The sequence below is a fragment of the Xiphophorus maculatus genome, chromosome 1 (assembly GCF_002775205.1).
Source record: "Xiphophorus maculatus strain JP 163 A chromosome 1, X_maculatus-5.0-male, whole genome shotgun sequence".
NCBI classification, from domain to species: Eukaryota; Metazoa; Chordata; class Actinopteri; order Cyprinodontiformes; family Poeciliidae; genus Xiphophorus; species Xiphophorus maculatus.
This window is the reverse complement of record NC_036443.1, coordinates 29,719,702-29,857,490: the sequence shown is the minus strand read 5'-3', so window position 1 is coordinate 29,857,490 and position 137,789 is coordinate 29,719,702. Positions and strand designations below refer to the sequence as shown.

At 37.4% G+C, this 137,789-nt stretch overlaps 3 protein-coding genes and 1 long non-coding RNA gene across 6 annotated transcripts; 2 read left to right on the top strand and 2 right to left on the bottom strand.

The window, feature by feature from the left end:
• Positions 1-17,667: 17,667 nt before the first annotated feature.
• Positions 17,668-50,486, bottom strand: LOC102226488 (cryptochrome-1-like). 2 transcript variants are annotated; one of them, XM_023324777.1, is made up of 15 exons: positions 50,341-50,486; positions 47,192-47,355; positions 39,205-39,313; positions 38,560-38,702; positions 37,552-37,736; positions 35,989-36,077; positions 35,108-35,248; positions 33,796-34,107; positions 32,798-32,949; positions 28,512-28,714; positions 27,542-27,646; positions 27,296-27,454; positions 25,905-25,988; positions 25,427-25,554; positions 17,668-19,272 (listed from the first exon to the last, which is right to left on the bottom strand). In XM_023324777.1, exons 2-15 carry the CDS (start codon positions 47,347-47,349, stop codon positions 19,264-19,266), a joined length of 1,977 nt encoding a protein of 658 aa, XP_023180545.1. In that variant the 5' UTR covers positions 47,350-47,355; positions 50,341-50,486; the 3' UTR covers positions 17,668-19,263. The 2 variants fall into 2 exon arrangements, with proteins under 2 accessions (XP_023180545.1, XP_005801946.1); XM_005801889.3 differs by having other exon boundaries at positions 25,905-25,985.
• A 2,442-nt stretch (positions 50,487-52,928) lies between these two features.
• On the bottom strand, positions 52,929-60,798 carry rab29 (RAB29, member RAS oncogene family). The gene is made up of 6 exons (XM_014469813.2): positions 59,582-60,798; positions 58,503-58,574; positions 58,230-58,411; positions 56,589-56,710; positions 55,742-55,878; positions 52,929-54,921 (listed from the first exon to the last, which is right to left on the bottom strand). The coding sequence occupies exons 1-5, from the start codon at positions 59,697-59,699 to the stop codon at positions 55,752-55,754; spliced, it is 621 nt and encodes a 206-aa protein (XP_014325299.1). The 5' UTR covers positions 59,700-60,798; the 3' UTR covers positions 52,929-54,921; positions 55,742-55,751.
• Positions 57,296-58,303, top strand: LOC111609485. 2 transcript variants are annotated; one of them, XR_002753158.1, is made up of 4 exons: positions 57,296-57,389; positions 57,499-57,826; positions 57,915-57,975; positions 58,242-58,303. It is a non-coding gene; the product is annotated as an uncharacterized LOC111609485 (long non-coding RNA). The 2 variants fall into 2 exon arrangements; XR_002753151.1 differs by having other exon boundaries at positions 57,499-57,975.
• Positions 60,799-60,839: 41 nt separating the features above from the next.
• tmem81 (transmembrane protein 81) lies at positions 60,840-69,143 on the top strand. Its single transcript, XM_023338078.1, has 6 exons — positions 60,840-60,857; positions 63,358-63,577; positions 64,405-64,568; positions 64,767-64,882; positions 65,595-65,788; positions 68,999-69,143. The coding sequence occupies exons 2-6, from the start codon at positions 63,371-63,373 to the stop codon at positions 69,128-69,130; spliced, it is 813 nt and encodes a 270-aa protein (XP_023193846.1). The 5' UTR covers positions 60,840-60,857; positions 63,358-63,370; the 3' UTR covers positions 69,131-69,143.
• The last annotated feature ends 68,646 nt before the right edge of the window (positions 69,144-137,789 follow it).

The following is a 137,789-nucleotide window of genomic DNA, read 5'->3' as shown; positions in this document are numbered from 1 at the left end:
AACAGTTTTCTAAGAAGTGGTTTTTTACCTGTCTTGAAGAGCTGAAGCAGTGTGAGCCCACAGCACGGAGACAGAGCTGCACTTGGAGAGAAAAAGCTTCGGAGTTTAAAACAAACGTCATCAGAAAACAGTTGGAAGCGAAGCCACGCTTGATGACGTAGCTAGATAAACTGCATGTTAATGTTAGCTAGGATGTGAAAAAAACAAAAGTAGATTCTCTCTTTCTGCCTTAAAAATATGTTAACCACTAAAGGAGTAAAAATACAGAAACAGGGAACCACGATGAAGCAGCTATGATGACCGTTGGAAATCAAATATAATTCTTACTGTATATTATAAGTACAGTACCACTACTGTAATGTGTAAACAGTAAATTACTGCAACTTCAAAACATACAGTAAGTTACTGTAATACTATGTACTTTACCCATAATGCAATGCAAACTACAGTAACTACTTGTAAGGATGTCTTATGGTAGTTTTACTGGGCATTTTGTGGTATTTAACTGTAGAAAATACAGCAAAGGATAACAGTGTATTCTGAACTTCTTAAGACTTTTTTTTAAAAAGTTTTTTTTTTTTTTAGAAAGACTTAAGTCTTAAAAAGTCTTAAGTCTTTTCTGGCAGATCTACTTCATGCTGTCAGACATATTCTATCCAAGTGATTTTTTAATGCTGCAAGAATGAAATTAATGTCAGCTGTCCAAAAAAAAAAAAAAAAAAAAAAAAGGATAATAAAATTTAAATCATAATTTAACTTTTCCACACAGGGTCAGGTTGGTTTGGATTGATTTTTTTTTTCTGAATAAATGTATTTTCTTGGCTTGTTGTTGTCTAATAGTAAGGTTTGTTTAATTATCTGAAACATTTAAGTGTGTCAAACATAGAAAGCAGATGAAACTTCAGTGAGTTTGACATATGAAACCTTACAATTCAAATAGTTTCTGTAGAGGCTGCATGTAAAGCAGGCCTGGGTGTAAAACCTTCTAGTGATTCACAAATTCCTGGGAAAAATCTTTGTTAATTCATTAATACGACACAAAGCTGGACCTCAGAGAAAACAGGACTGCAAACAGCAACCGGAGGATTTCCCATGCTGCCGTGTTGCATCCTGATTTCTGCAGAAGCTGTGCAGCATGTAGGTTAGGTTTCCCTCCGCACTCAGCCGCGTAAACGGAAAGCAGACCACAGCGGCTTTGAATATCAAGTCCCACAGCGAGAGCAACACTCAGGATATTTACAGACTCCAAATTACACTGGAAAAATGAACTGGCAAAAAAGCATTTAAATAAAAGTCCAGAAACATTCCTGGAGCATGTTAGTCCCTTGGAATCCAAGATGATGCACATATGCTTTTATTTCAGGCTATAAACTCATGGATGCAGCCAAATTGACAAAAAATAATCTAATATAGGCTTTAATTTGAAACATCTTTGTATTTTCATGTTTTATATCAGCTGTTTTGATATATTATGTATTCAGTCACGTTTACTACAAATGATTTGTAATCAGATCATCCTGCAGTGATTGTTTGGAATCAGTTAAATCATCAGTTTCTGTGATGGAATCACAGAAACTGACTACTTCATTGTAAACTGTTCAAACTCTACTCTAATGTCATTCAGTTGCAGAATAACTGAAATGAGGCAACACTGATGGAAATACTCAACTCTGCTGGCTTGCTGCTTGTATACTGACATGTTGAATAATCAACCGTGTCAGTAAACCTCCTACTGAGATGAGACATCAAACACAAACCTGTCTTGACGCGTTGCGAGGAGGTGCTGGCATAATCAAGAGTTTCATGAGATTTGAGAGAATATGACGAACGTTTTGATTGTATATTTTTACACCTGCTGGCTTTTCTAGTGAACCCTTCATTATTGTGGTTCAGTTTGACGGCTTGAGAATTGATAAATTAAAAGACTTGAAATTGTTTAAAATTAATTGGCAAGTTGACTTTGCAAAAGTGTAAAAAAACCTTGTTTTTTGATAGTGTTAATTTATTTATAGCATTCACCAAAACTAGCCGTATTGCTTATGGCTATATTTTAATCCTATCAATATTTTGAATTTTGAATAATCTCAAAAATGATCAATCATTTTACTGGAGAGGCAGTAAGGTCACATTGTGTTAACATAAAAAACATAAATAACCCTCCTTCCTAACTCAGATTTCCGCTGAAATGCTGTATTGCCAGCAAAAATACATGTTGGTACTGAACTTTTCACCTTTTGTCTTTTTTCCAATCACCATCTTGAGGTGTGAGCACAAAGTAGAACAAACCTTTCTGTAGAAACGCCCTTAAAATGCCCAAGTTAAATTAGTGGGACCGTCCAGCAACATTTGTTACACTTCCAGCTGCTGTGGTTCACTTTCACATGGCACCAAATCAAACCAACCAAACATTTTAAAAACCTGTTCCACCCCTCTCCTGTGGGGGCGCTGCACCAAGAACAACTGAAGAAAACGACACAGAAATCTACGAATAAAACCTTCTTTACAAAAGGTAAACAAAAATGGAGTGACTGCGAGTCGTTTCTCATGCTAGCGCTAGATAGACTGTTTGTTTTGGTTGTGTATACCCAGAATGCCCTGCGGTGTAGTCCACTTCCTGCTTTTAGAGCAGCCTCCAGTTTGATTGGCATTCACATATGTTTGTAGGCGGACTAGAGTTCCTATTTTCAGTCCGGATCAGAGTTTGATTGCGCATTCAAACGTCCCCAAGCGAACCGGACAAACAGACAAGTGGATTAAATAAATAAATGAATAATAATTAAATAATTAAACAAGTGGAGTGAGTGCAGCCTTAGCTGTAGCTTTGGTGACTGTAGATAAATTAACATCTCTTCCATATCAGATTAGTGTCTATTTTACTGTGGATGACTAATCTACATGGTTGTATTTCCACAGTTCTTCATCCTCTACAACTGATTAATTCATCTCTCACTGTGTGTTTGTTTTTAACATCCATGAGTTACTTTCTGCTAAAACTCTTCATTTCTATAGCACATTTCATAAAGTTTGCTTGATTAATCTCACATAAAATTCCCTCCCCTCACAAAACAAGTCAGTTTAAAAGCCTAAACTTTTGATGTGAACTAGAACTCAAAGTCCATTTGGATGCTAAAGGTCAGTGATACTTCTAACCTGCATTTTGCTGTGATACAAAGCTAACCTTTCCACCTTTAATCTCTTTGTAGGCATCTGTCAAGCAGCGTGGACACATGTTAGATGTTGCTCAGTGACGGTTAACAATATCTGCTTGAGATTAAAGGCAAACACTGAGAAGTATTTGCCTCAACCGTTCAGGAGTGTCCTTTGTGGGAGAGTGAAACTCACGGTCTGAGCTTAGCTGTTATGCAAACAGATTACATCTACAATAAGTGAAATATTAAGTGAATCAAGGTAAATAAGAGGAAACAATGATTGGTATTCAAGTGCTGTACTTCCTTATTTTCTTACTAAGCCTCTTAGGCGAAAAGGCCAAACTTAGAAAATCAGTTTGACAGTTGAAACAATAATTTCACAACAAAGCTGCCGTGCTTTTTGGGTTTATTTTTGTTTTTTGTATCTCCCGTTCCTTCCCTTTATGTTTAGTTTCTCAGTTTGTGTTCATGTTTTGTTCCTTTTAGATTGCATTTATTTCCCAAAATTACTGAAAAAGCTGTGTTGCAGCTGTTAAGGGAGCCTGGTGTAAGCTGAGCTATTTTCATATTTAGGATCACTACAAAAATGTGACCTTAGTTTGGTCACCAACTTATATTTCTGCATAAATTTCCGGACAATAACAAGGAGTTTAGATGCAACTTTTTTGATATAGTTTCATTTGCATTCTTCTTATTTCATTTATCATATATATTTATTTTATATTTGGCCATATTTAAATCACTTACAATATCACACTTATGTGTATATACTGTATATATATATGTGTGTGTGTGTGTGTGTGGGCGTGTGTGTGTGTGGTCTGTGTGTGTATATATTTTGTTGCTTATGGACGTTGTTATATATTTTTTTATATTTAACACATTGGATGGAGCAGCAGTCAGTATATACGCGATTTCCTTTTAGGGATCAATAAATTATATTCTTTTCTAACTTCCAGATTACCTTTTTCTTTCCTAAATAAGTCACCCCCCCCACCCACCAAGTATAGTTTGCACAATTCAGCTGGTACAATAACTTCTTTTTATAATTGTTACAAATTACAGCTGAAATGCTGCTTACTAAGAAAAAAAAAACAAAAAACAAAGCAGATAATACTTTAAAATGTGTTTGGGAAGTGAACATTAACATTTGAACTTGTTTCAGAATCATAGTCAACTTAGCCCAATGCTAACATTTCAACTTTACTCATACCCACACCGAAGATGCTGCACTTTTATTTTTGGCTTATGACCTCATGTTGTTGCTCATGCATAAAACAAATTTAAAAATATCTAGTATTCGTATAAAAATTATGATTGACTAAATTCACTTCCAGTTTACCCATGAAGTTCTTACCTACACAAACAGCATTAATTGATGCTTCCTTTTTGTTTTTCACCATTTCCAAGAGACAACTTGCCATTTGGCTCAACGTACCTAAATGGTTTATCTGGTTAAAATGAAATTATTTCATTTAGCCTTTGTCAAATGTCAGAGGCATAACTAGTAAAACGAAAGCCCTTCAGGGCGAAACTTTGCCAACACACATCGAGTGGATCAACCAGAAGCAAAACCAAAACCTTAAAATTTGGATAACGGCAAGTTGACAGAACAAAGACATTTTTAAAAGGTCAGCTCTGCATCCAAGGTGTCATTATTTAGTAAATGACACCGAATGGAAACAGTCGTAAACATTTATGAAGACTCCTTCATGTTTATGTCAGTCTTACGCACACCTCTTCAAATAAAGTGTTGCGAATCCGTTTCTGTTGTCTGCAGAGAGGGAGAAGATTGGCACCACTCCAGATTACATCCAGAACCTGACGTCACAAAACCAGATCCTGGAAACTCTTCCCTCACAAAAACAAAATATTTGAAATAGTTTTGTCCTGTTTTATATGTTGGAATAAGGCAGAACTAACCCCAAGTAGCTTTTAAGCAATAGGAGCCTGTTTTAAGTAAATAATTCATTAGTACGGATAAAAAAGTAAGTATTTAACTTATAACAAAACATTTTTCCTTAGTTATATGTGAAATAATCTGCAAATGAAGGTAACAGTTATTAATTTAGTGATTAATTGAAGAACTGGACAAAAAATTTGGCAAATTCTGTAGATGTTTTATTTGACCACCAGGATCTATTATATACAAGAAATTCAAGTAAACAAATAATGTAATTTATTTTCCTAAAAAAGAAAATAAACACTTTATTACCTAAAATAATATAACATAGCAAAGGATGCATCTGTAGTGAAACACAAAACGGTACCTGTTGGGCTAATTTGTTGACGGTTTTCTTCAGTTAACCAATTAATAACTGGACAGAAAGGTGATTATGAGGAGAATTTTACAGAACCAGGCGAAGCTAAAACTGTGGCATTTGAGGAACTCTGGGTTGAACATATTTATAGATGAACGTTTTTCATCTTAAATGCAAAGCTTTAACATTTTCTGTACAGTTTTAGGTTAATTACAGCTCTGAGTTGTTTTTGTGCCAAAGTCATATTTTTGTGTTATTTTACTCCCTTTAACAACATGTCAGTTTTATGCACATCCCTTCAAATAAAGCTTTTTTAACGTTTGGGTTTGAAGTTGGACCCAAAAGCAGGTACAACCGAGCCGAGTGAAGTTCATTTGTTTAGCACATTTCAGCAACACAGCAGTTCAAAAACCAGAAACCGGTTATGAGATTCAAGCTTTCGGTTCATCCACTCGACACGCTTAGGCAAAGTTTTGCCCTGGAGAATCTTTCATTTTTTATAATTTTGCCTCTGGCTTTTTATAAATCACATAGCATTAAGGATTTCCAGTATGTGTTGGTGTAACTGGTATGTTTAACATGCAGGTAATTTATTCATTTTAGTTTGTTTTTCTTATCTTCTCACTGGAGTGTAATGTTTTTTGATTGTTTGAATTTCCATAGAAAACATCATTTCATACTATTGTCTAAATCACCTGACAATATGCCATAAATTTTACTACTTGCATATATCCTTCATCTTCCATGTAGCTGTGGAGAAATATTTTTGTACCATTTTTAATAAGTTAAAATGTATTTTAATATATTTATTTTCTCTCTGAAAACATGAGGAACATGTATTGTTATAAGTGAAATAATCTGCCAATTAAACTGGTCATTTTTAAGCCATGTTAATTAATCATCAACTGAAGACAATCTCCTATATCTGGCTGAAAAGTTACTTGTAAGTTAGTTTGTCTTATTTCAAGTGTTCTAAGATATTTGAACTAGAAATGAGAGAAAAATATTTGTTATGACTTGTGTTTTTGCAGTGAAAAGGCTTTTCAAAATTTGGATTCACAAGCAGCACTTGTTGGAAACCTGAGTGAAGTTGGTGTCAAACGTTTGTAAATGGTTTTGTTTGTGCTGCTGTAATTTTAAAGATATTAATAAACAAACATTTCCAGAGGTCAGCATCAATATCTTCAAAGCAAAAGCAAATGACACCGAATGTAATTTAGGTAAAGTGGGAATGTTTAAAACACAAGAATCCACTCTGTCAGTGTCTGCATGCCTCCAAACTTTCAAAATATCAAGGTGGTAATAAATGGACGGAGCGGCACCCTCTGGAAGATCCTGAGTCACAAACCCACAAAACGAACACGAAGGTGTGGAAACCCTGAGGGCTGGAAGTGATAGGAATCTATGAGGTTAAGGTAGCTAAGCCAGTGTTCATAAAGCTACTAGCCTGAGGATAACTGGGAGTTATCTGTTAATCACCATCACCCACATGTAATTCCAAAAATAATTCATCTCTCAAAACATTTATGGCATTAGCTTGACGTGTCTTTCATGCCAACATGTCAATATGAATCAGAATATTTCAACCTTTATGCCACAAACACTTAAGGCGGTTCTGAAGGAAAAGTGCAGGAGTCCTGTCAGGAAAAGTCCTGTCCTTTAGTTAGTTACTTAACTAAAGGAAATGGCTGGCGACTGCAAGTAACGGGATTTCAAACTAAACATTACGGATGCTGCAGGCGCCTCAGGACCTGAAAACGCTTCTACATACATAAGAGGAAGACTAATGTCCAAATTCTACAATGTGAAATAGAGATTTAGTTTTTTTTTATTAACTGATATCTTTTTAAACTTTTGTCAATGTGGTGAATTGGAATATGGGGTACCTCAAGGTGCAATCCTACAACCCCTCATATTTAAAATCTATATGATTCTGCTAGTTCAGGTTATATAACAACAAAATAAGATTTGTCATCAAAATTACACCAATGATACGAAGCTTTAAATTGTCACCAGCTGACTCTGAACCATCCAAAAGCTTCTCCAGCTGAACAGAAACAGAACCGGAGTTATTATCTTTGGACCAAAAGAGGAACCGTCCAGAGCTTCAGTTATTACAGCTGGATTCTAGAGATCAGGCTGAAATGTGGATACCAGATTTCAGAGACACATAAAGACAGTTACAAAGTCGGCCTTCTATCACCTGCAGAACATTTCCAAGACTAGAGGACTAGAGAAACTCATCCATTGATTACTGCAACAAGTCTTCCTGTATAGCATAGACTTTAAAATACTGTTAGGAAAAGCAGCTTTCAGCTTCTATGCACCACAAATCCGGAACAAACTTCCAGAAAACTGCAAAACAGCCGAAACAAGGCTAAATCTAGACTAAAACCCCACCTGTTTCAACCTGCCTCTACATAGTAATGAGTGGCATATTGACCAATATATTTGATGATAACTCTGATGATGGCATTGGACGAATTGTAATGTCTATAATAGGTTTCATAATAGTGACTGTAGGGGATTTCTTTAGAAGGTTTTAAAAGATGTAATCATGCAGTCATGGTGAGAAATCCAATTTAAGGTTCACAGAGAAAACACTTTCAACTTCATCTGATGCTGCCACTGGTTTCACTATGACGTTCAAAATAATTCCTTTATTTAAGGAATTTCACAGAAATTCAGAAACTGATATTAAATCCCCCTTTTGGATGATGTGTAAAAATCAAATGCGTAAACTTTAATAAATAGAATAAATAAATAAATAGGATAACAGGAAGAAACGCCACATTGTTGCCGCATCACCTTTTGTGTTACTTCTGACATTTCTGTTTAAATCGTTATGAGTTTTGTTTTCATATTTCTGTTTCATAGCAGGAACATTTGCTGTTTTCTCTGGTGCTTGTTTCCAGTCTTGCGTTGCTTTGACCCAGAGAAACCAGCTGCAGAGTCTGTCTCTATTTTTACTGCGTCTCTTAGTTCCATCTCCAGCTGCGTATGTTTCCATTTTCTGCAAGGATGTAACTGATTTCATCTTTCAGGTGTCAGCAGGAGCAGGAATAAATCTAAATTTGTTCTTTTATTCCAGCCGTCAGTTGGACTAATGGAATAATAATTTTTAAAAACAGCTCATCCTGCCTGGTCTGATCCTCCTGTGGGTCACAGCAGACTTTGCATCTCCTAACTCAAACAAAAATCTGCTGCGGTTGAGCAAACACTACAAACACTACAGTGTGTGTTTTCATGTGTGTGTTTGCATAGCATTATTTATAAATATGAAAATGCAGACAGACGTGTGTTCATTAGGAGAAAGTTTTCACTAATCCTGCTGCAGGTTAGATTTGAGTTAACATGATTTGAAGTTTGTATCAACTTACATTTATTTATGTTTTCCAAAGCACTCTGACCAGTTCATGAAGTCCCATGCGGTGATTTCTTTAATATAATCAGGCTAAAAAGGTTTGTTCTATACAAAATGCTTTTTTTTAGCATCCACGATTTTTGCATCATCCTTTGAACAAATCCAATATGTTGACTATTCTGTTTTTCCTTTCGTTTTGACACACCGCCCAAAGCATTTCACCCTCCAGCATCGCCTTTCTGCACACACAGTTCGATCACTAGCTGTGGTGGCAGCGCTGAGGCTGCAAATGTGGGCCACTGCTACAGCAGTTTGACAAATATTACGTCGATAATCCAATAATAATAATATGATTAAACCTCATGCAACGCTATGCAAACGTTCTGTTTGCACTCATGGCATCGGGTTTTAGTTCACAGAAAGATGTTAAACCATCAACATGAGGAAAAGAAATGCCAACGCTGCGTCAATGACGGCATCAGTCCAACAATCTGATGCACCAGAACTTTGTGAATCAACTCATAATCTAAAAAAGGACTTTATTTCCTACATCTATACCTGCACAATGTGACAGAAACTCAGTAACTAAACCCCAAATCAACTTTATTTTACAGATTAATTGACTAAATTTGGTTGTATCGTTATGTATTTGTTGAAATTTTTGTGTACAAATGGCATTTCTGCAATATTTTGTCTAAAGCCATCTCAGTGCTGCCCTTTCTGAGTCGAACGGTGGCTACTGCAGTTTAACGTTCCTATTGGTTACAACAGTACAGCTTTGTTGAAGTCTCTATATCAATGGGTCAAGCAGATATTCGCCCCCTGGTGGCGAGTCAGACCCAAGTCTCCAGTAATACAGAAAAATGTTTAAAAGGTCTATAAAGTGATCAAATATGGAGCACAGCTCTGCCCAGCCTCTGTTCATCCTCACATTCAGCCACGCCCCCGAGTTTCTTGGCCCCGCCCACTTTTGTGAAATTTTAAAAAATCTGAATGGGGCGGGGCTATGCTTTTACAGGGTGGTTAATTACAATTTAAGACATTTTATTTTCCTTTAATCAAAAGAATTCTGGAGAATTTTGTTATTTTTCCCAATTTCAAAAGTCCACGTACATTTGCCATCATTCAAATCATTCACATTTCAAACACACAGCTTTGAGATACGCCTCCAAAAATCAACACAATCGAGAAAATGAAAAACATTGGACTTACATGCCCCTCACAAAAATTTCCAGAGAATTTGAGGCCCCACAAAGAAGCATAATGTCAACCATCATGCAGTTATGGTTTCAACACCTTGGATAACATGTAGGCCTGTCACAATAAACAATAAATCAATTAATCGCATGATGAATTAAAATAAACTCAATTTTCATCTGCTTGATTTATTGTTTTTCTCTTTTCTCTCTCTTCTTACCAAAACCTGAATGATAAAAGTCGACAGTCTGGTGCTTTGGTCTCAACTATACCTTTTTTTGAATGATAATTTTGTTTACACAGACTTCATAATTCATTTTATTTGTTGTCTCTGTTGTTTTCTTTATTTATTTTGGATATTTCAAATGTCTTCCAGTTCAAGTGTTTAAATGCTCATTAGAATTTAAAGTTTATTGATCTTTAATGTTGTGTTCCTGCATTATTGTGCCATTATTGCTATCATATTACTTGAAAATGGTCTCAAAACAACAATATTATCGTTTACCACGATAAGTTCTGCGACAATTTATCTTCCAGCAAAATTTGTTATTGTGACAGGCCTAATAACATAAAATTCAAAGTCCTCTCAAGGACATTCCAGGACCAGTTTCCTCAAACTGAAGGACCAAGCACAGCGGCACCTACCCACTGTACCACCACTCAATCTAAAAATCAATTAACAAGTTTAGTACAATGATCATTCAATTAAAAACCGAATCTCTTAAGCTAGTTTGTGCCATGGTTGTCATAAATGTGACAAAATTCATAACAGGTTTGAACCTTTAGGGTCAAAGAAACATTTAAACGATTCACAGCTAATATTTGGAGGATTTGTTGCCATAACAAGTAAAAGTGAAACAGAACTGGAATAAAGTGATAGGGTTAATGTGTTAATGTTAACCCTAACGCTTGACTGAAAGTTTATGCATCGATTCACGTGCCATTACTCATGTTAACTATGACGACTTCTTACTGGAAAAACATTGACATGTTGACAGCGGATTGGCTCTATGTTGTTATAGTGTATTTTATTCTCCTGTAGCAAAATAAAATGTCAAACCTTTGGGTTATTTCAACAAAAACTAAGTAGAAAGCTTGATTCATTGATCTTCTGAAGCCCAATCAGCTGCATCTCAGACATACGTCACCAAGTTGTCAGATTCAGTCATTTAAATCATGCCGTCACTGGAAACGAAGATACTGGATAGTGTTGTCTGATGAGATGAGTCACTGGTTTCTTTGTAGCAATCCAGTTGAGTTGCCTGGGTTTGGCAGTTTCCATTCCAATGAAAACAACTGATGGGTGGCAGTAATGACATTTGTATAAAACTTGCAATAGGATCCAAATAAATCACATGCAAATTGAGCAAAATGTATTTGTTTGAATGTATTAAAACTAGTTTTGGTGCATGTTATTTGTACGTAATATTTAACTTTTTGATGTTGCTATCTTTCATTGGCAATGATAGGCAGCAGCTTAAGCTCAGTGACGACTACCTGATTAAGTCAAACTTAAATTACTGAAAAATATATATGTATATAGAAACACAATAACTTTAAAGTAATGGATGCCTTAAGGCAAGAAAAATCTTGCCTTTACTTCTCAATGTTGTGAACCTTTAGTCATCTGCATTGCTGGTATGCAAGCCAATGCTTCTTTTTAAGGCGGTAAAACAAATTGCTTGTATTTTCTATCTTCCACATACTTTGAAGATTACATTTTTATGTTTTAACTATTTGACCTGCTAGTGACCCCATCACCTCCGTTAGAAATGGTGTCATTTAGACCCCATGGTTTTTACTTTGTGCACGACGGTTCGGTGGGGTCCCACTGAGCCCATGTGAGTTTTTACGAGGTTTTCTTTTTGTGGTTTCAGAAAGACCGTCACATCGCGCCAGCCGTGACATCTGCTGTGTCCTACTGAGCATCATGCTAAGACCGCTGGAGGGTTAAGAAACGGGGTCCATTGGGCCCAGCCAGCTTTACAACGTGCGTGTGCTGGTGCATCGATCTCTCGTGCGCCTTTACACGACATTTCCCTGCTGTCTGACCGTGACATCTGCTGCACTCCTCCTGAGCGTCACGCTAAAACCGAAGGAGATAAACCCGAACTAGATCCAGATAATTTAGGTTTTGCACCCACCTGCCTTTTTAACGAAATCTTCCCTTTCCCAGCCAGTTTCCAAGGTCTCGTATGTCACATGGACACAAAAAGCAACAGACCGTGCAAAGTGAGTTCATATAGTAGTATTTAAAATTCTTAAACATTCAAGTATTTAAAGGACCTGTAGAGTCCAGGACAGATACTGATTTTCTTTTGCCCCTACCTCAGTATCAGGCTGAGGCTACCTGTCCCTTACTGTTCTGCCCCTCCCATACAATAACCTTAACCATTCCAGGTCACAAATAAGCATACACATGTACTGCCCACACACTTACCTTGCAAACAAACCACACCTCACACCCACAATAATAATCCAGAAGGCCGAAAGGTCATACCAGCACTGGCTCATGTATTATGCAATGCGACTCATTTTGGGCACAGCCTGGCCCTTCTTTGTTGCTGTCCTGGGGCCAAAGAAGGGCCGGGGTCTCTGAAGGCATCACAGGGGAGATCCTTGGTTTGGTGTTTGTCTTCAGCTTCCAGGAGCTCCAGGACCTTAATGTGCCTCCCTACCTTGGTTCTTTACAGCCCCGGTTGCTGCGGTGGGTTGGTTGTGGCTGGGTGTGTGTCCTGGTAGGTGCTAGGTGGTTCTGCTGGTTGGTTGCTTGGCCTGTACAGTGGGAGATAGTGCGACTGAGTTTGGTGTCCTTCGTTTCACCATGTACCTCTTTGGCTCCTGTTTCTGTGCTCAAACAACAACGTATCTCATTGCGAGGGGAGAAAAATGTCAGGCTGGGCTTCTGTGGCGCATTTAAAGGAACATTATAATGTAAAATCAACTTTTTGAACTTTCCATTATGCTCACGTTATTCCCTTCAAAAACGTACCTGGAGTATTGCCTTGAGAAATCTTTTAATCTCCATGGCAACCATTCAGCTCTACTTAATTTTTGGGTGGACCTAGCCCCGCCTTCGAGGATGCAGCTCCTCCTCACTGCTTCCACCTCACATAGCAGCCTTCCACAGCAACTCCCCCACTCAGCTCCTTCAGACTAGCCAGCAGCAAATAGCAAACACCTGGCGGAACTGCACACCTGGGCTCATTATTGGAGCTACGTCTCAGTGAAACGCCGGTACAAATTTTGTTAAAGTGTTAATAAATAGAGGAGCCATGTGATGACTTTCTGAAGGTGGAGTTTCTTAAAGAGACAGAGGCCCCATTTCAAAGCATTCAATTACAAAGTCAATTTTATTTTAAGTTGTATAACAGTTACTTGATTCTGTTATAAAATGGCACTATGTGGCTGGAAAACAGATAATACGAGAAGTTTAGTTAATTACTTATTTTTATGTAAATAGAGCCACAACAGTCTTGTTTTTAAGCAACTTGAGAAGAATAGAAAGGTACAAATTGAATCTTTTTGTCTTAAAAGATTCTTTTGTTTTTAGACAGTTATTCAAACATATGTGACGTTTCGATTTTGTACTTCTGTCTTCATCGGAAGTGTCACAGCTGTGGTATTTATTTTTTTTATTATTAAGATAGTATGAGAAATATCTTCCCTTTATTTTAATTTTCATTATTACTGCTGTTCAATCTAAACTGTAGAGAAAAGATTTAAGATTTCAGCTCATCAATGTTATGATTTAATTGTTTTGTTTCTGGGTTTGTAATGAAAAATCTTTTTAATAATGACATACATCTTTCCTGCTTGCTGCTACTTTTTAGATTTGTGCCTCATATTGAAAACACCAAAATAGTTAACTTTTATTTTTTGCAATATTAAATTTTTTAAGTTGTAATTGTATTAAAAAACGTAGCAGGTTCCACCGAAACCTGGAACTCAGTTTGAGGCACGTTCAAGTTAAGTTTGGTTTGTTTATCTATGATGAACTCTGTAGGAAAGTAACAAGGTTTCAGTTTCAGTAAAATCAGATGAGATTTCCTGCATCGATGCAAATAAAACACAAAACATGGAGGACAGAGTCAAGTTGTAGCAGTTTTAATTCCCCATTTGAACTCAATCAAGCACAAGAAAAGCCTTTCACTATACAAGGAGAAACAGAGAGAACATAGTACGTACAGAAATGACAGATGGTGTATTTTTCACCTTCCCGTCACAGAAGGGAACAAAAAGACAATAATAATAATAATAAGGGGAAATAAAATCAGGAATAAAAACTTGGTTCAACTTGCTTTCACTATTGTGATAAAAACTACAAAAACCTAATAATGTTTCAATCTTTTTGAGGACATACAGAATTCTAATACAGAAACTCTACATCTTAATATCACGCCCACCCACCCATCCACCCTCCCATCCATCCACCCTCCCATCCATCCACCCACCCATCCATCCACCCACCCACCCTCCCATCCATCCACCCACCCTCCCATCCACCCGCCCCCTCTACGTTACTCCTGAAGCCGTGGGCAGCCTGACCACAGATTAACAAATATCAAGAACTGTACATGAGTCACCAGAGCTTTCTTAGGAGAGCAGAAACGCTAAAGTCATCATGAAGACTGACTACAGTAAAACGCTTCACTTCACCCATCAATGAAGCGTTTAAGTTATTTTGCAGTGATCTGTTTTTTTTAGAATGCTTGGAATGCGCAAACGTTGGTTGTTGCTTTTGGTTCAGATTTGGTTCAGTTCAGAGCCAGGAGAGCACGGATTATTTGAATGGAGCCAATCCAAAGTAACTTGACTCTTGCTTTTATTCGTCCCACATTTTATGTAAAACAAAACCGGCACTGGTCTCAGGTTGGGACTTGATCTGTTTTCTCCTGCCTAAACATGACAAAAATTTAACTTTCTGTATTTATTTTTAGACTTTGGATTTGTGTGTGGGAAGCATCCTGTGGGGGATGTCATCGTCACTGTAATCTAAGATGCTCATGGAAATGTGTACGGGTTGAAAAATGTTGTAGGGAGCATTGCCTATTTATCAGAATAATGGGGGTTGATGCACTAGAGTTGTCATCAGAGTTAGTAACTTAATATGCATTTCGAATATTGCTGCACGCAAACCGAACACGTTCTCCAGACGCTTGTGTTCTCTACTCAGCTTCAACTTCCCACTGAGATTTAATTCTTAAATCCTTTGTGTTTTGTTTATAAATTACAGTGAATAGATATGGATTTCTATAATTCGGAGGTGTCTTTTACAGAGAGTGGGTTTGGTACATTTTCTGGCTTAACTGGTTCAACTCAACAGATGTAAATAAATGCAAAAGCTGGCGGACGAATACAGAACCTGAATAAGACCAGCTGCATCTTTCTAACGTTTAACAACAATTTTCTGCCTTTATCTACGTTTTAAATGAACAGTTTTGTACAATTCTTGGTTCCACAACGTGACAAGAAGCCATGTGTTCATATGTGGTTTAACTTCTTCTCTGGTGGTAGAAATCCTTCAGACAGGATTTGATTTATTCTAAGGAATGTCGGTTTCTGCTTTTCTGACAGAATTAAGCTCATTTAAACACAATCACTTATTTTATTTTAGCTCAACTTACTGCTTTAATCTTTTTGTTCATTGACTTTTTAGTTTTATATGAAATCTTTAAAAAAAAGTAGCAATTTTTGTAAAGAGACTGCTTGTCTTCTAAGCCCTCAGATTAACTGATTAATTTCAAAAGTCTAATCCTGAAGTTGTTATTTTTAAACAAACTGAGACTTTGGAGGGAGAAACAGAAAAGTGAAAATGCTACTGACTCAATGAAAATTATTATTATTTTTACATATTTGGTCGTGTAAGTTTAAATAAAAATCTTTGAAACACTAAATCACCGATACTGTAACAATATTACATTGAGGTGGAAAAACCACAGAGACGTTGGGTTTGTGAATAATAATTTAGGAACATTTAAGTTAAATATGTTAATGGTCAAACAGCACTCCCCCCGGCAGATTAACTGATTAACTGGGACAGCAAAGATTAAAGCTAATTAATATTTACAGCTGAGTCCGAACACTTTTCTTCAAAACAAACAAAAAATCAAAAGGGGGAGATGTTGTGAGTCGTTTTTATGCCATTAGTGGGCGTCCACACCACAAACAATAAGAATAAAAGAAAGAAAATCTGCAATGTGGTACAATCAAGGTACAGGGCGATAACATTCAAGTGGTTCCTACTGAACCACACGAACCAGAGAAAGGGCTTAATTTAAACAGCTATACTTTTATCTAAAGTACAATAAACTCTAATCTAACCCTACAATGGGCCTAAAATAGTTTCACATCAAGAAGAAAAGTGATGTAAATACAGAAAAGGTCTATTTTGATTGAAATTTGACTTTAATCTGCAATTTTAAGCATTTTTTTTGACTCATAGTTTTATGTCTGTTTCTCGACTTCAGATGATGCAAACATTTTCACTGTGTCACCGGTAAGATCCCATGAATCAGTGCAAGGAAACAGAGAATTCACAAGGTACCTCACTGCGACTTTATGTATTCCTAATATTATGATTATCACATTTGCAGATGATACTGTTATTTATTTTGCAAGAGTCCAGAAAGCAGGTGGAAAAATAATAAATCAGTGAATTCAAAACAGAATTAATGTGTTTGAATAGGAGGAGAGACAGAAAATGGAAGAGTTTAAGAATTTTGTTAAAGAATTTCAGACATGATGGATGGCAGAGATGATATCTGCATAAATAAGTTTGACAGCCATTATGTATTTTGCTCACTAGAGTGATTTCAGGTGATAAACGTGTTCTACTACGTTATTGGTAAGCTCATGTAATTCACTGTAAATATACAAAAAAATAGATGAGGCATCCAATTGCGTTTCTATATCTTTTTAAATAAGATGATTATGAAGTTTGCAGATGATATTGTAATTTTTATGGTGGAGTCCAGAAAAGGAATGAAAGTCTTTCATTGATGTGACTAAGCAGATGGGGTGAACCATTCAAGGTGAAGGGAAGAATGAGAGACGGGGCGGCCAGAGTTTCAGAAGTGATTCAGGACAAAGATATCTGCAGGAATGTAAAGTGAATGTTTGCAGAACGTTCTGATGTATTTTGTTGAGTGTTGGGTGAGATTTCAGATAAAATGAGAAGAACACCACTGGTAACCTCACGTAAACAAGTGTAAACAAACTAAAACAGACAAGGACTTGGATTTTTAGATATTCATAGTATGACAATTGTGACGTTTGCCGATGATATTGTGATTTTTTTGGGAGAGTTCAGAAAATAGGAGGAAGAAGAATGAAAGTCAGTGGCACCAGGACAAAATTCATGAGCTTGAATGGGAGGAAGGAGAGGGACAAAAAACGGATGAGTTTAAGGAGATTGGGTCAGGGAGAGTGGAGTGGATGGAGAAAAGTTTCAGAGGTGATCTAAGAGATATCTGCAGGAAAAAAGTAAAGTTTCCAGCTGCTATGATGTGTTTTATTCACTGTGACGTCACATGATAAAAATGATCTTTTCTATGTCACGGATAAGCTTACGTGAACCAGCGCAAGTAAACCAAAAATAGACAAGGTAAAGGGCTGGGAGATGTCTACTGCAAAATATGTTACATTTTTCAGATTTTTCTAATAACGATTATGACGTTAGCTGAAAATATTGTCATTTTTTTCTGGGAGAGTCCAGCAAGCAGGTGGAAGAAGACTGGAAGTCAGCAATAACAGGACAAATGTTGATGAGTTTAAACAGACTGCTGAGGCATTCAAAGCTGGTGAATGGTGAGTGTAGGTGGGAGAGGTGGAGGTAAAGAGTTTCAGAGGTGATGTAAGAGACAGCTGCAGGAGAAAAAGAAAAAGTTTACATCTGCCATGATGAGAGATTTGGAGAAAGTGGCAAAGGGAGACATGAAGACAGATGGTGTGAGGATAATAGTGGCATTGTGAAAGGAAAAGGAAAAGATTGATTACAGGTATAATTAAATTGGCTGCTAGGTATTTAATTTGAATAGCTTTTTAAACTGCTTTGAAATAATCCGTTATCACTGTTTTTCACTGAACTAAACCCATATTTACAAATCTTTTTATAGTTATTGTTTGTGATGTGGGTGACTCACAATGACATCTATGAGAATAAATAAAAAAACAAAAGTAAAGGAACCCTAAAAGATTTTTCATGGAAAATTTCACATCTTTAAAACATTTTTCTTTTCTTTTTTTTATTTTTTTTTTTACAGCATAAACAACCAAGTTAAAAGCAATCTTCGAAGTAATCTGTAGTAACACACTGTAAAAACAATCCAAGATGAAGAATGGAGCTGGTCTGAGGTGCTTCGTTACACATTGTGTAATTAGATTCCTGTGCTTTGTGCCTTAAAACCTCCAAACAAAAATAAACCTTCAGTCACCAGCTGCCAACAAATAATCTCTTACACCAAGCAGGCAGCGGCAGACTAAAGAAAAACCAAAACAAAACAAAAAAACGACCAGTTGGACCTCGAATGAATGCAAACTAACAACAGGTGAACTGAGAAAGTACTTGGATTATTTCTATAAAGTCCCTGAAAGTACCTGCCTGGTTGTCGCTGTCAAAACGTATACTTTTATTGATTTAAGAAAAAAACCCTCAGAGTTCTGTATATTTAAATGAAAACTGTCCTTCATTTTTAGATGTCCACATTTTTATTAAATAAAATAAAACAAATTTTGCTCCGGTGCATAAAACAAATATTAAAACTGCATTATTTTGCTGTGAAGATGTAAAACTGATGGGTGGGATTTAGTGTCTTAGGTAGTTTTACTGTAAAAGGGAGAAAAAATAAATCCATTATCACAATTATAGCTGCAATTCAGTACCTGTACAGTTTATATTGGCTGGTGGCAGCAGTTTTAAGACAAGTAAGTGCTTTTTTGTTATTTTTCTTGTTAATTAAACTTATTTTTTTGCAAACATTTTAACCAAGACGTAGGTTTGAGGCGTTTTGCACATTCTTCTCATGCTGTCCCACCTGAAAGAACCAATTTCTTAAAAAAAAAAAAAAGAAATTGTCATTGGATTTAAAAAATCATCCCATTTTCACCTTTGTGTTTATACCTCTGGGAGCTTTGAAAAAAAAAAAAAAGACACACAGTTGTGGTGCGTTGAGATCGACAGGCAGGTCGTCGTGTCTGGATGGAGCTCAGGAGGCGACGTTGGGCTTTTCCTCAAACATCCGACAGGATGGTGATGCTAACGTGTTTTCAAGTCGTCTCGTCTCCACCAGGCCTAAGATGTCTGCAGGAAAGACCAGAGACGACATCGAAATATTAAAATCTGCTTTAAAGACAGAAAAATAATGTAGTTCTTGGGTTATATTCAAGAAGGAAAACTATAAATAACGCTGTTTACTTAATAAATAAAAACTCACATGAAGAGGAGTTCCAGTTCAGCCTTTTAATAAAGCTTTGATTAACTGAAGTTTGCTGATGTTTACTTGTATGCAAACTCCTGACACAGCTTTTCAGAAATGATAATGTTTGGACTTTTGGTCCAGTTTTGCTTCAGATGTACCAAACTTTCAGAAAACAATCACTCAAATATTTTGTTACTGAGGCAACCATCTATCTCAATCAGAGAAAGACGCTGATTTATTACTTCCACACCAAATTAATAATCAGCTTGAAAGCCCATCAGTTTTTCAAAAATTAACTTGTAACCTGATCCAAATGTAGTATCCTGAAAAAATGGGGTGGTGCCCAGTGGACAAGCCAACACTGGTTACCATGGTGAGTGCTGAAAGGAGAACCCGGGACAAACTGGACTGCAGTAAAACAGATGACATCTGGTTTACGGAGAAAGTTGTGGAGGCGTTCCTGCAGATAATGCCACTGTAATCTAAGCTAGGAAGGTTGTGCTTTGAGTGAAAGGTGGTTTGTAATGATAGAGATGTGAGCGCCTTTGGTGTCATCAGCATATATATAGATAACAGAACTGCTAGCATAGCAATGGGATTGGATCTAATTAAGACCGGAAAAGATTGAACATGGCCAAAGACGAACGTTTTTTTAAAAGTCCTTCCACTGGCTCCCTGGAGCTCTGAGAGTAGACTTTAAAATACTTCTGTAAGTTTATAAATCACTGCTTAGCACCAAAACACATTAAAGATCTGTTGCATCAACCTTCCAGACCTCTCTGGTACTGGTTCTGGTTCAGAACCAGAACCAAACAAGGAGAAAAAGCACTCAGCTTTTATGCACCACAAATCTGGAACAAACTTCCAGAAAACTGCAAAACAGCTGGAACACTGAGTTCCTTTGGAACAGAAAGGTATAAATGTTCATGTATCCCCGTTAGTGTTGGTCTCAAAGCCTAAACAATCTGTGGTGGTAAATAACGGTTCTGTTTGCTATATGGATGCTGTGGTGTATTTTCATTATCGTCTTTTTCTTTATGTTATTCATTTATCTGCAAACTGTCCAGTTGTCTGGAAAGCAAATTGCCCCTCTGGGGGACAAAGTTATCAAGGCTAAAACTCTACCAGTTTAGAGTTGCTTTTGATTAATCATTACTGAAACATTAATCAATATATTTGGATATATTTTGCGTTTGACAAAATGTAATGTTTATTGCTTGCTTTATAATTGGTGACCGACTTGTTGCTGAAATGTTCTATACAAATAAACTTGATTTCACTTAAACCATGTGAGGCGTTTCTCCAAAAAGATCATTGGTAAGTCTACTGATTAGGATGCTAATCAATCACAAATCCACACTATTTCTCTTTGTTTCAGTGTTAAATATGATTCATTTAACACTGAAAATGCTGCTGCAATACAAGCAAGGCAGACTCTACAGTCAGACTGCAAAAGAGGAAGAGTGTTGTTGGTCTTTAGATAGCAGGTTAGCTGCTTATTAACCAGAGGCATGACAGGAGAAACTTAGCCTGGCATATCTCAGCTCTGAATCTGTATCTATAGTAAAATATTTACTATACTGTGGTAATTTACAGGTTTCTAGACTTAGATTAAACAGATATGGAATACATTTGGACCCAAATTATTCAGATTTACACTCCAAAAACACAAAACCTTACCAATTAATTTTGGTCTAGTTCAACATCTTAGTACACTTAGAAATAAGATAAAGCTAACTCAAAAGTAACTTTTTAACAAGAAATATTAACTTGTTTTAAGTCAATAATGTTTAAATATTGATGAAAAAGTATCAGTTCCAAAGGCACATTATTTCACTTACAACAAGAGATTTTTTCCCATATTATAGTAAAATAATCTGCCAATAGAACTAGAACTTTTTCATCAATATTAACGTAAAAGAAGCACCTATATTTTGCTGAAAAATAAATTTTAAGTTGGTTTTGTCTTATTTCAACTGTATTAAGATATTTGCACTAGAAACCAGAACAAAAATACTTGGTGATATTTTGTGCTTTTGCAGCTTGATTGAAAGTAATCCTTTAATTTAATGTTTCTGACTGGGCGTAATATCAATGCTTTAAATGCGGTTAAAACTGTCATTTAAATCTGATAGAGAATCTGTGGGTGCTTAAAGATTAGGGTGATGGCAAGGAGGCATTCCTTTTTCAAACGTTTGGTGTTCAACTCAAGAGATAAAAACATAAAAGAAACTTTTTATATCTACAATGCCAAAAAAAGCTTCTAGCACTGATTATAGAGAAGACTATAAGTATTTTTGGACATCCGTTTTAGCTCAAATGTAAATACAAACTGATACTTTTTCCAAACCAGACATTACGTAATCTTCATGGTTTTACCATCTTTCATTTCCAAAATGTCTGGTGACTTTTTTCCTGCACTCCCACTTCCACGGCTTTTGCCCATTATGCGAACCATTGTTTTCCATATTTAAGCTCCTGTATACAAACATCTGCTTTGTATTTTTTATTGTGAGCAGCTTCATGACAGGTCTGACATTTGCATAGATGACTACCCTGCACTGTCAACAGACTGCAAATAATGGAATATATTTGCTTTGAAGTGGGAGAGGAAAGTTCACATCATACAAACAGTCACTATTTATTGTGTCTTTGCCTCACTGATGGTTATCCAAGGGATAAAATAAACATTAATAGCCACAGGGCCTTTTCCAAAGGTTGTGTTTAACGCTGACATATAGAGCAAATTGATAACATTTATAATTTATTAAATATATTCAGATATTTAGTAAACAGATCTAAGGTGAAGAAGTGTCATCAATTTCTTATTTTTGTTGGAGAAAACTGTTCAGAAATGAGTAAAGGTGTTTAAAACTAAATTATAATTCAGACAAACAATATTAATGGAAAATTTACTGGAAATATTATTAAAAAAGGATGTAAATTATCATGTCAGTTTAAAAAAAAGAAAACATAACAGGTTTCTCTAAAATGTGCCCTAAAACATTTAGAAGTTTTGATTTTTTTTTTAGGTAAAATTGTGATTAAACTCTTTGCATTCAGTTTTACCATAGAAATAGTTAAAAGTCGGTCCATAGAAATTGCTATTTTCCTGCAAATAAAGCAAGGATTTCAAAACTTACCAGGAAGTTGTTCAAATTTTTAAATATTTTTCCAAATTTATTGTGTAAAAAAATCCAAAAGAAACATAAAAAATGACTTCAAACCATCAAATATATTTTACTGGTTGCATTGAAAGTTAAAAAAAGATTTAAAAAATTTATTGGAGAGCATTTCCAAACCCTTCAGTTAGCATTTAGATGTGCAGCTATTTTTCACTGTTATAATTATAATACAAAAGCAAACTAAAGTTGACAGTTTGTAACTGTTATAAACTGTTATAAACCAGATTTGTGTTTTTATAATATATATACACCCACAGGACAACTACAATGTATATTCTATGTAACCATAGAAGCTAAATGAAATCGCCACATGGGCTGCATGTGCCTTAGCAAATCAGCCATAAATGTACATAAAACTTGAAGAAAAGTAGTTTTGATTTTTATGAGTCAGGAAATGTCTTCAGGCAAAGAGTTTCCCTCTGAACCTGATCAAAAATGTACAGTCAGAGCAAGAACTAAAAACATTAAAATGATGCAAAAAAACAAGGCTGGGTCAGGACAAAAGTTCATCTTTCTGCTCCACACAGAAAGGCAGGATAAAATCTTTAACTGCAGCAAAGAGCGACATTTGGCATCATTGTATTCCCATAGGAACTTATTTTAAAGCTTTTGCACAATTACTCGGTTTCTGAACAACTTAAAAGTTGATCTCGTATTTCCTATTGGAATTCAGGCTCTCAACAAGGGCTGAAATGATTAATCAATTCATTTGGATTAATTGATTATTAAAAAATAATCATCAGCTAATTTAGTGATTGATAAATTGTTAACAGACTCAAAAATACCATTTGCTGAAAGAACAACACACTCAAAGCAGTAATTAATATATAAATACACACCGACGTTTTACCTTCACTTGGTTCAAATTCTGTAAAATAAGCTCCTATGATTCCAATTCAATCATTTATATAATGATTTATATAATTCTTATTATAATATTAGCTGTACACTATTTATGTTAAAGGCCTGAGCTTTTCAGATGTTGGTGTTATAATTATTTTTTAGCTGCAGATGCAGCTAAATTTGCTGATTACATTAACATACATAATTAGATTACATAATCTGATTACATTAAAAAGAAGACCTGAACCTAAAGCAGCTGATTTGCTGAGGCACATGCAGCCCATGTGGCGATTTCATTTAGCTACAAATGATTAATTGTTCACTAAATGCTGTTGTTGCATTCAAGGGATTAAAATGCTTATTTTCTTACTTAAACAAATTGAATTATTAGTGCGCTTGCATCTTTTAATGTATCACTAACATTGTATAAAAAGATGCAAGAGGTTAAATAAAAATCCTGGAGAAATTTTTAATGTGATTAATCGATAACTCATCAAAATGATCAATTACTAAAATAACTTAGTTGCAGCCGTACTCGCAACCTTTGAGAGGAAAATCTGATTACATTAAAAAGAAGACCTGAACCTAAAGCAGTTTAGCAATAAATTACAAAACCAACCACAAGCACATAAATTATAAACGACTGTCAAGTTAATTACATCCAGAAAACATTCATTCCGAGACGCACAGATCGGTTTTTCCCTGGTAGAAACTGGTTTCTGTTTACGTCACACCAGCCCATTTATTTTTAGTTTTCTCCTGATGTGCCTTGAAGTGACATTTATATGAATAAATTTAACTGAACTGAATTATTTTGTGTCAATAACACATAATGAGAAAAAATGAGCCGCAGGTTCCTTGATAAAAACGAAACACAAAGTCTGGCAGGAAACAATGAAATGAGAATTAATTACAGTTTGTTCTTTGCTAAAAGTGAGTCACACGCATTGAAGATGTTTGATGCAACGCAAACTTTACCCAACAGAAAAGTCCTGATAAAGAAAAATACATAAAATACACGATTAAATAGTCTAATCAATAATCACCTGTCATTGAAGTAAGAATCAGCTTAATTCAGGGGTGTACAAACTTTTTGTCATGTGGACCAAAATCTGAGTCAAAAGTAGCCAAAAAAAACACAAAAAAACCTAAAAGTAGCCAAATAAAGTAGCCTAATTTTTTTTTTCAAAATGGATTTTTATTGTAGTTCCAAAATTTGTGAGGGATTTTTATGATTGTGTGTTAAGCCCATTGGACATAAAAAAATAATAATAATAAAAAAAAACTCCACCAAAGAACAAATAAATAGATAAATAAATAAATTTAAAAATTCTCAGAAATGTTCTTGAAAAAATGTTTTAAATTTTTTATTTTTTGGAATTTTTCTGAGTTTCAAAAGTGAAATATTTTCAACATTTGAAACTCAAGAAATGCAAAACTTTTTGTAGAAAATTTCTGGGATTAATCTCAATTTCTTTGGTTTAAATTTGCTACTGTTTTTATTTTTATTTTTTATCTACAATGGCCCTAATACGCCGTCGTAGATTTTGCACGGTTGCTGTATTAAAAGAAAAGCATCTAGTTTTCAGTTTCTTCTGAGGTCAATTGAACACATTTATTTTCAGTGATAAAAACAGGATTTGGGTCACTTTCTTCCAAAACCCTTCCTACATTTAGCCAAGTTTAATAAATTAAATAAAAGCTGATTTGGGTGCAAAAGTCTCTGATTAAACATGATGATTTTACCTTTTGCTAAAGCTCAGTTATAAAAAGATAAACACTTTGTGCTGTACTTTACATTTTATTTTGTAAGAAAATTATAAATTAAAAGTCTCCAAATTTGGATCATTTTTTAATTGCACTTTGGATACCCCTGACTTACTTTTATGAAATGACTTTAAGACTTTCTAAGGCCTTAACTTTAGATACATTAATTTAAGCCTTCATATGTTTCTTGTGTTAGGAAGGAAAAAGAAGTGCCGAGTTCTTTAGCACTTTGAGGGCTGACCTCTGCACTCTGTCTCTGCATTTTGTTCACAGAGCAGGACGCCGGCTCCTCTTCCCCCGACGCTTCCCGTTCCGACTCGCGCTCTCGCTTTCCTGTGATGCCGCTGCCCCTGGTGTGCAGGAGGAGGCCTGAAAGTCGCCGAGGGCAAGCAGAAAAACGGACATGAGAGGAATGACCTGGAGTAAACTGAGACAGGAGTTTCAGGAGCTCCATCTTTTAAATAGTTTCATCAGTTGATCAGTGAGTCACTAGGTTCTACGGAGGACTTTTACTGACCCACTCATTCAAATTTGGCGTGTTGAAGCATGAACGCACAGAAAACACGCAGGAACAAGCCGCTACTGTAAATGTGTTGCCCCCTTGTGGCATAGATGAGTACTTGCATTAGAATAATAATGTGTTTTTCTAATTGATATATAATTATTACACGAATGCTTTATGAGTCTAAAAGAGAATCGTATCTGCTCACAGCTCTCACCTGGGTGTTGAGGCACAGCAAACTCATGAAAGAGTCGGCTGCTGGTGATGTTCTGGCTGGCGTCTGGCACTGAGTGGTATCCTGCTGGAGACACAACACAGTTTGTGCTTAATTATGACATTCACAGCATGAAGTTCATTCATTTTGATGTATAAATTCAGAAATAATCTAGATTAGGACATAAAAGTAACTTGAAAGTGAAAACAATCATCAAAATCCAGGTTTGTGTAATGAAAAGACATTTTTCCCCCATAAATGTGACGTCTGCACAAATTAACAGAAAAATCCAACAAATCTGTCAGGAGGCAAAATATCTGTTATTTCTCTGGATAAATAACAAATATTTTTGAAAAGGTTTGCACCTGAAACCTTTAGACACTTTATGATTCAATTTCAGAATACTTTTTTCCTGGATAGAAGTAGAGCTGCACCGATCCGATATTAATATCGGAATCGGTCCCAATTCTGGAATAAATTCTAGATTGGGTATCGCGATAATGTGGCCAATCCCTAAGGGCAGATCTATTCAGTCTAATTCTATGCTTTGTTATTTAACTTTCATTATATTTAGAATTCCTAATTTGCTTAATTTGGCCAAGTATTTCTTGAAAGAGAGTTTTAATCTCAGTGAGACACATCTGGTTAAATAAAGGCTAAATAAAAACAATTTCACTTTCTGAACCATTTTAAGGAAAGTTTGTTGCAGTTTGTACTTTACATGTTTGACCAAAGTATCCAGCCTTTTGTTTTTGTCAGTTTCAGCTTCTTTATAATTTATTTTACATGGGCTGTTATACTCCTAAATGAACTGACTGAACATATTAAAGTTGTTTTTACACGTTTCACCTTGTGAAGCTGTTGGTGTATTTAAATGTTCTGTACTGCTGTAGTTTTCAAATTTATAATTTAGTGTCTGTGTTTGAACAAGTATACTTCAGTTATTTAGATCCACCAGACTGTAAGTTTCTCTGATTTAGAAACTTTCTCTGGTTAAATCTCGTTTTCATGATTTGGACTCACATCAATGCTGACGAATATAATCTCCTTCTTATCTTTAAGGAGGTTTTGGATCAAAACTGAATAGTTTTTGGAACTGGTCATAATTTCCTTCACCTTGACTGAAATCTCAGTCTATCTGAAGAGCCATAGGGCATAATGCTGCCACCTCCATGCCTCACAGTGGGTATTGTGTAGCATTATTATTTTACCAGACAATCCTTCTGGAACTGTGGCCAAAATGTTGGCTTTTATCAGAATTTAACACATTTTTTTCTGTTGTGTTTTGGGAAATTTTCGGCAGGCCGTCGTGTTTTTGCCACCTTTCATTCAGACAAATAAAGGATAAAAATGTGATATTTAACAGGAAACATTCCTATCAGAAGTGTTCTTACCATGTTGCTGCTGATGTTGGTTCTGTGGCAGTGTGTGAAGTCGCTGCTGTTGCTGTTGTCCAACGTTGCTGGGTCTCGTCTGTTCTTCGTTGTCAAAGTTAAATAAAATGCTCCCGCTGCCGCTCCCTGTGGCCACCGAGCTTCCTGACACTCCAGGCACTGAAATAAGAGAAAAGTGTCTTCAAATGGATCCTGATCAATAATAAAAACTCTGCACAGGTTATGTTTTGTTCCTTGATTTCTTACAATGTGAATTGTTGTTGTTGGTCCCTGACTGCTGCTCTCCAGGAGAGTAGGCCATCATTCCTCCGTTTCCGTTCCCGTTTGTGGAGGGGACAGAAGCTAACAGACCTGGAAAACACAAACACACACACTCCTGATCATCTTGAATATTTAAGAAATATTTTAAAAAGTTTTGTTTTCTTTGGAGAATATCTGTGTGTGTTCAATTATTGGGCAACTATTAATGCATGAAAATTAGAACACAACTACATAAAAAACAAAAATATTGCCATGTTTGTCCTTTTTTATATTAAACTGAGACGAACTAACATCAAAATTTACTAGTAATATTCGATTTAACATTTTTCATCCTAAATGCCTTCACATTTCTCCATATAGCAGAACATCGTGGTATTTGTTGTGTGTGATACTTTTATACCATGGCTGTATATAATGTTAGCGTTAGCTTCCGCTAACTTTTTTAGCAGAGCTAAGAGTCTTGTTGCTTTTTGGCTAGCTGTGCCCATCACTGGCAACAGCTACTGCCAGCCAATTTTAGAGCAAACATATATTCTCCATTACAACCATGGTGGCCATTTTGAAAAAAAGTCTACCAGAAAAAGAAAACAAGATAAAAAAAAAATATGGGGTTCAAAATATGTAGGATTTGACACCAAACACATTCATATAAATGATGATTTTACTTCAGAAATGGATTTTACACGACAACCATGGTGGTGGTCTTTGAAAATGATCAGTAAATAGGTTGAATTAAATACAATATGTCACTAAAAGTGTAAATCTGCAATAAATGTGGCCGCCATCTTGAATTTTTTAGGGCTTCCCCCCCAATAATCTGTACAACTATAGGTTCTTGTAGCTGCATGTGAAAGATATTGTGCCATTTGTTGTGCGTGATACTTTTTGATTTATTTTTATACGATGACTGTACTTAAAATCCTTAAACAGCAACGATTTGACTTCATTTCCTCACCCAGGCCTCTGTATCGGCTCAGCTGCTGGTAGATCTGCTTCATCCTCTCGATGTTGAGCCGGCTGGCCTCCGCGTGGTGCACCATGGGTTTCGGGTAATGGACTCCGATGATACACTTGGCTGCCGCCTGAACGGACTCTGGGGCGTTCCAGGGGTCGTAGATGTACTTGGCGGGAAAACCTCGGAGAACAGGTAAGTATCGCCTGGAAGCACAAGACGACATTAGATGCTCTTGCTTTTGCCAAATGGGAAGTATCTTACTTATCTTACTTAATAGTTAACAAAAATGTGTTTTAATGCAAGTTTTATAGCTGTAATAATGTATGAACACAGTTTTCTATTCATCTGTTAAGAAAAATTTGTGTTTTATTTTGCCGCCCATCATTGTGTTCTAATTAATCGGAGCAGGCAGGCCATCATGCTTACAGGCTCTGTGGAAAATAGCTGCTACAAAATGAGAGGTACAACCACAACATGCTACGGTACAAGAGAGCTCAAGCAGAAAATCTTTTTTCTTCCATTCTGAAACTCATTTTTGAGCATTTCTGGCACTGCAGTGAGATACGATGACAGTGCAGAGTGAGAACTGAAGCTCCAAACCTGATGGAAAACGAGGGGCTGTGGTCCTGAACACATTTACTGCAAGTTACCGTGACAACAGCCACACCACTGACAATAGGAAAAGTTTAATCCTCCAAGAGATGAAACCAAAAAATTCAACTTCTCACAATAGCGTTGAGTCACTGAGCTGCCAGGAGTCGCTCAGTGTGACAAAGAGAGGCCACCTACCTACTGGACTCGGTCCAACCTTACCTATTCCCAGGAGGGGAGACTGACAGGACAGAAGGAGGGGGGGCGAGTGGAACTGTGCAGAGAGGGGTGGGGGCTGGTGTGGTCCGGCCCAGTGGGCCGACACGCACGCACGTGACGGACGACGCTCCGCTCGCTACGGAGATCGCACCATCACTCGAGAGAGAGAGAGAGAGACCACTGCCGATTGAGTAGAAGATGCTAGGAGACGTCTACTGTAACACGCGGTTAGAAAGCAGAGAGCATTGACCCCACCCACCCGCTGCCCTCCCCCCACCCCGACCAGAGCAGGTGTATGCTGGGAAAATTCTGCCATCAAAAAAAAAAAAAAAAAGATTAAAAAAAAAAGAAAACTGTTTTCTCGCTGAAAAAAAAGTTTGCTTGATTCCTTTGCCGTTTAAACTCAGCTCTATCCATCTGCCATGTTTAAATGTTTCTGATTAATGTTCTTTAGAGGTGCACTGATTGCAGTTTTCTGGCCGATCGCCGATTACCAATCTTTAAAAAGGCTCAGACCAGATTTATTTTGTCTGAAGTGGCGCTAAATGTAGCAAGAAAAATGGCTGAGTGGGTAACAGTGACTCTTGTTAACAGCAAACGTGCGGATGTCACCTGGTGGGCGGGGCTAACAGTCAAACCTCTCTAACAGGAGAGAAGAAGACAGCAGCTGATTTTCAGACCTTTGCTGAGATAAATAAGATCGGCTTCACGTCCAAGTAAGCATCGGCCCATCACCAAACTCCCCAAATTGAGGAAATCGGCTCCGATGAATCAGCCGGCTGATAAAAATCGGTGCATCCCTAATATTCTTTTTTTTAAAAACATCTAAAACTCTGCCAGTCGTTAAAGGAAATATGCTCCAAACTCGTCGATGACAGAAGTTTCCCATTATACCTCGCAGCTCCAGGCCCCCACCCTCCTTCCCTCCAACCTTCATCTCCCATGATCAGACAGTGGTGGACTGAGAAAAGAGCTCACACATGCTCCCCATCCCCCAGACTGTGGTGGTTAACTTTTAAGTGGTCAGCAGGCCCAGAGCCCCCCTGCTGACTGTCTCCTCCACAGCGCCACACTCTGGGCCGGCCCACTAGGGAGCCCCCTCATTTCACCAAAAAGGACCACAACCCTTTTGTCAGGAAGATCCGCGACCTGCTAGTAGCGAGCGGTCCTGGAAGGGACCAGCGGGTGGTGTTGGGGCGGAGCCTACACTTCCTACACACTTTGTTTTTTTAGGAAGGCAGCACACTGTGATACAAAGCTCTAAGAGATTTACTTCTGCTGTTTTAGCTGAAATACTTTAAAATCCAATAATTAGCTTAAGTTATTTTTATCAGACTGCAAAATATAATCAAAACGACAGGAAGAGAACAGAGAAACACAGAGGCTGTTGGGTAGAAACTATTTACATTTGCTTGAGTAACCTTTTTTTAAAATTACTTTTAGGAGTATTTTTATTATGCTGTACTTTTACTTGGGTGATTTCATTGTACTTCTGTTTTTTGTTTTTTTTTTACCACTGAACATATTTTAATCAAAAAAATCACCAATAACAGACACACACCTGCAGTATTTTTTTAAGTTTTTTTTATTAAAGAAACTGATTTGGAAACATTTTCTTTTGCCTGATTTTGTTATTTATGTGAATTACTGTCATTTCCATCATTACAATGCCAAAATGTCAACTTAACTTAATATGTTGGTCCACCTGATTATGTAATTTTCAAATATTAAATGATTGATCATTTGATCAAATACTTTTTTACTCTTGAGTAATTTCTTTGCTACTTTTTGCTTTTACTTTAGTAACAACATGTTGAAGTAGTTTTACTCTGCACAGCGGTGGGAATGCTTACGCTAATATGCTAATAGCAGAGCTAATTATTTGTTTAGCACTTTAGCATTTTTGCAAACTTTGAAAATGTTTGGCTCATCCAGCATCTCCTAATTTTCAGGCAGTTAATGTTTGTTTTCCTGGTGTTTTTAGGATATAAGTGAATAAGCCGTGAGACTAAAAAGAAAAATTCGTCTTATTATTACATATAAATGTAACGACTATCACAGGTTCAACCAATTTAAGTTACTATTTAAGGTGCTTAATGTTTGCTTTTCTTGTGGTTTTGGATATAAAAGAGGAATTTTTTGCATGTATTGCATTGAAAACAATTCTAGTACTTGAAATATTATTAATTTTTATTTCATTTTTGTGGTACCACAGTGTGAATTAGCTAGATGACCTAACCCATGTCTGTTTTCAGCACAAAGCCAGCCGCTGCTCCAGGCCCACCGGAACCAACAAGGCTGCATTCACCTAAGCAGAGCATCACTGAACATTTCACAAAGGGCTGGACGAGGGGCTTTGCCCAGCGCCTGGACAATGGACCGGCTCGCGTGGCACCGCGCAGGTAACGAGTACCAGCGCCACACTGCGCTGGCAGAGCTACAGCTGGTCCGACGCCTCTCCTCGCTACCCTCCGGGAAATGCTTCACAGAGCTCTACCTAACGAACGCAGGCAAGGCGATTGCATTTCCCTACCAAGCGGTCAGAGTCCCTTTTGACGAAATGAGACGCTACCGAGTCACAAACCTGCCCAGAGGGCGCCGCTGGGGCGTGAGCAAGTCCCGTCCCTCAGGGTTGCACAGGTAGAATCAGAACAAAACGGCCACCGATTTCTCAGCTGGATTTCCAACTTCTACCCCGGGCGGTCTGGAGCCGGGCGGCCCAGACTGCACCTGGGTGGAAGGAGGGGGCTGGAGAACGGCCAATCAACTTAAAAGCAATCAGCTACAATCTACACAGGGGAGAGGGACAGCTGAACTTTTCCTCCAATCCCCCCATAAAAAAACAGATGAGCCAAAAACACAAACACAAAGCTACATCCAGAAAAAAAGAGAGGAAATAATCTACGTCTCTGCAGCGAGTCATCTGCTAGCAACAGGTATAAACCTACTGATGTATGCGTGTTCACAATCACCAACACTCACAAACAATTAAAAATTACACTGAGAGAACTGAGGTTGTTAGAAAAGACATGCCTGACATCCCAAAGGCTACAGTACTGAAGTTGGAACAGATGGAAAGATGGAATGATGGCAAAACAAGAAAATAGCAAAAAGTTTAAGGAGTCTTATTCTACCTCATCACTTACCCAGAGATCTGGAGGCCCCGCATTTATCCCCCCCATCTCTCTCTCTTGTTATGTGCTTTAGTTTGGCCTGTGCAGCTGAATAGTTGCCTGATCTGAGCCTCATTTTATGAACTAAAGATAAAAAAGCAAGTCTAGAAAACTTTCCAAACATTTAGAGAAATAAATCTATTAATATGAGCTACTTCCTGGATCAAGTTTAAGGTCTTATTGCTTTCAGTAACCTAATAATATCTGGTTTATGGAGAGAGAGGGACGGAGGGAAGGAGGCAGCATCCAGGCGGCTGGAATCAGTTGTTGGCACCAATGGGCGATGACAGGAAAGGTACCCACCTGATGAAGTCCCCGTTGGGGTCGGTGCGCCGGCCGAAGCCCACGGGGCAGTAGCAGTGGAAAAACTGCTGAAAGAATGAACTGCAGGACAGCCACATCCAGCTGCCCGCATTCACACTCCAGTCTGCGTCCAGAAGCAGCTCCTCGAAAACCTGAAGCAGCAAAATGTTTTTTACTATCATTTCTGAGTTTATCTCAGGAACTACAAGGTTCATTTGAATGGTTCTGGTATCGAAACAAAGGAAGAACTCCAGAGAATACTCTAAAAATCTAAAAACTAATTTCACGCAAAAACAATGAAGCGTAGATGTTTTGATGAGGGAAATGAAAAGTAAACAGTAGCAAGGTCGACAGAAATGGATGTTTTAATATAGATCATTCTCACATCTTTGTACGGTTTCATTTTTTTGTGGAAAACATTATTAAAGATCTAAGTGATAAAAAACACTGTGAAGGCAGGAGTAAATTTATATTGGTTCAACGAGTTTTTCATGTCATTAGGTGATTATTATGTTTTAAGAATAGCAGAGTTTGGGTTTTAAGTATCTTATCTACCTCAGCAAACGTCTAAAAATCAGCTGCTAAACTTTTCTGCTTTGCCATTAGAGAGGTCTGACTGACCTGCAGACCCACCAGGTCGCGTCTGCAGGTAATAATTGCCCCACTGCTGCTAACTCAGCAATTTTCTTGCTATGTTTAGCAACATTTCAGACAAAAAAATTTGTCTCTTTTAAAATCGGAATCGGCACATCAGGCTTTTTAAAGATTGCAATCGGCGATCGGTCAGTAAACTGCAATCAGTGCACCTCTATCTGTTATGTTGGTATGCAAAATTCATATAGTATTTCATATGTTTGGATTGATTTTGTTCTCCTGGTACCTTGGGTTTCAGGAGTTAAGGTCACTGTTTGCTACATTTTTAATTTTAAGGGCTGAAGTTCTTCCTTCTTGATCCAAATAGTTCAGTGAAAATGGAGGGGGCATTTTGCATTCCTCACCTTCATCCCTTCCTCCCAGCTGATCCACAGGTCTCCTCTGGTGAGGAAGCAGGCCACGGCGTGCCGGGCCAGGTGATGGATCCAGCCCTCCTGCCTCAGCTGAGTCATGATGGCGTCTATCCAGGGGAAGCCGGTCTTGGCCTCGGCCCACTTGGCGAGCGCCTCGGGGTTCTTGTCCCACGGGATGCGGACGCAGATGGGGTTTCCCTCCATCTTGTCAAAGCGCGGGTTGTTGGTAGCCGCGGTGTAGAAGAACTCGCGCCACAGTAGCTGTCCGTACAGCGAGAGCGGAGGAGAGCTGTTCTTTTTTACCTGGAGCCGTTTAAACACAGAGATGGAAAAAACTGGTTATTAATGCTACTTTGTTTCCTGCAATTTTACCTTCATTTTGGGTCCATTTAAACCAGCTAAGAACAATTTCAGGTGGCCATTGATTACTGCCTAAAATTTGTTCCTTAGCTCAGGCTGTTGATGGCGATACACATTAAAAATAAGGATATTTTCCCTAATTTAATTTAATTTGATTTATTAGTAACATGGATGAAAAACATTCAGTGGCTCTAACTAAAATCCACACAAGGGCCGTTCAATAAACTTGGCAAAATAAAACAAGAGTGAAAAAATCCTGCTCTTGTTGCTAAAAAGACACCAAAAAACAAAATCTAGGAAGAAATTCACGCAAAATCAAGAGATTTCTTTTTGTTTTTAGCACTAGTGCATCATTGTGAGTGAGTTTACTGCAAAGTTTCTGCAAAATAGTCAAAGAAATTGGGCTTAAGTGATTCTAACTCCCACCTGTAGGTGGCAGTATTTCTTATTGCTGCCTTATCCTTAATTAAAATAAAGTTATAGTCCGTGATTCATCCAGCACACTAACAAAATGTCACATTTATTATAATCTTTCCTCTTTCTACACAATATTTTTTAATTTATTCTGTTTTTATAAATATGGTATGTTCAATTTTTGTCAGTATATTTGCTGTTATTGCCTGTCACTTTGCTGCTGTTGCAAAGAAATTTCCCCATTGTGGGACAATAAATGATAATTGTGTTCTATTCTATTCTGTTCTTAAGAACAAGTATTACAAAACTCAATGCAAATATAAAATTTATTATTCTGAATGCATAAGAATCACAAAAACAATTGTGAAACCCTGGAGGGACTGATCAATTTGACAAGATGTTCAATATTATTTAATTTTAAGTCGAATGTATCGACTGCTGACAGCTGCTTGTTAATATTTTAACGGTTTATCAACGTATTTAGGATAAATCGGTCGTTGTGGAGCGTGCTGTGAGTTTCGGGGCCAACCTTGCGGTAGAGGTCGGTGAGTTTGAAGTAGAAGAGGCGGCAGGAGAGGCAGCCGAAGCGCAGGTAGGGGCTGAGGCCGGTGGGGCTGGCCAGCAACGAGTTGGCGTTCATCCGGGGACGCTCGAAGTTAGCCACCCACGCCTGGGCAGAGAGACGAGACGAACAGAAATAAAGATGTGATCAGACAGGTTTGGTCAACTTCTGACAAAATCTCTTAAAAAATTGTTTCTAAAATTGAGAAATTTCTGTTTAGTGTTTGATTAAATCCGTGAAAACATCTAACTTCTTAGCAGATAAAGCAGAAGTTATGGTTATTCCTACAATAATGTATTAGGGCCATTGTAGACAGAAAAAAGGAGTACATTCTCAGTAATTTTGAGATTAATCTCAAAAACTTTCAAGATGAGTTCTGAGTTCGAAAAGTAGAAAAAAACCCAGAAATATTTTGATTAATATTTTAAAAAATTCTAGAAAATTTTTCACATTAATCTAAAAATGTCTTAGTTTTTTTTCTCTCACATTTTTGGGTGGAAATTTACACCATTGTATATGCCTGATAGATTATTGTTCTGTCTATGAAATAAAGAAAAAAGTTTAACCTTTTCATGAGTAAAAAACACCTGACAATGTTGAAAAAAAAAACCCAAAACAAAAATGCAACCCCCCCCCCAAAAAACAGGACAACACCAATACAGAAATAGATAAGTAGTAGAAATGATTGTTTGATGAAAAGTTTACTGTCAGAAACCAATTTATATATTTAAGTATTTTCATCAACTGGAGTGAGATGTCACGTTGTCTTGTTCAAATTTAAGCTAAATAAATAAAGGATAAGTAATCACAAAGGTTCTGTAATCCTAACATGAGGGTGTAATACTGACTTTTCTCTCCAGGTGGCGCTCTATCCTAGTCAGAGCTTCAGTCTCTCCTCCAGGCCACACAGCTGAAGGGAGGCCCTCGGTGTCGAAGCCTGAAAAATATTCATTTAAATCACCTTAATCAGGACATCCAGCATTCAAATATCATAAAAAATAATTTAGTTTTGTTAAATAAACAAAATTACATTAAATTAAACACAACTGATCATTTAAATGGCAGTTTGTGCTTTTTGAAGACTTTATTTTGTGAGTGGTTTGACATTTAAACTGGATCCATTATTAAATAAAACGAGTTTTACTCCCTGATCTCAGGATGTGTGGAGACCAAAACGTTAAACCAAAATGATTAAAGAGTTGGACAAAAACCTAAAACTGTACCTTATATTGAGGAAAAATCTGATTTTTAATAAAGTCCAGGTGAGAACCCAAACATTTTTCCATAATAAAATTCCAATTTTTTTAACTTTCATTGAAACTGATGGACAAATTCTGTACAAAACACTGAACTATGTCACAATGAATAAAAAACTGACATAAAGTGTCTTCTTTCTGTTAAAGCATCCGGGCGCAGCAAGGCTTGGTCATTTATTGCTGCAACATTACACTCCTAAATGCCGGTGAATCATCGACAGAACAAACTGAGAGAGTTTTGAGCTACATTCGGAGTTAGAAATAAAGCGCAAACGGTTCTGAGCAGCAGATGGCGCCGTTTCCCACGCAGTGCAGCTGCAGCCAGCAGATGGTGCCAGGATCTGGGATGGGACAGATCCTGGAACTCTGAACGGAAAACTTAACGTCTGGACGGAGTCGGGATAAGCAGGCTAAACGTGGCCTCTGGTTCATTTCAGGGATAAATCACAGCCTGTGAGGTTAAAACCTGCACAGAGACATCGTCCAGCTAAAGCTTAAGTGGCTGGTGGATCAGTGAAAGAGTCGGGTTGAGCAGGTGTAAACTGCAGATGGCTGCAGGTTGGCTAAATATATGAATGAACTGAAGGTCTGTGAATGGAAAGCAGGCATCTGGAAGGTTCCTCTAAGCAGCTGAACCTAAATAATCCAATAGGAAAAGACTTTAAATAGAGAAACAGGACTGAAGGCGCTTAATGCTTTTATTAAGGAGAGACGTTTTGTTGTTGTTGCATCCAATTTGTCCTTTTAAATGTTTACTAAATAAATATATACAACCAGCAGTGTTCAAACCTTTTGGCCAAAATCATCAAAATGTCTGAAACTACAACAAAATTACAGTTTTTACTGCTCAACAATAATTAATAATTCTAATTAAACAAGTAACAAAATAAAGCAAAATCAATGTAGATCCAGAGCTAAAATAGGTTTTTAAAATGTTATTAAAAGAAAGAAATTACTTTTACAAATTCTTTTGGGCTCAGATGAAAAAATAAAAACATTCTGTTGATTCTCAGCAGTGAGAACCAGATTTGGGTCACTCTCTCTTTAAAACTGCTTTCTGTTTCAAGCAAAACTTCATCAATAAAAGCAGATTTGGGTTTCCTGAAATATTTCTCTGTAGAAGTCAGTAAATAAATCGATCGTTTGTTTTCTCACCCAGCTCCTCCAGCGACGGGACGCCGTACTTTTCCCCGTGGTCCTCGGAGACGGGCGTGACGCAGCCGCCCATCAGCGCGTCCGACAGCGTCTCCACCGGCATCTCGGGCGGATCCAGCCGGCTGATCAGCGTCTGGAAACGCTTGTAGGTGAGAGGAGGCTGTCCGCCGTTCAGCTCGATGATCCTTCAGACGGAGAAATGAGAAAAAACACACTGATTTACCTGCTAGTTATGGCACAGAAGTTATAAAACCTGCTTTAAAAAGTTCTGTTCACATATTCAACTTTATTTATTCAAAAATGCCAGTGATTTTATTGCATTTAAAAAACAAAAATAAATTTTTTTTTAATCCATTAAGCAAAAGAAATCAACAGGATTGTCAGCTATTTGAGGATTTTCTTGCCCGTTCAGAATGTTTCAAGTTCTACCATTGAGATCAACATCTGGGATTTGACTAGGCCGATGATTTCCCGTTTTTATCTGGTTCTTCTTGGATTTTTTTCAGGATGATTTTGATTTTTTTCCGTGTTGCAAAGCAAAGATCTGGTTCAAACTAAGTTTATTTAAGAGATTATTTCACATTTTTCACACAAACTGATTCACGGGTACCAGTAGAACAGCTCATTTCAAAATCTAAAGAGATTTGGGCTTTTCTTAGAAATATTTTAATGATATTTGAGATCGCTCAAAATATTTTAATCCCATTTTAAATAGGATTAAAATACGTGCATTTATTCATATTTATGGAGAATTTCTGCACCACAATTTCAGTATTTTAATTTTGCTTGTTTATATTGTTTGACATTTTCCACTATTGTTAAACTCAATATTAAATCTGAATATGTAAAAAATAAAAATACAGGCCGTCATCAGATGTCCTATTTTGTTAATATGACTAAATTTGAACACTTGATATTAAGTCACTTCAGGATTTTAATGTTTTATTGCAGATAAATAAATAACCTGACAGGTTTGATTAGAAACTCATTTTCTCAGTGAGGTCTCACTTGTCCAGGTCGTAGAGTGTGTGTGATATCTTGACGATGACCTCCACCCCCGCCTCCATGGCCAGCTTCTTGATGGCAGCGTCCCGCTCCTTCCCGAACGGCTCTGAGTCGTACTCAAAGGTCAGCCGGGAAATCTTCCACTCCTGAGCCGCAGAGGTCACAAATTACAGAAAATCATGTCAATAAACTCTCTCTGTGTGTGTGTGTGTTTTTGTTAGTCGAATCAAAGCCAGAACACAGACTGTGGCTTTTACAAGCATGAATGCGTTAGAGCAGGGGTGTCCAAAGTGCGGCCCGAGGGCCATAAAAGGCCCTTGGACTGATCCAAATTTGGCCCGTTGATGCAAATGGAGTTTTAATTTCTAATTTTCTTACAGTATGAAATGTAATTAATGTTTGTCTTTTTATAACCGAGCTGAAATCAAGATAAAATCACGTTTATTCAGAGGCTTTTACTGAAAAGTCTGAAAATGATGAACCCAAATCAACTTTTTAAAGTTTATTTGGGTGCAAATAGTTTAAAGTCAAAGTTTTTATGTTTTTGACCTGCAACTAATTTTGACTCAACAATTTTGGCCCATGTGACAAAACGTTTGGACTCCCCTTGTGTTCGCGTTAGTGAAGCGTTTGCCTCTGTGTGCCGACCTTGAAGAGGCGCGGGAAAACGTTTGCTGGTTGGCCCCGGATGACAAAAAGGCGGGAGTTGAGTTTTCGGAGACTTGCGTCCAAATCTTCTAAACACTGGAGCAGAAACCTGGAGAGGAAAAACATTTCATTAACAACAGGAAGTACGATCTAGACCTGTGTGAAACATTTAAGTCCCAACTTCACAACTAACAATAAAATTAATAATAATAACTGTTTATGAGTTTTTTTAAGTAACTGCAATCAGAAACCTTAAAACCAACATTGCAAAAACACCAAATCTTACCAAGTAATTTTGTTAGTACACTTGAAATTAAAGTATTTCTGAATTTGAACTGATGTGTGATGTAAAAAAGTTTGCATTTTAAAAGTGAAGTATTTTAGCTGATTACCAACTCATTTCATTGTGTAAACGTTGCTGCTCAGAATAGAGGAGCGTCATATCAGTGAAAACGCGTCACTGCTGTTTCCATCCTGCAGCGCTGCACGGCGTCAGGGGTCATGGTCAGGGGTCGTGGTCAGTGGGACAGAGAATGAAGGTTTCCAGGAATCTGACTGGCCCTAACACATTTCTCTGTAGATCCACATCTGCTCTACTTTAAACTAAATTAAACACAAAACGCAGGTAGAGTCAAAAAGATCACGGAAAACTGAACCTTAAAAACTGCAAAAACACAAAATCTAACCAAGCATTCCTCATCTTCTTTCTATAATATGTTAGTACACTTGAAATAAAACAAAACTGACTTTTAAGAGCTTGTTTTAAGTTAACAGTTCCTTAACATTGATGAAATACTAGTTCCACTCTGTTTTCTAAAAAAAGTTGCTTTTTAGTTAGTTTTGTTTTATTAAGTGTACTAATATAGTTACACTAAAAACTAGACAAGAAATACTTGGTATGATTTTATTTTTACAGTGAGTCTAAGTGGTTGTCCATCTCTACAGCTATTGCACTTGAGTTAGTCTATATTTTATATACAGAGGTGGGTAGAGTATACGTTGTACTCACAAGAAGCACTACTTCAACATATCTTTGAAGTAGGAAAGTAGGAAAAGTAAAAAGTAGCCGCCCAAAAAATTACTCAAGTAAGAGTAAAAATGTATTTGGTAAAAAGTCTACTCAGGTACTGATAAGTGATCAAATGATTAATTATTGAATATATAAAGTTAATATAAGATTAAGTGGAAATTTTTGTATTTTAAAGGACGAAAATCACAATAATTTATAAAAGTAACAAAAAAATAGCACCAGCCGTTTGGACGGATCTGCGTTACAAACAGAGCCTGCAGCTGCATGGCGTCCAGCTAACTTCTGCTGCTTCCTGTCCAACTCCTGGCCTAATCACTGAACCTGAGCAGCTAAAGCTCCGTTTGTTCCCAATCCTCACGCAGACAGACAGAGCTGCGAGACAAAGTAGTGCACACAATAAGGCACGTGCCAGCCTGTTCATGAGCCGGACCAGGCTGTCGGCTCACCATTTAGGGCAGCAGACAAAGCTTTCAAAAATGGTCATTCAAGTCGAGAATCTACCCTAATAAAACTGATATGTATTCATGTACAAGCATTTTAGGTTTTGTAATTTAGACCCAACAGTGTTGTGAAAAAGTAAAACCTTGCTCTGACACTAACCTAGAAACCTTTGCTTTTTAGGGCAGGATACTTGCTGTCTGCATCAGTCGATTCAGAGCGATGACGCAAATGGTTTTATGGCTGCACCAAAGCAAACAAGCACGCAGAGAACTACAATACCGAACATGACAAGAGTTCATAAATCACTGCACTACTTTAAAGATCTGCTGTTGTTGCATCAACCTTCCAGACCTCTCAGGTCTTCCGGTTCTGGTCTGATCTGCATCCCCAGAACCAAACATGAGAAGCAGCATTCAGATTCTATGCACCACAAATCTGGAACAAACTTCCAGAAAACTGCAAAACAGCCGAAACACTGAGTTCCTTTAAATCAAGACTAAAAACCCAGCTGGTTAGAGTGGCTTTGGAAACATTATAAATGAAACACTGACCAACATATTTGATATGTATAATTTCAAAATATGTTTGTTCAATTATTGACTGTATGGTGTTTTCTTTTTAACTTTATAATTTTCTGTTTTTATTATGTAAAGCACCTTGAACCGCGCTATACAAATAAACTCGAGTTAAATCTTTCTGAAAGTGCCAGAAACAGATCAAGAAATTCTATAATTTTAAATGAAACATAACTCGGGTTTTACAAGTCTGAGTTTAAAAGCACGCAATCGAATTAAACGTCAAACACTAGAGGTTAAAACCGGAGCGTAATACTGTCTTTAGTCCAGGTTTAAAACCAGCAGATGAATGTGCCAAAAACAGGCAAACAACAAGAGGCTGAAGGAAGAAGCTAGCAATGTGCTTCAGAGGAAAAGACGCCAGTAAAACAATCATTTGCATGTTCAGTTTTTATGACAAACAACTCCAAGTTGCAGCATGTATGAGGAAAGAAAGAAAGAGTTCAACAACAGGAGAGCCTGGCAGTCAAAATAAATTCCCACTCCATTCTGGAGACTCACTCGACCCAACTGAGTTTCCCAAAGTACTACACTCCTGAAAAAAAATAAAATAAATACCTCTAGAAGACCAAACCCAATTGGTCAATCAAAAACAAAGACAGGAGAACAGGACAAAAACAGGAGAGCAGGGAAAGGATTAAAAACTGCATTTAAATTCAAAATGAGTGTTCAGCAGATCAAAAGTTTTTGATTTCATGTCATTTTCTGTCAAACATTAATTACCTTCATGACCCTCCTGATGAGACTAGCTAAGTCATTAGCATTTAAACATAACTGGCTTTACCTCTTCAGGACAGTAACTGGGTTTGGCTCTGAGGAAGCGTATCTAATGAAAGTTATTAACAATGTCTAATTTCCCTAAAATAGGAACCATTAAAGTGGATTTTGTTAGGAGTTTTGACCCAGACAGAAAAGAAGCGATTTTAAAATTTTGCTTAAAAATAAAACCTTTATTTTAATTTTTACTCTGCTTGAAACAAAGCAAATCAAATCAAATCGGTATAAAGAGCAGAACATTACAGATTCTCCTCTTTCTGATGCACTGAATGAACAGGAACAGCTTCAGACAAGTTTTCATCCACATAAACTCGCACAAATAAACAGTGTTGTAATCATGCCAAACCCATAGGGGGCGGTGTAGCGCACAGCTGAAACCTGTCAGCCAATCAGATTGCTTCAAAGCAACCATGGCTTCCTGTTAGAAGTTAAACACGGAGGCAGAAAGTTAAATTGAGGAGACAAATATATAAGTTCAACTACGGGTCTAAAAACCTGCCTTACTCAATGTTTATGAATCCCTTGTAATGAATGCGTCTTGTTTTCATTTTTTTATGTTTAAATCTGTATTTTATGGACATTTGTTGCTGTTTATACTAATTGTTTTGATTGTAGAACTTTGAGATTTTTGTAAACATCAAATTAAATTTATCATCATTAATAGCTACTTTTAAATAGCCGCAAATACAGTTAATAAAACAAAACTATGTCAAAGCAAGCATGTGGATATGTTGGTGCAGTATTTATTGCAGATTGTAATGCACAGGATGCTAAATCCCTATTCTATGTACAAGCAAACATAGTTTACTCAAATCTCCACTTTGGTCGAAGTTTAAATAAATAATTTTTAGTGATATTAAATTTTTGTGTTGATAAAAGGCCAAACACTTAAAATTTATCCGTTTTATTAGATATCCAACTATTTGTGGACTTGGCCTAACCTGCACTTTGAGTGAATTATGGATAAAAAATAACTAAACATGGTGGAATGTGTCATGTCTTCTTGGTCAGGTTGTGTTTACATCCTGGTGAAACCTTAGAAGAGTTTTTACTTTTCTTACTTTGCATCAGGACTATATATAATAACTAAGCCTGATCTCATTCTACAAAAAAAATATTCTAGGCATTTTTCCTTTTTAAAAATCAGTTCTTGTGAGCCGATATGTATTCATGAATTACAGGGTGCATCTGTGTCTACCTGGTTTCTAAGAGTATTTGCATGGCTGCATAAACATACGCAGTTAATGCTGACGCTCAGGAGTGTTTTAGCGAGCTTCCCAGTTTAACGGCCTTTCTGTGTTTTTAATGTGTGTGTGCAGTTTTGTTTCCACCTTATATAAACGATATGGCCTACATGTATTGCAGCGGACACACACACACACACACAGCTTCGGCTGCACCATAACACAATCCTTTAGCCTAGTAACCTCATTCACACACACACACACACACACACACACACACACACACACACACACACACACACACACACACACACACACACACACACACACACACACACACACACACACAAACCCCCCCACACACTGAGAAGGGTAAAGTCAGATTTTAATCGCTCTCTCACTGCTGGGTGTTTCAGAGCGAGCGACTGAACAGTGACGGAGCGGTAACTGGAAGGTTTTGGTTTCAGGTTTCCTGACAACATGTTCATGTGATTTCAACTATAATCACTTAAATCTTTTATTAAAAAAAACTAAAATAAAAAAAACAAAACATTTAAACTAACAGAAACTAAGAAAAGTTTAGCATAAAGCAACTTTGACTACAGAAAGTTGCAAACGACTAAAGCTGTTTTAAAATAGTTAACAATAAAATTAAGACGTGAAAAAAACATTTATTTAGCAAAAGTAAAAAGAAGTTCAGTGGTTGTGAAAGTAAGGGTCAAGGCCCTATAGTGGGTCGGGAAAAGCCCAGTTTTGGGTCATATTTCAAATACACAAGAAACAGTCTAAAATATATATATTTTTGCAATAATTGTAAAGAGATTTAAGCAAAGAAAACCTCATTATAAAAAAGAAAACCTTGTTTTTTTAGAGACCGTACAATATCAACTCCTGTGGAAATGATCCACCCAACAATACAATGCAATATTTATTGGTAGTTTCATAATTGGTGAGTTTATGACGTTTTTATGATCTACAGCACTTTGACCTGCTTTATTGCTGAAATGTGTTATACAAATAAACTTGACTAAACAAGTTTGGCACAACAGACCAAACTGGTTTGGTAGATTTTTCTTTTTAATAAGCAAAACAATTATCTGAAAAATTTAAATAACACAAAAAAGGGGATAAATTTGTAAAGGAAAGAAACATAAAGGTATTTTATCTAAACTTCTGATTCTGGCTCCCTGGATGAACTGAAACCTGAGTGATGAAGACGACCTGTTGCTCTTTAAACTGAGAGCGCAGCCCTGTATTCCTGCTGATGATGAATGGTGACATGTTTTTCTTTGTGTTAGCGTTAATTACAAGCAGCTCACCGAGACGTAGCTGCTTTTATCTGCGTCTCCACCTCAAGCAATACCGGTTGGGTAACGGGCCACACAGGAAGATCTCGCCACAAGTAGGTCATGATCACATAACCCTTCCTGCGCTGACACACTGGCCTAAATTACCTTCAACATTTCACCTACATTTCTCCTTTTATTGGGAAAAACTTCTGATTATTTACACTTCAGGTATACGTAGAACTAATAGTCCTTATGTTAGAATAATATATATCACAAGAGAGATAATACAGGGTAAAACCTCCATTTGTCTATTATGACCCTGCAGATCAGTTTCCTGTTATGTGGATGAGTTTTGTTTTTCAGAACAATGCAACATTTGAGAAGCTGCTGGATAAGCATGTGCAGGTATCAGTGGGGTTATCAGGAGAGGCTCCTCCTCCTGATTTCATACGGATGACATAAAATAAGACGTTTTCATTCAAAACAAAGTGACTAAATAAAACCTGGTCCCATCTTTAACCCTCAAGCTGGAGACAAAGTTAAAGAACATTGAAATAAAATCACCAGTGCTAATTGGATGACGGTTTGCCAGGTGTCAGGCACGTTTCAGAGGGTGTACTTACTTTTAAAGCTGCTCTGTGAGTCTAAAACACGTGTCAGGAAAGATCTGTTCTCTACTGCCTCCACTGGGACAAAATTAGGGATGCACTGATCCACTTTTTCCACTTCCGATACCAATATCTCAGGTTTAGAATCAGCCGATACCGATCTGATACAGAAAAACAGCTGACCTGGCTGTAAATGCTTATTTGTTTAAACAAATGTATTGAAATACTAGTGTATTTGACACCTCTGCACCAGTACAGCCCTCTTAAATACACAAAATCTCTTAAACATGGAAAAACAACCCAACTTTAATTTGCTCAGTGAGTGTAATCAAGGAGAATAACAAACTGGAAAAAACATGTCAAAATAAACTGCAACAAACCTTCTTTGAAATGGTTCAGAAAGTGCAAATAATTACTATAAATATAATGTAAAATAAACGATAAATAAATAATAAAAAGTATAGAATTAGACTGAATAGATCCGCCCTTATGGATTAGAAACACTGTCACTAATACCTGATCTAGAGTTTCTTTCAACATAGGGACTGATCCAGATAATAATATTGGATCATATGCCATCATAAGAGGATAAACATGCTATGCTGCTAATAATATAAAAATGTAAGGTCATATTTAACGTAACTGCTGATTTCTTTATAATTACTGGAGTTGAAACCTAAAATAAATGCATTTGAATCTGAAGTGGTATTGAAATCCGGCATTTCCTGCAGGAACTGCCGGCGGCACTTGAGCATTTTTAGACCCAGACGAGCGTCGAGTCCAAAGGTCTCTGCATTGATTGCTTCTGTAATGAGCTAAAAAGAGACATGAGGAGGGAAACAAACCAAAGCAGGCCAGTGACCACCGCCTCAGCACCAACACGCTTCCCCAAACTCAGCCCAAAGAGCCGCAGCTTTAAGTTTCAGACAACTGGACCCAGGTGGGTTCCCTTCGACCCTGAAAGGCAGAGGCGCTCTCCTCAGGCAGACACTGAGCCTCATGTCTGCTTGCAGACTGACCTGCACCAGGGGGATTATGGGAAAGCAGATTTAAACCAAAGGGCACCTTGTGGCTGTGGAACCACTGAGTGCTCTCCTCCAGCTCACAACTCTTAACTTTGATTATTATTTTGCATTTTTTGCAAATAAAAACTGAATGAAACTAGAAAAATCTGTGTTATGAAAACATGCTTACATATTCTTTAGCGCCTTAAAAAATCCACCATACCTAAAGCACTAAAAGCAAGTACAGATCTAAAATATTAATTTCAGTAATTTAGGCAAAAATTAAACTTTACAGATTTGTTTCAGATCTCTGGAAATAAGTGAAATGAAGCTTTAAAAGCAGAGAAATGCTGACATCATCCTGCAAGTTGCAGAACTGCAGCTGCCTGGAGGAAAGTCCTCCTGTTCATGATTCCCAGATTAAATGATCAGTTCTTGTTTTTACACCCAGTCAGAGCAAAAATCATCTCAAAGTTTAGCTCAGGTTCCAGCTAAAAGAAGCAATAACAACAATAATAATACATGAGACTGAGAGTGAAGCTACAATCTTTGTTTAATGAACCAAAACAATAAAACTTAGAAAGTGTTAATAATGCTGAAGAAATTATTAACACTTTTGAAGAAAAGTCTCACTGGTGAGATATTTCTGGACCAACCAGGTGATTCCAAAGAGTCAAGAGGGACGGTCGTTTCTCTTGACTGTACAAAACAAAACTGAAATTATTGATTCTAACTTTCCTAACTGCCTGAACTTTGATTTAACTAGACCGATTTTGTCATTTATACCAATCATGTTAGTAATGGAAGGAAAACTTGATCCGTTTTCCTTGGGAGCTAAATATGAAGAAATGATACTTCTGAGAATAATACATTTTAGACTACAATTTAGAAATTCACACATATTTTCCAACAGAACACATCCAGAGTTAATGGTGCTTCACTTCCGTTTCTTAACTTAACATTTAAAAGCACAAATAAAAATATTAGCAGTGAGTGAAACTTGTTAATTGTTCCTTGATTCCACAGTGAGGAGCTACGGAGTGAATAGTTCGGAGCCAAACTCAGACAAATCGTCTTACCTCCACCTGTTGACCCCGACGTTAGACGAGCCTGCGAACCACGGGTCCAGGAAGTAAACGCAGCGCACGGTGCCAGCCCCCCGCACCGCCTCCCGGAGTGCCGGATTGTCATGGAGGCGCAGTCCCTTACGGAACCAGTGGATGGAATTTGGGGCCATTGTAATCTGCAACGGACGAATAGAAAATAGTGAATAATCAAACATCAGGAGCTAAGTGCTTTCAGGGCAAACAATCTGGATTTGAATGCAGCTTTTAACCAGGTCTCATTATTCTGCGTCCGAACTGCAGCATAAACATCAGTTTTCTGGATCATAAGGTGGTTGTGTGAGAGCTGCAGCTGCACACAAAGCCAAAGACGAGCAGGACAGAAAAGAAGTCGCCTCTGTCCCAGAAAACGTCCAGGACACGTTGAAGTTCTGCAGGAACCGCAGAAAACCTCTTCCCATCATCAATTCTCCTTCTGATTGGCTGGGAATTTATTTGAAATTATTCCCTGTATATTACTTGAAAATGATCTCAAAACAACATTATTGTTATCACAATAACGTCTGGCAATTTATCATCCAGCAAAGTTATTATGACAGGCTTAGGTACAAGATAAGTTACTAAAATAAGAACTCTAACTTGGCTGCAGATCCAAAATGTTCCCCTAAAATTTGAGTCTTTCTGTTGGTGGAGGACGGCAGGCGTAGGAAAGCCGTTTATTCACTCAGCTGGCTTTGATACAAACACAAAGATGGGTCACCTCCGTCTTTTTTTTCAATGCATCTCTGAGCACAGTTTATTTTTCCCGTTTGACCAAAGGGTCCGGCGCCTGAGACTCCAGTGTGGAAACCGGAAGCTGAACTGAACGGCTGAAGGAAGACGAGCAGAGCGTCCGTGGCAGACGAACGGCTGCTAATTAGAAGAGGCTCATCCGCTGCAGAGCAAGCTGCCGCTTGGCCTGCAGCCTCTTTCACCGGCTTGTTTTCTGAATGGAAGAATCGGAAAATCACTCCCTGGCCAGCTGGAAGAAGAACCTTAAGCTCATCGTTCTTTGAGATGTGGGTGTTCTTTTTGCTCTAGCAGGAGCCAAAGAGAACTGGAATTAAATGGATCTACAGAACTAGATTCTCATGTTATGGTTGCAAAAATAACATTATTTTAAGCTATTAACACATTATGATGTTATTTAAAAAATATATATATATATATATATAGTTTAGTTATTTACTGACTGTTTATTTTTTTCACAATGGGAACCATTTTTAAGCAAAAAAGTTGTGGGTTCAAATCTCAGCCTGCGTAGAGTGTAGATGTTCTCCGGATGCATGAATGTGTTTTCTCTGGGCGCTCCAGCTTCCTACAACATGACTTTGGGTAATAAAATATTCTAAATTGCCTTTAAGGCTGCATGGTTGTTTGTCCTGTGTCTAAATTAGGTGACCAATCACCAGGAGCCTCATTAATTTTTCTTGTCCCTGATTGGTTGTAACCCGAGCCGATATGGACAACCATACATGTTAGCTTGTGTGCTAAGATGGTTTCCAGTGTACGTTTTAAGGCATGTTAAGGTGTATTTGGTGTTTAAACTAGTTCACACACTCTATGCTTAATGCGTTTAATCCAATAATTAATTAATAATCTTTTTTTATGTAAAAACTGACATCTTGCTTCATGGTTTGTCACTAATGAAACCATGGGCTCACCTTTTCACTTATTATTCATACACCAACAATCATAACTCATAAGCATGTTTTAACTTTCCTTCTATCACACATTCAGTCATTTCCAGTGAGTAAGTGATGGAGGATTGATGCGTTAGTATGTTAACATGGAGGATGAGTGTTAAAGAGTGTTCTGTGAGGATCCACACAGCCAGGCGGTGGCAACAGGTGGCTGCATTTCACAGGAATCCTAACGGCATCAACTCAATTCGCTCCAAATTAATCACATTTCTGACAAAAAAAGAAATCCCAAGACACTTCATGAGAGAAAGCAGCCGTAAAATGGATGAGAATTAAATTAAATTCACTTTAAATCAACTTGTTCTCCTCACACCAACTCCACTGAATTCAATACAACACAGACACATTCATATACAGATCTAATCCATCAATCCAGCTTATTCCAAATCAGTCTAATGCGGCCAAAATCCAATAATAAATCATAGTTTCACACTCAAAATATATCCAATCAGATTTATTTTGGACACAGTTCAATGTAATATAACCAGTTCACATCCAATTTCGTCCAATTTATTTCAGTGCAACACAATTAGATTCAGATTCAAATCTAATTAAATGCAACTTTGTTCTTTTCAATCCATATTACTCCAATACAGTTTAGATGAATACAGATTCAATGAAATATGTGCAATTTAATCAATTATGTTACAATTTAAAATAAGACAATGGAGCACCTTAACAGCAAACACTTAACTAAATTTAATAAACCTTAACAGATAATATTAACACAAGAATGACTGAAAATATCATGCAAATTAATAAGTGAAACAACACTATTATCAAAGTTGTTAAAAAAAGAAACATTTTGTTTATGCATAACTATTTACTGTTTTTTATACTGGAAACAGGACGCTGATAAAAAGGTGCTGGGTAAGTAATTTTTTTTAAATATTCATATTTCATTATCTATTCAACAATAATTGAAAATCTAATTTTGCAATATATATTAGGGATTATTTATATCAAAAGGTATTGCATTAATACCTTATAAAGTATATTAGTTTGGTTAGAATTAATTTAAATGGTTATTATCTTCTGATAAATCCTATAAAAGTCAAAAAGCTGAGTTATGTTAATAAAAACAGACGCTTTCTTTCTAAAGTATTAGGTCAGCGACCGCGACTTCTCCAGATGGAAATTAGGTCACGTCGTCTGTCTGAATGGTGCTGCACAACACCTCATATGAACTCAAAAATTTATATTTATATAATGTTAAGCATATACAAATTCTTAATTTCTCATTTTGGCCTCAAGTAGTTGAAGACAGATGTAAATTTAAGCAGGAGGAAGTTTACTTGTCTGCTAGGAAATACCAAAACGGGGTCACCGGAGCGGAGTTTATGTAACCTGCGCGGCGCTGTTTCTACCACTTTAGATTGAAATTAAACACACAAGGCGCGAATAAAGCTTGTGCTGGCTTACCGGGAGTGGTGTTTATGTCAAGCCCAGAGAAAGAAGCATTTCTTCGGTCCTGGAGGAGTACGGATCCGCGATGGGTACCGGGTACGTGCCAGCAGCCTCTGCCTGAGAATCCCTCGGTGCTCCTCCAGTGCCCTACTACTGTAACGTGTTTCATAACAGATGAAGCTACTGCGCATGTTCGGAGCTATATATACGCCGGCTTTATGTCGCATTCACTGTCCAAGGGTTTTCACGTAAACAAACGTTTTTTCTAATCCTGTCCACTCAACACACCATGTTTAAGAATAAGCTATAGAAAATAAGAACAAATACGAAATCTTATTCATTCAATATTGAATAATCAACTTTGTGTACATACTTTAGCTTTTAGATGTTAAGCAACTTTGTAAAACATGTCATTATTTTGTCGGTTAAAGCTGTTATTTTCAGAACAAATATGAAGAAACACTATCATGAATACTAATTGAGCAAAATCTTTTTTGTCTGTCCATCTGACCGTCTGTTTTTTTGTTTGTTGAGCATTAATATCTGCGCCTCATTTAAAACATCTAATAATTCCCATGTCAATAAAGGCAACACCGAACGTGAACTCAGACCTGTTTCCGAGGCGGACAACCCCATTGGTCGGTATGTTGTCACGTGTGTGATGTCGGTCACGTTTAGGAGGCATGGAATTGCGGAAGTTCCTTCACACTGTAGTTGTGAATGGTTGACTCGTTTAATTAAGAATCTTAGTGGCAAATAAATAAATAAACAAAGCAGGTGGATATTCATGTAAATATATCTATAGTGTAGATCGTTGTTCTTGTGACAATAAAGATTTATCTTATCTTATCTTATCTTATCTTAGTGTATGGACTGACACCGAAAGACAAAATATTCCAGAGAACTCTAATAATATAAAAATATATGTACCGTACATTTTACTCAATTTATTTACTTAAGTGTATTTAGCAGAAAACGCTTCTTAATACTATGGGTGCCGAATTACAGTGTATGTTGATCAAAAAAAAATTAGATTTACGTGGAGATTCTGTGATGAGGCTTACAATACCTTTGAAAATAGAGATGCGCAATATTTACAAAACACATAATAACAGTAACCAATAATAATAAAAATATAGATAAATAATAACAGTAATGATAATGCAGTGTGAAATACAAAGGTTAATTGGTCTAAATAACCAAACTTAGTGGGCGCAATAGTGGTGGAAGTATAACGGTGACATCCCTACTATATTAGTAGTAATAATACCAATTAGAATATTTTTTAGGTTCTGTGAAAAAAACAAACTGCATTTAATTTTTTTCTTTGCAGTTGATAACAAAAATAAAATGAAAACTTTGTGGAGACACTTTCCTGAAGTGGGTAAGAGAGTTATTTTTGTAGGGAACATGGACTGAAAGGCCACTGAGAGGCGAAGAAGCCATCACTCCAAAGATGATATTAAAAGGCAGACTAAAATCTGGACTTCCACATGGGAGTCAAGACTCTAATGAAACTACAATAAAGTATTTGGTCATCGTGACCTTCGTTATATTGGAAAAAAAGATAAATCAAAAATAAATGAAGTAATATAAACTATAACTAAAACTTATTATTTTGTCATTTAGCAAATATCATTAAAAGACAGGAAAAACAAGATGTGTTAGAACAATTTCCCAAAATTGTTCTAACTCTAACAGGGATGTCCAAACCTTTTGTCAAGAGGGCCAAAATAATTTTATCTTTAAAAACATATAGATCCAAAATTTTGTGATTTGTGTTTTATCCACTTACAAACTAAGCGCAAGCCATTCTAATTAAACAAAAACTGGGTCATAGATCCAAAACCTCAAATGGGTTTTCCTTGTTAAAAAAACTTCCAGATTGCTCAATATTTTGGGCTCGATTTGAAGGAAACAAGAAAGCTTGGAAAAGTTGATCACTGAGTTGCGCCTAACATTTTTAGTAGATTTTGATTTAAATGAAAAATGATAATGAAATGATAGAAACTTATTGACAGTGAGATATGTAGGGGGGTTTTGCTGTTCACAACTTCTTCTTTTCCATATTTTTTATGGTCTTGCCCACAAATCTCATTATACATTCCACATGCACAAATGATTGGAAAACTACCTAAAACTGGCTTCTAAAAATAATAATAAGTACAAATAGAAATTATATGACATGTTCTTTTGTTGGTACATTGCAGTAAAAGCCTAATAAGGCCGTTTTAATTAGCTTCTGAAGTGAACGTAGGGCAGCCTGGCCAGTTTATTTCTGTCTGCTGGACCCGGTCCAGTTCTTTTTCCTCTTTGTTTTTGCTTTCTGTTTCTGCCAGTCAGCAGATGGTCTGGTGAGGAGCGCTAACACAAACAGTCGCTGCTTACGGCACTGTCATCAGATATGGCGTCATCTAATGTGCGCATCCCCGTCAAACTGCGTGAATATTCACCAAAATATGATACAGCATATCAGCTGCGATACTGACACAGGAAGAGAGATAATAAATCAGCATGTGTACCACAGAAGAAGAAAACAGGAAAAAAGAAAATAGAACTTTATTTACCATCTTTTTTAATCAGAAATCTCAGCCGTGTGTTTGTGTATGTGCCTGTCATGAACTCTGGTTCAGTTGGCGGTTTTGTTGTGTTTCTCCTGGTGGGTCATTGGTTGGAGACGGAGAGCGGCCTCCCACTCTGAAGGTGTTCCTGCAGTGCTGACGTCTTGTCTCAGGGTCATGCAGCGTGCTGATGTCAGCGCCTTGAGCTCAACAAATTCTTTTCCAGGAATGCCCTCATATGTTGCTGCATCTAATATTTTCTTCCACCCGCTGTGCTAATAGAATTCGCCAACCAGCGTCACAACCAATGGTTTTCAGGATTACATTCATTTATCCTTCAAATCCAATGTTAAACTAATGTTAATAAGTCAAGACAAACTCTTTAATACCAAACAATTTGACTTAAAATGACCCAAAAATATTTTTATTACAGTTTTTTTATGGAATCATCCTCAGGATTTCTCAAATGAAAACAAAACTCCATGGATTACCTGGAGTTTCCTGGATCACCAGTGAACATGTCAATGCCTCAGAATAGGACAGTCAGTGACGAGTACGAAAGGGGCAGGACATTATAAGATCTTGTGTCTTCTACCTGCTCCTTTTCGAACAGGTAATATAAAATTGCATGTCCCTTGGGCATAATAACTTGTTTTAACTTTTATTTTATTTTTCTTCTTACTTGATTTTACTTTTGTCTGTTAAATAAATAAATAAAAAGTGCCTTGAGAAGATATCTGTTGTGCAAATAAATACATTTAAGTTTATATTCTCTCTATATATTTGCCTCTGAAGAGCAAATATAAAAATTTTATTCCAAATTTTATCAACCATTAACTGCATTTCCATTAAAAATGTGTGGAACACTAAACTTGATATTGCTCTAAAGTTGAATGAGTTTCCATTAAATAAGAAACAATTAAAATCCCGTTATAATAAACTTGTTAATGCAATAAAGCAATAAAAAATATGCTGCGCCATCCTCCTACAATTCCTGTCGTTTTTGTCTTTTCCACCAGTCGTAACATCCGGCTGTTGATCATTTTTTAATACAAAACTATATCAACCTAAAGCAAAAACTTATAATTTTCCATTTTTTTTCCTGTCAACACTGGATGGATCAATCAGGTGTGGGATGGATGATGTAAAGTAGTTCATATTTTCCAAGTCTGTAAAATTGGAAGCTGCCAGTCACATGACAATCTCAGCTTTTATAAGACTGTCTGCAGTTTCTGCCCATTAACATTCAGTCTGAGCTGTTCCTCATTCAATCAGTTAATCAATCACGTTTATTTGCAATGCACATTTCAGCAGCAAAGTAGTTCAAAATGCTTCACAGTATAATAACACAAAAATAAAAACAGCTATGAAAACTATATTTTGTCGAGTGCCATCATCAAAATGATTAATATACACCAAATATGTTGGTCAATAGATAGAGAGATAATATAATATGATAAGATTAAAATGTGAAGATTTAACTTTCATGTCTGTCTGGAGAACCGTGAGGCGTTCAAGTCAGAGTTAAAACTGATTTGGTTCATTTCAGTGTGACCTGAAATTTATCTTTGGCACTGATTACAATAAATATAGTAATCAGTAAATATGTGCACCATTCAGATTTTTTTTTTTACTTCTAAGGGGTTCTAATCTTAATAAAATTTATAAAATCCTCTTTTTTCCTCTGCGTAATATGCATGAACACTTTCTCTGCAAAATAAAAAAATAAAAATCCAGTATTGCACGTCACGCTTCTCTGAGGCACATGCATATCCATGTGCCTGTGTGATACACACTCTCAAACACCCAGCAACACTCATTACTATTCATACTATTTGCTTTACTGGCAAGCAGAGTGGATCCACACACACGCCTGGTTTTAGCGGGCAGACGTCATGCGTCTGAATGAATCAGCGTGTCGGAGGAGAAGCACTTCTCATCTGCAGCTCATCCACATCTACAGGCCTTTCCAACGAAATCTATTCACAGCCTCTTCCTCTCCTCCTTTTGCTTCTGCTGTTTGGTCCGTGATAACCTGAAAATATGATTATTTTAACCCTCTATGGCATGGCGTTGCCCTCAGGCAACAAACCACATAGCTGTACCTCACATTGCTCCTTTATTTTATTTTTTGGGGGGCATGATTTTTGACATATTTTTGTCCAAAAAAAAGTTTTTTTATGAATATAGTTTTTGTTTGATTTGTATTTCATTTCTCATAATCAGTGTAGACAATCTTGGTGTTCTAGACCAATGTTACCCTGAGGCAACAAACCCAAATCTGGTTCCAGGAGGTGTCAGAGTCCGATTTTATGATTGACATGTAATTAGGGACCACCAAGCTCCCAAAGAATGCAGGAAAATAATTCTTCCCCACAAAAATAAAAAGTCATGCCATAGAGGGATAATTTATAACAGAGAAAACATTCATTGTTGAACAGGACACATTAAAAACACCCAATTACAATGGTGGTACAAACTACAATGACTTCAATTTGACAAGATGACCGTACTTAAAAAAAGTTAAGTCAATTAAATTCAACATTAGTTTTACTTTAATTGAGTGTTACCAAACTTTGACCAAAGTCAAGTTTTATTCCCTCATCTTTTTTAGTTAAATGCAATGTTACAAGTGAAAATGTATTTTTTATGATTATTTTTTGGGTGTGAGTTTTTGTAGAGTGCAGTTTCCAAATACACTTAAAAACATCTCAGCTGCAGAGTTGATGCATACAGTGAATATTTGGCAGGTAATTTGTGACCTACGCATGCCTCCAAGGACAATCTACACTTAAAAAATAAATATAGCGCATCAATATTAAGTGCTCTGAATTACAAAAGGGATTCACAACTACCCTTATTGCCTCAGCAGCAACTCTGCCCTGCACCGTTGCTGATCTGTGACTCCTGCTCTGGGTCAACACTGTCTTCGGTTTTGGGCAGCGGCGGATCCAAACTGGACTGAATGGACAGAATCTCCTTCACCAGACTCCTGAAACACAGCAGAGACGCAAAACAACGACGGGAAGAGAAACGAGCAGGATACAAATAAAAAAGATAAAAGAAGACAGAAAATAACCAAGAAAGAAAACAAGGAAGGAAGGAAGGACACAAAGAAAAAATAAAGGAAGACAGGAGGGAAGGAAACAATGTTGGAAGTGAACAAGGCGAAAAGGAAGGATGGGAGGATGAAAGGGCACAAGACAGGAAGGAAACAAAGAGGGAGGGATGGAAGGTCACAAAGAATAAAAGAAAATAAAGGAAGACAGGAAGGAAACAAGGTTGGAAGAAAACAAGGAGGGAAGGAAGAATAGAAGGACACAAAGAATAAAAGAAAATAAAGGAAGAGGGAAAGAAAGGGAGCAAGGTTGGAAATAAACAAAGATGGACGGACAAAGAAGGTAAAAAAGAACCCAGTAGATCGGTTAGTCATGTGAAGTATTGGAGATCATTTTGTGAATGAACTGGAATATACTGGATTTAAAACACCTCATACCTGCTGTTGTTGCTTACATTAGTAAGGGGACAAAGGAAGGAAAACAAATCCTATTTTTATGATTCAAGGTGAACATTTTACATGTAGTTCCATGGATTAGCATCTTAATCCTCAAACATGGTGCCCCACATCAGATTGATGGGATTTAAATGTAGTCCTGGTAGTTGCCATGTTGTACCAGGTAAGCTCTGGACATGCTATGTTACCTCATTGCCTCGTCGATGTTCTTGTTGTCTTTGACTGAAGTTGCCATCCATGTGAAGAAGCCATTGGCCTTGCAGAACGTCTCAATGCGGTCTGCTGGGACGGCCCAATGAGACAGGTCGCTCTGTGGGGGAGCAGAGAGAGCAGGAGGGAAAAAAGACATTTAGGAAAATACAGAACGCTCCTGCAGATCAGTACTGTTGAACTTTCTTCTTTTAAAAAACATAAATATCCTGTCACATAGTCACCACCTCCCATTATAAGCAGGTATAGAAAACAGATGGGTGGATCTTGAATTACCCAAACAGGAAACTTGCAACCTGATTTAATACCAAACACTGAGAAAACAGTCATGCATATTTTCATAGAATGACTGTAAACATCTGGCTTCAACTGTATGTTCCATTCCTGCACTTTTGCTTATTGTAATAATTTATTTTTCTTTCCTGTCCTTCGTATCTAATCTTCTGCAACTAATTTACTGGTAAATGCCCATTCCATTATTTATGCTGTTTGTAGGTTGTTACCCATAGTACCCACTAGGGGCGCTGTAGTTTGGTTCACTTTGAGTTAGTACCTTGATTTAAAGCGAAAAATAAGAGGAAGTGTTGCTAGTTTCCTGTCAGCCAGAACTTTGGGCTGAAATATCCCACGGACAAGAGGAAGAGGAGGATATTCTTCATCTTTATTGACTCTGGACTGTAGCGCACATTTTTCAGAGAAGGCTAAAGGCTAAAGGCTAAAGGCAGCACTACACGGACTTTACCACCATAAACTTTGCAGCCCTTGGGCAGCGGAGCGAGGTACATGTTTAGTACTGCATTAGTTTGTGAAGTTAGCGTTTTTATGTAATGTATTCATGTTTTGTGTCAAATAAAGGCACTTAAGCAAATGTATTTTCTTTTCTTTTAGTTTTCACGGTGTATTCAGTGCTATTCAACAAACTTGGTTTCGAAAGAAGTAAATTCAAATCTACTGCATCCGTCGAACTCTCTGTTTTCTTGGGTCTGAGGGACTGCTACTGTAGCTGCTGTCAAGACAACTGCATCCAGAGGAGTAACAGCTACAGTATTTAATGTTGGGATTTGGAACTAGGCTAACTCTGGCCTGCCTAACACCTCGACCTCGGTTCGGTGTTAGTGAACCAATGCAGGGATGGAAGTGGACCGGAAACCGCTCCCAGCGCAGGAAGTTAACCACAGCGCAAGGCATTCTGGGCCGAAACAGCCAAAAGAAATGCGTGAGTCTTGCACTACAGAGAGAAATAGCTTGTGTACCATCGCTAAAATTTAACGATACTCCATTTCTGTTTACATTTTGTGGAGAAGGAAGTTTGCACTGGTCTTCATGTTATTTCCTTCAGTGATTCTTGGTGCAGCGCCCCCACAGGTGAGGAGGTGAATAAGTTTTTCAATTAGTTCGGATCATTGACACTGTACAGCATTAAAGCGAGTTGCATGAGCTGAAAATGTAACAAATGTGGGAATTTTGATCCCTAGTCAAATCGAGGTGTGAAAACACAGTTACATGTGCACCATCTCAAATTTCTCATGTGGCTTTTTATAAAAAGATGAGGACGATGGTAACTCGGCAGCGCTAAGCTCTCCTAGTGCATCATGTATTGGCTAAATAAACCGACTCACCTTGTTCGCCAGCAGGATGCATGGGATGGAGCTTCCGTTGGGCAGCATGGCCTTGTTGTCCAGGTCCTGTTTCCACTGGTGACACTTGAGGAAGCTTGATGAGTCTGTGACATCAAACATCACAACGCAGCCCACCGCTCCTTTATAATAAATCCTGGTCATGGAGATGAAACGCTCCTGGCCTGGAAGGGCAGACAACATTCATGCACATTTCAGTGATCAACATATGCGTATGCGTAGACCTGTAGTTCACTTTAAACTAATGTTTCATACCTGCAATATCCCAAAGTTGAACTCTGACCTTTTCTTTGTCAGACCAGTGCAGCATCTTAACAGAGAAATCCACTACAGAAGTAAACAAAACTCGTTTTAGGAACACAGTTTGAGAACAACTCAGATTCATAAAGCACCATAAACATATTTATTATGTTTATATTTACCCGCATATTAACATTCAATTCAGAAATACATAATTAATCCCAAAAGGAAATTAAATTAAATTATTCTGCTCTTCTCTAATTCTGAAGAGCTCAACATGAGCGAGAGCGAATGGAAGAGGACTGGGGCCACTGGAAAAAATAAAAAAATAAATAAAATGAATAAAGAATTCTGACTTTTGATCTCATAAGATTAAAAAAAAAAAAATCAGAATTTTATTTCAGAATTCTGTTTTTTCTCTCTCAAAATTTTAACTTTTATATCAGAATTCTGACTTTTGATCTCAAAAGATTGAAGTCATAATTCTGAGGAAACAAAGTCTGATTTTTTCAGTTGCTATAATCTTTTTCTGTAGTCCAGAAAGTTTGAATGGTTTGTCTGATAAATTCTGGGTCTTTCCTGAGTTTTCTCCTATCAAGATGTGATTGGAAACCGATGCTCCAAACCTTTAAAAACACCTTAACAGACACATTTTGAAATGGAGGAACAATGGCTCTGTTCCTAACCTAGGCTTAATTGTTCTGCTTTTATTCAGAATCTTGTTCTTTTGATGAAGATCCATATTTCATGACTGTGGAAAAATAGAAGAACTATCAAGAGCTTTAATTTTTGACTCTCTCTGCCATTTTCCTTGCTTAGACACTGAGTACAAGCAACTAGCAACACACAATCTTTGAAAAAAGAATATCAGAACTAAATCTGTCTTTGTGAAACATCCGTATTTGACAAATAGTTGAAGTCTCCTTTCCAAGACTGAAGACTCAACAAAGTCTTGACTGCTTACTTTGTAAGTAGTCATAGATCTGACATTCAAATGATTCAGAAGTTACATTTTCCATATTAAGCATTAAACACACAAGTCAGCCCAGATAAAGAGCCTAAAAAACTATAATTGTTAAAACCAGGTTGCATACCTCCTACAGTCATTTTGTATGTTCTGTTGAACTGTCCATTGACGTAGCGATGCACAAATGAAGACTTGCCAACGTTTCCGTCTCCTATAACCAGTATTTTCAGCAGGTGCTCTTTCATTTTGTTTGCTCAGAAAGTGAACCAGAGGGACTCTTCAGCTGAAAGGTGCCGTAGCCCAAAGTTCAAACAGGAAATGGGATTTGATAAACTCATAAAGCAACACAAACGTGTTATGCGCTTGTATAAGTTAATAATCTCCAAAGTTCAAAGGAACACAGGAGCTACAGTAAACACAGTAAGGATGCAAAGAGAAATGAAGATAAGGGCATTTCTTATCTTAACAGCTTAACAGCGTACTTTTGTGTATGAAATATGCATGAAATTTCAAGTCTTTTTGGCCCTCTTGGTGTTCCATATAAATTATTGTTTGTTCATATGTACTCACATTGGTTTTACTGCTCATTGAGATTGGTGGCACAAAGACATGCAAAATTTGAGAAAAACTGCATGAAAATGAGGGCATTAAAACACCCACATGCCCCATGGGCTCATGAATACCGCCTCCAGTTTGATTTGATTGAGTTGCGACAAAGTGCAAACATTTTTTAGCGAAAAGCACAGCTCTTGTTTTTCAAGCTGGACCACATATAAGGGGACCATTTGGGTCTGGTTGTGTCCTAAAACAGTTATTTATAAGTTCTGTGAAGTACTCCATCTGCTGATGGGAAGAGAACCAAGACACGACGCGCACAAACAGGAAAACCTCTCACAAAGTGAATCAGGAGGATGACTCAGTGGGGGGGCTGGAGCTTGTTTGGAAGCCAAGAACGGCGGCCTATTTGGCAAATCAGCAAACTCAGTATGTGATCAACACCACACGCCTCTCTCTCTGTGTGTAGGAGCAATGCTGCTAATAGTGATAGAGGACAGAGATGGAAGCTGAGATATTCTTGATGTGTTGTAGATTTTCAAAAAAAGCCCTCTTTATTGATGGCAAGCATTGGTTGGTTTTACTTTTTGTTCTGACATGATTCTAAGAAATGTGGAGAAATTAAGAGTTTATCCTGGATTTGAATCTTGTTTCAGCTTTCTGTTTGGAGTTTGCATTTTCATGTGCTGTGTCCTTTCAGGTCACCAGACATTGTAGGTCAGGGGTCTCAAACTCCAGTCCTCGAGGGCCGCAGTCCTGCAACTTTTAGATGAGCCTCTGCTGCACCACACCTGAACAGAATAATTAGGTCATTAAGGCTCTGGAGAACTGATCTACACAAGGAGGAGGTAATTAAGTCATTTCATTCCAGTGTTTTGTACCTGTGGCACATCTAAAAACTGCAGGACGGCGGCCCTCGAGGCCTCCAGTTTGAGACCCCTGTGTAGGTTGATGCAAGCACAGTTTGTCCTGTTTGTCCCTGTTGCACTGCGATTAACACATAATAGACACTAGGTGGTGCCAGAGCACCAGCCCTTTTTCCAGGTGCTTCATCACCTGGAAAAAGTTGAAAATTGTACTTTAGAGTCAGATAAATAATTTTGTCCCATTCTGCTTGGTTAAAAGGAGCCACAGGCTTATTTTAGACACAAATAGTCATCACTTTAAGGTCAAACCAAGTCTTTATAAAGCTTAGAGTGGATTAACGTTCATAAAATAATGGTGTGTTCAAAATAACAAATAATTACATGTAATTTAATCCAAATTCATCAATAAATAGCAAAAATAAAAATTAGATGCAAATACCGAAAATTTTAACAGTTAATATATTTATTAAATCATCTCTTAATGTGTTTTTAAAGAAGTAAAACACACTGTAATATATATTTTTTTTTATTTACTTAAAATCTAGATCCACAGTCTTAAATAAGATTAATGCTCCACATTTATATCCAGTCAAGACAAAGATTTGAATCCTTTGTTGTGTTTTTGATTATTTCATGTCATCATTCCTGTTGTTTCTTTGGTTAAATTTAGTAAACCAATACAGAAATTATTCTGTTTCTGTATTTCATAATGTATGATGTTATTTTAAAGCATTTAAGTGAAACAGTCTCGTCGTGTTTTTTGTGCTCGTGTGACATCTAGTGGCCGAACTGCAACATGACTCCTCTTATGGACTGATTAAAATATAGTTTTTGTGATGTAAACAGCAATGGCAAAGCAAAGGCTGTGTTTCCCCTCAACGTACTCAACGTTTGAATGCATATTTAATCCTATTTTTCAATTACATAACAGAATGATGCAACACCAGGGCAGCATTCACATTCTGGACTTCCCGTTTCCATGACAAAACATGAAGTTGAAAAAATGCAACTTTGAATTTATAATCATAGTGTCTTTATTTCTTTTTGGCTTCATGGTGACGGTAAGTGCATTTTAACTTCTTTGGCAGCTTCACTTAGACTTTGACAAACGAAGTCAAAAGAACTTTTCCTCATATTTTTATTTTCAGTTATTGAAATACATGTATTCATGCACCTTTTACTGCCAGTTGCCTTACAAAAAAATGTAATGAAAAATTCTCTGTTTCAGACGAGTTAATTACCAAAATCATCAATGTCAAGTTTATTTGTAGCACTTCTAAAAACAGATAGAAACTGCAAAAAAGTTAATTCTGGAGATACATATAAACTACGAAACCTATAAAAAGCCAGAATAATGACAGACATTTTTCAATAAAGTTTTTATTACTTTCTTCAAATGTAAAAGTTTATGAATAAGATAGGCTACATTCAGATTGCAGCCGGAAAATAATTTTTTTGTGAAATCTGATTTTTATTTTTTTGCGTGGTCCAAATATATGCGACTGCAAACGGCCTGAAAGTGTCCCGCATGCGCAGTGGAAGGCGCAATAACGCCAATCATACAGAGCGTGTTCACTGTTTAGCTGACCGCCATGAAGAAGAAGAAGAAGAAGAAGTGCTCAATGTTTGCGGAAGTGAAGGTGGAGCATATCTTATAATTCTGAAGGCAGCGCATTAACAAGTTAATCCTCATTATGTCCGCCATGGTTCTTTTTCCTGCTTGCGGCTATAAGGATGCGGAATAGTGACGTCTGTCGAGTATCGATGACGTTCAGATCGGATGAATGAGACCTGACTGTACAGACTCAGGTCACATTTGGAAAGATCAGGCACATATCTGATATCTGGGTCCCATTCGAACAAATCTGATCTGTGTTGTTCAGACTGTCATGAAAAGATCAGACACAGGTCGCAATAAGCGGAAAAAATAGAATTTAGGTCACTTCAGGCTGCAGTGTGAATGTAAACATAGTCACATAGTCATAAATTAGCCACAATATACTGTATATTGTTATAGACATGTGACCAATATCAATAGATAATAGGACTGATATAATCAGTGATCTCACTGAACTCCCTTCCAGAACTGCACAGCGTTCTGGGGGATGTAGGCAGAGGAAAGGCTGTAGCCATTAACTAACTCGCTCTTTTGGTTACCTAGCAACAACTAGTTGAGAAACTAACGCAGCAGCAGTTTCAGGTTTCAACACCACTAATCATAACTGCTTAAAAATAATTTAAAAAACAACAGCGTGAAGTGAAATCTGTGAATAAAATAGGAAAGGTCACGCCACCAGTTTGGCCGCATTTCACATTTAAAACAAAACGTTAATTGAATATTATATATAGACTGATTTTAAAAACTTTCAGCCATATAACCCTAATGTCAAGAAGCCATTTGCAAATCAGCCTAAAGTGAAAAACGATTTGACATTATGTTGCATTATTCAGAATCATCTCCCATTGTTTTCATTTTCTAAAGATCAAGGATCAGAATGCATGTTAGCACCGTTACGCTTCACTTCCTGCTCTTCTTGCACCTTCTTCTTCCTGCTGACATGGAGGAAGAGGAGGATAAAGTCCCTCTGGAGGTCATCACTGAGAGCTCTCCCTGCAGCATGACCTGTGGACTGGGGGTCAAAACACAAACTCTGTGCTTGCTAAAGGACGGCAAGGCAGCGATGGAAAACACAGAAGGAAAGGTATCAGTGAAATGAATCAGAAATCAGTTTTGTTCTGTTTAGGACTAAAACATTGATAGTTTACACATGGTTGGAATTGGATTAATACTGAGTGTCTGGAATCAGTTGGACTTTGATTAGCAATTTAAACACTCACATATTTTGGTATAACTGCCATCGAAGCTCCGCCAAGAAAAACAAAGAGCTTTTAAAGAATAATTTTATAGTTCTGCTTTCATTAACTTTGTTGGTATGTGTGTTCTTGGACTAAGAACAAATTCTCATTTTCAACAACAATAACCTGCTTAAAAACATTAAAACATCATACAATAGAATGTCATACAGCAAAAACAAAACAAAATAATCACAAAACAGAGAAAATAAAATAAAAATAGAACCATATTCATATTGACTAATGTACTAAAATACACCTGATAAGTCAATACTTTAGTCTAACTTAGAAGTCCTATGTTTACGCCTTCCCACCTTTCTATCATTATACATATAATACGCCAATCTTTCTGCCATTTGCAAACAGTCTGTGCATGCACATGCATGGCTAGTGTAGAATGTAAATGTTACGTAACTCAGAAATTTTGAGATTAATCTCAGAAATTTTCTTGAAAAACATCAGAAAAATTCTGAACCAGTAAAGTAAAAAAATGTAACTTTTGGAGATTTTCTTTGTTTCCAAAGTAAAATAATTTTTTTGCCTTTGGATCTCAGAAATTTCCCAGGTTTTTCTAGAAAATCTGAGATTAATCTAAAAATTTTAAGGTTTTTTTCTTGCAACTTTGGAGCTCGGAAATTTGCAGATCGTTTCTAAAGAATTTCTGAACTCCTATCAGGAGGGCAGTAAGTCCAGCATATCAAAGACATGTAGGAGCCAACAAGTGCAGTGTGTGGAGTCGTGGCAGTGTGGACTGAAGACCATGACCGTGACCTCCGGTCAGCGAGTGGAGATCGACTGTTTGGGAGAAGTCATGGCGGCAATGGGAGCGTTCTCCTGGAGGTAAAGACTGCGTCTTCAATTCACTTTCAGCTCAAAATGAAAAGCTCAGACCAATGTTGTGATTATTTATCTGAAGTTAATATCAGTATTGCTTGGAGTTTTCTGTTATTCTGCAAAAGATTTTAAACAGGAAAGGTGAGGTGTGATCGGGTTTCTGAGTGACTGTGGATCTCAGCGTGATGTTTTGGTGTCCCTCAGGGTTTCGTGGCGTTACGCTCGAGGAGTAATCAGCTCGGACGATTCTCTGTTTGATCGCTGGAAGGCCCCTGATCTGCATCGAGTGGTTCTGGACCCCGTCAGAGAGAAGGATGCAGGTAAACACACCTGGGATGGTTTTCTCGAGGTAACAACTTCATTTCATGTTATACTGAGATGACAAATTTATTTTCCACTTGTTTTCTTGAGAAAACAATTTAAATTCCCATTTTCTTGCAATAACAAATTCATTTTCCAATGGTTTTCATGAGATAATGACTTAAATTCCTTTTTTCCTGAGATGATAAATTTGTTTCCCAATAGTTTATTTTAAATAAAGACTTAAATTTCAATTTTGTTGAAAAAACTAATTAATTTCCCAGTGTTTTTTTTCTTTTTGAAGATAATTACTTCAATTCATTATTTCAAGAAATGAGATATTCACGTTTTATTGAGATAACAAATAAATTTTCCAATGGCTTTCTCAGGATAGCGACTTAAATTTCCTTTTTCAAATATACTTTTCCCCTATGGTTTTCTTCAGATAAGTTAATTTCCCAATAATTTTGTCAAGTCAATCTCGAGACACCAAAATGGCGTGCATTAGGATAGATTCAGGTTTAAAACACACCAATCATCTTGGTGTATGTTATCTTGAAAGAAAAATAAAAACATCAGGAAATTAACTCATCTCAAGAAAACCTTCGGGAGAAAGTAAATGCGGAAAACGTCCACTCTCAACTTTTGTATCTTTGCACAGAAGGACCAACAACGAATTTACAGTCTTGTGATAAACAATAATAAAGCAAATCATGTCCCAATTGTTTCCAGGTACGTATCGCTGTGACGTTCAGGACACCAACTATCGCAGAAGGAAGACAGTTTACTGGGGCGTCCGTGTTTTACCGGTTGGGGTCGTCAACCTGGACTACCAAAGCTCTCTGTCGCAGTGGGACGTGTCTGGAAGACGGGCCGACGGCAGCGGTGTGCTGCAGCTGGCCGCCGGGAGAGTTCTCCTCTACGCTGTACGGTTTGCTTTAACTTTGGTTTTCTTTTGTCATTAACTCGCCAAAACGTCACAAACCCTGCTGATTGAATTATTACCATAGACGAAAGCAAAGGCTATTTATTTCACCATCTTTTTTCTTAAAATTGTTAGCTATTCATGTAACCGGGCACCTATAAATGCTTCTGTCTCCTGTCTAGAACAGCACAATGGAGTATTAGGGTCAGACTAAGACATATTTTGAAATTACAAGAATAAATTCACAGCATTATGATACTATGACAATAACGTCATAAGATTTGGTGTATAAAGAAACATTTCCATAAAAGTACTTAAAAAAAGTAATTTTATTGAGAGCAAAGATATGTAGTACAAAATTACGTGATTCTTTCTTCAAAATACATAAGATGGACAAAAATAAGTAGAAAGTTTGGTATTTTAAGGACGAAAATGACAATAATTCATACAAGTAACAAAAAAATAGCAAAAAGGCAAAAGAAAAATTTTCCAAATTAGTTTCTTTCAGTAAAAAAAACTTATGAAACTTTAGCAGAAACTGCAGGTGTGTGTCTGTGTCTGGTGAATTTTTGGTTCAGAAATTTTACTCAAGTAAGAGTAGTGACACTTCATAATAAAATTACTAAAAATAAGTAAAAAGTACAGTGTAGTAAAAATACTCCTAAAAGTCAATTAAAAAAAAAATTACTTTAGGAAATGTAACTAGTTACTACCAAACTTTTCATTTCTTGCTCTTCAAGAAATTTGAAGAAAGTAAGAGTAAAAAAGTACTTGGTAAAAGGTTTACTGAAGTACTGAGTAACTGATCAAATTATCAATTGTTTAATATTTAAAAATTACATAATCTGATGTGCCAAATTATAAAGCCAAATTGGTGGAAATGTTGGTATTTTAAGAACCAAAATGACAATAATTCAGATAAGTAACAAAAAAAACCCAACAAAATCTGGCAAACTATTTTTTTTTTTACAAATTAGTTCATTTCCATAAAAAAACTGAAGAAACTTCAGCGAAAACTGCAGGTGTGTGTCTGGGTCTGGTAAATTTTTGGTTAAAACATTTTCCATTCAGTGGGTAAAGTATCCAGAAATTTTACTCAAGTAAAAGTAAAAAGTATAGTATAGTAAAAATACTTCTAGAAGTACGTTTATTCAAAAAAGTTTCTCAGGTAAATGTAACTAGTTACTACCCAAATCAGGACATGAGGGTCAGGTCGTTCCACTCACTTTGTGCCGTTTTGCCTGCCTGCCTCCTGACATGTCAGCATTTCAGAGAATCGCTGCTCCTCCCACTGAAATGAGACCAATCGGTTTCTTACACCGAGACTTTTCCAGAATGAAATGCAGCATGGAGGCCAGCAGCTCGACAAAACTCTGCAGCATAAGAGAGACGTGATTTCCTTTGTTCACCCTGAGCATGACCAATGACCCATCATGTGTCCTGCCTGCATGGCTGCGGGGCAGAGCAACCATTTTTCTAAATAGGGCCGGGTGTTTAGACAGAGATTGCAGAGGGATTACAGCAGCTGTCAGGAGACTTTTTATTGATGCTCACATCTAATGAAATAAGAAGCAAAGCACAACCTGGACCTGTCTGGTAGAAACACTGTCATTAATCCTGTACAGCCTTTAATTTAAAAAAATCCCCCAAAATTTCTATAAACACATTACACTGAATCATTTCTAAATATATAATTAGTTTTTTTCTTTTTTTGTACAGGAGTAGTTATTCATCCATAATTTGTCTGTCATTTTAGAGCACAAATATGACTTGAAACTGGTACATTTTGCTTCATCATTGAAATGGGAAAAACAAGAAACATGTTGCATCATTCATGTAGGGCAGATGTGTGTCGCACTGCAAAAACACAAAATCCTACCAAGTAATTTTAGTCTAGTTTCTAGTCATTACACTTAAAATAAGACAAACTAACTTAAAAGTAACTTTTAAGCAAGTTATAGAGGCTACTTTTAAGTAAATAATTCCTTAATATTGATGAAAACTTTCTTAGTCTATTGGCAGATACATTAATTTATAACATGGTAAAAATGTCTTGTAAATTAAATAATCTGCCAATGGAACAAGAACGTTTTCATCAATATTAAGGAATTATTTACTTAAAATAACCCTCTATCGCTTGCTGAACAGTTACTTTTAAGTTAGGTTTGCCTTATTTCCAGTTTGCTAAGATATTTGCACTAGAAACTAGACCAAAATGATCTGGTATGATTTTGTGTTTTTGCAGTGTGACGTTCAAAATGAAACAAGCAAACAAACAAAATCTGTTTACCTCAATTTGCTATAATTGGCAATCAGGGCAATAAAGATGTCAAACATTTGGAACTGTGATAGAAATTAAATTTTGCTCTCAGACAAAGCAGTGAGAATGGTAAAAGAACTCCACCGCTGAATAGAATCAAAATCTCTAAAGTATCAAGACAATGTGACAGGAAATTTGAAAAGTATTTCAAAATAAAGACCTTATTGCGTCTTTCAGCAGGACTGGTTCATCAGAAGCAAAATCAAGCTTCAGTGTTGATCTGATTGACCAGACTTTAGTCTGAGAGGTGATCTGTGGGGAAGAGAACAATGTACTCCAATTAAATTATTTTGTATATGTGTAGTCTTAGTACTTCTGCAGTAAAACATGAATTATATTCAATATGTGTGAAGGAAGAAGACTAAGTATTGTCCTATTGACACATTGAGTTGTACATGATAGTAATAGCAACAATCATGTTTAAGGAAAAATACATTTCCTCAGTGAATATCTGAATTTCTCTGTGTCTGATTATACAACTGTCAGAAAATCTGAATTTATTTAAGGTTTATTTCCTTTAACATCTTTAAAATGATTTCCAGCAACTCTGGTAGATGCTCTATCTCTATTTTTTTCAGATGCATTGAAGACAATTTAGACTAAACTTTGACACTTGGCCAGGATGCGGCACAAATGACCACAGAGAGGGAGACATGCAGACCTGAATGAGCAGATCTGGACTGACTGCTGTAGAATCCAAATATAGTTAAGATATCTACAGTTTGGCTTAGAGAGTGAAGAAGAAATAAAAATGGATTTAAAGATAGAGAGCTCAACCTCTTAAAGTAGTGAGGGAGAGTTTCACCTTTTAAGGTGGTTAGTATGGAAATTCGTCTTGATTGTTATGTTATTGACTCAACAGGCTTTGTTTTGTGTGTCTAAAAAATGCAGGTGGTGATTTGTTTCATCTTGGCAGGCTTCTGGATTGGACTAATATTCCTCTACAAGACAGTACGCTGCAGACGGCAGAAAAATGAAAGAAAGACAGAGATGATGCAGTTGGAAAAATATGTTGTAAAATAAATAAAGTTTTTCAAAGCGCAAAGCGTATGGATAGACAGCACAGTTTTATTATACCAGGTAAAATATTAAAAAGGTCGCTGGTGTACAAGAGTATAATCATTGTGGCCATATTCTGCTCCACCAGATGGCAGCGTTGGCTAACAGGAAAGTTCTGAGTCAAGCGCGACAACACAGATCAATTATCACCTCCCACATCATGACCGTAGGGCACAGCGTGATCCAGCTGCCACAAAGGAACCAAGTTCTTAAAGAGGAGAAAACACAAAAGCACAACATGTGGCTCCTTAATGGACTTATGCAACACAGCAGGCAGACCAGGAATAGATGCTCCACATGTTTAAGACTTGTTTAAAAAAAGTCGTTGACTAAAACTCTTGAAGAAGCCACATGCAGTAGAAACGCTTCATGACTTTATGTATTAAATAGATGTGAAATTAATCCCAGAAAAAGAGCAAGAGACCTTGTGAAGATGCTGATTGGAGTTTCATTATCCTCAGTGAAAGAGCTGAAAGGCCAAACAGAGAGGAGGAAGCTCCAAAAACAACATAAAGCCAGAGTACGGTTTTCTGAATTATTGTAATGAAACTAAAACTGACATGGTTGAGCATCATCACATCTGGAGGAAAAAGGGATCTGTACCAAAAGTACATGTACGCCCAGAAGCGCAAAAATATCTGGACTCATAAAACCATGTGCGATTTTTTGTTTACAAATCACAGCTGCACCTTGTTTAATAAAAGCTCCACTTCATGTTCTACCTGACCACATTCAACCATAAATGGTTAATGCAAGAAACATAATGCTAAGCTAATATTTAGCCAGTGAGCTGAAAGTTTGAGCAAATATTTAGCTCTGACCTATAAATACTTTATTAGCAAGTTAAATATTTAGCTTGAAACTGATATGAACAATGTAACTGTATGACAACCATTTTCTTTTCTTATTACAGGCTAAATAACTCAAATTATTGCTGTTAATTTTTGACTGTATAATTATACAACTGGCACCCAAGATTCTTCCATCATGTTGGGCTTTTTTATACATCACAACCTTTGTGTGGAAAGGTTTTGTGCGTACACCGCATTTATAAATGAGGCCTCAGATATTGCCACCAAGGCTTTGGGGGTGTTGCTTAGCTTAGCAACCATTGAACTGATGACATCAGATGCATTGTGGGAAACAGCTGAGGGTGGAATGTGAGCAGTTGCCAAAATTACACCGGTGAACTCTCTTGATAAATAATGCGGACGGAAACTGACTGCCAGGAGTTTAATATCTGGGCTGCAGAGACGACACTTCCCAGTAACGCGTCCTGGATGACACCATCTGTTGTTGACAAGCACTGCTAATCCACTTCCTTTTCTTTTCTCACTCCTGAAATCTCTGTCAGGAAGCCTGGCAGAGAGAGAAGCGGGTATGATCCGGCAGCCATGTCTCAGGAAAAAAACACATAATACTTCATTTAAAAACTCTGGCTGAGTCTTTCTTAGGGCTTGGAGTTCATCCAGCCTGTTAGCCAGCGATCTCCCGTTGCTCATTATGATTGTTGGAAGACATAGTCTGAACTTCCTCCTTCTTTCTCTCCTCTACAATCACTACGCCTCCTTTTCAACTCATCTGGGTTTTGTGTCTTCAGTTGAGGTATTATTTCAGTTTTTCTGATGGTAATCAGCTGCTCCTGGTTGTAAACGACCTTGTTGCTATGGTTATGCGTCACAACAAATGCCCTAAAGCAAAGAAAGTATCAGCTATAATCCTTCCAGCTGCACAGCATCCTAAAGTAGAGAAGACAATGGTGCAAAAAAACACAAATTTTCTGCCTGAAATGGAGGAAGTAAAGTTTATAGAAAGGCAACAGAGCGACTCCAACATGCTGCCACCTTGAGCGGAGCAAATCTGGGACTTTTTCATTCATTAAAATGACAAAGAGGCAACAGGCCGCCGTACACCAGACAAGGTGAAAGTCAACATCATCCCAGCGGTTCCAGACCTAAACAGGGAGGGACATTAAGAGCCAATTATGGTGACATAGTCATTGGTTTGAGTTATTTTGGGAGGAGAAACTCTAGGGAAATAACAGCAATACAATTATGAATATATGCTCATCATAATTCATTTATTTTCTTGTGGAAGTCGCCAAGCTCATCCCTGAACAACGCCGTTTCCCTTTGTGTGTTTAGTTAAAAACGAGACTTTAGCAGATGTAATCGCTTTCCAGGGCAGTTTAATCTGCAGCATTAAAACACACATGGAAATGTTGCTTTTTGAAAGCATTTTGGAAAATACAGAGGAGATCATAAGTTAGACATTCAGTAAGCACCGGATAAGCTCTTGGGAAATGAGAGCATCAATTATTATTGTTCATGTGGAAATTAAAATTAATACGAGGCTGAGAGCATTCAGTGGCTGTCTATTCACATTAATCCTGTCATATTCTCCATGTATTTTACTTTTCATTATATTAATATTTATCGAGATGTGATTTAAAGTTTTATTAAGTTTTAATGTAAGTACCTGCCACGTCATCACCTTAAGAAGTTCTGACGAACTGAAACAGTTTGAGTTAGAATCTCTTCTTGGATGTGTTCAGCTTTAAAGGTGACTCTTGTTTTTGTGAATAACTCATTAGTCACTGCAAAGACATTTAAAATGTTGACAGTGATGACTAAAATTTCCACTGCCAGACTATTTAAAAACCATTTTCAACGCCCAGATCACCAGATGGCAGAAAAATGGAGAACTCTGCCATCTCACACTTTGCAAACCTTTGAGCCGTCTCTTCCTTGATGTCGTTAACGTGTAACACGCCACCTGTGGCTAATTCTGTTTACATGGTTTCCTCACAGCAGCCATATTTTAGGACAATTGGAGGAATATATTGTGAAAACTAACAGATGAAATAACAAAACAAGTTTTATCTGCTTCGCTTTTTAAACTTAGTCTGTTTTAGTTCAGACCTATGGAAGCAGAAGCTTGAATGGATGACATCTGACCTGGTCAAGGTTTTATAACTGACTGAGCGGTGAATTCAGCTCGCTAATAGATATTCCTGAAGCCCAATCTCCAGGCAGAAGTTTCTGAGATTAAAGTGGAGGCCATATTTGAACATTTCCAAAATGGGCAGGGCCAAGAGACACGAAGGGGCGTGGTCAAGTGTGGGGATGGGTGGAGGGAGTTAAGTGGGGCTGTTGCAAACTTAGCAACTTTTTGTCAAATAAGCAACCAGCAATGAATAAATTTTTTTGAATTATTGTAGACTTTCTTGGTGACATGTAAAAGCATTCCTGACCCGCCACCAGGGGGCGTGTGTCTGAGTGAGATAGTTTTATCTCCAAACATGGCGCTGAGCGATGTAGACAATAACCAAGCTGTACAGTGTTTCCCAACCCTGGTCCTCAAGGCACCCTGTCCTACAGGTTTTAGAGGTTTCCCTGCTTTAATCTGCCTGATTCAACTGATTGCAGTTCAACAAACACTTGTTAATCTGTCATCAATTGAAATCAGCTGGACTGAAGCAAGGAAATACCTAAAACATGCAGGGCAGTGTGCCGTGAGGACCAGGGTTGAGAAACACTTCTGTAGCATTAGCTGTGTTTCCGTTACAAATGTTCAACTGTTCAACCCAAAGAGGGCAGCACTGAGGTAGTTTTAGGCCAAAATTTGCAGAATTAAACAATTTTACTCAAAATGTTACACAGAAACAAAGATAGTACCCGTAAACACCAAATTTTAATCAACTTTTAGTTTTTATAAAAAAAAATTTTTTCTTGATTTGGTGTTAGTTACTCTTTAGGCTCAAGTACATTTGGTTCATGTTGCAGAATAATCTGCAACAAAGCCTGAAGAATATTTTGGAGTTACCTTGTCAAAGCCTGGATGTAAATTTGATTGGGATTCTGGGAGATGGCTTTAAATAGGCCATTAATGTTTAACATCACTCCATAAAGAAGAGAAGGCCAACATTCCTCCACACTAATGCCAAAGAACCGATCTTCCTCTTGGTGTGAACAGCCCTCAACTGATTTCTGGTTTTAAGTAAATAAAAGACAAATAACTGTTTCTACCCAGAATGATAACAATGCAAATTCATTGATGGCACCCAGAGATGGTTCCTTGCAATCCCAAAAGAATGTTGCAACATTTCCTGCACTAATAGTAGGTATGCCTAGTTGTCCAGCAGCCATTTATTTCACTGCTCTCAACCAATGCGCCCTAATGATGCTTCATGATGCATTTTCTTTGCAGGCAGAATTTTAATCATCCCCTGGATATATAGCAGCATTTCTCAGCTGCTCAAGTTTCCTCTTTCAACATAATAACACAGAAAGGGAATGCACTGTCACTCATGGTGGCCTGATTGATATTTATCTCACTGGCTTCCTTAGAGCATCTTCCACACTGGCAAAATGACAGAAACTTTGCATTGGTGAAGTATTTTCACCCCACATTTTATTGCTGAGTCGTCTTTAAACTTCTCTTCAAGGTGATTCATTCATCAGGAAGTTTCATTTCTTATTTAGATTTGAAATAGCTGAAAAGCTACACCCACCTAATGTTTGAACCTGATATTTATGCACACTCCATAACAAGATATTGAATTGAATTATGGGATTGTTATGATTGGTTAATTCACCACATCTGAGTTGAAATGAATCACACTGATAGATGTTTTTCAATTTAATCCTAAATCATTCTGATGTTTTTGGAACATCACAAGAGATATCAGTAAGATAACTGTGAACCTAAACTAATCTTACAGTTTTTCATCTTTCTAAGCAGTAATATCATCATGATTCATGAGTTTTTATTATTTCCTAATTGTTTACTTACTTTCTAATGTTTATTTACATTTTCTGCATTCATTATTGCTCAATTGGTTTGCCATACTCATTAGTATTGTCTTTTAAATGTGTTTTATAAATTAATTTGACATTGTTGGAATATTAATGTCAGCCAGGAGATTTAATTGGAGACGAGGTTAAGGAATGGTGAGGTGTTCATTATGAAGGTCATCTGTCATCTGTTTAGTGTTAGCGCTCAGATTAATGTCCTTCCTGCCAGGTTTGTGACATCCCAACAGGTTTGTTTTGCATGTATCATTTACCAATGACAGATTAATAACAGAGGATTATTATTATTTTATGACCTATACCTTATCTGTATTCAGTTTGAATGTTGTGTGACTTAAGTCATCAGAGCTTTTGATGTGCAAATGTCTGCACCCACAAACTGATGGCTATATGCATTTTCATAGAACATTCTGGTTTAACGTTGAACTTAGTTTGTTTCCTGTAATTGTTTTTTGTTTTAAATAGCCCAACACCAGTGGAGCTCTGAGCATTACGGGGAAGAATAAAAGCAGTTTTTGCTGAGCTCCAGCTCCAGTGAAGAATGTTTGTTTGTTGGCTACTGGGCTCCATGTTGCTAAATTTGATGTGAGCGAGCGTTAAAGCAGCAGAACACTCCGGAGAGCTGTGTAACCAGCTCTGGTATTGGCTTGACTTTGAGGTAGATTAAAAGAAAACACTGAAGATTGGGGCTGAAATTGAGGGCAGACTGGGAACACACACACACAAACACACACACACACGTCACATGGTGATTGACCTTTTCTTAAAGACCTGTTAGGTGCACCTGCTCAGTAATTGGACACAGGCACAGAGGGGAGTCTCCCTGCACCCATTTGTGTGTGTCCCACAGCCATGGCTGAGCACTTTAAATTAATTTCACTTGAGCTCTGACATTTATATATTGGAGCTACTGCTGAGAGCTGACCGCTTCAGTGAGACTGTGTTTGTGCCTGGACAGTAAAAAAAAAAAAAATCACATGAAGATGCAGGGAAATATCTCTATTTGACCTAAAGGTTATTAGGGTCACACATGTATCTTTCCTCCCTCTGAAAACAAATGTATTATTAACTGAAAGTGTTTGTTTTGTTACTAAATTGTTTAACATTTTCACTAAAACTCTAACCTCTGCCATCCATGGAAATGGAGCAAGATCTTTTCAATGTATGTTTAGTAGGTTTTTTTTTTCAAATTGCCTCTTTCTGCTGTTTCAACAAGTTTAGTTTTATCAAGAAAAAGAAAAAGTGTTTACACTAGTATAACCATCTCCTGTTTGTTTTCTGTCTTACTTAAATGCTTCAGATGAAACCAATACATTCAGTCTAATCAGAGGGAAGATAAAATGACAGCTGCTGAGGATGGTGCAGCCAGTTGTTATGTTTATGGGGCGATTACCTTTTCCCAGTAGTCCATGTTGGTTTGGATAGTTTTTTTTTTTTTTAATTAATGTGTAACAGGGTTTTATTTTAATAATATTTTAAATGTGAAGCTTGCCACATTTATTTATTCTGTGACTTTATTTTGCTTAGTCAATAAGTTGTTTCTTCAGACGTTTATTGGTGTATCAAGTTCTGTTATGCTGCTCCTGACAGTTGGCAGTTACCATAGTAACTGAAGGCTCCGCCCACTTTTTTGTTGCTGTTCTGTGACGGACTCTTTGCACCTCAGCTTCCGCGTTCGGGGAAAAGCGGCTCGATCGTTTCCGATCTATTGAAAGAGACTCTTTCCACTGGGTGTTTGCAGGGCTTGTCCAAGGTAACAATTAATGATGAACATCGAGCCGAAGCCCCAACAAGTAAGTTGGAGAAAGATTTTAAGATGTTCGCCTCGTTATACACAGATAGGAAGGTGAGTTTTACTTTCTTTAAACTTTGTGGCTAACATTAGCTTATGCTAGACATTTTTCTTGTAAAAATGTGCTATTTAAGTATCTAAACATTTTTCATCATTCATTAACGGACAATGTTTTTACCTTGTGTTCAAGTATATTACGTGGTTTATTGTCGTTAGTGTCAGAGACCAAGTAATGGGGATTTTACGGTTCAGGCTTTTTGCTTCTGAAGCCTGAGGAACAACAAGCCCATAGCTTAACAGTAGAGCAGCTCTGGTGTCGGAGTTCTAGTTCAGCTGACTGTTCAGGTTCAGAGTTGTTGCTTTTAGAAAAATATGGCCGTGTTCCTTAAGGTCTCCGTGTTATTTCGCTTTATTAGTTTTGCATGCTTCTTGTGAAGCAGGACGGTGTTTACAGCAGTGTGTACAGGCGGATCAGTAGCTCGGCTGTCTGGCTCTGGTCTGCTCTCTGGTTCCCATAAACTCTCTTTCAGGCTGAATACAGAAGTGATACCATGGAAATAACAGAAGAGGCTCCTTTACCTTCTGCTTTAGGCTGAAGAAGTTGATCCGGAGTGAAGTGAAGGCTGTAAACTTTGCTGTGCAACGTTAGCTTTAACTGGTAGCCACAAATATTTACAAGCCACCGTCTTCTTAATTCAAGACCATTTGGAAATCCATGAAAACTTAAAAGCCCATTATATTAGGAAGACAGCAATGTTCATAGTATTGTTTTATTTGCGTCTGAAATAAGACTTTGTCTTTTCTAGCTGTCATGGTAACTCAAAGTGGAAAAAAGAGAGCTTAATTTGTGCATGCGGTTGTGACGTCAGCGCGGCAGGTGCAAAGAGCCCATTGTGGTATGTATTAGGATTAGCTGTGTTTTCTTTACAAATATTATATTTTAACATATATTTTAGGCTAATTTAATAATATGCAGTGAGTCATGAGTAAATTTTCAGTGTTTTGTGTATGTTTTTAACTGTTATCATTATTAATGCTGTCCATTTTAGCTATGTTTAATTTTACGAATGTGAACTGCTATTGGTTTGTAGTTTGTTTAGGATTATGTATTATATTTTATTTAATATAATAAATAAAGAAGCTGCTGGACTGATATTAACCACCAACTTGATTTTCTCTTTTCTTAGAATAAATACAATGAATCTGAATGCGTCTGTCGTGAAATCAACCTATTGGACCTGAGAAGAACATAGAAGGGTTACACATGTGATCTTTATTCAATATTAAAATTAGATAAAGTTTCAAGTGAGAAAAGCATGATTGGATAGAACTGACTCTGTATTTCTGTATTTAAACATTTGATTTTTCTTCTTTTAAAGTGCCTTGACATGACATTTGTAGTGAAATTGTGTTATATAAAAGTTGGACTGAAATGAATTGAGCATTTGTTCATCATTTCATTTTTCTAGACTCAAGTCGCTCTTCTAACCGTAACTTCTTACCTCAGTGCTCCTGTTCCCGGTGCAGCAGTCAGTCACTGTGGCTTTATTCCTCCCATTTCTCCGCTCGTCTTTGTGATGCTGTCACTCATTCACGCCTTCCTGGCTGCCATGGCTCCTGATAGCTCTCCCATATATTTCCTCTTCATGGTTATTTCTGTTCTTAGATCTCTACTTGCTGCCAAACACAGTCTGTACTTAAGACAAGGATAAGACATGAAGCTGACACAAATTTTCCCTAAAATCTAATTTTGATTGCTGGTTTCAGTATCAAATTGCTACTTGTCTCACAATTCACTAGTTTTGTTAGACTAAGTCTTTATTATTTCAGTCTTTATTAATATGATCTACAGTTTTGTTTTATTATTTACACGTACATGTTAACAAATGCATCCCTGTCAGTTGGGAATAAAGGAAAATAAAAGATTAAAATATTTCAGTTTTAATAAGACAATCAAATCAGGAGTGAATGTCCCATAAAGACAAATCTGAGATCAGATCATAAACTCTTGTGATGCTTATTTATTTAGCCAGAAAAGGAACTGAAGCACATATTTTGAAACATCAAGTCTGTCTATGCGGTTTATGTGAAACTTATGATGTGCCCTCTGTTTTTCATGGCATAGATTAGGAAAAATATGTCAGATATACCACCTGAAGTTTTGCTGAAACTTCAGTTAATAATCCTTTCACCATCAGGGATGAAACTTAAATTGTGGATGCAGTCCATGAGCGCCATCTAATGGTCAAATATGCATTGAAAGATTGAGGAAATGGGATGAGTCGTCACTTTAAGGTCTGCACAGGTGAGTGAAACTTTGTCAGCGCAAACAGAGTGTTTGCATGGTGTAGCAGGATATTCCAATGACATTTCTGTTGTTCTTATGCTAATTTAAGAGCAGTGTTTGTACGGTTATAAACCTGAAATGGACATTTTTGACATAAAAAAATTCTCTGTTAGACTTGCTTAGATGCTGATCAAATTATATATGATACAAAAGATGCCAAAGATACTTAAAACTATGATAGGGAGATTATTTAAAATAAATTCGGAACTTTTTATTTGTGTTACAGCAAACATTCAGTTCATTTTCTTGTCTTTCCGGTAAAGTGACATTTAAAATGGCTTTAATGATCTGCTTTTGGTCTGGTTTGATTCCCCTTAACGAAAACATCTGGTGCACTTTTCCCTAAATTTACCCTAAATGACGGATAAAATGGAGCAGCTGATGGTAAACTGTGCCAAACATCTGTTGAGTCATGACTTTAGAGGAAAGCCAAGTTGACATTTTCTAAAAAAATGTAAAGCAGCAGAATTTTTAGTTTAAATAGTTTACCATAGTATTTTAGACCTATGAAGATGTCTAGATTATTTTCTAAACGTTGATATTGCATTTGTGATAGATTTGGTCCTGCATCACATACAGCAGTAAGACTGCATGTCTTTCTAGCCTGATGTTTGTGCATTTATTCATTAGGACAGACTGATTAGCCGGAGCAGCTGCGGTTTCGGCTGCACCCTGAACTCACCTTCCTGACCTCTTCCCCAACAGCTGAGTCCAAATCAAACCAAGCAAACTGTCAGTCTGTGTGTTGAGCTGTAAAGAGAAGTCTGACAAAAGAATATGTTTCTCATTCCCCAACACGGTCTGCAAACCTCACACCAGCATTTCTAATTCCACTACAAAAACAACAAACTGCATTCAAAAACTTAGGTCACATTTTTTCTTGGGAGATGTGAATAAGTGGGAACTGGAATTTTAATGTTAATTTTAAAAAAAAATGTTCTGTTCAAAAACATGTTTCCTAAATGGCCTCCCATGGACTTTCCTCAAATATATCAATCTTATTAATAATCAGGTAATAACCGACACAAAAATCCCCCTTCAGAAAATGCATTTATTGAAACTAAAACCCCAACAGCACTTTGTAAATGTAGAAACATGAACGTGTGTATGCATTTCTGGTTTTCATGTGCTGTGTGTTAGTAATGTAAAGTTCCAGTTTCATTTTAGCATTTTCTCCCTGAGATGGGATTTCTCAGAAAATGTTTATGTTGGGTTAACTTGGAGCTGGACAAAATGACTGAAAAACATATCTGAAATACTGCCAAACTTTTTGTGTGTGTGTGTTCTCTAGGGGCCAAGCAATGACATTTTATCGCCAATTTTACTGTTGTGTCTTTGCGAAAAGACAATAAAATATGTAAATAAGTAAGTAAGTAACTAATGGGATAGCCTTTCTGATCTTATCCACAGTTTTCCCTCCAAAACATTTTTTAGAATAGAATAGAATTCAACTTTATTGTCATTGCACTGTCACAAGTACAAGCAACGAGATGTAGTTTGCATCTATCCAGAAGTACTCTATGAGATATAAATATTTACAGATGTACAAGACTATGTATGTATGGACTATAAGGGGTTATAGCAAAGAGATATAGATATTGTGTATAAATATAAATTTTGTTTCTGTTTTTAAGCAATTATGAGGAACGGTGATGAAACCTGAAACTGCTGCTGCGCAAGTTACTTAACTGGTTGTTGCTAGGTAACCAAAGAGTGAGTTAGTTAGTTGAAGTCACCAACCTAGTTGAGCTGGTTGTGAGAGGTTGAGCTGCTAAAACCTTTTCTCTGCCTACATCCCCCAGAATGCCGTGTTCCGAACATGTTACCTATTGATATTGATGTTTATCTCATTATGTACTGTTATTGATTTATTGCCCAGACCTTGGTTAACTGGTCTCAATGAATTACTCTCAAAGTTTGTGTGTGTGCGTGTGTGTGCGTGTGTGTGTGTGTGTGTGGGCGTGTGTGTGTGTGTGTGTGTGTCTTCATGCTTTTTTGTTTGTTTCCTACTGATAGACCTTCACCTTGTTCAAGGTGTGCCCCACTTGTCAACCACTGACATCCCCCACCAGGGAAAAGCAGGTTCAGACTAGGTGGATATTTTTGGTCATCTGGTATAAATAATTATCCTTTGGAGAAAAGCCTGGATAAAAACAAAAAAATCTCAGGCAGTTCTGAGGCAGCATCTTCTGGAGGAAAGAAAGATTCCCACTGGTGTCGACTTTAGATCTTTAAAGTTACATTCTGCTAAAAAGAAGCTATAAAAGACTGAAACAAGCCCACAACTGTGTCCCATCGCACAACAAAGAGTGGTGATTTATTCTCAGTTCTCATCGCCCACTGCAGAGCCAGAGCTTTTTATAATTCAGTGTTTCCTTCTGACATCAAATGATGCCCTGGTCAATGCCTCACAGCTAACACAGACAGACAAAAGGAAAGCTCAAAAATAGAGGCAGTGATCAACAATCTTCCAGTTCAAACTCAGAACTGACGGAGGAAGTAATTCATCCATTATTTCAGCTGTGTTGGTGCAGAAAAACAGCTAAATAATTCAGGACATCAACAAGGATTGTAATTGACCACCTCTGATAAATCACCAGTAGAGCCAGCCTCGCATTTGGGCTGCAAAGTATTCCATGACTTGTTGAGCATGTTGGCCTAAATATGTTGTAATTTTACTATTGAACTAAAACACAGGTGTCAAACTCCAGTCCTCAATGGACCTACAGGCTTTAGATGTGCCACAGATACAAAACGCTGGAACGAAATGGCTTAATTACCTCCTCCTTGTGTAGATCAGTTCTCCAGAATGTTTTTTATGACCTAATTATTCTGTTCAGGTGGTGCAGCAGAGGCACATCTAAAAGTTGCAGGACAGCGGCCCTTGAGGACTGGAGTTCGACACCCCTGAACTAAAACATTTTGTTTGTGGTACATAAAAACTCATGATTACGTCATAAATTGCATTTTTATTGTATTTTTAACCTCCATTTTTTCACCTGATGCATAAAACACCTGGATGGACACAAGCTGCCTCAAAATGTGCCATTATACCAAGATAACTGTTGAAACTAACAAACAAATGTGATCTACTGTTTACTATATTAGCTGGAGCTAACGCACTTAGCAAAAGCTAACACAGTTAGCAGGAGCTGATGCTAAATTAAAACAAATTGGAAGATAATAAATAGGTCTTTAAAGTGACACTGGAGCATCTTTAAGTTATATTTTAATATATTTGAGAAAATGTTTTGATCCCGATGCTAACTGTCAGCAGTTCGAGTTACAAACTGGAGCTCTTTGCTCCAGCGTTTCGGTTTTACATTTCCAGCACAAACAGCAGCTGCTTCTTCGTCTGTCTGGTCCTCCTCATCTTCATTTCTCCTTGTCATTTTTCCATTACAATTTATTTCAATGCACTGCGGCTCAAATTGAAAGGTTTCAATGTTACTCATTGTGTAAAAAATTACTGTTTTGGCTGGACGGAGCTAGCACTGTTTTTTCCTCATAAAGTAATTGTAGTAATGAATTGAGGCTTCATCAGTGTCCTTCATATTGCCAGATGGTGTATATTAAACCCAAATCCTGCTGTTTTTCTAAAAGTAAAGTCTTTTTTTTGGTGATCATCATCATCCTGCTGCTGGTTGCTGGACTTTTATTTGCCAGTTTTTTCAGACATTGAGGCTTCAGACTGTAGAGTTGCCGTTTTTTCATTGGTGCATCATAATTGATTCTCAAGTGTCCAGGTCACTGTTGGCACAAAAATGGATTTAACAGTTAATATGGCTTTGACCAAACCACATCTACCTCACCTGGATTTTCATCATCCAGGTGAGTCTCTGAACTCACCTGGTTTCCCATCTTGATCTCTTGGGAGATTTTAGATTCTTCCAGAACCTTAATTAGAGGGACATGAACACTAAACACCTCAATGTTGGATTTCAGCTGGGAGATCAAACCATTGTATGAACTTTTGCTTAGTCTGTTGCTGAGCCAAAAAAGAGAGAATCTATGGACCTTTTGCATGTTATTGTTTACATCCGGACATTTTACGCATCTGGACAACGCTGGCGGGCAAAAAGACGATTCTTTTATATTTGCCTTCGATAGCCGCGCAGCCGAGGTACAACGACTCCGTTTACAAATGAGACCTGGAGATGCATGTAGCGCCACAGCGAAGAACAGGAAAGTGGAGACTGTTCTCTCTGATTAAATTCTGTTTTTTATTTTGACAAACCTGTCCTAACATGGCTGTGGCCAGGTCTGAACCTTAAAAAATACATTTTCTTTCAATGCTTTGCAGGTTCTTTGCAAGAAAGCTGGCTTAAAAGAGTTAAATAAGAGCGAGACCTCACTCAGGAATGTGAGCTTGTTTCGACTTGAAGTCTTAGAAAAACACTCAAAGAACCCGTCAGTCCCGCTGTCTGTCTCTTTGCAGCACGTCCATTAAGAACTTCTCCCATTGCTTCTGACAACCTTTTCTTGCCTCTGAAAAATAAATTAGACACACTGCTGCTTTCACACAGCCTGCCAGATTGCATCCTTTTTGTTTTTACAGATAGATAGGAAAAAGAAAAACAAGAAAACATCTAAAATGTCATTCAGGTTTTTTTTTCCACCATCATTGTTTTAAATAAGTGGTGGTTTGGTTTCCAGCCTGTCATGTTACTGTCGCTTTTTGTTTACCTCCTTGGGTGGCAGCATTTACAGAAAGAGTTTGATGGATGGCAACATGTGGGAGGATGCAGAGCTTAAATATCAATCCAAATGAGTGACACATATTAAAGGAAAATAACATCAACTCTGAACAGTATCAGAGCTGAATATCAGAGTTCTTTTCACAGTTTCTTTGCTCTCAACTTTTTTTTTTTCATTCTTGGCATTTATGTCTCATTTATATATGATGCAGGGTTTATCTTTCCTCATAAATAGAACATTAATAAAAGATAAATGCTCAGTTTGGCCTTAGTAGCACCGTGTTGACCTCTTGCTTTCTTGTTTATTGAAATCTAATCTTTAATCACTGTTTTTTATTCCCTCCTTGTATTAGATGCCACATTGCATATTAATTAAATATTACAGTTAGTATGCGGTTGCTCTGTTTCTCTCTTTTCATCATCCTTGGTCATTAATGGCAGCAAAACAACAGCAAAGCAACTGTCACTTTTTGTTGTTATCTTGGAAGAAAATCTGTTTTCCAGGACTGTTGAAGTCTGTATCTGTAAAATGCTCTGGCACAATTTCCATACTAGCACTGATGGGACAAATAAAATGGCTGATTATGTAGATTTTGAAATGAACATGTACAGTTTATAAATTAACTGCTTCCATGTGTGACATTCCCATCATCCTGTACTTTTGTCTGACTCAAAGTTCAAGGATTTTGCTTTGAACGACTCCGGGTGTCAGGGGCCTCTTGATCTTTAGTGCATTTTTTGTTTTAATCAGATTTAACTGAAGTGTATGTTCAATGCTTAAATGTCAAGGTTTCTAATAAAATAAAAAACATTCAAAAATGCTTACAATGATTATTGCATAGTCGAAAACTTTGGCATTTGCGAGCCTTGCTTTGATTTTACAAAGCATTGGAGTTTTAGTGGTGCAATATTTTTAAAAAATCCCTTCACTTTGAAACAAGTGACCATGTGAAGATTTCAGATGAAAAACTTTTGCATAAACTAAAAGGCCAACACAACATGATTTACTTTGGTTTTTAAATTCTGATATCTTTTGGTTAAATCAGTTTGATTCAATATTTATTGTCCTTTCTGAAAACGATCTCTCATAAATCATATATAGGTTTTCACAGTAAAGCCTGAAAGAAACTATATGATGCAAATTTATTATTTAAAATTCAGTTTTAAATGTCATAAAATCTGCAAACATTTAAAAAATATGTGACAGTTTGACACCAGCTTCTGAGTGTAACATCTTTTTATTTTTAAATTAATATTTATTTGAGTGACTGTTGTTGTTCCATAGTCCATCCTTCTGCAGACGATGAAAAATGTCTCAAAATCAGTGACTTCCTCAAGCTGCTGACGGATCTGCAACTTGGGCTTGTTTCTGTGGATGGTTGTTCAACATTTTCTTAAAATATGCAAAAATAAAATAAAATATGCAGTGTTCAAGCATTGCAACTTGAAATATAACAACGAGCATTTCCACATACTTCATTTTAAACTGCAATATTCATTTTGGATTTACCAGCAGTTGTTTCTCAACTGTTAGCATCGCCATGTTTGTTTATTTCTGGTCTGAAAACATAAATCCATCTACCTTAGTGTTTTCTCCACTTCTGTAGATTTGGGATGAAATGTGGTTAGAGCTTCTTGTTTCAGACTCAGCAGAGTTCACAGATTGAAACTCTTGTTTCAGCATTGCTGTGTTGCTGGTGTTTCTCCACATCTCCTAACACGTCAACAGAATTCCTGCCAATACATTCTCCCTGTTTCCGTCCAGTCTTGTTTCTCTGGGACTGCAGGATGATCTGGATGAGCAACTGGCATGCAATCAGGTCTTGCACAGCAGTTTTCTGTATCCATCTATCAGGATGTACAACTCACTTTGCAGCTGCACAATGAAATGCTTCCCCTCCTCTCCGGTAGGTTTTGCAGTAGCATACCTACGGGCAACAGGAAAACAATCTCTGAAAAACTAATTTTGTCACATGCACTGTGCAGGAAATGTCTGATATACACAGAAGTGATTCCATCAAGTTTCTCACTGGCATATTGTGCAGGGTGTGAAATGTTGAATATTACTGTATTTAATTTTTCAAAGGTGTTACCTGATGGTGTGATCCAGATTTTTATTCTGTTGCATAAACATTAAGTGGCCTCTAATTTCACTCAGGTACCTTTTCTTTATGTTTGGTTGTCTGATATACACAGAGGTGTACGTATATCAGACAGCTCAGTGTATTGCTCCTCATTTCAACTGGTAATCAATGACATAGAATTGGTTTGTGTTTTCTCAGTTTTATTAAATACATTAAGAAATTCCATAAACATTTTGGAGTCACAAACAGGATTTTCAGTTTCTGGCGCCCCAGAGAACGGTCTGCATTGGCCCACATGGATCCATGCGACTTCAGGTGGCAGCACACGTCATACAGAAACCTACAATCTCTCCTTCAGCACCTCTGCAAGCAGGAGACAAAGATCTTCTTCCAGAGACACTGATCTAATTTCTCACCCTCTCTGAGCTGAATAATCTGCCAAAGCATTTGTCAAGACAACGTGTGTGAGGCATGAAGACAAGTGCTGCAGAGCTTCTCAGAGATGCATCATTTCTGTTGGGATAAGGAATAACGATGTAAGCCTGACTGATGGCAGATCAACACTCTGCAGACATGAACGCAGTACAGGAAGTACATCTGTAATGTTTTCTTCAGTTTTGCTTTTACCTTTCTTTGAGAAAGCAGCTGGGAAGCTGCGATGTATTGGCTGAAGGCTTTTTGTTCTTGATTAAAAAATGCATCATGCTACATTGACATGCCCCAGCAGTTTGCATCACTAACAGTTGACCAACCAGACATTCAGATCGGTTTCTTCCAACTCAGTGAAGATTTGATGCAAATACATAGTTTCAATTTCTGTTTTCAAAATTGCATTGAAGGGATTTAATTTATTTTTTTTTAAATACCACAACTTCATCACAGAAGATAGTTTTGTGCTCTTGTATGATGCAAATAGCGAATCCATGAATTTGTTATTTAAATTATCTTTAATTTCTGCCTACTAAATTGTTCTGCTTCTGGTTTGGTCAACTCTTAAATGATGTTAATGTTTACAAAACATTAACATCTTGAGTATAAAAAGAAAATATGGCTCTGTGTCTTTAATAAATAATCTCTACCAACAGGAAATCACTCAGTTGTTTGGGTTTGGTCAGGCGTAATGATCTCATTTTTCAGCTGGTCCAAATGGAAACAGAACCAAAGTTAATGGGAGAACATGACCTGAAAAGTCTTTGGAAAACAACATACAAATAAACTGAAATATATATGAAATTTGAGCATTAAAGTCATTATTTAACTTCACAATTCATCAAAATATAAAATGAAAATGATAAGCAATGCCTTTAGTACATGGGACTGAATGGAAGTAGCCTGGACAAAATGGCAACCAGTTGGAGGGAAAAAAGGGGATGAATGGGTGAAAGGGAAATAAACTGGGACCTACTGCTAGCAGAAAGCATGTTGAATATTGATTTCAAATAAATATTCAGCAGAGGTGCTTTGGTTAGCACCTTTATGTCTCTTTACAGTGGCCATTCTGCATGTGGTTTACATTTTCTCTTCCTCTCTCTGTGGGTTTCTCTGCATTTTGCTAATCTAAAATGCCTTTAAGCATGATGGTGTGTGTAGCTGTCACATCTCCCAGTGACTGCTGGGATAATGTACACAGACCCTGTGCAACCCTGAACAGGATTAAGCAGGTAAATAAAATGGGCTAATCAGCTAGCTGCAGGTTTGTGCAATATGTCCCAAACAAAACTTTCAAAACTAATTTCAAAACTATCCCTAACCTACATACATTAACTTAAACATTTTTGTATTTTTTCTCCCAAACACACATTGAAGCATTTAAATGTTTATGAACATCTAATTATTTAAAATGTTGGTGTCTTTGTGTAGATTGGAGTTTGTTGTTTTGAAGCCACGCTATGCAAATTTAACATGCTATTTCTTTCTCGAAACCAGAACAATGAAGGTGTTTCTGTGAACATCTGCTGCTGCTTGCAGTTTATACAGACACATAGCAGACCCAGACTCTGGGAAAGCTTGTTAGACTCTTGTTAGAGTGCAATCATGATACAGGTTAAATAGAAAATGTGCTTGACAACGTCTGCAATGAGAAGCTCGCCGGATACCCAGAAGAAACATTTTGTGGAATCAGCGTCAGAGCTGTGAGCGATGATCGTCCAGTGTGATAAATTATGAAGCTCTGGAAAGGAACAGTGAATATTTGACACGGCATGACGCACATCACACACAACGCTAAGAAGTGATGCTGCAGTTCAAACAGTGAGTCAGTTGATATTTAGAGTTTTTCAGTGTCTGGGAAATATTCTGTTAAGGCAATAAATGTATTCCAACTTTTCAATATTTCTTAGGTAAATGTTAAGGGATTCTTTAGTGTTTATTTGCTATTAAACGGTTCTTTATCATTATACACCTTTTTCTGCTTTTGTTATTTTGTTCTGATAGCCTTGCTCAGGTCTTAGCATTCATTAGTTTCTTCCTTGGTTTACTACATAATTTAACATGACCAGGTTTTCTTCAAAACACAGTATTTCTGGTAACTTACTCTGCAAGAAATCTCTGGATCACAAAAGCATTTTTGTCTAGTTTAAAATGCACTTGAAATAAGACAAAACTAACTTTCAAGAATCTTTTCAATAAGATGTAGGAGATTGTTTTAAGTAAATAATTTCAAAATAATGAGAAAATGTTCTGGTTCCACTGGCAGATTATTTCACTTATTCTGAAACATTTTTTCAGTGCGCCTCCAGTTTAATTGTGTGCAGAGACACAATATAGATGAATTTAGGGAATATGCTCTTCTTTTCACTTCTATGCTCTAATTTATATCAGACAAATGTGGAGGAAATACTTTAGAGTGCACAGGTTTATCAATAAATAATAACAAAATCACTGCTTTTTAATTTTTAGCTCCAGACAGGAACAAACTTCAGAGTAATTGGTTCTTGCTATAGAAACCTATTAATTCAATTGAGATTTTCAATGATTTTTCATGGAAAATGTCAAACTTAACAGCAGAAGCTGTGGAGGAGAAAGAGAATGGAGAATCTGTTCACACTTTGCTGCCTTACTTTTTCTAAAAGCAGGAATTGCTGAGGTGGCGCTGAGTTTAATTCATTGGGTTTTTATGCAGAAACTCAGCCACATTCATTACCTTGAAGATCAGAACTCAACCTGATCTTACCTCTCTGAAACACAAATCCTACATCATAGTCCATCATAGCCCCCAGGTGACAAACTCTCTGATGCACATAAATAGTTGAAGGTCATACAAAAATGGGCCACTGTTACGCCAATGTCTCCTGCTTTGCTGTGTGTTCTGTTTTTGTAATATGAGGGTGTTTTCATTGATATTTCAGTAGACTTTGTTCGATTTGGGACCAAAGTTTCACATTTTTCACATTTTCAGCTGCTGCAGTTCTTTTTCTAAATGCATGGCGTCAAACCAACCAAGCTCTTGGAGCAGGTTGTTCCTCTCCTCGCCTGTGGGGGCGCTCACCAAGAACAAATTACATATAAACCTCTGAAGAAGACACTGGGTTCAACTTCCCTCTTCACGAAATGTAAATAAAATGTGGTTGTAGGATTTCTCTTGTCTTTGGCTGAAGATCATCAATCATTTCTCCTGCTAGCTATAGACTCAGACACTTGTTTTGGTTGTATTTACCCAGAATGCTTCCTGCTTTTGGAGCGGTATCAGGGCTGCTTGGTGTTCACATACTGCACCAGAGTTCACTTTTCTTTGTCTGATTATGCGTTCACACGTCCCCAGATGAACCAAACTCCGTAGGAAAACCAACCACAGCCCAGTTAAAGTGGATTAAACGGGTCTGGTGTGAATGCAGCCTCAGTGTGTTTGTTTCTACCTTCATTGCAGCCAAATCAGAAAATGAACACGGTTTTTCTGCCTCCGTTGACAAATACAATCACAGTCTTTATGTGCTTATGTCTGAGTTAAAATTTTTCTAAGTGATAAAATACTGTGTGTGCCCACCAGAGGTTATATACAATTATGTTTTATAGTGGAAAAAAAGCAGATTTGTGCCTTTGGAATAAAAAATGTTCCCATTCTTCTGTAATGCCAGGTTATTATATAGGCATGATGAATGCTGGTTTTAAGGGACCCATTGTGCATTTTTCCTTTGGGCCCCATGAGGCTGTAAAATCAGCTCTGCTTGCACAACATAAGCAGTTTGATCAAAGTAAAAGCCTGGCTGCCCGTCTTCATTCTGGGAACAAACCCAAGAGCTGAATGTTACAGTTTTACATCAGCAATCCAGACAACAGATGTTTTCCCCATCATAGTTTCTCTTTGTTGTTGAAATGCCTAAAGATGAATCTCCAATGAGTCGAACAGCATGCTCAACATTTTGGAAAACCTTCAGCACAGCACTGCCTGGACCAAGAAGGTTGCTGAGGATTTCATTAGTGACTTCTGCCCCCGTTAAGCAGATTTGGCACCTGATGGTGGCCGTGTCTCTAAATACATGAATGCCAATGAGCCACAGAGCGAGGTGTGTGAGGTTCAAGTAGTGAATCACCTAATTTCAAGCATCTAAGCCAGATGTCTGTTGTCTTGCAGAAACTGAGCCCTCTATCCACAGCCACTTTATGCTTTGGTTTACATAAATTTGTGTAAACCAATAGTGCATGAATAGTTTTTCTTTAAGTACTCTATCTTCCTCCAAAAGTTCAAAAATGTTGACGTGAGATTAACTGAGCTAGAATATGTGATTGTGTTTGCTTGGTGTCTGTTGTGACGGGCTGGCAGCCTGTCCAGATGATCATCCAGGTATCATCTCTTTCACACCATAAACAGATGATAGAATAAGTGAATATTTTCTGTCAGCATGAAAAGGCTTCAGACTAAGAAATATCCATGTGATCTTGCTTTCTGAAAAAAGTTTTCTTTATAATAATCACAAATCTTTTTTGAGCCCAAGTTGTTATTTTTGCCGTTTTGTTCATTTCGGTTGCGCTCGCATCGCTCTGAGAGGACGCGCCAATCTGCACAGATGAACGCAGCAAATTGTTCCCAAATGGAAGCAGAAAACGGAGCTTTCTCTGCTTACTGTTCTCCTGTCTGAGTCTGAAGCGTTAAACACCAGACGTCGCTGAGACAGGAGCTCTTATAACAGCGATTAAGCCTTCACTCAGCCAGGGATTACAGAGGAAAAGCTTTGTAATGGAGTTGGAGTTAAACTCGCTCTATTATTGTGCCGTTGCTACCAAAATAAATTGAAACCACCTGGACTAATGTCACTCGAGCTGCTAATTTTCCTGCAGTAATGTTTGTTCTGTATCACGTGGCAGACTCTCAGCTCTTCAGTGGCAAGTATTTATCTATTGCAGCTTATAAATAATGCATCTTTGAAGGCTTGTTCAGAATTTGAGCACTTTAAGGAAGTTATATTGTTTTGTAACTGGAAATTGTTGCAATCTCAACTCGCCTGGCTCAGGTAGAACATTATTTTTGTGACGAGGTTACAGTGCAAACAGCAAAACCTACAGTAAACTATTTTGGATTAGCAAAAATGTCACAGAATATATTTCTGAAAAACATATTGGTGGTATTAGCCTGTGTGAATGAAGCCTAAGTGAGTTGGTGTTTCTGTCATGGGGCGGTGTGGCGGTGGGCCCAAACGCAGCAGGCAGTAAACGTAGAAATAAGTGGATGTTTTAATGAAGAAAATCAACCAACAAAAAATCCAAAATCCAAGGATACAAGAAAATCTAAAAACAAAACAAACTGGAAACACGAGGGAACAACAGGAAGCCTGGGTAGTGACGATCAGGATGATGGGACGGACTGGTGAGTTGTGACTGGGATAAAGGAGCTTAAATACTGGGAGGTCAAATAATAAAACTAATTCTGAAGCGAAGAAGGTGCAACATCATCTTGAAGCACTTTACTCTTTACAAAAGCAAATTGCATGAATTACAAATGTTTAGGTCAACAAATCATTTTAAAAACCAGTGAACTTCAGATTCAGATTCTGTCAAAAGTTTCATCCAAATCTACTCTGTCATTCCTCCCACTAACTAAATCCTGAATAAAATGGCACAATGCTTACATTATACTAACGGTTCATTTAGATCAATTTCAGTTATTTGTTATGAATGAAAACGAAAGGCAGGAATCAGAAGTGCTGATGCTTTCTGGGATCAGCATTAGTTTTCTCATGCTGACCAAAACAACTGCAAACATTTGACTTCACATTGGACTCTCATGCAGAACTGACACACATGTCAGCTTCATAGTAAAGAAAACCAAACATTTTTTAATATATTTCTGTCTATGAAGCACCTGACTCACACTAAAACAAACACAAAACTCATGGCTGGATGTGAAGCTTTGTGAGCAGGAGAATCCACAGAGCAGCTACAGTCCAAGACTAAAATGAAAATATAAAAACATTCGATTCCCAGTAAAGTTACTGGATTGCAACATGTTGAAGTAAGCGATGAGCTCAGTTAGAGTCAGTAGTCGACGTTTTATCAGGATGCCCCAGTTTTTATTTTTTACAGAAAAACTCTGTATGTCCGGCTCCGTCTTGTGATAACAGTAGTTTCTGGAGCTGAAGGCTCTTTTAGATGAAGCGTCAGTGGCAGGAATACAAAGAGGCTTCCTGCTGCCTGCAGTGTCGGGTCGTGACAGTGAGATGCCTGCTGTCTGCTTTATCTCTTCAGTCCTTTCCCTCTCCTGTGGTTACACACTTTCTCTGGGAATGTACAGTAATATGCAACAGATTCAAAGCAGTACTATTCCTTACCTGCTGCCTCTGAGGAGCAGCGCTGCTGTTCAGCCGTCTTCATCAGCAGTTTTTAGGTTTTTAGGACCTTCTTCAGGTCTTTTGTTTTAAGACCTTAACATATTTTGTGAAGTATGTGGTAAAAAAAGAGGAACATGTTGCAACGCATGAACTGAAACTGAAATTCAGAGTTTTGTCCTCAGTAAACTGGGAAAAAAAATCCAACATATTGCTGGGATAAAAGCTGAGAAAAATCAACCTGCAGATGATCATCCGGTGTAACGCTTTCAAAATCACCTGGATTGTATTATAATGATTGTGTTGCTATTAAATTGTGCAACATTTGGTATTTTAAGATACTTAAGTAAATAAATGTAATCTGAGTGTCTTTATGTGGGATTTATTGTAACAGAAACTACTTGAAAAAGTATTAATCACAAATCTAAGACCTTTTAAAGCAACAGTATGTAACTTATTAAAAGAAGGTATTACATATTTGTTACAATTATTATGTCATGACAGACAATCTGTGTCTGATGACATGGTGAGTTTTAATAAATGTGAAAGAAACATATTTTGTATTTTCCAGCTTTAAATTCGGAATGAAGTCATAAAAAGAATATCTGTAAGTCAGAAACATGATAGGAAGCAAATGAGGCTGAAGTTTTAAAGCGGGAACAAGCCTTGGACGAGATTTCTGAAAGATGTTTTCTTCTCTTTAGTGGGGTGAGTAATGTTTCCTCCTTCAGTGGAAATTAGAGTTGAAGAGTTGAAGCAGACACTAACAGAGCTTTCAAACGCCAAGGCAGAACATAAACATGCTAGTTCCACCATGTTTATGTCCTGCCAAATGGGAACCAGTTACTCTGGTGCCTTGCTTCCAGCTGCTGACTTATGGCTCCTGCCTGCGCAGCTTATGGATTCTGTTCAGCAGGAATCCCCAGTGATGAACTGCTGTACTGTGAGTTTGTTCAGCTGCAGGTCTAAGAATATCTTTTTGCTTTCAGGATGTGTGTGAAGGCACCTTTCAGGACATCTTAATGGCACCAGACATTGCTTTTTAAAAATGTAACTTTCTACAAGAAGAAACGACTGTGTGTTTGTGGCAGGTGCTAAATGTTAGTCTGCTGGTCCAAATCTTAAGAAAAACTTTACATGCTTACATAATGACTGTCCTTCATCTAATTTTTCTCTGGACTCATTTATTTATAGATTTATTTACAGATTAGTATATTTCCATGTGCATTTTTGTTTATGTATTTATTTTATCTTTAATAATATTTAAATCACTTTCAATATCACACTTATGTGTATATTTTTTAGACATTTTATACTGCGTACTGCTATGTTTGTATGTACCAATACTTTAGATGGAGTAGCTGTCAGAATGTAAGAAATTTCCTCTTGAGGATCAATAAAGTATTTTTTATTCTCAAGCCATTCGATTAGTTGCCTCTCTGGCTTCATCCTAAACACAATATTTTTTATCCAGAATAACTGATTATTATACAGATCAATTATTTTAGTAACAGTTTCTGCAGTCGGATGAATTCTGCTTAAGCACAGAAAAACCACTCACACCAAAATTTTATTCAAATTCAAAATGACTTTTTTGATCCCTGAAGGGAAATAAGACAGATTTTATTATCGTAGAGACTGATGGCAGGAATCTCCTGTAGCAGTCTGTATTCCAACAAATTTGAAGAAGCCTCTGACTGACTCTGTTTTTCTATGCCAGTTTGATGAAGAGGATGGTCAGAGTTGTTCATAATTTTGTTAAAATCCTTCTCTTATGTATGTACATAATACTTATGTATTCAGTCTGTCATGTTTGGTATGTTTATGACCAAAACGCAGACAGGAGTTCTGGATGGCCATGAAATACATATTTTAATGAAACAACAAAACTACAAAGAGAGGAAAGTGCAATAAAAGTGGAAAAGTAACAGTAGAGCTTAAATATACTGAGCAGGGAGCAGAAATGACACAGGAACCAGAAGAGCTAATTACTGGTGAGTGGCTGCAGCTGTGGAGAGGAGCAGGCAGAGGCAAATGAGGAAATGATTAACAGCTGGAGAGAGGAGCAGAGTGGAGGCACAAGGTGAGAAAAAAGAAACAAGAAGGAAGAATGAAACCTGAATGTAAAATAAAAAGTAAACAGAGAGAAACACTGACATATAGAAACAAATAAAAAACTAAAATAAGGAAACTAACTGGACTTACACAAGAAATGAACCAAGAGCGTATGCTATGATGAAAACAAAAATGGTAAAGAATTAATCATGACCATGGATTACAAGTTACATTTATTTGAATAACTTTTATAAAAGTTATTCTGTATTTTAAGGAGTAGCTTTGTTGCACCATACTCTTTTACTTTAAATGAGTAACATAATTATTATAAAGCATCACTAATTTTACCTCAGTTAAATTTCTGGCACCTACAGTTTATGTTAAAGTGAGACTTCTTGTTTTGCTTCATCATGTTACTGATATTTTATATCTACTGAGTCTCTGTGCTACTTGGATGTCAAATAAAGTATTCATTAATTTTACTATAAAAATAATCTGGAAAAATAATTCTTCTAATCAAATGTGTTTTTTTGCAATTATGTTATGTATTTATATTTATTATTACTTTTTAGTCTATTTGCACTTAACTTTATATCTTTGTTTGCCTGATTGCCTCATTTCAGTTAATAAGTCAATATGTTTTGATCTCCAAAAACATATACATATATTTTACTGAATATATTTTTACTCTCGCCAGAATATATATATATATATATATATATATATATATATATATATATATATATATATATATATATATATATATATATATATAGATACTCTGGGTTCATCTCTAACAAATTAGAGCTGCCAGTAAAGTTTACCGGATATTAAATCAGATCAGATAAAGTCCTGATCAGATATCAAGTGTGGCAGATGAAAAATAATAACCTGCTGCGATAAAGAAACATGTTCAGCTGTTTATTGACACAGATTTCAGTGTAAAGTTACCACCATCTGTTAGAAGACAGGAAATCAATTTGGAGCACAAATCTTCATCTGTCAGGCTCTACAATATCGACTGAATGTAACCAAACATAAAACTGAATCTGTAACTGCAGCTCACTTGCTCCTAATTGCTAAATGATTTATTAACGTCTCAAATGAAAGCACAGTGGATAAAACTCAGGATCACAAAGAAATGCTTTACATCTCCTGCTTGTTTGATTGTTGCTGTAATTTATTACAGACCTGAGAAGCGGCATCTTAATCCCACACATTGATTGTGCAGAAAGCAGCCAGAGAGGCAAATAATTGAATGCCTTGATCTCTGAGGTGAAAGTGTTGTAAATATGCCTGCAGGGCAGAAGGAGGCGTTAATTTGCTTCCACACGTCATAAAGATTTATACACGAAAGAATGAAAAATAAAACAAGCAAGGAATGTCTCAGATTCCACAAAAACAGACAAAATGTTGGATAAAGAAGCAGCCAGATTTATTATTCTCAGCCGTGTTTATTTCTCATTCACTGAGCTGGAAGCTTAATCCTAATTTTCTGGCTCTGATCAAAGATCACATCAACATAATTCTCAGTTTTTGCTTCTATTAATAGAAACACACACAAAAAATCAAACATCATATGGAAACCTGGCTGTTTCTCTAACATTTACTTCGACTTATGTTTATTTCACAATACTGAATATTTCAAAATGAAATTAAAATGCAGGTGTGTAAAACATAAAAGTGCCAGTTTTGGTGAGGAACAAATGAAAACATTGCTCCACTTTGATTCCCACTTTAAACACACAGGTGTGCTGCGTGCAGGTGGGCAGCAGTTTGGAGATTGTTGCTCAGCAGTTTGAAGGAGGTTTGCCCTGATTGGCTGACAGCTGAGACTGAAAACACTGTTTGAAAATCTCTGAAAAGAATCAAAAAATCAGCTGATCCAAGTTTACTTAAGGACAAGTGAACGTAATCAGAAAGCAGCCATATTCAAACTAACTTATCAACAATATGATGGATTTAATCAGAATGTCCCTAATTCTGTTTAAAGTTCTGGGATTTTCAGTTTAGTTTTATTTTCTTGTGCCTTTTTGTCTAATTCAGTTAGTTTTAATTAGTTTTTCAGTTTTTCTTAATGTTGTTTAGTTTTTATTAATTATAGCAGTAGTTTTAGTTTTTATCATACATTTGGTCAATTTTTAGGTACAGAATTAAAAAAGATCAAATATTGTGATCATGTTTACATCAACTGGGTAATGAATAGGTAGGTAGGTTAAACTTTAGTAATCCCATAGGGAAATTAAGGTTGTCTGTTGCTCAAACATACGCAACAAAACATAGAGTTTTCAAAAAGCATCATGATTCCCTTATTGCTGAACAACCAACTGACTGTCATTTTCTCTCACAACTTTTACCGTCGCCACATTGTGGATGGATTACCTTAATTCGCCGACAACTGACATAAACTCAGTTCAAAAGGCTAATAAATAGATTCATAAATGCAAAATCGAAGGATATTATATGATTTCAGGATGTTTTAGCTGCTTTTATCAACACACAATATCATTCCAGTTAATTACTGTTTTTATTTAAGCTTTTCTCAATTTCAGCTGTCGTCATTTCATTAGTTTTTGTTAAATATTATAACTTTGATCCAAAGAAGCTCTGAGTTCTTCAGCTTTTTCTTGTTCCAGAGAATCCCTGTAGTAAAGTCATGAAATGGTTTAAAGATCTAAGTCTGATTATGCCTTACTGCCACATAAAATCCTGACACAAACCAGTAAAGTTTGTGCTTGTAACCCAACAAAATGCAAAAAATGTCCAGAATGAATATTTTTCCACCTCTGCAGCCATGATCTAGTCAAGTTAACTGTAAAAGGATCATTTCTAATTGCTGCCCTGGAACACAGACCCCAAATTACGCTCATCTTCCTTTTTCTATAATTTTCTTCAAAAGCCTCTCAGTGTGTTTTTTCCATTTGAAAATAATTTTTTTTATCTTCTCTTCACCCCAAGATCTATTAAATATTCATTTGAGCTCCTGCTGTTATCAAGCAGAAGCATATTGCTCAGTAACAGCTTCTTAAACGTGGCGCTGGCTTTGTTCCTTCACCAGCGTGACGCCGATCACAGAACAAAGCGCTGCGACACGCTGGCGGCAGGGTGAAGGTGAGAAGACGAGGTTTGGATCAGAACCCAGAGAACACAAAGAACTTCAGTCTCCAGAGTCAACAGTTGGACTTTTCAGAGTCACAAAACATTTCAGCTCGACTTTGAAGAACCGATGATTAAATATTTGAATATTGTGCTTTGCATAAGACAACATGAAAGGAGAAAAGATTCTGTGTCACTCTTTAAACTTTTTACATTAATGATAATCGCTTATGAAAAAATTGTGCAGCGTTACTCTGAAGCCTTTTCATGAATTTGATTTGCTACAAAACTTTTTGAAAACAGTCCTGTTGATGGAGAATGTAAAGTTTTGTTATGAAGACAGAATTTAATTATTGAAGTTATTATTCAGCCATGTTTGTCCTCTTGTGTTATACAATAAATATTAATTGATTCAGTAAGATTTGATGGGGGGTAAAAATGTTTAAAGTCGCATAACTTAAGCCAGAGATGATCACCTTGCTTTTCAAATATATAAATAATATTCCAACTACATCAAACACTGCTTTAATATAATAGCTTTTTCCCAGGTTTAACGTAAGAAATAGAACTGCTTTGTATTAACAACTGGATGCATATTTTTTAATAAAACGGCTGTAATTGCATTCGAACTGGAGCCTTTATGTTTAAATTAACCAGTTAATTAATTAGGAGATGAAATCTCATTTAAGTTACATTTCTATAGAGCCTGATCATGAGACTGTCAGGTTGTTTTCTCATTATTCCATCCATGTGAGAGAATTCAGCTCCTTGTCATTATAAAAACAGGAAACAGTGTCCATTAAAAGAATTCACCACTTAGGACATTTTACCTTTTTACTGCTTTTATTAATCAGTCGTGATCAACATATTTTTTTGACAAAAAATCACTAAAAAGTCCTGATTTCTACAAAATAAAGACAATTACATGAAAATATTTAACACCTCCTCTAGAGTGACTTAATTCAACAGAGGTCCAGCCAGTTGGTGCTTGTCGTCTCAGCTGAGTCTCACATGATGGAAGTATAAAAGTATTTGTGTCTTGAATGAGAATTAAGCTACGTAGTCTACTTTCTGTATTTGCATCATGAAGGTGAATTAGCAAATCAAATTTATCTCATTTCAGAGTCGTGATCAAGAGTCACACAAATCATTACAAGGGCCACAAATGGCCCCCGAGCCACACTTTGGACATCCCTGGACTTGAGTTTTGATAGCTGCTTGATAACAGCTTTGAGTTGCTCATTTAACAACCAGAGAGCTGCAGCAGCCAAAACAGTCTCTTCTTCTTGCTTTAAATTACTCCAGGTAATAATATAAAATGTTAAAAGTTTTACAGGAAGTTCAGGATATTTGGTTGAAAACAAAGTTAGTTTAGGCAGTGCTGAAAACGATTAGGAAAAAAACATCTGGAGTTTAATTCAGTCAGAGACTCTGATGATATGATTATATTTTAATATTAAAAATACCACACCAGTATTATACAAATATAAATATATGTTAAAGGTAACAGATTACATTACTACATAAATCAATGTACATAATAATTTCATTTCAAAGAATCATCAGTATTATTAGAGAGTAAGTGTACGGTGGGTCAGCGCCACGGTAGAACGGAAAACAAAGTACATCTCTGTCAAAACGCTACAATTTAATCTCAGAAATTTTCTAGAAAAAACTTGGAAATTTCTGAGTTTGAAAATTATCATCTTTAGAAAATCAGCAAATTTTCAGAAGCTGAAAATTTCAATTTTTCTTTTTTTCTAGACGTGGTTTTTGCTTGAAAATTTGTGTCTTGATGTGGAGAGTGACAGGTAAGAGCAGGTGTGGGCGTCGCCATGACAACAGGAGAAAATATTTCAGCCTGTGCGTCACTTTCTGGCTGGAGGAAAACCTAAACAAGTCTGAGGCTCTCACTTCCTCTGCCGCCTGTATAAACTCATCTGGGATCCGCTGGAGAAGACGGACGGCTTCGCATCAAAGCTGATTGGAAATTAGATCTGAACAGCAACACAGTATTGATGTGTTGGGTGTGAAATTGGAGGGAAATGATTATGAACAGAATTGAAGGAACTCCAGTAAATACGTTTTTTTTTTGTAGTGACTCATTTTCCTCTGACTGGAACCCGCATTGATGTTTGCAAAAGTGCAACTCTTCAAGCTGTGGGACAGGAAGTTACTGAAACACTGAGCTAAATGGGTTTGTGGGTCAATCATAGGAGAAACTTGTGTGTATGAGAGTTGTGTATCGACCAATCACATCAATTATTCACACACCCCACCATGAAGAAGTATTTATTTCTCACAGGCTTGTTTCCTGCAGGGGTTGATTAGACTTTCTCAGAGCGGTGTGGGTAAAAATACCCGGATTCCTTGGGACCGGGTTTCTGGACTTTATGCACATTTAAAAGAGGTTTATTGTCAAAGTCAACAAGTTTTCTGCTTGGTTTCCCTGTAAAACTTTCAGCTGTTTTCGGAGAAATTAGTTTTGTTTAGTCAATTTGGCACCTTGCTAAACTATTCCTACTTTACATTTTACAATTCCCTAAATGTATGTAAATTTAAAATCTTTTTCTTACAAATGAATTAAAGAACAATTTTAATTCATGAATTTATGCTGAAAGTTAAACACACAGACAACCACAAGGAGCCTTCTGTTAATCATTTAGGGGAACTTTCCACTTAACATGACTGGAAATGCAAAATATTATCATATTTGTACAATATAATTATCTTGCTATATGATGATGTTCAAAACTGTATTTCCCTAACACAATCAAGTAACTATTTTAACTTCAGTTGTTATAGAAATGCTTTATATATGAAATATGACTTCCTAATTTAACGCCTTGAAATTGGGCTTCTGTCTCTCTGTCATCCCAACATGGCTCCTCTATTAACGAGGTTTTTACCAGCGTCGCTCCTATAATCAGCTCAGCTGATACGCAGTTCCATCAGGTGTCTGCTAATTGCTGCTGTCTAGTCTGAAGGAGCTGAGTGGGGGAGGAGCTATGTCTGGAAGGCAGGGCTAGGTCCACCCAGGCGTTTTGAATAGTTGCCATGGAGATTAAATGATTTATAAATGAGGGAATCACATTATAACATGATGTAAACCTCAACAAAAGTCAATTTTATGTCATACTGCCCCTCTAGGAGTCACATTCATATTTCACAAATAAATGGAGAAATGATGTAAAACAGTTATATTTTTGCGCTTAAAATACTTCAGTAAATGTTGTGATTTCTTGTCATATTTCAGGATACTTAGAAAATCAGATTTAATTTTTGTTTCATTTCATTTTGACTGAAAACATCCCACTTGATGCTGAATGAATGTGACTGAGTCTGGAAGCAGTGACACCAGAAAATGACCTGAGGAAGAAATGAAAGCTGCGCTTGTTTTATATTCACTGCACACTTCTTCTTCTTCCTTGTCTTCTTCTTCATCTTCTTGGCAGGTATCCTTTATTATCTGGTGAAGCGATTGTCAGCAGCATCACGGCTCCTCCTCTCTGTCATCCCAACCTGGCAGGAGGCAGATGGCTGCTCATCCTGATCCTGCTTCCCCTGAAGATTTCCTGCTGTAAAACCGATTGGTTCCTCTCCACCCTTCTGCCCTGCACTTCCTGACGGAGGATTAAATGCAACTCACTTGCTTCCTCACTAAGAGGGTAAAGCAGTGAACTGCTTGAACTAATATTTATTTTTACACAGCATTATTTTTCAGGTCTAAGGTTATAAAATAACACATTTTAGTGCTGCTAGAGGACATGCAAGTGGTCAAAATGTTACAAAGTGTTTTTCTTTAGTTTCTAGTCCAAATATGGTAGTACACATGACATAAGATAAGACTAACCTGAAAGTAAATTTCCAGCAAGATATGAGGTTGTTATAAGAGTAAAATCAGTTGCAGGTAAGATACTAACACCTCATAACTTTTCCACAGTACCTCCTTCAAAACATCCATCTACACGTTTTGCTTCAGATTCACAGCAGCAGGTGAACAAAGTCAAACTGATTCTTTTTAAATGTATTTTCTAATAAAATACTATTTCTTTGTCTTGGGGTCAGTTTAGGTTTCCTCATCATGTGATTTATCTTTAGATTTTAATATTTAAAAACACAAACTGGATGCACCAGAATTTATTATGGATTTTTTTTCTTCCATTTTTTAAACATTTTTGCAGAGGATTAAAACAAATCATACCTAAATATTTGGTTTCCGTACAGTAATGCTGCTGCTCCAGCACTGAGCAGGAGGCAAATCGTGTTCATTTCTATAATTTAAGACCATTTGTTTTATTAAAGACTCACATTGTGATTTTGCGAGCAGACAGAGTGTATATGTTTTGTATTGCTTATTAAAATAAGCTTAATGGCTGTTTGTTCTCAGCGGTAAACCCACATGATGAATCTTCCTTCCCTGCGCGATGTCTCAGAAGACTTCCTGGATCTGGATCCTCTCATCCACACGCCTTCGCTGATTTTTGATCTATTTTCTTCCTGCCTCCCTGAACTCTGCTGCTGCCTCTGGTGCTTCTTCACATCTGATTTTTATTCATTCATTTTGTCCACAGAAGAACCTGATGGAGCTTCCCAAAGCCCTGCTACCGCCTGAAGAGAAACCGCTGATGTTCGACCAGTTTATGAGGAGATTCTGGTGGTAAACAGATTAAAATGTTTAATTACCTTCACTGGAAGTTTGACATCTGTGACAAAATAAATGAATGGGACTGTCATGAAGATGGAGCAATAATTTTTCATTTAACTTCTACAGACTAACCCTATAAAAAACATTTATGTTCTGCCATACACCACGAGAAACTATCTACAGTTTATTCTATAAACATATTAAATATTAAATAGGTTTTAGAGAATCTGATGGTAAGTTTCTATCTGTCATATCAAAAAAATAATTGTCTGTTTGTAGCTAAATAGACACAGAATAAAGGAAAATGTTAATGAATTGTTGGTGTGTATTAATAAGAAGTAAAAGCTTCAAACTACTGTACAAAATGTTTGCAATTTATTGTCTGTAATGGTTCAATAATTTCCACTTTAAGTTGATAATTTGAATAGAGTTAGCATAACAGCGCTAAAAATCGGTAAGCTTTGCTAAGCTAAACAGGCTAATTGTAACAATGACTACAGTAGAGAAATCATTTGGTTAAATAGTTTTGTCTCGTTGTTCACTGTGATCTAAAACTGCGTTGCATTTAGATGAAAATGCTATTTTAGTGTGCCGCCCTTTCACAGTTTTCAAGATGTACAAGCTGCTATTTATTTCTACTTATTAATTTCAGGGATTTATCTTGTTGCGTTGGACTAGAATCTCATCCTCCATTAAATGAATGAGCCGTGATTTGAAGTGGCTCCTGAAGAAAAGGAGAAGCCCCGGGGTGGGAGGGAGAGACGGCATTATGAAGAGTGCAGATGGATTAAAGTCACACTTAGAGAGATTGGTGAGCTCTATTAGAAACACCTGCAGGCCAAGCTTTGGCATTAGAACCTGCAGAATGTGCTGCAGTGTGGAAAAGATCACAGGCTTTGACATGAAGGGGTTACAGGCTGATGGAAGGAAACATTTTTTAGCAGGTTCATCTCAACATGACATCTGGTTGTGTCAAACTGCCCCGGGTGGTGCAGTTTCTCACCAGCGTCAGGAAACAATGAAGGTCAGAACGCTGGACTGTTAAATAAGAGACTTAATTCCCAAAAAACATCTTAATAAATGCTAAATATGACAAAATTAAGCTAAAATGAACTTTTCAGCAATAGGAGCTTATTTTAATTCAGTAATTCCAGTTCCACTGCCGATTATTTCACTTATAATATGGAAAAAATGTCTTGTTATAACTAGAACTTTTTCCTCCATATTAAGGAATTATTGACTTAAAAAAAGATCCTATATATTGCTGAACAATAACTTGTGAGTTAGTTTTATCTTATTGGAACTAGACAAAAAATATACTTGGTAAGATTTAATGTTTTTGCTAATATTGAGATGATACCAGTTTTGGATACACATAAATTATTAAATATTACCAATAGCTGCAGATATTTATAATGAAAAAACAAACAAACTGGGATCTAGAAATAAATAAACAGGGTAAATTGGTGCTGAAAACTTCTGTAGCTGTTTAACACAAAGCACAAAATGCTCTAGAGCTCACAAACCCAAGCATGTGGGGCACCGCAAGGCTCAATCCTGGGACCCTTCCTACTCAAAATCTATATAATCTATATAATCCACTAGCTCAGGTTGTATCAGGAAATAAGATTAGCTACAATAACCACACTCTACATGATGATGCCACCAGGTGACTCTGAACCCATCCAATCACTGATCAGATGAGTAGAATAAATCTGTGTGGGTGAACTGGAACTTTCTCCAGCTGAACAGAAACAAAACTGAAGTTATTATCTTTGGATTTAAAGAGGAACGATCTAGAGTTATAGATCTAGAGTTATAGATCCAGAGTCAACGCACAGCCTCAGTTATTACAACTGGAAACTAGAGATCAGGCTGAAATCTGTGTCTCAACATTCGGAGCCACATGAAGACGGTTACAAAGTCGGCCTTCTATCACCTGAAGAACATTTCCAGGATTAAAGGACTCGGCAAAATCTAGAGAAACTCAACAATATGTTTATCTTTAGTCGCATTGATTACCATTACTGTCTCCACAGGTCTGCCTTGATTGATTGATTGATTGACAAATAATTAAACTTCTACCATCAGGACTGACAGCTGGCATCAGATGCTTGTGCATCCCAGATGAGTCCCAGATTAAATTGGTAAATAAATGATCTTTCTATTTCCTCTGTATGGCAATTAGCAGGTTGAAAACTGATAAATTTAATGGTTTTTTAAAATGGTTAAAGGATGTTTAAACAGGTTTGGTTGTGCTTGTTTTTGAGGGTTTGTGTGTAAATGTGACAGACCTGGCACTTCTTTAGTGCAGTTGCCTGATTACATGTTTAAGATTTTTTACCATAAAATGTACATTTTTCTTTTTTTTAAGGTTTTGAAACATTTTAGAGTCAGACTGGTTCTTAATATTGATGTTGGGATCTGAATGACGTCACTCCTGCAGTTTTTTAATGCTGAGAGAGATATGCACATTTTGTAATTTTTTATTTAGTTAACCAACTCAGCTGCATTTTCCTCTGGTCTGGAGTAGTTTTTATAACCACATGGTCTATATGTTGAAACTTTACCCCTACTGTGCAGTGTTTTATTCTTTATTCTTATTCTATATATATATATTTTATTGTCTATTTGTCGTTATTTCCTGTCTCTTTGCTGTTGTTGCACAGAAACTTCCCCATTGTGGGATAATGAAGGATATTTCTATTCTATTCTGAGTGGTTTGCTGTTGCATTACTGTATATGCATAACATATAAGCTACCATCTCTGAGTTATGTTTCCTTTTATCTCTGATTAAAGTAGTAAAGGGCTTTTTAAAAAACAGACCCATCATCCTTTGTGTTTTACCGTAGCTTCTGTAATGTAGATGGACTCATCGGAAAAATGTCTATGCATGTAATATCTGACTCAGCATGAAGTTTTGCTTTTACTGCTAATCAGAAATGATGGAAGAAAAACACTTAGTGAGATGGACGTCCATCGTGACATGAGGAGGCTGCGAAGGTCGTCCTGGAAGAGGAGCGGCTGCGGATGAAGACGGGGAAGTCATTTATCCACGTCTCTTTTGTTGCGGCTTGGATTGTCCCCAGTGTTGGCTTCTTTCATATTATTTTTTGTCACTGTCCAACTCCTCTTCTTCCTGATGCGCTGTCAGTGGGAACAGTAGTCATCTTGTAATTTGAGGTCAGTGCTTCAGTCCTCAGCTCCTTCGTTGGGTCAGCGTGTCCTCAGGCAGGACATGTTGCCCTTAACGACGTGTTCAGCTAAGCGACTGTGCAGAAAAGCTTCAGTTATTCGTATTACAAGGTTCTGAAATCATAAAATAAAAACTTAACAATATGAAAACACAAAGGTATTATGTAGTGTTTAAACATTTTAGCCAAAATGTTAAATATACATGTAAAATGTTGCATAAGATTGAGGCTTTATAAAAGTTAGAAAATAATATTTACTTCAGCTTTGTTGGAATCTTGCAGCAGATTTTCTGTCTGGCATATTAAAAAATTAAATTTTTTATAATTTTCATCAATTCCAATTTATGTCTATTCCTTTTCATCATGCTTGTATTATTAGTCTTGATGCATAATCGTATTAAACTACTTTCAAACAGCCTGACATATATATTTTTTCCTCTCCAATTTTAAGGTTTTAAATAAATAAACAGGCCTCGGTGAAATATTCTGAAAGTCCACATTCTGGAAGTTCAGCAATGTGTTGAGAAAATTATTTCTGAATTATTTATAAGAGATGAAGCGCTAAAGGACCGGAGGACGTCGTTATCCCACTGCGAGAGTGAGAAACAAACAAAATAAGCCTCATTATTTTAGACAAAGCTTTTGGATTTTAGTATCAAACAGAACCGAATAAAAATATCTCTAGTTTATATAACCTTTTTAACCAGTTTAACACACAAATCAATTTCTAATTAAATTGCAAATAATAAATATGACTTGGGAACGGTGGATGACTGTAGTGTGGATTATATTTAAAGTAGGTTTGTTTGGATCTAACACATTGCTTTATTGTCAGTGTTACTGTTGCTAAACAGAATGTCATTTTTTGTACAAAAATACAAAATTTTACTAAGTATTTTTGTCTAGTTTCTAGAGCAAATATCTCAGTACACTTGAAATAAGATAAATCTAATTAATAAGGAACTTTTCAGCAAGATATCAGAGCTTGTATTAATCCCATTGGCAGATTATTTTACGTATAACAAGACATTTTCCCAGGTTTTAGCTGAAATAATGTACCAGTGGAACTAGTTCATTTCATCAATATTAAGGAATTATTTACTTAAAACAAACTGTCATATCTTGCTGAAAGGTTACTTATTAGTTTATGTCTTATTTCAAGTACACTGAGATATTTGCTCTAGAAACTAGACACAAATACTCAGTAAAATTTTGTGTTTTTGCAGTGCAAATAATTTCACTTCACCTCATGTCAGCTGAAACTTGGATAAATAATCTTATGCACAGATCCAGATGGGCTCTGGGATGAATAAAGCTACATTAAGCTTCTGGAACAGCCACTGCCAAAGTCCTGTTCAATATTTATGGAGCTTAAAAGCAAAGCTAGCAATTTAAATGAGCCGATCATAAAAAGAACCGTGGTCAAATATCCAGGTCATGTCGACAAACACTGAGCTTTCTTACATTACTGCATGTGTAGGATCAATTTTAACAATAAATTAAAAATTGTGAGTAAAATTTGGATTTAATTGAAGTTTTATTAGCCCAAAAATGAACTATTCACATAAAGATAAGAGCCAAAATGATTGGTATCCATGCCAATAATTTCTTTATATGTCACAGTGATCTGTTCTAATATCTGCATTTTAAATATTTTATGCTTTTAATGTTGTAACTAAATTGACTCTGACCCAGCAGCCAGTCAGTCCATTCACTTTTATCTCTTCCTCATTCATTCTGCCGTTTTCACACTCTTGTGATGGGGTGTGTGTGTGGGGGCAGTGGGCGCGCGCTTGTGTGTGTGTGTGTGTGTGTGTGTGTGTGTGGGTGTGTGTGTGTGTGTGTGTGTGTGTGTGTGGGCGTGCGCATGTGTACACAGATCCTCTATGTGACTGATAGGAGCAATCAGCAGTGTCCTCTGTCTCCTGCAGAGCGTCCATGCTGGCGGTGCAGATTGTGGACACTGATCAGAGGACAGGACAGAGGACGATGCGGACAAAGGAAACGAGGATTCAACACCTCTGGATGCCTGTTGGGACCAGAAGATGCTGAGAATGTGCTTGTGTTTTTGCACTGTGGGTTATTGTCACTAAATAGGAACTATAGGACCCAAATACAGAAACCAAGTCAATAAAGCAACAAGGGGTGTGATGATTACCTGATGATGACCTGCAATCAAGAAAAATCACTTCAGGGACATTTTATTGTTTATTTCAGCGATTTGACTCAATATTTTAAATTTGTTTACAGTAAAAATGTTCAGGCTATTTTTAGGGTGTTTTCACACCTGACAGTCCGGTAGACTCGGCTCAATTGGGAACCAAAATTGCAAAACTTGTTCCATTTCCAGCTGGTTTAATTCACTTTCACACTGTTTGAAAAACCTGTTCCCCTCCTCACCACTGAAGAAAACAACAAATAAAAACCTCTGAGGAAGACACTGAGCGCAACTTCCCTCTTCACAAAACGTAAACACAAATGGAATGACATCAGATTTCTCCAGGTATATACACACACAGTTTTTCTTTGGTTGTGTTTACCCAGAATGCCTTCCTCTCTAATTCACTTCCTGCTTTTGGAGCAGTCTACGGTCCACTTGGTGTTCACATATGCATTCGAACCGCACCAGAGTTCACTTCAGCCGAACCGAGACCGAGGTTTGTGGGCGGACCAGAGTTAACTTTTTTGGTCAGAGTTTGATTCTGCATTCACACCTCTGCAAACAAACCGGACTTTCTAAGCAAGCGAACTGGAGTTTCACTAAAGTGGACTAAACAGGACCGGTGTGAATGCAAGGTACATCAAAGTTTTATCCCTGACTTTATCTTCTACCTTGAGTTTTTTCTCTTCTCGTCCTCGGATGATGCTGGTCATGTCTCTAGTTGTTGCTATCTGCCTCTCAATCAGTCAAGTCACTCTAATCCCTCTAAGCTTTCCTGGCATTCAAGTAATCCCCTGGTTCCTTACATTTTCTCCCTCTAAGGAATTTAATTTAAATTGACTTAGAGCACTTTTTGTGTGATATCTTCCACCATGTACTTCGACCACATGGACACAAAGTGCACATGTCTGGGATGATTCTTGGCTTTGTGATTTACCGGAGGTTTGAGGCTGGGTGGGGGATTAAGGCCGACCCGCTGCTGTTGCTAACACCCCTCTGAGCCGCCATGGCGGACAGGCATTAGACTCAGATAGTGACAAGGTGTAAAGTGGGAGACGGGCCAAGACCGTTCAATTACAGCCGATGGAGCGGCTGTCACTTACTCCTGATTAATTGGCCAAGGCAGCTTAAAAGTGGTTCCTCTTTGTAGACATGTTGCACAATCATACCTCAAACATAAAGAGTGAGAAAACAAGTGAAAATGGACAGAAATGTCTGATGCAAAAGTGGTGATTTGCTTATGGCTATTTGGTTTAGAAACATCTCTATGGTAACCGCTCCCCAAATCTCCAAACTTAAAGTGATGAACCGGAAAGCGAGTTTCATATTGTACTTTGAACCAGTTTTTTCTCATCAAGCATTTGATGACGTATAAAAGATAATAGGTGACTCCTTGAGGAGAAACTGCAGAACAAATTGCTGAGGGTGCAGCAATTTACTAACATTCAGTGTGTGGATGCAGTTTGCTGCAGAGCTGACCAACAGGAAGCAGCGGCTGTCCCTGGGATAACAGGGCGCAGTATTTACGGCTGTGACTACACCTGCTGCACGCCAGAGACTCCTGTTTTAGTTCTTAATCATCTTCATGTATCTGAGTAAAGGTGGAGATATTAGCATCCAGCAGTGCTGCTAGGTGTTTATTAACTTCAGGTGTTATGATTTGAGTTTCTCTGTGTGTTTATTTTGAGTTTCCTGTGTCTCCATGTTGTCCTGTCTTCCCCTCGATTACTCCCAGGTGTTTCTTGTTCCCTAATTACCTCCTGTGTATTTAGTCTCACCTGTGTCTCTGTGTTTTGTCGAGTCCTCGTCGCGTCATTTCTGTCTACCTGTTTGTTTGCCAAGTATAATTTCTGTTGCTATTGGTGTGAACCTGGCTTCTGCTCAGCCGTGCCGCCAGAACTTTGTGGGCTGTTTTGAACATGATTTATTATTAAAATTACCATCTTCACTTCAACCTGGGTCTACAGCGTCTGCCTCACCACCTTCATCACCGCACCTCATGACATCAGGTTGAGTTTCGACCGTTAGATTAAAGGTCAAGGTTATGAAGAAAGTGTGTATCAACCAAACAACAGCCAGAAAAAAATAAATAAAAGAGTGGCAGCCGCAGTGAGCTTCTGAGGATGAGGCAGGAGGAAGAGGATGAGGATGAAGGCCCAGAGGAGGAGGGCAGGCAGAGCCAGGTTGACCATGACTCCCTGGAGAACGAGCTCGGCTCCTGCAGCACGAGTCTGGTCGATGACAATGTCGTCTTCAACGAAAGCAAGCGGCTTCTTTTCTTCAAGAAGAAAGGCAGCAGATACTGGTCAAAGGATGCATACAGTAGACCATAAAGAAGTCACCTTACTGAATGTGTATAGACCACCTGGAAATAAACAGCTTATTAGGAAAATTTTTGACATAATTGCAACAGAAGTATCTGGGATATTGATATGCGGGGGAGACTGGAACGTTCACTTAAATCCTTTTCTGGACTCAACCAGCAAAATTACAAAGGCTCAGACAGAAGCAATATACATTAAAAGAATGCTTAAAGAATTAGGGTTGGTGGATGTATGGAGGAACATGCACCCTCAGGATAAAAAATACACTTTTTTTTCTTACTCTCATCAGATGCATTCAAGATTAGACTATTTCTTTATACAAAATGTTGATAAACATAGAATAATAAATTGCAACATAGGGGCGAGAGATATATCTGATCATGCGGGGGTGCATATGACACTCCACCTGGATAATGATCGCAAAGAAACCCTGTGGAGGCTTAATAATAGTTCACTAAATGATACTAAATTTGACAGCTTCGTAGAAAAAGAATTCAAAGACTATATGGACCATAACAACACAGAGGATATTTCTCCCTGTGTTTTATGGGACGCAGCAAAGACCGTTCTGAGAGGGAAGTTAGTTATGTGGTCCGCCTATAAGAAAAAAGAAAAAGAAATGCTTAAAAGACCTTACTATAAAATTAAAATCTCTAGAAATGGAAAGGGATGTCAAGTCCATTTGCAGCAGTTATTTTAAGCCAACTATTTGTAGCTAGCATGCTCTCATCATTACCAATATATTTTCTGAAAAACTCATCTGTCATAGTACTGACTTGGCTGCCAGTGTCCAGTAAACAATGAGCTGACCTGCCATTAAGTTTTAGATCAACCACTGGACATTTTCCTATGGTACGCTCAATGATTTGTTCTTGTGTGATCTCTAGTGGAGGTGAGTCTATGACATGACCCTGCATTACCCGACTCATTGCAACCAGGGTCTCTCGTTTCCCGACTGACCGGAAACAGGGGACTCAGAGTTTTTGTGTCTTTTCTGCTGGTCATGTTTGGCAACATGACCAGCAGTTTGGCACTTGAAGCATATCGACTTACCGTCCGGGGTGAATCTGGGAACAGTTTTGATCTGATATGGTGTCTGACTACTAGGATTTTTGCTCTGAACTGTCAACTCTTTTACAGCTTTAGTGAGTTCTGTTATCACTTTCCCTTGCTCAGTGAGCACTTTAAGAACGTCATCAATTGATACCGACTTCTCATTAGGTCTAGTTAGATTAGTGACTTTGTCTTGCTCTTTAAGAGTTTTCATCACATCCTCCAGATACATTGGATTTCCTGTCTCTTTAACTGCACAGCACTGTGCTTCTGCTGCAACGTTACTGCAGGTCTTCACTTTACTTCTAACCATTTTTGTGCTAGGGGTTTGGTCTAAGGACCACAAGTAAGCTTCCTCACGCACCTCTACCAAAGTAGATGCAGGTTTTCCTCTTGCATATTTTCGGAGTTCTCGTCTCAGTGAGAGGTCTCTGATGCCCTCAATGAACTGGTCTCTTAACACTGTGTTCTCATTAGCCACGGAATTAGGATGTTGTTTCCGTACAAAACTAAAGGCCTGAGATAATGAATATACTACGAATACTTAATATTCGTTAATAAGCTCAATGGGAACCATTTCAACTAGAAGCTAACATCAACAGGCTTCCTTATTTCTGCTCTTGCCACTGGAAAAAAACAAAATATTGGTAAGAGTTTGTGTTTTTGCAGTGGCTGATTCAGCCAATCAGGACCAAGGAAGACAAATGGCGCTCCTGGATTGGCTGCTTTACAAAAGCGTGTCAGGTACAATTATTACTTCAGCCACACAAATGTTTTTAAAAAATACTTTATATATCCTCTAGGGAAAAAATACAAAAGCAAAAATATGCAAACACTGAACCACAGAAGGCCGGGGGTCCAGTGTAATTTATTTTCAAATATTCTATGTTAAGTTTCAAATATTTATATGTTAATCGCTCCTTATTGTTTATTCCATTTTGTAAAATGTAGTGTGTGAAAAGAAGTATTCCTGTTTTTATCCAGTTTTCTGAATCTATAAAGTCACTTATCTATTCTGAGCAGCAGTGTGTTGTCACAGAGCATGATTGAGGTTAAAGGGTAACCGCTGGCCGTTGTTTCATGGTAATATATAGTAGGTGTGTGTTTGTGTTTGGTTTATGCACTTTTAATATTCACTGTGAGTGTCAATGTGTCCCTTTGCAACACAGAATCAATCCATAAAGTTTATGGCATTCTGCAGACAGGCACCTTTTCACTGTCCATTAGGTTTTATGTGTGTGTGTGTGTGTGTTTGACTGATAAACCGCTGCGGGGCGTGTCCAGATGTGGGAACACAAAGGTGATGGGAGAAAGGAGATAAAAAAAGTGCCAGGCTTCCTGGATTCACCGCCAACAGAAGGTGAATTCATCGTCCCCCTGCCCTCATGTTCTCTGTGCTTACTCTTACAAAGGAAGGAAATTAATTCTGGCCATATTGACTGGAGCGAAACTGATAAACACAGCTATCTAATTAGAAAATGTAACATCTGATCTGTTGTTCTCATCCTGCTGAAACACATTAGGCTGACTGCCTCCTATGTGCCACTGTTTTTACGGCTGGAGTCAAAATCAAAAGTAAAAACAGAACAACAGGGAATCAGAGCAGAACACTTTATTATGAAGTGGAATGAGGACAAAACAAAACAGAACAATTTATGAAAGATATTTGTTAATAGTTTTGGGGAAAAGCTTTCCAGACAGCTTTAGCTTTAACCAGTAGCTGGTTTATGGCTCATTTCTGCAGTAAATATCTCCTCTTATTTTATACATGTTCAACGTCTCCCTCTGGGAAATGGGAGCTGCTTCAACTACTTGTCTTCTCTGTAATGTGATTCACAGTTCAGTTCATTTCAAGCCATTTGTTTCAGTAGAAATCGCTTTGCTGTACAGCTTTAGATTTATACAAAAGTAGAAATATCCTTTATTGTCCTATTAAATTCGTGTTTATGAATCTCCTATGTCTGTTTGGTTTTATTCTTGTTCTCTCTCTCTTGTTTTGTGTTTATGTCTTTGGCTCCCTGTGTGCAGGATCTCATCAGCCATTTACTCCTAATTCCTTCAAATAAACTTAGTTACCTCTGCATCTTTTCCTCACAGCAAACATTCATTCTGCTAATTAGACTAATTTGCGTTCACTCTATTTATCATATTGGGGAAAAAAAAATCTTATAGATTAAGTATTTGTTATGTAAGAAACACATAGTGTCATGAATTGCGGGTGTTGAGGTGGTGAGGTAGACGCTGTAGACCCAGGTAAGATGAATAAGTGATTTCAATAAAGAAAAACACAGTCCAGCAACGGGCAGCACGGCAGCAAGCCAGGGCCCGACGCCGGTAGCAACCGTTAAAACGACTGGACAACACGGAGGACAGAACACACATTAGATGAGGACCCGACACACAGGTGACACTAAATACACTGGGGGTAATCAGGGAACGAGAAACACCTGGGAACTAATCAAGGGGAGAACAGGACAACACCGGAAACTCAAAATAAACACACAGCAAAACACAGATCACGACACATAGAGGCTGAAAGTTGCAACAAATAAGAGAAAAAAAGCACAAAAAACGAAACATAGGAATAATTAACATATATGGAAAGACTTTTAAAGCAATACTGAGGAACTGAGTATGGCAAGACCTGATGAGTAATAATAACTGAACCTGAAAGCTCAAAACAGCCAATCAATCAATCAATCAATCAAATTTTATTTGTATAGCACATTTCAGCAGCAAGGCATTTCAAAGTGCTTTACATCACAAACACAGAAACACAAACAATCCTGGACTTGCTCAGTTAGGGAGATTTTCATAGTCAATAAATTTGAAATAAAAACATTCAGAAAGTGAATATTTAAAACAACTGGCTGCACAAATGAAAGGATAAAACAATGTTGTGAGCTCATAACCAGTGAGGGTATCTGGGTGGGAAGCGGGGCTTTCCCCAGCAGTCAGAGGGAAGGAGCCACCCTTCAAAGTGTCCATCCATTACAAGGCCAACAAGGAGATAAGAAAAACGGACTGCCACGCATACGCAAGCACACCTGAGGGCGCTTTCAGTTGCCACTTCACATAATTACCAACGCTAGACTGAACACAATCTGGAGAGGATGTTCTTTCATTTACCGGAAAAACAAAACAGGTAGCAAAGAAAAACAAAAAACAAACAAGAAACTGAAGGCAGGAAAGAGGTTGGCTGCAGCCAATCATTGTCTTACTAATTAAGACGATTTTCTGAAGAATGATGTAAAATATCTGGCCAAGAAACAGACCTACTCTTGTGAAATCCACTGAAGTTCTCAATTTATGCTTCTTATACAAAAAAGAAAAATCAAAAAGACTAGGGATTCTTTTTTGCATAATAAAAAAATATAAACGATGGCTTTGTTGTGTAGAAAAAGATAGAGACTTTACCACTGAATAGCACAATAAACAACTTAATAAAGATTTTTGGGAGTATAGCTGGGCTTGAGGTGGAAACCCGTCACCGAACTGCAGTTTTAACTTTTTTAAAGCATAAAGTCTTTCTCCATGAATGTTGAAAACTAATATCTTTCTCTCTGACTGCAAAGTTAAAAACAGCAGGTACAAAAAGTTGTAGATTGCTTCCATTGTTGAAGTGGTAAAGGGAGGGTTTGAAACGACGGCTGTTTGGTGATGAGATAACCATATCCTGCTTTAACATGTGTGCGAATAATTTGTCAGAAATAAAAGTAGCTTTACTCTGCATTTCAAACGGAAATTCAACAAAAACTGCGGAGAAACGTCCTTTCACCAAGGCCGGATAAGAATGGGAGACCATCAGATTTCCCTTTTCTTCCTGATTGCCTGTGGGGGCACCAGTGGTCTTTATTCACAGTAATCAGACAGGAAAAGGACAGAGAAAAGAGGAGGAGGAAGGACCAAAAGCCTGAGTGCATGAGAGCCAGCTCTACCACAGGAACATTACTCCATACACACTCAGTCCTGATTCTCTCAGAGCTTGTGTTCTCTTACAGACATTATAAATGGTGTTTAACTGCAGACTCTTACTGGTGCAGCAGTTTGCATCTTTTCATCTCTACATTAAGGACGCATTCGTTTAGTCCGTTTTAATCGAACTGTAGTTTGTTTGTCTCGAAAGTCTGATTCTTTTAGGGAGGTATGAAAGCGCAATCAAACTGTAACAAAGCTAACTGATTCGTCTAATAACTCGGTCTGGGTTTGGTTGAAGTGAACCCTGGTGCTGTTTGGATGCAAGCAGACTGGAGACCGCTTCAAAAGCAGGAAGTGGCTTACTGAGTGCAGGGCATTCTGGGTCAAAAGAGCCAAAATAAATATGTGAGTCTGGCTCTAAAGTGGAAAACAATTTGTGTTTTTACCAAAGACAAAAGAGAAAAACTATAAATGTTAAAATCTACTCAATTTTTGTTTACATTTGGTGAAAAAGGAAGTTGTTCTGAGAGGGTCTTGTGTTGTTTTCTTCAGTGGTTCTTGGTGCAGTGCCCCCACAGGCGAGGAGGGGAACCGATTTTTCAACGGGTTTGGACCTTTGCTGAAAATGTAACAAATGTAACAGTTTTGGTCCTCTATTGAACTGAGTCTACCAGATTATCAGGTGTGAAAACCGGTCAGGTAATCCAGGTTTCTGGTTGGCCTTGCAACCTACTTTGCAGCATTGCTGCTTTGCATATTTGGCTTAGTCAAAGTTCTCTCTATATTTCCTAGTTTGTCCCATGAAGTGCTCAGAGGAAACCTGGAGGCAGTCAACAAAGCCATGTTCATTGTTTTCAACTCCTTTAGTCACCCTGGATGATCCACCAGCTGCCCTGTTCACTGAAACTTATCAGACTTCAGTTCTTTTTCTTCAGGTGCTTCACTTTCATTTCCTCTGATTATGCTTAACACAAACATGATGGGTTGCTTCTTTTGGATACGTTCATACCTGTATTGATCCAGTTATCTGGTGATGCACTGAGGAAAAAGGCTCTGCCCTGCAGAATGTTTGACATTTCTGCCCATAAGGCCACAAATCATCAGGGAAAAGTTTAAATTGTGTTTATATTAAAAGTGTTTAATTCTCCAGCCGCTTGAATTTAAGATGAAAAATGTTTGTGTTGGTCAAACTGGGCCAGAAACACCAAAACTCTTGGAGTATTTCTCAACCACTCACCACATCTGAACAAATGACTAACTTTGGTCAATGTTTTGTCCCAAACCAAAAACTGTGAAATCAAACAGTCACCTTTTGGTCGCCTGATATAAATAACCACTGACTTTTAGCCTAAGTGACTGAGCCACCCTTTGCACCTCGTGGTCTCTGAGTACAGAGACAGGATCTGGGAGAACTTCAATTGGGTTTAATTGAAAAGCAAAAACATTTGACTTTTTGTTGTGTTTTTGCCTCATTTTCTGATTTACCTTTTGGTCTCTTAAAGACATATTTTTCCATTTAGTTTATTCTTGATTGCAGTCTTTAAAGCAGCCTTTTTTTACTGCCCATGTACTCACTGACCTTTTGTAAATAGATTGTTATGCACATATTGAACAGGAGGGATCAGGTTTAGCACAGTCCTGTGACAAAGGATTGCAAGGAGTCAGTTTGTGAGGAAAGACTCATTTACTGGGGATTGTTCAGGTGTGTGCAGGTGCCTTGTTTTCTTTCTTTAATGTTTTCATGATAACCTGATTTACTGGAACAACAGCACAGCCTGCCAGGTTGTTTACAGTTGAGATCAACAGTTCGACAGCAGATTTTAACCATAAATCTGTTTACCAAACATCTCAACCTGGGAAAACTGAGAAGACGCCATTATCAGTTATGAGTTAATAGGAAAACTTTGTGATGTTCAGAGGTATGATAGTTGGTATTTACTGTTGTAGTGAGTATTATGCACATTTTGAAGTATCGCATTAGTAAAGGTTGAAGGAAAGGTCAAATTGGAAAATATGTTTTTACACTAGGTGGAATTGGCTTTTCCGAAAAAGAGATAATCTGCTAAAGGGAGAGAGAAACACTTTTGCCAAAGAAGTTTGATGTGGCACATCCACTGGTGAGTCTGTGCCTTACCAGAGGCACAAAACTCTGGAAAATATTTCTTGAAAAGTCCAAACCTCAGAGGGGAGGACTTTCTTTTTTTCTGACATGTGTGGTCTGTGCTAGTTTGCTGCCTCTACTTTTTATTACAGCCATACGTAGCATGGTTGATTTGCTCCAATCCAATACATAGAGACTTGTTCTTTGTGAAAGTTCCTCTTTTGCCAGTCCATCACAGAGCAACACAGAGATACATACAGGATAAGAACCAAGCAGGACCTTCCCTCTGTAAGGCAGCAGTGCCACTACATGCAATGGCAGCAGATTCAATGTGATTTATCTATCAGCTGAGAAAATGCTGCAAGCTGCGGCTCTTCTATACCATTGGTCCTAAAATGGCTGATTTACTTCCTCAGTGAGCCATCAATCTGTGGCGCGTAAAGGCAGCTACCTTTTTTAAATGAGCTTCATTAAGCTAAGGAAAGAACTGGAATTTGACACCACCAATTTGAAATAAGAGCTAAAGGCACTGAAGATCAGAGTTAGTGACCATTGTGTTATGTAAGCTAGTGATTGTTTGGTATGTAGAAAAGGCTCGGACCTCCCTGTAGCGCCCATGCACAGCGGCCCCATCGGGAGGCTTCTGAAGGCTAACAATTATTGCAATATATAGCATTTCATACTTCCGCTTGCAGCAGAATGCATGGTGTTATTTGGTAAATCTCTTCCAGGTTAGCTTGCAGAGTCTGTGGTTCCTGCATGTTTGACCTGTTGGTGAGTGTGTGTTTGCACAAGCTCATAATTTTCCCCCTGAAGCAGCTGACCAAACACTCACATGTAAACTGCAGTTCCTAAGGTTACCAAGGACAAAGCGGGTGACAAGCTCTCAGCCGTTTCCGTGACAACTGCTACTGGCGGTGCATTCATTCATGACAGGTGAAGAGAAGCAGAGACCAGTTCACCTTTGAATGGTTCGGTCACACGCAGCTTCCAAAGGACAAATAAATGCATGACCAAATGTTTTTGTCTTTCTCTTGAAGATTTTCATCATTGTAACTTGAGCAATCTCTAAAACAAAATAATTGTATCCAGAACTCTCCAAATTTAATTGTTTTAATGTTTATCCCCAACTTTGTGATTATTTTATGATTCAGGCAGAACAATTTAATGTTGGGACACCAGCTGATTCTTCATCCAGATCTGACAGCCAAAGTAGCTTTATAGTCATCTTAAATAATCATTAATATTTTAAAAAGGTGTAGAGCAGCTCTTAATCTGATAGACCCCCACATGTTTTCAAAGGAGAGATAAGATGTTGACTTTAAACGGTCCAGTTTATTTCCAAATACATTGAATCCAATTCCGTCCAAATTGAATCCAGTCATACCGATAAGATTCAGATTCCATCACATCCAATATAGTTATAAACTCCCGGCTGATAAAAAATTACCCATCTATGGGAGCACATCTAATCCCTCTCAGCTGGGATGTGGCGAGAATGGACCGGAACCGCTCCCTTTAAACGGGACCAAACCTCAATTTGTTGGTACCAGATGGAGGTTGATGGGGCAGAAAACAGGCTCAGAGCAAGATGTGCTCCAAATTGGGACACCACTCTTCCCAGTTTGGAACAACAATTTAGTCAGTGGCTCATTCAGGAATGGACACGTCTAAACCAGAAGTACTGAGGAATACATTCTAGAAGAAAGAGAAACAAATCCCTCATGCGTGGCACGAGTCAGACCTAGTTGGGTGTTGAACCCAAAATATCTGATTTACACCAGACTGCCTTGATTGGTTCATCAATGTAAATCAACAACAACTTCCCAACCACCAATCCACTGCTAGACCATTGTGCTGTTACTGGTGCATGTCTGATATAAAACCGTCTTCATATCACGACTCTGGAGCCCGAAGAACGCTGCCAGCAGGTTTAGTGACAAGGAAACTGAAAACAAGACAATCAAAATATGTACAAGTTGCAGCATAATACGCATTCTTATTTTTTTTTACCCCTCCAGGGGGTCTTTTGTGGGCTCTAGTGTCCCTTATACGACAGTAGACTGACAGGAAACGGGGAAGGAGAGAGGGGGGAAGACATGCGGCAAATGTCGTCGGGTCCGGGAGTCGAACCCGCGACGGCCGCGTCAAGGACTCAAGGCCTCCAAATATGGGTCGTGCTAACCGCTACGCCACCACGGCACGCCCATAATACGCATTCTTATTCTGAATTGCTGCTGAATGACACCATGAATATATGTACGAATCTATGGGCCAGCCTTGCAAATAGTGAATAATTTGATTAGGTTTACAGCTCCTGTTTCTCATGGCCTGCCCACCTTTCTGCCTTTTTTCCCACCCACATAGTGAGGAACACACTGCCAATGGAAACACACCAACTTGGCTACAACAGAACCAGACATTAACCAGCTAGAGTGAGTCGGTACTGATGCACAAAGTTATACAAAATGGGAAAAAATTTTTAAATTCCTGTATTTTTTTAAACTTAGAACTTTTTTATTTCTTGCCAAAAACCAAACCAAATAAACCAAATTTAAAACTTCCAGTATAGATAAACCATCCGATAAGAAAAGTTGTTACTTTATTGGTGCCTTTGAGGGAAATTCTCATAGATAAAATCACAGATACATTAATAAAACAGCTGAAATCAGACTGGGAATCCCTGTTTTATAATGGGCTCTTCTGTATTGTGCAACATCTGATTTTCATTTTTATGCATGTGTCCAAAAGGAGTTGATTTCAACTCATTTTCTCTCACATTCTTTGTGGTGTCTGTCCATCTGTGAGAAACACACTCAGAAGCTGTCAGGTTCTTGTCATGTTTGTTCCCGAGTGTCCGTGGCAGATTCTGTGAACCATCTGCCAAACTGCAGCCTTCAGACTCATACGACTCGGTGCCTGGCTTCATGCATGTTTGGACTTTTCCATATTTATGTGTGAGCGGGGAAAAGCGTGTGACTTCTGGGTGAATGAAAATGCTGCAGGGAAGAAGACATGTTGAAAAGTCTCCTCTACTTCTACTTTACCACTAATTTTATTATGGAACAAAAATCAAAAATATAACACAAAGCAAATTTTAGAGATGAATTTATAACTGCATGTTTATAAAAAATAAAGCCTGTCTTGATTTGGTATAAAGTAAACATTATGTGGTATTTGTAAGTTTAGTGTGACTGAGTTTTGCCGCCACTGCATGCAGACATTAATTCAGTGACACATGTGAGTGGGTGCAGGAGGGCAGCCGCTCTGCAGGGTGGCTGTAGGCAAAGACACACACCAAGAAGTTTCCCCCCAGACTTCTGAATTTCCCTGTTCAACTTATAGCAAAGTGCTTGGGAAGTTGGTCGTATGTGTGACTGTTTAATTAAAATGATTCATGGAGAGCGGGCAGGATTTATGGCTTCACCGAGGAACCCTGAGGAGAATGTGACCGAGGCGAATCCGAACATAGGTTTTCATTTGAACAGACCCTTCATAGAAGATGGAGGAGCTGCTGGCGTCCGCTCTGTGGGCAGAAACTGTACTGAGTGTCCAAGAATAGTAATTACTCACATAAGAGTAAAAAAGCATTTTTTAAAAGGACACCTTAGTACCAGCTACCTATAGATTTGATAATATTTAAAGCTAAAAATAAGATTTATACACATAACACAATTACAGCATATTATAGTAAATATAATTTACCAAATATATATTTTTAAATATAAAACTTACTGAAATAATACATGTTAGAAGAGCTTACAGTTTATTTTCTTCACCTCTAAATGACAACAATCTCAGCAGATAAAACAAAGATTGAGTACAAACAAGAGGTCTCACTTCAATATGAATTAGTCTTTGGATAAAATGTTTGGTTTTCTTTCGGTGAAGTTACTCACAGTGAGTAAAGTATCCAGAAATTTTATTCAAGTAAGAGTAGATATATTCTATAATAATATTATTCAAGTAAAAATAAAAAGTATGATGTGGTAAAACATTTTTTCAGAAAGTTACTTGAGTAAATGTAGCAGGTTACTACCAATCTGTGTGAGTGTCAACTGCTGGTAATGAGATTTAGATGTTTGTAACAAACAAATGTTACCAGAAATAACATTTCCTCCAGTGACATGGAAAAGCAAGGCAGATAGCTAACACAGCGACACAGTTTTATGTTCTTCCTCTACTTTCAATTTCAACCTGGACATTAAAAAAATCTTACTATTCATTTATAAACAGCTCAGATCAACAGTACCATTATTTTAAAAGTGATTGAAATGTATTTTTTTGTTGTTTCTGTTTTCTCCACATGACCAGATGATGAGTCAGCTCTGTTAGCCACGCCATGCTAATGCTAATGTAAAGCTTTAGAAATCAGCCAGTCCATGAGCGATCCATGAAAAATGCATGGCATTCTCAGCTCTTGATCATTTTCTCAGAGCTCAAGGTGTGTTTGGATGTGATTGCTTGCTTATGGGTCCCACACACTGAGACCTTTCTTTCAGCTGGAAATGATTATTTTCAGAGAACAGCTTAGAAAGTCTTTCTACAGAAAAAACATCCTTACATGCTTCGTTTCTCATTTTACATCTAATCAATTTTGAGCGCAGCATGGAACAGTAACAAAGAGTTTGTTTTTCTTTTTGTCTTGTTTCCAAGTCTATACAAAGCTATAAAACGTTCTGTAATAGAAATATCCTTCATCAACATGTTTATGACAAAGTCTTTGTTTTGGGTTCAGACATTTTCAGAACACAGACAATTTAGTGTGACGTTGGTTTTGAAACCATAAAAGAAAAGAATCGAGCTGAAAATATAAAGAAAAAAGATGTAGGTGGATAAGTAAGTCCTGGACAGTAACTCCATCTGTTGGGTAGCAACTGTTTTGTTTTTCTTGCCGTTTACCGTTGCTAACTGTAGCAAGTTTAAGAGCCACCAGGGAAAAAAGCAAGGATAAGCCGATTTCTTTTCTTACTGTAGTTTAAAGTTAAGTGGAAACATTTTTTGAAATTAAATGTTGGCCTACAAAAAATTCAACTGAAACCTAATTTAAGATTCTTTGTGTCTTGACCAAATGGTTCCACCTTCCTGTTTTTCTCGACATGATGCAGCCAACACGTCATGTAATGCGGTGTTGAGGTGGTGAGGCAGACGCAGCAGACCCAGGATGCAGTGAAAATGATGGTTTTAATGAAGAATGAAGTCAAAACAGTCCAAAAACACAGGCAGCACGACTGAGCGGAAGCCAGGGCTCAACGCCGGTAGCAACTGGTTTAACGACTGGACACACGAAGGACTGAGCGCACGTTAGACGAGGACCCGACAAAGACACAGACACACAGGTGACACTAAATACACAGGAGGGTAATCAGGGAGACTCAGGGACACAGAAAACTCTAAATAAATACACAGAACAACACAGAACACGACACAACAGGGGATCACAACTCCAACTTCTGTTGCACCAAACAAGTAATTTTCAGATTGTCTTCCAAAATAAGAAGATTGTAGATGTTCTTCGTGCCAGGCAGCAGTTGACCTTAGATTAAAAGGTACAGCCTAGATACAGTAGCTATCAATATAATCCCTGCAAAATCAGCGTTCAGCTGCAAGACAATTATTCCAGTTCATCTCCTTCCAGTGTCGATGACAGAACAGCAACTGATTGCTCTTCTAAGGCTTTCTGTGTGAATGCAGTTCAGTTTATGCCCATTTTTATAATAGCTACAGATGTTTTCCTATTTGTGTTTACATTTTGTGTCCTGTCAAAGTGTTTATGTGCTTTACATTTTTGTGTTAAATTTTGTCCTACAAACATACGAGAATCTCTAAATTTATGACAGTGTGAAATGTGTGAACCTTAAGTTCAATTGCCAGTGAGCTTGGAATGAAAGGTGTTAATATTATCAGGTGCAATTTTCACCAACCATTTTGTAGATTTGAGGGAAAAGTTTTCTTATCTAAATGACAGGAGCTCTTGTAGAGAAACTGTCCGATCAGACAGAAGAACTGGGGAGGAAAAGAGAAACTGTCTCTTTAAAAAGATATAAAGTAGGTAAAGCTTTGAAATGTGACACTGAAGGAATCGTCTTCATTCTTTTTTTATTATTATTTATCTTTAACACAAAATATTCTATTTATATTTTAAGAGTAACTTATTGCACACTGTAGTCCTATTAAGTCACCATTTTTTCTGTAAGACTTTGATAAAATTACATTGTAGAACTTTTAAATGGTTAAATGGACTGAACTTATATATTAATTTCTAATCAAAGCATTTTACACTAGAGTCACATTCACCCATTCATATTTATACACCGATACGCAGGTCGGCAATTTGGGGTTAAGTGCCTTGTCCAGGGCCGCATGTCGATGTACTGATATGTATTAATATGAAAATAGAAATTTTATAGGTAGCTGAAATGACAACAAATTTAATAAATGGAAATAGTCAGCTTGATCAACCTGAATGTGTGAAGTACTGATAACACAGAAGAAATGTGGAGGTGAAGATGGACCCAGGAAACCCAGAAATGGTGGAGAAAGATGGTTTAATGGTAAGTCAACAGAACACAAGAAATCCAGGCAGCACAAGTTAGCAGTAGCAAAGTTCTAACACTGGTAGCATCTGGAAAGGAGTCACAACAGTAAGACAACAAGACAGCTGGGAACAAGAGACACAAATGGGTTTAAATACACAGGGAAGGTAATCAGGGGAAACGAGGGACAGCTGTCACGGGGTAGACGGGACACGAAGACTCAATTAACTGAAAGCAATTAACTGAAACTAAAATTAACAGAGAAAAAACAACAAATCCTCACAGAGGGAGCAATTTCATTATGTAAAAAGATCTAAGGAAATATCATTTATTTATATATATATATATATATATATATATATATATATATATATATATATATATATAACTTGCACAATGTTTACATTTAATTCTGACAAAATTAAACTACATGAAACTTTTTAAACCCAACTCATGACAAGTTTTACATAAACTTCTGTTTTTCCTCATCAGGTTATCAAAGTTTGAAAATTTACTAGAAATTCTGCTTGAATTTTATTTATTTGTGCCTGAGATTCCAGTTTTAATTTGTGAAAACGATGTGTAACGGTGATAATGAACTCCTTTATTATCACTGTTTGTTTTAGGTTTGTCTTTGTTTTTGCCATTTTCTCTTCCAAACTTTATTACATACATATTGATTGTGGACACGGAGATAAAGTTGAATTTATTATAAACAGAGAAAGTTGTGAAAATGTCGAAACATGCGTCTTAAAGGTCAAATGTGAAACAATTTTCACTTTTATTAAATGAGTGGAACCTGTTTACTGTGTGCTGTCAGCTGTGGTTAATCTATAAAACTTAATTGATTAGCACCCATTAATTACTCCTGAAAGTTTCAAAGCAGCTGTTTTTATTGCGTTAAAATCTGATAAAAACTGATTTTATTTTTTATTATGTCTTCTCTCTGTTCATCGGTTTTTATTTTCCATCTGATCCAGAACAACAGGCTCTCTGCACAAGCTGCCTGCGGTTGGTCTTGCTGTTCAGATGTGTTATATAAAGTCTGGCAGAGATGAAATTTTAGTTATTTTTAAACCGACTACCCGCTGAGTTTTCACTAGTGTCAACAGCTTGTCTTTAGAGGAAAAGGAGAAAAGAGAAAAGAAGAAAGTGACACCAGCCTGAAACCAACAGGCTTTTTTCTTGTGTTTTTGATATTAATATTACATATTGCTGTTCCTCTTTATGTTCACAATCACTTACAATACACAGTAATAAAAATGAGCTCAAGTGTCTATTTCCTCAAAGTTCTTGAGTTTTTATCTCCAACTCCAACATCTGCTTCACACCTTTTATGTTTTACTTCATATTCATTCAGAATATAAACTGGAGTCTTACAGATGCAGGACAAATGGGACATTTTATAGCTTTACATCATTTTTTTGCATCAGATGAAGGATATGTGCTTGTGTGGCAACCCAGACAGGAGGTCGATATTACGCAGCAGGTGTGCACGCGTTTCAGGATGTGATCCAATTAGTGGATGAGTTATCGGTGTGCAGAGCACAGTATCATTGATGAGAAAAATTCTTTGCTATGGGTGTAATTATGTAGGATTTCGTCCCTATCAATAAGACTTTGCTGCTTGTATTACAACCTAATTAGACGCCCGTGGTTGTGTGTGTAATAAGGTGGGTTATTTATGGCTGGGTGTGTGGCTGCGATCACACATGGAGCACAAAGAGCGACGGCTTTTCTGTCCGTTTGATGGAAATGCGACTGCATAGCAACATCCCGACGGAAATCCATGAGGACTGAAACACATTCCTTCCTGCATACAGAGCAGCGTTTGCTCCAAGGTGCAACCTGAGGATCCTGAAGCCCAGTCTGAGGAAACGGTGATGGATGTGGTGAGGAAAATGTCAGAAACTGGTCTGCAGTGCTTTAACTGCTCCAACAGCAGCCACAGGTCAGAAAACAGGGGCAGCGTAAAAACATGAAAACAGAAATCATTTCAACCAGGTAATAACTGAAAGGTTATGTACAGTTGGCGTAAATGTTTAAGGGTCTTTATGACCCTCTAGCCAGTTGTAAAGGTTGCAAATTGTAAAGATTAGCATGATGAAAATGTATAACTGTAAAGTCAGCCTTTCCTCGATTTCCCTTCAAAGTGCAAGAATTTAACCCAGCTGTAGGATTTCTTGAAAAGTTTCCGATTCAAGAAACTTTTTCTTACTTACGGCTTATTTTTGTGTATTCAAGAAAATTAGGTATGAAATTACAAAACCTAAAAATGTATGAAATGACAAAAAATTGAAATGATAACTACATGATAAAAAAAAAAAGTTTCTATTTAATTAGATCAGATGTTAAACTTTAAAGTCCAATAAAATAAACTGTTTCAGTTTTCTTTTCCGCACCTAATATTATTCATCTTACTTTCATTATGTCTGGAAATGTTTTAGCAAACATAGCAGCGAGCGTTTGGGTCAGGTAAACAGAAACTGAAACGGCTTCCTGAGTTTCTCCTGCTCTGAGAGGAGAGCCGTGTTTGAATCCCACACGGAGACGGCGCCTCCTTGTTTGGTTTGTAATCGCTTTTAGTGTTCTGGTTATCGTTTGGACAGCTGCTGCTTCAGCACAGACAAACACAGGAGGTCTGCTGATGCTTGTTTAAATAGCAGGCCCTGTGTGTGTGTGAGTGTGTGTGATTAACACCTGGATGTGCTTGCGAGGTAAAGCATTTATGAGGGTGAGCATATAAATTGTTTGAGCAACAAAACAAAATGCAAACGCAGAGTTGAAAATCCAGTGATGGTGCAGAGAGACGTAGCATTTTGGAACGACATAAATAAATAATTAATGAGGAAATGTGTGCACCTCAACCTTTCTCTGGATTACCTGGAGAGGTTTCCAGTCCAGCACAGGTAACGCCAGACAAACAACTGGACCTCATCAAGGGGCGGAAAATGACCAAAACAACAACAAAAACTGGCTTTGTTTAAAGCTGACCACAACTCCAGATCATATGCAAAAATAGGCTTAACTATAAATAAACGAATAAAATGCTCAAAGCGTATGATTAGGAATGATGGTGATAAAGGTGGGATTTATTATTTACATGTTGCAGATCTATATAAATAGCTAATAAACGTATTTACTGTTGTTTTCACAAGTATGTCAAGATGATTTCTGATCTTGCTCTGAATCAAAAAGATCAAAATCAGGGTGTTCTCCTATCCTTAAAATGTCTTAAATCAATTAAAAAGGTTATTTTTTGTATGGCCCTAAATAAATTCATCACCAGTCTTAAATTTTGTCATGGCAGGAATATTTCATTTCTCAGTTTTTAACAGGATTTTTTCTCACAGAACCTTTCTGTCGGGCAAAGTTTTGAGTCGTGTGCAGACAACAAGGCTGTTGTGGCTACTGCTAGCTAGCTGTTAGCTTATCCTTGCTGGGTAGCTGTTAGCTTATCCTTGCTGGGTAGCTGTTAGCTTATCCTTGCTAGCTAGCTGTTAGCTTATCCTTGCTGGGTAGCTGTTAGCTTATCCTTGCTAGCTAGCTGCATAAAAATGTTTAAGAATTGTTTTGCCGTTTGACAGTGAATGGACAGGAAGACATGCAGCCAAAGGTCAACGGGTTTTAAAATACACCAAAAGGTTTCTGATAATTGAGAAAAAGGTTTAACTGCAAAGTATTTTTTTATGTTTAGGGAAAATATCTGAGTACACTCACAATAAGAGAAAACTAACTTAAAAGTAAACTTTCAGCAAATTATAAGATCTTGTTTTAAGTTAATAATTTATTAATGTTGATGAAAAAGGAATATTTCACTTATAACAAGGGAAAAATGTCTCTTAATAAATTAAATAATCTGCCAGTGGAACTAGCACTTTATCATCAGTACTGAGGAGTTATTTACTTATCCAAACTCTTATATCTTGCTAAAAAGTTACTTACTTGTCTAGTATTTCAAGACAAAAATAACTTAAATACTAGACAAGTTATTTACAAGTGCAAACTAGTTCACTATTTACACTATTTTCTAGTGCAAATACTGAGATATTTTCCCTTAAAAACTAGACCAAAATACTTGGTAAGACTTGTGTTTTGCAGTGTTGACCATAGTAAATTGATACATACACACACACACACACACGCACCCCCCCCCCCCCCCCCCCCCCCACACACACACACACACACACACACACACACACACGCACACCCCCACACACACACACACACACACACACGCCGTACAATCCTTCACAGCCAGTATAAGGAGTCAGTTATTGAAGTCTACAGCTATGGGATCAGAAGCTGTTCCTCTCCATGGTTATGTTGTATTTTACAGTTTACATTTTCCAGATGGTGACGATTCCAGCTGGGATTTCAGGATGGGTATAACCATAAATATGCAGTTGACACTTTTCTCCAGTCCCGTTTCACTGTAAACACACCGTCTCTGTGGAAGACAGTCTGGTTTTGAGCTGCACGGCCTGATAAATAAGTACAGATTGTTGCACTCAGCAGCAGTGCAGCTGGCATACCGTCCGGCAGCAGCTGGGAAGTACACCCGTGTCGGTACTAACGTACAATTGGAACATTAGTTTCTCTTCAACCAAGACTTTTTCTGGGTATTTTAGAAAGAAAGTCCTTCATTATGCTTTTCTTTTTAGATGTGAAGCATTACCGCTCAAGGAAACTGGTTGTTCGTGGTTCCTTTGAGGCCTCTTTACCTTCTGTTTTGTCTGAAGATTGCAATGCCACATCCCTTTGTCCTTGTAAAGTTAAAAGCTGCATTTCTATCATCTGGATATAAAAGGAAAAGCAAAGTGCAGCCGGCTCATTGCTTCTTTGGGCTGCAATGAAATTTAGGTTCCTGGAGCTCCGCTCAGCATCTGCTGTTGAGCAGAAATGAAAAAGGAGATGAATTGTATCTGCCACAATGAACAGGTTATAAAACATTGTTTTAAATCTGCCACAGCTTCACATCCAAGGGAACAAAGCTGGATTACTAATATTTTATAAATGGTCACGATTCCCTGCAAGGTTATCTCTGTTTGTTAATGCTGCAGTTTTCTGTGCAGCTCAATATTATTGTCACAACTCAGTTATTCTACTTTTATTATTAACAGCTCTCTTATATCTCTTATAATGTTTCTCTTAATACATTACCTTTGATCATAAAGTAGGATAATCTCCATACATGTTTTCATCTATGCTCCAATCCATGTGTGTTTTTAGATATGCATGTTTTTACTATGGTCACTTATCTTACTCATCTATGCAGTGACATTTAAAGTTTCTTCCGTTTTTGTGACACAGATTCTGAAAACTTAATTGAAACTTGTAAGGAGAGAAAATATTGCAGATCATGTAACAACAACCTTCTATACTCTCCATTTCTCCAATCAATTTTAGCTCAAAGCCTTCAGTTGTCAGTGACAATGTTGGTTATAAAAAGGGATTTTATTTTCTAGCGTCACATTGAGTCCAAACATGCATCCAAAGCACCAAACGTATAAAAGTTACGCAGTAGAGTCGGATGTAGATGGCTGTGGACCAGAAACAATCTGATTTATGAGGAAAAGTTTTACATAACGAAATGTTAAATACCTTGAAGATGAGGACAGCATTTGACTGAATGCTGAAAATGAACCAAAAGCTGCTTTAATGTAGAATAAAAAGCCAGTTTTTTGTGTTTTGTGTCAGAAACCAGACATTTAACAGACGTGTGTACACTTCTGAGAATAATTTTAAATATGTCACTTGTTTTTCTTTCTGGTTGACAGATTGGCATCCTGTAAAGGTTTGCTTCTCTTCTCTCAGTGTGAATTTAATCACACTCTCGTCTGCAACACAATCATACACTGCTGCTGTTTGCTCTGTGTTCTGGCCTCATAAAGGGATGATTGTCTTTATATTGTTCCCATTTTCAGAGTCCCAGTTTGAATTCTCAGTGGCTAATTATCCGCTTGCATGCTACCTTCTGTCTGTGTTGCTTTATTCTCGTATTTGTGGCGTTTGATGCAGTTATTATGCTTGAATGTTGCTTTATTTCCATTTCAAGCACATCTGGTTTCTCCGCCATGTTGGATTGATGCTGCAGGCGCCGTCATCGTTTCCACCTGTGTCTCATCAGCGTCTTTTCATTCGTTTGCATGTTTGTCTGTGTGAGGTCTTCAACTCGCCTTTTGTTAAACTGTTTCCAAAACTACATTTATTGTCAGATCACAACTCTAACCGGCCCTGAAGACAAAGTATTGGGGCTATATTAATAAAAATATTAAATGAAAAGAGAAATAAATTACGAGGAGTGATACAATTACTAGAATAAACTAATCATGTTATGAGAATAAAGTCAAAACATTACAAGAAAAAAAGTCATAGTGTCACAAGAATAACATTGAAATATTATGAGAATAAAGTTGTAATAATGAGGATAAAGTCGTAATATTTCAATAATGATTGCAAGAATAAAATCATTAAATTATGAAAGAATAAATTTGTATGAGAATAAAGTCATAATCATATGGCAATAAAGTCATATTTTCAGAATAAAGTCATAATATCTGGGGCCTTTTATGACTTTATTTTTGTGTTTTTGTGATGTAAAGCACTTTGAACTGTCTTAGTGCTGAAATGTGCTACAAGCAAACTTGATTATTTGATAATATTTTGAGAATAAAGTTATAATATTACAACTTTGTCTTATTTTGACTTTATTTTCATAATGTTATGACATTATTCTCGCCACAATATAAAAAATCAGATCATGCATAAACCAAGTTTCAAAGCTGTCAAAAAACTTTTACATTTTCTGCAGCTACAGTTAATATGTCTGAGCTTTTATAGACTTAAACTGGTTATAGCATATTTTACTGGTTTCCTTGTTTTTGAACAAGGCTGAAATATTGTTCCAGAGAATAAAGCCTGAGGATAAACAATCAGCACAACTTCAGCTGAATCACCTCAGAGGTCTTGTATAGAATCAAATTGACCTTAAATCAAATTTGTTTTATATGCAGAAATGTTTGTCCATGTCTGCCATGTTATTCATAAGAATTTTAGAGATTCCTTTAAAGGGTTTAGAAGGTTTTTAAAAGTTTTTACATATGAAATCAGTGCCGTCCTGCAGGAAAAAGGTCAAATCTGCTGAAAAACATCTATAGCCAGCTCTGTTTCGCTGCCGGCCGCTCCATCCAAACCAGCTGCTTTGTGTTCATTGATTTTCTTCAAGGTGCCTCTCTCCTTGCATTGTTGCAGAACTAGTGTTGCATCTCCAGCAGGTAGGAAGCCATTGATGTAGAAGGGCAAGCTTCGCCCTCCGGATGTCAAACAGGTAAAAAAAAGAAAAAATCTTTACCTGCTGTGGTTTGTCCCGTCACCATGGATACAGTAGCTGCAGATATTGTGATTAAGAACACAAATCTCAGGCCTCACCACTGTTTTCTGCTTATTAGCTTTCTGTTATAAGAAAATAAAAAAATGTTTTCTTCCTCTCAGGTTAGGACAAAAAGTATTTTACATTCAGTTCACGCAGGACAAAAGTGAAAAAGTTCATGCTCAGAGGAAACATTTTGAACTAAATTCAGTTTCCAACATGTACTGGTTAATAAAAATATAAACATAGATGAAAATATGAGGGTTTGTAAAATCTGGCCCTAACCGCAGTGGCCAGAAATCCTTTTCAGTGTCATTTGGCAAACTCTGCCTTATACATTTTTCCTCTCCCATCTATCTTTTCACACTTTTACTTTTTCCTAATTATCCTCTACATCATCTTTCTAATTTCAAGCTGTCTGCAAGAATGCCATCAATCACTCAAGTGACCAGTTTCATACAATTTTTGTACTTCAGCTAAATATACTGGGCATAACGGAGTTTGAAAAAAGAGCAAAACTATGTTACTGGTTGTTGTAATTGTCATTGGTGATTATGTAAAGCCATAATAATAATTTGGTTTTTATGTCCAAATTTCTCCATGCTCAGTTTAAAGTCAGTTGGCTGATTTCCATTAGAACTCAGACACATTAAGGGGTAATTGATGTCTGGTCAGTTGGGGGTCATATCGGCCGGTCATGCACCCTCTGATTTTTGTAACCTATCATCCTCGGCACCAGCTGCACATTTTAGTAACATTAAGAGATGCAGGAAAGTTTACAGCCAGGTTTGTTCCTGCAGGAATCTGGATCTCAGTCATTTGTAGAAGATGAGTTGGAACATTGTGTGCATGAATCTTACTGACAGTTTCCAGCACCGTTCCTGTGATAAACCACAGTAATTTATTTTGCAGTTGAGAGACTTGATGTTTGGAAAAAACAGTCTGCAGTCAATAGAAACAAGTGAAAATGGAAAGCAGTGTTGAAACTACAATTTACCAACTGAACGCTTTTGGAAGTGTCAAACTCTCCCGACTTTTAAAGCGGGTGACTTTATTCTTTGTAAATCTTAACTGAAAATAACGTAAACCCAGATTCTAAGAAAGAATAGAGTCAATCATTGAGGCAGCTCTGTTTTTCTAGCATTTATTCTTTGCAAAAAAACCCCCCAAAACTTCATAGAGTGAAAGACCAACAATCAGAAAATCTTGCTTTCACAGGAGAAAAAACAAAGTTTGTCCACACAAGAAGTCGACTCCAGTTTCTGCCAAACTTTTACTCCAATAAGCCATTTGGTTAGTTTACTACTTTTACCTGTTTATTTAAACTTTTGTTTATTCAGAAGTAAATTTATTGAGATTGTCTGTTTTGAAAGAGTATCCTGGCCACAAACTCCAGAGTTGGACACATTTTGCCTTCTGCTTTATTTTTAATAGCATAAATTCAACAAGTTATTAGAAACATTCCTCAGAGATTTAGGTCCATATTCACAACAAAGCATTACACAAATTTGTCAGCTGAATATTGTTACGTTTTCCAATTCTCAACAGTTGTTTGGTGGACTTCCTAGGAAACCACCTCCGTCAGGAACCCACAACTTCCCGTTTCCTTTGCCAGTCCCTTTTCTTTTTCAGTCTGACCAGAACACGACCCTAACAAGAAGCTGCCATCCATCTTGGATTTTTGTGAATCTAACTTCCTCAACCTTTTCTGAGCTGTGATCTGAGCTCCACAGATCTGCCTGCAACTCTCATAGATTCATAATGTTTTTCTGTAATAGACTGAATTGTATGATAACTCAAACGGACACGGTGAAGTTCCTCTGTCTGCTTCTGCCTCGTCTCTCTCAGGTTGGCTCAGCCTGCATTCAGGAGAAAATCCCTCAAATCATCATGAGTGCAAACACAAAGACTTTGAAATACAAACAGAGTTGGTCTTTTTTTCTGCATGATCGTAACATTTTCACTGAACATATGAACGTGTCATCTTTTACTGTTTAAAACTAACTGTGCAGTTAAAGGAAGTGTATATTTGATCTAATTTAAAAAGATTTTTTTCTTACATGACAAAGCCTTCGTGCAAGCTGTGCAGATTGTAATCCGAGGCGCTGTCGGTAATCGCGTTTAAAAGTTAATCTGGTTTATCTCTCCTCCGGTGGGAAGCAGGTAGTCTTCCCACTCAGTGACCAAATACTTCAAATTAACCCTCCAAGTTCTGCTCTTCCCTCACAGCTTTCCTGTCCATTTACTTAATTCCTCATATTTCCCAGAGGAGAGATAAACATCAGAGGGAGACATGCCTCAAACTGAATGACATGAAATGTTACTCTGACCGTTCCTGTGCGATGATCATTTCCACGTCAACAGAAACCCGTCATGTCCCAATCGTCCTTCACGGCTTCAGTGCATTGTGTGTGAATTACTAGGCGATTGTTTCTCATGATTTACTCCAAAGGTAAACCACAAACAAATAATTATTTTTTTAAATGAAATTAAAATGAAATCTTTGAGTGCATTTTACATTTTCATCCAACTCTGAAACCCCTAAATAAAATCAACAAATTGAAGAAGTCGTTTTATTTCCTGACGTAGGGCCGACTTGTGTGAAACTAAAAACTCAGTATGGATGCAGCTGTTCTGGGGAAACCTCAAAGGATTGTTGAAGAAACACCAGGAACATCAGCCAGATACATAAAACAAGTCATAAAACAATTAAATTAAAATGCAATTTTTTGTTTATTTCTTGAACTTCATGAGGCCTGTGCAGACGTCTGCAGCTACGTTTCCACATAATTGAGCAATTTGACATTTTGAAACAAGCTAATTTTATAAAAAATAGATTTTAAGATAAAGTTTTGGCGCAGGATTTGGTGGGTTTTTTGGCCGCACAGAATTTGGTTTATTTCGCAACTGCAATAAATTTGAAGTTTTTCGCATCACTGCAGTTACATGATCAAAAACCATTTGTTGCCACCGTCACACACCATGAAGATGACAGGAAGTAGTTGGAGGATGTTTTTTAATGACTTACTCCTTTTTAAATTGAGTTTATTTGCCAAGCTGTGTTTTTCCAACAATAGCAGAATATTGACCAAGTTTTGCACACATTTGTAATTTAAACGCAGCCACTGTGTGTGTGGCAAATGAAGCATCTGCTTCAGTGATGATCAGTTATGTTCTAAAAAGTGGTTTTAAGTTTTCAGAAATCAATCTGGTTGTAAAATTTGGGGAGTTTTAAAGATAATTAATGATAAACAGGACGCTGTGCAGAGACGATGGCTGAAAAAGCCAGGATGAAAAGACATTGCTGCTGTAACAGCTGAACACACCGTTTGTCTGCTACATTTTCATCTGAATTAAATTAAATATAAATAGGGGCATAGTTAGAGTCAACGCTCATGTTTGAGTAACACTGTGTCTGCACTGTGCAGGCTTTATGCAGTCAGTCAAATCAGTTTACCTGCCGTAGGAACATTTAGCCATGTAGGTAATTTTAATGTCTCGTTGATAACTAATAACACAAAAATAATTATTACAACATACATGCTACATGAAAATGTTACAATATCCAACATGTTTGGGATTTAAAAGATTTAATAGCCAACTGAAGGTTGCTGATTGAAAACACCTAAAATTATTTTACATTTTCAGATTAAAGATACTCCAATAGATTAATCATATGGAAAATGCTGACTGTTGCAGCTCTAATGCATTTCCAGGGCACTCCATGTACGGTAAGCATACGTGCTTTTTAGTATGCAGAGGCAGGAATTCAGTTACAGTTGGTTTATTGATGAGTAGAATTATAATCTATTAAACAGAATAAAGCAAAAGAAATCATCAAACATCCGCGATGTTTAAGACTCCAGACTGCATTCCCATTGACATAAAACTGAACGGCTTGTTGTTGTTTCCAAGCAACCACTTAATAACCTGCCAAACTGGTATGACTGGTTCATTAATAAATGAAAAGGTGCACCTCAGCGGCCATCATGTGACTCATTTATTCAGCCGATGAGTCATCCAGATGCTGGACACACAACTGCATGTTTAGTCACGCCAACGGCTTTAGAGTCCTTTCAGAATAAAAGCAGGAGCGTCGCCCACACTGGGCCTGTTGGTGATGGTCATGGACAGAGATGCTAATCTTTCAGTGTCCAGCAATCCGATTCAGAAATGACTATCAAACGTTTTGATTGAAAAATAATTTTTTCTATTCACATTGTGTAGAGATTCTGTTTGAATTATGTGAATGTCAAGAGGAAAACAGTGTGAACAAATAGAACGTTTACTTAAAACAATATAAGATTCCATACCATTCTATATTAGGCAAAATTGGTTTGTGTATAAACTTTTGTAAGTTAAATAACTGGTTAGCTTAACAGCCTGGCTTTTTGTTAAATAAAAAACATTAAAAAATTATTCAAAATACATGCAGTGGGCAAGACGACTTTCTACGGTGGACGAACGGAAACGTATCGGGAATTTCAGAACTTCAAAAGCCGAAAATGTTCAATTTTTGAAACAGAAGTTTTTTTCTGGAAAATTTCTGATATTAATCTCAAAATTTCTGAATTTTTTGGTTGAAATTTACCTTTTTCTTTCTCCATCTACAGTGGACATTACGGTGACCCTGAGGTGCAAACCACTACAACATTAACGAAGCACAATTACAAATTACAAAAGCACTACAACATTAACAAAACAGAAAGGGTATGTCCCAGTTGGAGACCTGAGAGATCGCTGATTGGACGACGGTGCTTTTGATGTAATTATTGTGAACCAAAACAATTAAATAATCACATCAAAAAGTTCGAAACGTTGTCCTTGTTTTTTTTTTCATACCTATATATAATAATGTGTGACAGATTGTGTCAGTGGCATTCATTAACTTGAAATACTGTACTTTGCAGAACGGTACTTTACAAAGTTCGGTCCATTTACTTGTATTAGCTCGCTGGTAGATAAGCCACTTTCAATATGGCGGACGCTCTAACGTATCGCAACAACAGGCCGACCCGCTCAAGCGATAACCTCCTGTTCAAAAGCGCTGTTGTCCAATCAGCGATCTTTCAGGTCTCCAACTGGGACTTTCCGTTTCGTTAATGTTGTAGTGGTTTGCACCTCAGGGCCACCGTAGGCCATAACACACTGTAGTGACAGCAGTGAGGGTGAGTGACTGCCAGAGAACAGCAGAGACACAGAAACTGAGGATGATGGAGGAAAACTAGTCACTCAGGATGCAGATATGAATGATGATGGAGAGGATGATGAAGGCCAGGATGCAGAGGGAGCTTTGATAGATTTCTTTAGACATTTGTTTCCTGAAGATCTCATCGATGGTATGGTTTACACCACCACTTTGTATGCGCTTCAGAAAGGAAAGGCAATCCGGCTGTGAGAAGAGAGGACGTGCTCATGTTTTAGGGATCAACATGTTCATGGGATATATTCAGCATCCTGGATGCGCTGGTCTAGTGAGGATCGTCTACGATGTGAAAAATACAAACAGATTCCACGATGCTGCATGCTCAAGAAAGACCGAGTACATATGAATACAGAGCTGTGTGCCACTGAGCCTGGATGCGTCAGCAGCTTTAACAGCATAGGTTCAGTGAACCGTGTCAGTGTTTACACCAAGATCTGCTTATATGTGGATATAATACTGTTCTTGTAAGTGGAAATATTTCAAATTAGTCAATGTAGAATATTTACAGTTGTATCATAGGTTTCAACAATAAACCAATCAGAAATATTTATAGTTTTACCATGTAACATGATGAAATAGGAAATTCCACTCCCTGAAAAAAAAAGACATTTTGGGAAAAAAAAATCTGATGTTTTTTAAATGTTAATTTTTAAATATGGAATGAAAAATATTTATAATGACATATGGGAACTGGTGAAAGGTTAAAAAACAAATAATCCAGTCTGCTTAAAAACCTCGGTTTGGTTCAAGTGAACTCTGGCGCAGTTCAAAAGTATGTGGATCCAAGCAGACCGGAGACTGCAGGGCATTCTGGGTAAACGGAGCCAAAATAAATGAGTGAGTTTAGCACTACAGGGAGAAATGTCTCCTGATTTTTTACCAGAGACAGAAGAGAAATCTTACAACCACTAAAATCTGATGCTGCTGCATTTTTGTTTACAATTTGTGAGGGAGAAAGTTGCGCCGAGTGTCTTCAGAGGTTTTCAAGTCGTTTCCTTCAGTAGTTCTTGGTGCAGCGCCCCCACAGGCAAGAAGGTGAAAAAGGTTGCTCAAAGGGTTTGGTTGGTTTGATTCAGTGCAGTGTGAAAGCAAACTGCAGCAGCTGGAAGTGGAACAAATGTTTGGATTTTGGTCCCCAATCAAATTGAGTATGCCGATGTGAAAACACCCTTAGTTACAACATAACCAAACACTTGGCTAGTTGTGTGAATCACCAAACATGTTTAAGTGATTCAGGGCAGCAGAGTTAGACCAGACCAATCTGACCTAAAAGTCACTTCCTGCTGACCACATCTGCTAGGAGTTGTGGAGTAGCATCTGCAGAAACCCAGCATGCCTTTATGCACTTCATGATCCGCGGTTTGTCTCGACAAGCCAGGCACACCTGTGATGAAGAAAGAGCCACAAAATGAAGGTGAACTTCTCCCAAAAGGCAGAACCTGACTGTTTGAACTTTTACCATCAAAGTGGGTCAATAATGGTTCATCCATCTTTGTCCTGTAGGAGCTTTCCTTTGATTGATGGGAAGTCAACCCAACTGGTGGTCTTTACCCCCCTCATTCATTTAAAATGAACCGACAGCTGCCATCTGCCCATGAACTGAATTTTTCTGCCCCCACCTTGTAGCTTTAGCTTTTTGATCAAATGATTGGCTCTGGCTCTTCTGTCCTGCCAAGAAAGTTTGAGTACTTGTACTCGGATCGACCAAACCTGCAGTAAAACTCTTACTTTGCTGAGCCAGTTGTGTGCAGCATCAGGTCATTAACACTCCAATGCATCTTCTCTGTGGATTTCCCTGAGCATGCAGTCATCCCTCTGAGAAAGATGATCATTTTTATCACTGTCTTCATAACCTCAGCATATTTATCTCACCGGGTGGAGAGGAGAAGTGTTTGATGAATAATGCAGCTGCAGGAGATGAGCACAGGATTGTCCTCTTTTAATATCTTCTGTCACTCTCCCTCCAATGAAGACAGTTCCTTCTATGTAAAATATAACTCTCTTACTAAGCTTTACCATAGCATCATGCTTCCTCCACCTACAGTAGCAAACCAAGGGAACATTTACTAACTTTTGATAGGTGGGGAAAAAAAGATATTTTAAAGAGTGAGGTATGTACTACTGCATTAAAAGGCAAAGACAGCTCTATGTGAAAATCTGCTGCACCATAAGAGTAACATGGAAACCAGACTGGAGGAGAAATCAGAACAGCTGCAGAGGAAGACCAACAGAATGATAATACAGAAACACAGAGGGAGGAAAACTAAAACAACAGAGCATCATGTCTAACACCAGCATGAGAAAATAACCTAAAAACACAAGCAAACATCAGGAATACGAAGCTAAACACAAAGGAACGAACCAAAAAGAAACAACACAGAACTGAAATGGATATGACAATTTCTAAACAACTGAAACATGATTGAAACATAAAAAACACAAATCCCTGTGAGGCGTTAACACTGT

Coding starts and splice junctions, on each gene's coding strand:
- rab29 (XM_014469813.2), bottom strand. CDS start 59,699: ATGAAAGAGCACCTGCTGAAAATACTGGTTATAGGAGACGGAAACGTT. Junction 58,575..59,581: donor ATACAAAATGACTGTAGGAG/GTATGCAACCTG, acceptor TTACTTCTGTAG/TGGATTTCTCTGTTAAGATG. Junction 56,711..58,229: donor GCATCCTGCTGGCGAACAAG/GTGAGTCGGTTT, acceptor GCTCCCCCACAG/AGCGACCTGTCTCATTGGGC.
- LOC102226488 (XM_023324777.1), bottom strand. CDS start 47,349: ATGGCCCCAAATTCCATCCACTGGTTCCGTAAGGGACTGCGCCTCCAT. Junction 39,314..47,191: donor GTCGGGGTCAACAGGTGGAG/GTAAGACGATTT, acceptor TTTCCTCTCCAG/GTTTCTGCTCCAGTGTTTAG. Junction 34,108..35,107: donor TCACCGACCTCTACCGCAAG/GTTGGCCCCGAA, acceptor AAACGGCTCCAG/GTAAAAAAGAACAGCTCTCC.
- tmem81 (XM_023338078.1), top strand. CDS start 63,371: ATGCATGTTAGCACCGTTACGCTTCACTTCCTGCTCTTCTTGCACCTT. Junction 63,578..64,404: donor TGGAAAACACAGAAGGAAAG/GTATCAGTGAAA, acceptor AACTCCTATCAG/GAGGGCAGTAAGTCCAGCAT. Junction 64,569..64,766: donor ATGGGAGCGTTCTCCTGGAG/GTAAAGACTGCG, acceptor GGTGTCCCTCAG/GGTTTCGTGGCGTTACGCTC.